Source organism: Apus apus, chromosome 3 (assembly GCF_020740795.1).
Source record: "Apus apus isolate bApuApu2 chromosome 3, bApuApu2.pri.cur, whole genome shotgun sequence".
In the NCBI taxonomy this organism is placed as follows: Eukaryota; Metazoa; Chordata; class Aves; order Apodiformes; family Apodidae; genus Apus; species Apus apus.
The window spans coordinates 32,698,872-32,839,610 of NC_067284.1; the positions used below are offsets into that span (position 1 = coordinate 32,698,872).

The 140,739-nt window shown below is 46.8% G+C and overlaps 4 protein-coding genes and 1 long non-coding RNA gene across 5 annotated transcripts; 4 read left to right on the forward strand and 1 right to left on the reverse strand.

The window, feature by feature from the left end:
* The first annotated feature begins 4,790 nt into the window (after positions 1-4,790).
* Positions 4,791-44,784, forward strand: GRHL1 (grainyhead like transcription factor 1). Its single transcript, XM_051613749.1, has 16 exons — positions 4,791-4,820; positions 8,423-8,609; positions 11,602-11,672; positions 13,149-13,539; positions 14,333-14,409; positions 15,187-15,343; positions 15,834-15,945; positions 16,895-16,989; positions 29,620-29,778; positions 35,513-35,600; positions 37,729-37,868; positions 39,293-39,330; positions 39,433-39,521; positions 41,275-41,360; positions 43,057-43,121; positions 43,999-44,784. Exons 1-16 carry the CDS (start codon positions 4,801-4,803, stop codon positions 44,111-44,113), a joined length of 1,890 nt encoding a protein of 629 aa, XP_051469709.1. The 5' UTR covers positions 4,791-4,800; the 3' UTR covers positions 44,114-44,784.
* Positions 44,785-55,337: 10,553 nt separating this feature from the next.
* LOC127382545 (uncharacterized) lies at positions 55,338-56,604 on the forward strand. Its single transcript, XR_007888976.1, has 2 exons — positions 55,338-56,124; positions 56,481-56,604. It is a non-coding gene; the product is annotated as an uncharacterized LOC127382545 (long non-coding RNA).
* Positions 56,605-59,674: 3,070 nt separating this feature from the next.
* KLF11 (KLF transcription factor 11) lies at positions 59,675-69,966 on the forward strand. The gene is made up of 4 exons (XM_051615228.1): positions 59,675-59,770; positions 62,295-62,549; positions 63,843-64,812; positions 66,531-69,966. Exons 1-4 carry the CDS (start codon positions 59,729-59,731, stop codon positions 66,833-66,835), a joined length of 1,572 nt encoding a protein of 523 aa, XP_051471188.1. The 5' UTR covers positions 59,675-59,728; the 3' UTR covers positions 66,836-69,966.
* Positions 69,967-75,207: 5,241 nt separating this feature from the next.
* Positions 75,208-91,144, reverse strand: CYS1 (cystin 1). The gene is made up of 3 exons (XM_051613816.1): positions 90,887-91,144; positions 81,873-81,922; positions 75,208-76,578 (listed from the first exon to the last, which is right to left on the reverse strand). The coding sequence occupies exons 1-3, from the start codon at positions 91,142-91,144 to the stop codon at positions 76,473-76,475; spliced, it is 414 nt and encodes a 137-aa protein (XP_051469776.1). The 3' UTR covers positions 75,208-76,472.
* Positions 91,145-116,911: 25,767 nt separating this feature from the next.
* RRM2 (ribonucleotide reductase regulatory subunit M2) lies at positions 116,912-122,470 on the forward strand. Its single transcript, XM_051614167.1, has 10 exons — positions 116,912-117,043; positions 117,122-117,199; positions 117,420-117,554; positions 117,670-117,786; positions 118,421-118,554; positions 119,615-119,709; positions 120,486-120,619; positions 121,060-121,164; positions 121,294-121,407; positions 121,802-122,470. Exons 1-10 carry the CDS (start codon positions 116,915-116,917, stop codon positions 121,952-121,954), a joined length of 1,194 nt encoding a protein of 397 aa, XP_051470127.1. The 5' UTR covers positions 116,912-116,914; the 3' UTR covers positions 121,955-122,470.
* Positions 122,471-140,739: the final 18,269 nt, after the last annotated feature.

A 140,739-nucleotide genomic window follows, 5' to 3' on the forward strand; every position in this document is an offset into this window, starting at 1 on the left:
AAATATAGATGAAGCAAGTGTTTTGGTTTATTTTAGATTAAATTTTTAATGCAGGATATATTGAAAAGACAGAATAGTTAAATAATTATTAATTTAGATAATAGCTTATCTGTTATTCTGAGACCTTGATGTACCATCTAAAGTGAATTTAAACTTTTTCCTAGTTTGTCTGTTGTATTTTAATGCACTGTTTTCTTCTGTCTTTAACGGTGCAGAAGTAACCTTGGTCTGTGAATCCTCCTAAATAATGCAACCTTTCTGTTGTTTCAGTGAAGAAATACGAGAGATTCTTCATTTTCTTTTGAAAAGTACAGCCTTCAGCAGAATTGGAATTTTACCTTACTAGTTTTTCACTACTTTTGTGCATCTGCAGTCTCAAATCAACTTAGTCTCAGACAAGCCTTTTTAAAGTTTTTGCCATTTTCCAGACATGAAGGAGAGATATTTGACTTTCTCCTGCACCTCTTACACAGAGTCAGGGCCCCAAACCTGATTTTTAACAAGAGAATGAGAATCAGCAAAGCTCAATGCCTGTAAGCAATGGATAACTCAATTTCTCATTTTTTCCTGGGAGGCTCGAAAGTCCCTTCTTCAGAATGACTTTTTCATCCTTTGTGGACAAATAAAGACAAATAGTCTTGAAAAATTATTTCCGGGTATTTATGGAAAGTTGTTAAGAGCATGCTTTTCTGCAGGGCTGGGAGCAGAAGTCATAGAGTCATCAGGTTTGGAAGGGACCTCTGGAGCTCATGTAGTCCAGCCCCTCTGCTAGTGCAGGATCAAAATGGCCAAGGTCAGGACCCAGAGGGCTTTTGGGAAATAAAAAGTCTGGAAATGTTGAGTCTCTGAATAGGTGTCTGCTCCTTGGTTCATTCCAGGGTCCCTTCCACATGTCAGGCTGAGTAAGTTTTATGCTGCTTCACAGGCAGAGAAGAATCAGGATAACTTTGTTTAATTAATCTCCTATTTTGATCCACAATGAAATGGTTTTATACATACGTACATATATATATACATACATATTTCCTGGCTGACCATGTTAGTATGTGGGTTGGTCAGAGCTGTGCAGTGTATCTCAGTGCTTTTGCCCTTGCAGTAAATGCAGAATGCTTGCTTGCCAGTATCTCCTCCACAGTTACTGGTTCTGTTGCTCCTCACACATGAAGCTCCTTTGTTCCTGGCTACATTAGATGAGGGAGAGCATAAAGGGGATGCCAAGATGTGGAAACATGAAAGAGCTTTCCTCACTGCTGCTTGTGCTAGGATGCTCCTGAAACAAGGAACAAGATGGTGAGTAAGGGTTTGCAGAACAGATGATGAATGCTTGTGTCCTCATGTGAGGTTATAGCTGCCCTTGTACAACTGCTAATGGCAGCATTTCCAGAGCCAGAACACTCCTCCCTGATCCCCAGCATCTACACTGCCTCCAGCAGTACATCCAGTAGTTTTAAAAGAACGGGAGTTGCATCTCCTGCCCCTAGTAGCCTGCATTCTCTCAACAGTTCATACATTATCTTCAGGGCTAAACACAGAATGAAAAGGGGAATCTTCAGAGTGCCTGCAAGATTGCATATAAGGATATGATTAGAAAGCAAACTGTTTCTTTTCCTGTTCTGTATTTCACATATTATGCTTTCATTTCTTTTTTGTTCCTTTTCTCCCCAGCTTTTTCTATCTCTTTCTCACATTTCCACGGCCACTTGTCTATTTCTTTCCATTGTGCCTGCTTTCACCTCACTGCCTAGTGAGTTCATGAACCTCTGCCTGGGGTTTTCTCTCTTCTTTGCAGCCCTTTGATGCCCTTAGGCTAATTCTGGGGGCCAGTGGTCAGCTTCAGGCTTACTTTTCCAGCTCTATAGTCAGTGGCCACAGCCCTGCTGCAGAAAAGCTTGCCTGGGTGTGCTGTGTAATGGAGGGAAACATAGGAGATTCACTGCTCTCTGCAGCCTGGCCCCCGCATTTTAGGGGTTCAGATTAAGTAGAAAGTATCTTGTTTTGACTCCCTGCTGCGTTTTGTGAAATCGGATGTACTGTTACAAACTTGATGCAACTTGCGTGTTTATTACACAGGTGTGAATGGCCAGCGCACGTAGATGATAATTATCAGGTATGAGATTTTAAAACATTATTTGTTGGCTAATCCTCATCCAGGATAATTCCCAGTTTCTCTAGATAGCGATGTCAAAAGACGGACTAGGAAGAGGTGCAAGCACATTGAGTCAGTGCTCGGACAGATGGTTGGAAACGGTGCCTGAGTTTGGTGGCGTTCCTTACGCGTCTTGAGTGGGATTCATCTAAAAGGAAATGAACACATGAAGAAGGAAAGGAGAACGCTGAAGGCAGGACCAAGGCAGGGGGAAAGTTAGAGGGAAGGGCATGAGAGATGGAGGAGAGCACTGAGAGTGAGGTGAAAGGGCTGAGCCACAGAAGACGTTGGAACCAATGCCAGCCCGTGCAGGGCAAGGCAAGTCCTGCCAGCGTGCTGCCACATCAGGCTGGCATGGCTTTATGCCAGAGCCAAAGCTCTGCTTGGCTTTGTGCTCCTTGCCTGATTTTGTTTAGCAATGATGCAACCCAGTTAGTGACATCACAGAAATACACCTGGTGTTACAGAGTCTAGATTGTGACCGGCAGATTACTCAGTGGTGTCACAATCCGATGTTTATATCATTGTCTCCTGAATGTGGAAGTGATTGCTATGTTGATTACTTAAGTTTTCATTGGCAGGTCAGGATATTAAGAGAAGTCATCCCTTTTGCAGACAAGACAGCTTTGATTTATTTGGAATAAAAGAATGGTCAATTCTAGTTAAGTAGTAATACCAAGCGTGGCGCATTACTAAGATTTTAGCAGTTTGGTTGCAATGTAAGCCTGTGACTGAACTTCAGCACGTACTGCATCTGGGTCACTTAGAGCTACAGGGTGGCATTATATCTTGTTGTTAAGGAAAAGCATGCACGCGTGCCAAAAAGCAGTGAGTGTGTCTGCCCGTCTTAGAATTCTGTGAACAGAACCGGGGAGCATGAGTAGCGAATAACACCTGAAAAAGTTAGCAGTCCTTCCCAAAACTTGCCATTTTAAGCTGGTTTTATAATTTGTATTGGAAACAAAGGGAGCTGTACTTGTTTGGAGTAAAGCAACTTTCTCACATCTTAATACATTGACAGTATTTTTTTTTCATATGTGAGAGCGTATGAATTTTATTCTATGTAATCTTGAATTTGACTTTTTTTAATGGGTTAAAAATATAGGGCACCTTTTATGGCATGTCATAAAGAACAATTCACTTCAGTTCAGTTTGTAGAGCAAGATCCTTCTTCAGTAATTATATTTATCTTTTGCCATCCTAATGGCAATGTTTGCAGATCCAAGCAAAGCATTTTGTTTCAGGAACGCTAGTTGTAATCCAGTCAGAGGATATTAAGCAACTTCCAGGATTAGACCTTTAGTGAAAGTTTGTTCTCTTTACTTTTCTGTTTCCTTCGGTTGGCTGCTTGAATTGTCCTTCTGTAGTTTTGCACTGGAGTATATCCTGTACAAATGGGAAGGGTATTTTGACCTAGAAGGAGAGACCTCTGATGAGTGTGCACGCTTTTAAATTACAGCAGCTATCTGAAGAATCTTGAGATACGATAGATAGCATTGTTGCTGTATGGGTTTGATTCGACTCGTTACTTAGAGGAGCAACCTCCCACCATTATTTCTCAAGAAGAAACTTCGGATCTTTCTGATTTAAATTCATGTGCGCCACCTTGGACGTATGGGTGTGTTTGTCATCTCTGCCGCTAAACCTGAGGGTTTGGGTGCATTTCCCGCGGTAAATCCATCGCAGACCTCCCGCTGGGCCCAAACGCGGCTGATGCGGGGGGCAGGTCAGGGCGCTCGGACCCCCCGCGCCTCGGAGCTCGTGCACGTTAACGCGCCTGCTGTGGGGTCCGCACTTCCCTCAACGTGGGCTTAGTACAGGGAAAAAAGTTACAGGGACGGGAGACGGGGAAAGGGAAACCCGTTCTTACTGCTCCGCAGATCCCAGGGTGTCTCCCGCGTACCTCACACCGTGAGTCCTTACCCAGGGCCGGGGTCCCGCCAGGCGATGCCCCCGCCGGAGCCGTGGCGGGGAGCGGGACGGGACGCGCGGGAGCCCTCCCGCACCGCGACCCGCAGAAGGGTGAGGAGGACTCCGGTGAAGAGCCTTGGCCCCTGCGAACGCTGTGCGTGCACGGGGAGGGGCGAAACTGGGCAGAAACCAGGTTTTCTTCCTCAGGAAAGCAGCCTTTGACAGCCAGGCACGCTGTGGGGGGGGGGGGGCGCCGGGCGGGTCCGGACAGCGGGGAGCGACCTTTCCCGCGACGTTTGACTCATCCCTTACTCGCGTCGTAGCGAAGGGCTTGCGGGGCTCCCAGCGGCGGGGCCCGAGGCTGGCCCGGGCGCCGCGCTGCCCCGGGCTGCCCCCCGCATCCCCCCGCATCCCCTCGCGCTGCCCCGCGCTGCCCCCCACGTCGCCCCCCGCATCCCCCCGCGCCGCCCCCGGCCCCGCAGAGCTCCGCGCGGGCACAGGCCCCGCCCCCCGCGCCCGACCGCCCAATAGGGGCGCGGCGGCCCCGCCCCGCGTCCCGCGGCAGCCAATGGGCAGCGCCGCGCGGGGCCCGGCCACCTGCGGCCGCGGGGCCACCTGAGCGGGCCCGGCCAGCCGACCAAACCCGTCGGTGCGGCGGGTTTGCGCGCTGCTCGCTCCGCTCGCCCCCGCCTCGCCCTGCCGACCCGCCGGGCCAGTTCTGCCGCCCGCTGCCTCCGCCAGACATGACACAAGACTACGACAAGTGAGTGCGCCGGGCGGGGAGGGGGGGGATGAAGAATCGCGTCCGGTCCAACCGGTGCTGCCGCCCTTCTGAGGGGCTGCGCCGAGGGGGAGCTCGTCGCCCCAGGCCCCTTCTGCTGTGGGGCCGGGCCCGGGGAAGCCGCTCTTCGGGAGGGCCCGCCCCGCTCCATCTTCTCGGAGGAGTACCCGGAGGCTGCGGCGGGGCGGTGCGAAATGGCGGGGGGGGAGGGGGGCTCGGGCCCGGGAGGGGGGGCCCGCGGCGCAGCGGGGCGACCCCGGCGGCCACCCCGCCCCGCCCGGCCCGGCCCGGCCCGGCCCGGCGAGCGGCGAGGCAGGGCCGGCTTTGAAATCCGACACCGGCAGCGAGGCGTGGGTCAGCGCCGCCGCCGGCCGCCCCCCGCCCCGCCGCGCCGCGCCTTAAAGGCGGGCGGCGGGGCCGGATGGGCTGCGCTGTCGTGAGGAGCGGGCGCCGGGGCCGTCCCGCAGCGCCGGGGGCTGAGGGAGGCGGGCGGAGCCGCGGCCGCAGCGCCGGGCCGTCCCGTCCCGCAGCGCCGGGCTGTGCCCCCCGCCCCCCCGGGCCCCGCTGCCCCCATGGATTTCTACGAGGCGCACCCCTCCGGGAAGGTGGATTTCGGCAGGTAAGGGGCGGGCAGCCAGCCGCCCTGGCTGGCCGGGGGGTCCCGGTGAGCTCGGGACCCGCTGTCGGAAGCGCTAAAACCGAGCGCAGCGCGGGATTTCGGTGGCTTCGCGGTGTCGAAGCGTCCTCTTCACACGGACCCCTTGCAGCGCGGGGTGACCTGGGTTTGTTCCCGCACCTGTCGCCGTGTCCCGCTGGAGGCGGGGGCCGTGCGCGCTGTGTGCGCGGAAGGTGGGGAAGCTGAGGTGATGTGAAGAAGCGATTATAAAATCGCTGTATTTTGAATGGTCAGTGAGTCAGGTGCACTTACTGTCTTGGGAAGGCGTGAGGTTTTTACCGAAGTTTATTGCTTGTTGTTTGTTTGTTTGGTTTTTTTAAATATACTTCTTTCCAGAAAGGGGACTCTAACGCGGCAGCTCGCTGCTGTGATTGTGTTTTTTCATACGTATTTTTACCTCCGGTGACGCTTAGTAGATGAGGCCATAGCAATTTAGGTGCACGCACTTCACTTGTCGGCACGTAGGAGCCAGCCTAAGAAATCCTCTCTGCTGCCTCAGCACTAAAGATGTGCAAGACCAGGTGTAACACACGCTGTGGCTGAGGATCTCGTAACGTCTGGAGTTAAATTGCACGGCGAGGGAGAGAAAAGGTGGCTTTTGGATCAGTGAAGTAAGTAGGAATAGTTTCTGTGGTCTGAACACAGAACGCTGTGGGCTGTGGGATCCTCGCAGGCAGAGAAGAGTATCTAGTGTTCCTCTGCTTCCACTTCTGGAAAACACAATTCAGGAATTATTAAAACTGCAGTGGGAAACTTATTTCAAGCTTTTGCTGTACGTGTCCAGTACTTTGTGAGCAGATCCACGTGCCAGTGATCTTGAAACCTAAAACTTCAGTAGATGGTTTTCTGCTCTTATTAGTATGTTGTGCTTTTCCTGAAAGAAGTTGTGGTTCTGTTAAGGGATTGAGTTACTGCCAAACCCTGTGCTTCTCTTGATAATTCTGCAGGTAATTCTTTCTATGCTGCTTTTAGGGAGCGTAGGTTACCTGTAGGGCAATATCTATTGTATTTAGGTGTTGTAATGAGAAAGAAATTGCACCAAAAAAAGAGTAAGATTTGTATTTCTGCATTTCTGGCTAGTGGCTGCTTTAGTTCTCAGTATTTTTGGTCCTGTCTTTTTGCATGTGAGCATTGCATTGCTGGAGGGAATCAGCTTAGTGGTCTTGTGAGTTCCAGCAAGGCTGACTTAGCCCTTCAACTTGGCAGGGATGGGTGAAGTGAACTGCACCCACCCAGGTTACTTCAGTTGCCTTTTTCTTTAGGAGTGATTTTAACTGAAGGATTTACCCAGCTGTGGTTATTCAAACTTCCTTTTATCATCACATTGTATTAGACTAGAAGCTTGTTCTGTGTTTCTGAAGAAAATTCTGCTTTACCTTCTGCTGCCTGGTCTTTGATAGAAAGTGGATCTCCCTGATACCGAAGGGATCTGCGTTTTGGTATCTGCATCAGTGTGTACACAAGTATGCACAAAGACCCAAAGAGAGGGCTTGGTGCAAGAGCTTGTCTTTGTTGTTGTTGTTGTTTGCTTTTATCCAACTCTATAATACTGATTTATAGCCACAAGTGCTCTTAAAAGTCCTGGAAACTCCCACTTGTCCTAAGAGTCTTCAGCTCAGCCAAACTGACCCATGTCACTGATAAAGGATTGAACACGTAGTTTGCAAAGTGCTTTGCAATCTTTTTGGTAGAAGGTGGTGATAAATGTAGGATACTGCTAAGCTGATTATAGTGATTAGAGTATTTCACAACTTTATATTTCACAACTTTTTGTATTTGTAGTATATTTCAATCTCTGAATGCATCTGGGTAAATAGATGAAAAGAATGTTTGTCTACTGGGGAAGGGGTGTGATGATGGTGGGGAGCAGCTTTTTTGTGGGATTTGGGTTTTTTTATTTTTATTTATTTCTTTTAAACTGTTACCCATTCATTTTAAAAGTGCTGAGTTCGGGTTTCTTAAAGTTCTCTCTCTGCTGGTCTGCAGTAAACTAATGTTATGCTTGTGCTGGAAAGAAAATTGTCTGAGCTGCTTTAAAAATCAGTTATATACAACATGAGCTTGAAATGACTTGAAAGATTAAGTGTGTGTTTTACTAGTAGCATCCAAATATACTGAGTTGTCTAAGCTTCTAGGACAGCATTTTCTTACATATGTCCCACTTTCATCTGTGGGCGGGGGGTCCAAGTTGTCTTGGAGCTTTCTTGTTCCCAGCAATCTCAAAATGTTCAGAGTAAATATAATATTTTTTGGTGGAAACTCCATTTCCTTTTTTTCCCAAGCATCTGTTGAGGGTGTTTCAGGCTAGTGTTACAGATTATTTCAACAGTAAACAGGCAGTAAGTCTTTTGGCTTCCCTGGTCAGGAAAAAAACCCACAAAACTGCCAAGTTGATTTAAAGTCCCTTTCACCAGTTTCCCTGTGTAGTCTATAACTAACTGTCAGCTTCTAAGTGGTATTTTGAGAAACGCTTTGAGAGTGAAGACACCTTTTGAAAGCTCTGGGAGAAGGAGATAACTTAATTCACAATTTCTAGTCCCACGCAGGAACTGGAGTAGGGTGCATCTTGGCAGTATTATGTAGAATGTGCTAGAGGTTTTGTAGGTGGTAACCTGTAACACTTTCTGAGCATGAGCATGTCAGTTGTGCTTTTAAATGACTTTGCAATTTTATATAGGCTGGTGTAATCCAGCTGAGTTTGGTCAAATTAATCCTGATTTAAACTGAGTGCGAGTGAAACCAGAATTAGGTTTCTAGGCTTTTTGTGTTGACTAATCCTGATAGTGCACCGAATCAGAATACAAACCCTGTGAAACTGGGGCAGCTAATTTAGAAGAACTTTAAGAATGCTTTTCATGTGTTCTAACAGGTGGCTTTTTCTTCTTTCTTCTTTTATTTTATGATCAAGTAAAAGACCTGTGTTGGTTCTTCAGAATGACTCTCTCTACTCTCAGAGACGTCCTTACACCAGTGAAGATGAGGCCTGGAAAACCTTTCTTGAAAATCCCCTTACAGCAGCTACCAAAGCTATGATGAGCATCAATGGTGATGAAGACAGTGCAGCTGCCCTCGGACTACTGTATGATTACTATAAGGTAGATTGGCGTGGATACGCTCTGGCAGTCAGCAGAGCTCTTGCTCCATCTATGGAGAAGGTGTCATTCTTTAGAGGATTTTACAGAAGCCATGAATAAATTATGAGGACTTTAAACTGTGGTTTTTAAATTTTTAAAATCCATGTCCCTTTTTCTGAAAATTATTTTTATCTCAGCAGAATAAGATGCCCTGAATCTTAATGTAATGGGTTAAAACCTCAGTAGCACTTTGCCTATTGACTCTAGGTTCTGTAGAAGGCCATGTATTCTGGAAATAGTCATGAAGAATGAGATTTTGGAGCATGTCTGTGTCTGAATGTAAATATACATGGAGAAAGAAACTTCTTTCCTTCTGCTGATGTGATTGCTGTTCTTGTGGGCCTGCTAGCTTTTGCTGGGGTTTTGATGTGCTACCTAATACTAAGCTATAACTACAGGTTTTTGGTGGTCTGTGAGGGGGAAATGTCCTCTTGAAGGAGTTGCTGTCTGCATCCCTCTAACCTTCAGTGAGCTTCAGCTGCGATTGTCTGTTAATCCTTTGACAGCCACAGTTGTCTTCCCCAGCATTCACAGTCTTCTCAGAGACATGCAGCTTCCTAGGTGCTCACAGGCGAATTGAGCACAGTCAAACAGAGAACCTCGTTTGTGTGTGGTGCATTTTGCTGAGCATTCTTTCCTAAAGGCCAGAAGTCGGAGCCAGGGTAGTTATCTGTGGTCTACGTCAGTGGAGACCAGCAGGCACTTCCAGGCAGGGACACGTCCTGCTTGTGTTAGACGCCTGTCTTATGGTGACCTGGCTCACTGGGTAGAGATGCCATTGTTTTTTTTTCTTTGCTGAGCATGCAGGGAGGCCAGGAGGCTGACTTGGCTCACATGCCTGATATTTTGGCTAGTGCCTTTTAACAGCAGTGGGTGCAATTGCCCGCCTCTGTATGCCCTTCAAGCGCAGGAAGGGGTTGCCTATAAAATACTTGCTTGCACTTTTGATAGCTGAGCATGTCTTATGTATAAAAATATTCTTGTAATGCTTAATGTGGAGATTAGTGCTACATACGCACGACAAAATGCCACAAACTCACTGATGTGGACGTTATTCAGCTAGTTTTGTGAGAAAAAATGGCTTTCTGCTTTGTGCCTGTGTTTGCTATCCTTTTGGAAAACAAAAAAATCTAAACACTTTCACCAGACCGATTTTAATCCACAAAATCAATTTTGATTTCTAAACCTGTAGATTACAAAGAAAATGCTGATGCTGATCCTTCATGCTTGGCAAAGCAGAAGGGATTTGCTGTACATTAATGTCTAATTCGGGGCTTTCTTATGTTTGGCTATCAGTGGGTGTACAGAAAAATCAGTGGAAGAACAGGTATGCTGTACACTTGGATGAAGCAAAATGGTTAGAGGTTGAAAGATTTATTGAAGTCTGCTATGAAGTAATGCTGGAGGGACAATGTCTAGGCATTTTACATACACCCCCTCTTGCAATATTCAGGGCAGCTGGTGAGATTGCCTTTGTATTAAAAAGAAACCAACCCACAAAACAACAAAACCAAACAACTCAATTTTTTCCATTTGACTAATGAGCTACCCTGGTAGTTCAACAGAGGTTAATAAGATCTTACAGGAAGCAGATTTTTTTTTTTTTTCTAAATTAAAATCTAGAGTTTAGGAGTGTTGGACTTGAGGCCAAACACAGCTTGGAAGACCATGAGTAGGGAGTAGTTAATGTCAGCCTTCTAATAGTCTCCAGCTAGAGGTCCTCCAAGTACTGTTGGTTTTTTGTGGAAAATCCAACAATTCTGGTGTTATTGGAGATGCTAGGTTATATGAATGAGCCAGGACTTAGGTTTTAGTTGGGGGATGTTTAGAGATGTATACAGTTCAAGCAAATACAGCATCAGCCTTCAAGTTAGCAGTAAATTGGTGGTTCCCTGTGTTGGCAAATGCTGACAGTATCTGAGCAGGCTTCAGTGAAGGAAGGTGGTGGGAGTTTACTCCTCCTTTCATCGCAAACTGTTTGCTTTGCTGATTCAGGAGGTGTGTTGAGAGTGACAGAAGTCCTGGGCACCGTGCATGTGTTCGCAGAGGAGCTTGTGTGGACTTGCTGTGCAGATGAGGGGACCTGAGCACCATGGGCTAGTCCCAGTGGTGGCAAGAGCAGTTCAGGTCCCTGGAGTGCTGACTGTGTGCTCTGGTTAACTGAGCTGCTGCTTCTAAGTTCTGAAGAGTTCACCTTCTTCTGTATGCCTTGGCCTTGCAGCACAGCCTGGAATTGCATCTGTGTGTGAGCTAGGTGGCCTCTGCGATCGGTTTTGCTGTGTGTGATGTTTTCAGGACAAATCCTTGTCCGTGGCATAAAACACAAGGAGGAGTATTGAGCTTCCTTAAAACCACAGCACTGGCCATTACTTTTTGTTCAGAAAAGATTTAGTACAGTTTGGGCCAGTGTGTTGTACATGGCCATGCATAAAAATAAGCTGTAGCATCTTAGTGCACTTATTACACCTGGTCCTCCCCAAATCCTCTGTTTTCTGAGCAGAAAGGAAAACCTGGTCTTGGGGAAGGTACTGAAACTTGGTGGCCTTTCACAAGCCTTAAGCTTATTTGACAAGCTCCTGAACCCTCCTGGCCTGCAGACAAGACCTGCGGCACCAGCACAAGCCTCAGGGGCTCTCCTGGTCCTGTTCACTCTGGTGCTCCAGCCAGGGATGGCTGGTTTTCTGCACCAGTTTTCCTGCTGCCTGGTGCAGGCAGGAACCCAGGGCTGGCACAGCTGGCTGGCTTGGCAGTATAGGGATCTGTGGGGCATCACCTGGAATGGGCCTGGCATCTTAAAGCCATGCAAAGATTGATCAAGCTGTAATGCTAATAATGACTGGTATCAGAGTGTGATGCTTTCTTAAGCTGACCTAATGGCTGTGTTTTAAGGAGCTCTCTTTTTTTTTTGTTATGAGAGGAAGGATGCAATTATAGTAAGTTTTGTATTTCCCAGGTTCCAAGGGAGAGGAGATCTTCAACAGCTAAACCAGAGGTAGAGCATCCTGACCAAGACCATAGCAAAAGGTATTAGTTTTTATTATTTGAATGTGTGCTCACCACCCTTCCTTCTTAGACCACCAAAGCTGCTGAAATAAATTAACTTGTTGTGCTGGACAAGAGAAATTGTTTGCTTTTACTTTGTGCCCCAAATTCCTGTGCTGCTCCAGGAACAGGGTGGGGATGGGATCATTATGTGAAGAGCTGATGGCCAAGCTGCTTGTCCTTGCCATCTGTCCACTTTCTGTGTACTGGTGTTGCAGTCAACGTAGCAAAAGTCCTCTCTAACGCACAGCCTGGTGGCACTGGCATCCCTTCCAAGGCTGTGGAGATGACTGGTGACTCTTACTTTTGCATGCGGTTGCCGCAGTTGCTCACTGCTGATTTTGTTCTCAGGCACCAGCAGCATTGCTTCTTCATGCATGGGCTGATAGGGAAGGACTTCAAAGTGCTTGTGATTTATTTTTGGTTTTGTATTATTTGCAGACTCCTTTTGTATCCTCTGGAACTCCTTTCTTTCTTCCTCTTTCTGCCCTCCCTCTCTTGTACCTCCCAAGCAGAAGATGATACTGATTAAGTAAATATTATGAATATGAGGTTCATTCAAGCCAGGCTTCCACTCCTACCATTCTCTTCCTTTGAACAGACTAGAATACATTAAGGATGCAGGTGAGGTTTTGTGGTCTGAGCCAACTGAAGGACTTGTTGAGAAGAGCCACTTGGTTCTGAGCTGTGTGTTTCTGCTGCTCCCCTCATACCAGCTCTGGTCTTCTACTGACCCATAATCTAGCAGAAAAAAAAGAATTGGCTAGTTTTCTGCCAGTCGAACAAGCCAAACTGGCTCATCAAGGGGTTGGGAGAGTGTCAGAATTGGTGCACAGAGGAAGGCAGGACTACGTTGTGGGAAGTGGGAAAGAGGGCAGGCTGACTAAGTGGTTACTAGCTATGAGGTTAGCTCAGCCAGAGATCTCGGTGTCATCCTGGCAGAAATGAGTATGGTGGGGTGGAGAGTGTGAAGTTCTATAAATCACGTCAGGGAGTCTCGGTGTGGATTTTCTTGCGGGGTTTGTGCATGAAAGAGGAGTGTAATTTCTCTGTTAGTGCTCTTGGAGGATATGAAGTCTTAGGGCAGAGAAGCAGCAGCTTTTCTCCCAGTTCTTCTCCCTCCATCAAAGAGTTTCACAGAGCCTGTGTGTGTTGGTGGGAAGAGCCTTGGAGAGCTTAGTTTTGGGCTGCTGTTTTTCAGGTAGTGAGGGTCTGGGCTGTGACCTCTCCCTTTTTGCTGCAGGGTAGTTCATCTCCAAAGTGGGGTTGTTAGCAGTGGATGAGGTTTCTTTTTTGAATTAGTTTCTCAGCTTTTCAGGTTAGGATTGAGCTGTTCTGCACAAGCAGGAGGGTTGGTATTAACTGTCCTTGTCCAAAAGGCAGAGGAGTACTTCTAGCTCTTGTTTAGTGAGAAAATGAGCTGTATAATTTATGCATTTTTTTCTTTGTCCTTTAAAGGAACAGCATCCCAAATGTTACAGAACAGTCGCTCATTTCTGCTGGAGAAAACAGAGTCCAGGTTCTGAAAAATGTGCCTTTCAATATTGTCCTTCCGCACACGCCTCAGATGGGCATGGACAAGAGAGGCCACCTTACGACCCCTGACACAACAGTCACCGTTTCAATTGCCACGATGCCCACCCACTCCATCAAAACAGAGACGCAGCCCCATGGCTTTGCGGTGGGCATCCCACCAAGCGTCTACCACCCCGAGCCCCCCGAGCGCGTGGTGGTCTTTGACAGGAACCTCAATCCTGACCAGTTCAGTTCCAACACCCAGCCTCAAAACTCCCAGAGGCGAACGCCAGACTCCACCTTCTCAGAGACTTTCAAGGAGGGTGTGCAAGAGGTACCAAGAGAAGTGGTTGCTCTGTCTGTGTGTGTGTGTGCGTGTCTTGGTCTAGCTGGGGAGATTCGGTTCCAGCTATAATTGTTCTTCGTGTGTGAGCCAGGCATCTGTCTGGTGAACTAGAAATAAAAGACTTTCTCAGAAAGGTGCATAAGTATAACTTAATAAATAAAATCTACACAATGTGAAGTTGTTATCAGAAGTGAATGACTAATCTTACTAGTGACAGAGCCTTTGGCTTGCAGAGTGTGGAAATAGTTATCTCGATCCACAGCACGGGGTTTTGCAAGAGTTCAGCGCCCCGCGGTGCCTTCGCAGGTACTGAAGCTAAGTGACTGTGTCTGTAAGCTTCCTTACTGCCAGTTTCTAGGTGTGGTGTGTCTCAGTGGAAAACAGTTTATTTAGGGACCCTGAGTGAGAGTTAAATTTGGATGAAAATCCATGTTTTTTGTTGTATGCTCTCAACTGAAAGCAACAGAGTAACTGTGTTTTGATTTTTAAGTGAGGCCTGAAGGAGCTGTGTAGCTATACCCTTTCTTAGATTTTTGGGAAAGGTTTAAAATGTTGTCCCAAGCTGACTCAGAAGGCTTGTGAGATGGTGTGCTTGGTTAACACCCAAAAGTTTTGGATTAACACCCAGCTCAAGTGTCCAGTTTACACAGATCAAAAATCACTCACTATCTGATGATCAGTTTGCCTGCCAGAAGTCCTGTGGTAATGAGTATCTGTTTAATCTTGGCTTTTCTTGTTGCTGCTGTGTTAATTGTTCTGTTTTGTTTTGTGTCTACTCCAGGTTTTCTTTCCTACTGAACTGAATCTCCGGATGGCCAACATGAATTCAGAAGACTATGTTTTTGACAGCATTTCTGGGTAATGCTTTAAGGCCCCCATTTACCCATGTCCTCCTGTTACCTTACAGTTGTCCACAAGCAAGCTGAGTCTCTGTCAAGCATGGGGGGGACTGTGGATCTCAAAATCTCAACAGTGTCTGCTCATGTGAATTTCATGGTTCAGAATCCTACCTGTATCTTTAAGGAACACTACCTGCAGGGTTGGAAGTACCACCCAGTTTCAATTGCTGTCTTTGTACCAAATCCCTGTTCCATGGGAAACTGCAATGTCTGTCAGCTCTGCAGTGGTTTAGGAGCTGGCTTTCAGCTGTGTCCCTGTGCCTTGCCTTCTTTCCCCCCTCACTGTCTGTTGGAAATCTACAGCAGAAATAGGAAGCATGAAGGTCATCTGAACTCCAAGGGAGAGGAATAAACTAGTTGTTCAGTTAGCTGCAGTTGATCAAGAAGGAAGAAGACTGTGGTCACTGAATGATCTATTAGCTTGTGATTTTAATTCAATTACTAATAGATACTTTTCTGTTCCATGGGAGCAGCTTGCTGCTCTCAGCCTGAATAGGGAGCTTCCAGTCTTGCCTGTTGATGTGTCTTGGATTTAGCTTGCCAAGAACTTCTCTTAAATGTTCATTCATGAAGGAAATGGTTGAAAAAGGGGCTCATCCTGTTTTCCAACTTCCTTGCCTGTTGATGGCTTAGTGAGTCAACTAAAGACTTTGGAATTTCTCCAAATTAAATGTAGAACGTTTAATCAGCTTTCCAGGAAAATGCCTTAGCAATCACTGCCCTCTTCGCTCCGTAGGAATAACTTTGAATACACTCTGGAAGCCTCTAAGTCCCTCCGACAGAAGCCTGGGGACAGCACCATGACTTACCTGAATAAAGGTCAATTTTACCCGATCACACTGAAAGAAGCCAGCAGCAGTGAAGGAATCCATCACCCCATCAGTAAAGTCCGAGTGAGTGGCAGCTCTTGTGGTTTCTTGGGAAAGAGGGTGTGTACAATGGTAACCTTAGACTCTCCCAGAGTGCAGCAATCTAAACCAGAGCATCAGCACTGAGACCAGCTTACTTGCTGTCTTACGTCAATGTTCATTCCTTTGCTGTCCACCTTCTTCCAGAAAGACCCATCCTTGCTCAGTCTGTTAAGAAGTGGTGTCAGCACTTGTGTAAAGGTGATGCAACACCTGGAATGAGATCCTTGAACTCCAATTAGGAGAGCAGTTCTGATCGTCTTTGTTTATGACCCAGAAAGCACTGCTGTCTGCCTTCCTGTCTGGCAGCAGTGTGCCAGCTGTACTGCAGTGTGTCAAGTTAGAAAGCCTGAAGCCCAAACCTGATTGATACCAGGGAGAACTTCCAAAACAAATGTACTCGGTGGCCTTTTCTCTTTCACGTCTTTTGTATTTGTTTTATATTTAATCTTGCCCCCTCCATCTCTCCTTTCAGAGTGTCATCATGGTCGTGTTTGCTGAAGACAAAACAAGAGAAGATCAGCTCAGGCACTGGAAGTACTGGCACTCGAGGCAGCACACGGCCAAACAAAGATGCATTGACATCGGTAAGGAAGGCTCTTATTGTTCATGTCAAACTCCAAACCTCATTCCTTGGCAAGGTCTGTTTTTTCTGCCAAAGCTTTGTTATTTTAAGGAACCTCTGGATCACAATCTTTGCTATCCATAGCTTTGCTGAAAGCCCAGAGGGAGCTCCTGATTGCTTAGAGCTAGGTGAGCAGGCTGAGTTTAGGCTTTTGCATTGGGAGATCTAACGCCACCATCCAAACTACAGTTGCTTTGGCATATTGTGATGATTGTAGTTAAACTGTAGCTTATGGACTCTGTGGCTGTCTTGAATATTGTGTTTCTTCAAAGGACGAGATCCTCTGTAGAAATACCTTGACATGAATGACCCTCTTTCCCACAGCTTCACTCACAACTGGTATTTGGTACATGTAAAGAAAGAAAACACTGCAAATTTCCACTTGCCTCCAGACAAGGCTGGGGTTGGCTTGCTTCCAGCCTTCTCTGGCTGAAGACTGGGTTGTACTCCTAGTACCTTCCTTCTGTGAATAAAAGTGGGGATTAATCACTTGGCACTTAAAGGAGACGCGCATGCAAATCTTTGTTTGTTATTGAAAGAGTTTTATGAATGCTTATGCCCTTGCTGCACAGGGGAGAGTCTCCCCACATACAACAGGCCGTGTTGCAGGACATGCAATATTTGGGATGTCTGCCTTTCTCATTGGAGTTTCTCGCTTGGAGTTTCTGCCAAGTCCATAGTTTTCCTCCTTCCTCCTGTTTTTTGGGTTTGTTTGGTTTTTGTTTTTGTTTTGTTTTTTGTATGAGAACCATTTCCAGCCTTTTTAATGATCCATTCTTAAGTACAGTTCATCTTCCTTTGCCCCCAAGGAGTTGCTGAGGAGTTGCAGTTTCTGGATGCTTTGTGTGATTGACAACTCCAAGTGGCATGTTTCCCTCTTTCTCTCTCTCTTGCATCCTTCTTTCTAACAGCTGACTACAAGGAGAGCTTCAACACCATCAGTAACATCGAGGAGATTGCGTACAATGCCATATCCTTCACTTGGGACATCAACGAGGAAGCAAAAGTATGTGACCATGATTATATTTCCTGTCCTTTTAGCAAATTTGGGGGCTGGGGGAGGGGAAGGGTGTGTGGCCTACTTGGTGATTAGCATGTAACAAGTTTGTTTACGATCTTACATTAGGCAAAACCTTCTGGCTATTTCTTAAGAGGGTTAGCATGTGCAACCACAGAGAGCTTTGCAACTGCTTTAAGGTTCTTGGCAGACCAACCTGCCTGACAGACAAGTACTGACAAAAGGAAGCACTGAGCGTTTCCAGAGCAGATGAAGTGGTGCAGGAGGTGTGATGGAGCATAGCTGTGCTTGGAAGAGAGCACAGTCTCTTGGAGGTTCTCAGAAGAAGGTGGGGGGTAGCTTCTGAGGGAATTAAGGCCATGGCAATGGGCTTGCCTTCAGCAGAAGAGGGAGTAGCTGCTGCTGTTGAACTCCCAAAGCATGTGTTGCTGAAACCACAGATCCCAAAACCCAGTGACCTATTTCAAGTTAGAACAGCCTCCTGATTAACTCAGGTTTGATCTTTTTTCAGAACTGTGGGCACTACAGTAAGTGTGTAAGTACAGGCAGCTTCCCTAACTAGTAGCTAAGTACAGCTATTTAAAGCCACTCCAGCTTTTGAGAAAAGCCATGTATCTTCTGGATGCCAAGACAGCAGGTCAGAGAGTGGAGTTGCCTTCATTCCGAAGGTGTTTTCCAGTGGTTTGTTGCTGATGTTGAAGTGCAGGAATTTTCTTCAGGGAGTTTGATTACTGCCTGGGTTTCTGTTAAAAAATTTGAAACGGTTTTCCTTCAGTCTTTGGAGGATGGCTGTTCCTTTTCTAGTCTGTTACGTGATAGTTACCATCATGGGGAAAGCCTTCTCATAGCTGTGGAGTGCCATGTCTAGGAAGAGCCTAGCTTGGGGGACAGCTGTGTGTGCCACTGTGCTCTTCAGAAGGCACGAGGGATGTCACTGTGCAGAGCTTGCTGTCATCACCCGATTAGCTCTGTGTTGCTTAAGGGCTTCAGAGGAATGAGGAGAGGTTGTATGGGGCTGCTGTTGGATTTCAGCTCTGTGGGAGAAGTTCAGGGTGCTTGGTAGGCAGCAGCGAGGAACTCTTGTGTGCTGCTGATGAAAGTGCTGCCTTGCAGCATGTGTGACATTACTTTTGAGGCTGGTGTTGGGTGCCAGGCTTCCCTGTTCACCAGATTTGGCTACTGGCTTTGACTTCAGTCAGGTTGGGAGGGATGGCAGGGAGGGACTTTATCTTCTGGAAGATACTAAAAGGCTTATGTGACTTTTGAAGCACTTTGCTGTGTGAACAAAGAGATGAAGCTTCAGAAGGGCTTTCAAAAGGAGACAGTAACTATTCTCAAAATAGTATACTGCTGTAGCCAGTCTAACATTGTCCTGTTCAAGGAACTCTGATAACCCATGTCTGCAAGGTACTTGAGGTCTTAGGATTTGCATGCCAAAGTGGTTAATGCAAACACAGCAATGACTTAAGGTCCCCAAGGATTTGGAAGCACTTGGCAGCTCTGTAGCTGCCTTGCTGCTGACTGAACCATCCTATACCAGAAGTGATGGGCTGCTAACCCAGGAAGAGGACTTGGAGCTGGTGCTGAGAACCCTGCATCTTTTCCCACCAGGTGATAGAGACCAGCCCTGTGAAGCTGATGCAGGTGGTTATTGCCCAGGTGCTCTAAAGACCTTTCAATTAGTAGTTTCAGTGACTGCAGATCCATGGTGAAATTGCCAATAGCTTGAAAAGGTTAAAGGACCCTCAGGGTGGTATTTCAGCTCAGAGTAGAACTTCACGAGATGAGGTGGTGCAGGGGAGACAAAACCCAGTCTGGTTTTGTAGCTACATAGGCAAATTTACCTCCTTAGTGCATTAAATCTATGTACTTTGGGTGTTGGTTTGTATGAACTATTGGTTCCAAGAGTATAAGCCTTGGCTTCTGGGATCAGTGTCATCATACTAAGATAAAAATAGTCTGGACTTCACTGTTCAAATAATTGGCATTTTTAGCAAGTACTCTGTGTTTAAGTGTCTAACTTTATTTCTTTTCCTGAGTGGATGCATTTTGTCAATTGTTGGATTTCTCACCAGTAGAGCTGCAGTCCTTTCTCAACTCCTGTGATCTTATCAGGAGATGCCTGAGCCAATTTCAACAATTTTTATTGCATGGTTCATTTACCTTGCATGCTCGCTCACTCTTGCTCTCTCTCTCATTTTCCTTTTCTTCCTTTCCCTTCCTCTTCCCCCCACCCCAGCAATAGCCTTGAAATATATTAAGGGAGCAGGGAATAAAGAGAGCTGAGTTTCTGATGCTACAAAAAGTCCTCCACAGTAATAAATAGTGTCTTATGTTTAATAACAGCAGCAGTGTTGCATAGATGGTATGTTTAGCCAGCCAACAAGCCTTGATTATTAGAAACTTGCTTCCTGAGCCCTGGAGTTACCTGGACCAGAGCCAAATTATTCTTCTGGAGTAGCTTTTTTTCCCATTTCCCTCTTACTCTTGCTCCCATTTTGCTGTGGAAATGATTTGATCTTGTGCAGAGACATCAGACAGGAGGTGATGAGGCTTCGTGTCTGGGGTTTTTGATGTAATTACTCATTTAGTCACTCAGGGCTCTGGGTGTTTGTTGGATTTAAGGGAGAAATACTGTGTTATCAAAAGAAGTTCCCCCTAGCAGCTCTGGGACCATGTATTTGCTCTTCTTGTGCTAGCCCTCACTCAGGTGATGTACAGGAACATCAGACATCAGCTACTGTGTCCATGTAGGAGGGTGTCACATGCCTGATAGACTTCTTTGCCAGTCCTCTTGGGGCACTTTAGGATTTTGTAAAATACAGCTTCCTGGTGAAGAAACGCTGTTTTCAGGCAGTGCAAGTTATGTTCTCACTCCATAGCAAGTACGATGCGCAGACTTTGCAACTGGGGAGTTGGGGGGTGAAAAGGATGTTTGAGATGCCCTCAGCAACCAGTATTTCCTGGTTGCATTGTGCTGGGAGAGCTGAGGGCAACGGCAGGGCCCTGAATGCCAGACACAGCAGGCAGGTCTGGCTCTGCACAGGTGGAGTTGTCGCACAGCTGGCTACATTGGTGTGCTGTTTGTGAGCCCATGTGTGTAGAAACCAGGGGTATTTCATGCATGACAGAGACTTCCCACTCTGGGACCAGGCAGCGTCCAAGGCTTTCAGAACAACTGCTTCTTTCTGGCAGCTCCTCTCTGCCCTCTTCTGTTGCTTTGGGACATCACAAGAGCTGCTAGAAGCCACCGCTTCTAGAGTAGTGATGGGTTAGGTATTCTCTGCGTGTTCAAGCTGAAAAATTACCTAAGATCAAAAGCCTCCTTGCTCCAAGACAGTGAAGGGAGCTGAGAGTGGGGAGACAAAGATACACTGCTCCAAAGTGGTGCTCCTGAATCTGGAAGGAGAGTGAGGATAAGGTAAAAAGGTTGACGGGTGACACTGTGCAGTGGAGAAGTGGTGATTCTGATAGGCTTCCAGGCATCTGTGTTAGAGGGGACCCCACTATCCTGGGAGATTGAGGAAACAGAAGAATTGGATGAGGAGGCTGTCATGCTTTGTGAGGAGAAAGGGGGAGATAATGAAATGGGACTTAGTGAAGAAACTGATGAGTTGTTGGATTGGATGTTTAGGAAAGCCAGAATACCTCCTCAGGAGCCATGCGGGCCGGGTGGAAGCATGGTCTGATGAGTCTGACACAGATGTGTAGCTGATACTCACTTGCATGCAAGAGGTAGTGCTGGAGTTACCCTGAGGCTCATGGAGACTTCAGACAGTTTCCCACCCTGTCTCAGACGTGTGCTGTGTTGGGCAGACAGTCAAGGTGGGGTCCTCCTGTGCACAGCTTTTAGATGTCTGAACACAAGCTCATCATCTTTCACTTTTATGACTTCATTAGGGATGGGATGTCTAGAGCTGGGATGGAGCTTTCCCTGGAGGTGCCTGCCCCTCCTTGTTGACTGAACAGGCCTGGCCATCTTTAAAATTGGGGGGATTTTTAAGGTAGAGAAGAGGAATCTAGCCAGTCCTTGTAGCCCTTTTTATGTTTGACCTTCTGTATGTCAAATATGAGAGGCATTTGTAAGTTCAGGTTATGAGTTTTAAGGCTGGGAACCATCTCTTCCTAGGCCTGTACAGCAATGCCCAGTTCTTCTCTTGCTTGATACCCATTAGAGGTCTTTTAGTGAGAATTGTCATTACATGCATGGTTAAATGCACATCTTTTGTGTGTTTCCTGCTGCTTTTCATAATGTTGGCCGTTGTCCTGCTGCTTCTGTTGTGTTACCAGTTAGGCTGTGAAGCAAATTCTCTGTCCCTTAACTCTGGCCTGGGGTCATGGCCTGCTCTCAGGTCAGTGGCAGTTGAACAATCCAGACAGATTGGTTTCCCCAGGGTCAACTGGCTTTGCTAGATCTTGCTTCGCTCAAATCCTGTCTGAGCTACTGCCTGGTGGAACAGGGGGGCTGAGGCCTCATGTCTCAACAGGGCCAGTTGTCTGCGTGGTGATTGCAGGAGCCTCTTCCCCCTCTTTCTGTAGTCCTGACACTGTAAGGACCCTGCTGTTGCACCGGGGCACCCCTTCCACACTTGCCAATGAGTCCCATATGAAATGTAGCATTGCTTCCAACAGCTCCCAGAGAAGGGCCCCCGTGGAGGTCTTGTTTTAAAGCTGGATAGTGAGACTGTAGCCAAAGATTATGTCACTGCACATTAAGGGCTCTATTGTCCTCCCACTCCTTCCCTTAAAAAAAAAAAAGGCATTGTAAGCCAGATGCTCTGTGTGAAAAGACCCTTTCTGCTAAGAAAGGATACACGGTGAGGGTGTAACAGGAATTCCTAGCTGGAGAATATAACAGTAGAGCCTTTTGCTGTCTTTCCACCAAAGGAAAAGTGCTGTGGTATCTCTGAAGAGATGCCCTGAATGAGAGCAATTAAACAATGCACTTTTTTTTTTTTTCCCTCCAGAAAAGGTGAAATAATCCTGTATTAAGATAGTTTGTGGTTAATTTGAGTTGTTTTTTTTGAAATAGCAGATTGAGCAGTGAGGGTGGTCTTCTGGCAGATCCTTCTATATAGGCTGAAGTTCTTGAGCAGGATTTTTTGTTCAGATGAACTCAGTTTTTTGGAGAGGGTGGATCTCTTGCTACAGCTTGAAGCAGGGCTGGGGTGTACACCGCTAATTTATTTTAAGAGTTTATTCTAGCACAGTCCTCAGTGTTCACTGAAGGAAGAATTTCAACTTTTTTGATTGATTAATATTGCATGCATTTATATGGATGCCATTGTAATGAAGCAGCAGTCATATGCCTCATTAAAGAAGGTGTTGCCACCTTCAGCAGCATTGAGGAGGTACAGGTTTGGCTAGTTGGAAATGAAACTGTGAAATATGATGAGTCAAACATACTTAAAGGAAAGAGATTGGTTTGAAGCCAAGGCTACAGACCACAAGTACTTTGAGGCACAAGTACACACAGCCTTTGGAGCAGTGGCATAGGAAAGTCATAGCAAGTATTGCTTACCTGCCTCTTAATCCAGACCTCTTCCTGCTCCGTCCTGGGTTTTCTTAAAAACAAGTGCGTGTTGCCCTTGATTTTAAGCACTGCAAATTAGAAGCAGACTTTCAACTTCATTATTCTTCAGGCCTTGCTGTCTCAGACTTCATCATCCACCTGGACTCCCAACCAACTATGGAGCCCACATTCTGCTTCCTAGAGCTGAAAGAAAACTCTTCTTGACACTAGCTTTTCTATAGACAAAACTGGGAGGTGGTGGTGGGGTTTTTTTCCCTACCTGATGGCAACGCTTCCTTTTCAGCCGTTTTTGTACCTTTGTAGAATTCTTCCATATTTGTGTTGGGATTTTTTGTTTGTTTTGGGAGTTCAGTTTGTTTGGAACAGGGTGGATTGTTTTCTTTTTTTATTTACATATTGCTACTTTTTTGCCAAACTGTTGTTGTTACTTTCTTTCCAACCAAATGAACAGAAGCTGATACCTGGCCCCATGCTTTTATCTTACCATTATCTTACCAGAGCATGGGGTGTGAGGAAGTATCAGTAGGACTGGGAACCTCTCTCCCTGGGTTTCCCACATGTTGCAAGCAAAGACGCTCCTGTATTTCCTTGCCTCAGAATAACAGTCAGTGTTGTTCTTTGTGAGCAGGAATATGTATTTTCTTTTAATTACCATTGATTTTAGTTTTGTTGATGGAGTGAACTTGTTAGGAGGATGTTCTCTTAGCTGTGGCTGGGTCGTATTTCCCATTTGACATTCCTTGGCATGGTGTGGGACCCATGGTGTGTTTTGTGTCCGTCACCCAAATGGGGGTTGGTAGGTTTGAAAGCAAACCAACTTCCCTGGGCTGCAAGCAGGATGGTGCTGGGTCTGGCTGAGCGGAGCTGAAATGAACGCGGCCCTATCACACATCTGCCAGACAAGCCTTATTTGGAGCATCCGATCCCAAAGGCAGGAGGTGTCTGGGGAGCCCACAGGTGCATGAGTTGCCCAATTTTTTATCTCCTTCCTGGCTCACCTCCTGCTGATGCAAAACCTGTGGTGCATGTGGGAGGTGAAAAAACGAATGTGAGAGCAGTAAGATTAGCCACCTCTCAGGTGATCTGTACCAAGCTGTTGTTTTTTTTTTTTTCCTTCTTTTAAAGACAGAACAGTCTTTCCGGTGCTGCTTTCTTAGGTCATGCCTTTGTGGATGTGTGCAGGCAGACCTGGTCTTGCCCTGCCTGCAGTCTGAGCTGCCTGGCTGTGGCCCAGCACCAATCCTGGAAGCCATGTAGCTGCGTTAGCACAGCACAGTGCCCAGGCTGACAGCTCTGCCTGTCAGAAGGGCTTGGAGATGTGCTGTTGTAATTTACAAGGCACTTGGGCTGGAGGTGACTTGCATCCAGCCAGCTCACAGCACAGATGAAACACATTAAGGCCTGTCTTGTACGTATCCATGTGAACAAATCTTTAGAACCTAAAGACCCTTTGTTTTTCCAATTTATGTTTCTATTTGTCCAAGCCTTTAGAAGAAAGCACATATTTTTAGCCATCAGCACTGAAATAACTTTTGAGCTTCTGGGTGGTTTTTCTTTAGTGGAGGGCTGATAAATGAGGTTTTTGGGGAATTTGGGCCTAGTGTTGCTCCTTCAGCTAACCAGCAAGGAGTACGTGACCACATGGTTGCTACCTCTGAATTGCACTGGCATCTGCAGGAGACCAAGCGACCTGGGGGCTGCTGGGACTTTGTATTGACATTCCCAGAATCCTTGTTGGCAGCCAGGATGGGGAGTGGCTGTGTCCTAGCATTGCCAATAGCTGTGTGGCTTCCCACTCCCCAGTGTTGGATAGTGCTTCTCTTGATTCTCTGTGGGAGTCTATGCAGGTGGGGGAGGAGGGAGTTGGTTCCTATCCTCTGGTTCATACCCAAATTATTTTTATTTAGGTCTGAAGGATCCTTTTCCTTATTTGGTTTGTAATCTCACATTGTAGCCTAAGAGGCTTCTCTTCATGTCAGTTTGGTTGAGGGTTTCTATGACCCTTTATCCTGCAAAAAGTGAAAATAACACACAGGTCAAGTCAGCTGACCAGTGACAGCTGCTCTCCCCAGCCAGAGACCACAGGAGAGGCCTTGCTGTTCTGAGGGAAAGCAAAGGTCCAGTGGGTCCCATTGTGCATGGGCTGATCTGTGAGTAGGATGTGTGGTGATCCCTGCACAGGCGAGACAATGCCTTTGTGTGGGGGAAGTGGTCGCAGGACATGCTGAAATCCTTCTGCCTCCTGTGTCTTGGGGAGAACGTTGACCTTATTTAGTCCAAGTCAAGAAAAACAATATTCAACTGCGTTTCCTGGAAAGAAGCCTTTCAGTTTAAGCTGTCCCTGGTTGTGTTGTAGGCTTCAAACTCTGTATTCTGTACAAACACAATAATCCAAAATCAAAAGCATTCTGAAAATTCTAAGTTGAACAAAACATTAAAATGAGATGCTCTTACCTATTTGTGCTAGGATAGAGCTGAAGTTTTTATGTGACTTCACAAGAGAGAGAGAATTACCTGATGGACTTGATTTATTGAGTGATACCTTCATCCTCTGGGTACAAAAATACAATAGAGCATAAATGGGAGGAGGTGAATTTTAGTCACCTGTCTTCTATCGACATGAAAGCCACATGGAACAAGATTATCAGACTGGAATGGTTCTGAGTCTGTCTGTGTGGAGTCTTCTCCAGAGGGACACGTAAGACAAGGCAGGATGGGGAGATCTGTTACATGGTCATTACTGTCTTACCATGCCTGTGTTTGCTGGGCAGTGGCCAGAGCTTACGGTGTGCTAATACCAAGTTGCTTGCCATTACCTATGGCAACCCCAGACGTTGTTGATGTGTACCTACGTACCGTTCCCTTTCAACTTCGCTTTGCAGCGAGTCAGAAGAGGCTGTACAAGGTGACATTTCATCTAAGCTGCTGCGTATGTAGCCTTTGGACTAATCAAAATTGCTGGCGCTTTTTGTGTGACAAAAGAGCACAGCGTCCAAGATAAACGGAGGAGAAGAGATCTGGGTATGCAAGCCTTCATTTAAAAAAGGCATCTTTCATCTTGCTGACAGCAAGGTTCCTGCAGTGCTTTGATTGCCCTTTAATTATGCCTGTTTTTCCTGGTTTGTTTGAAAGGCAGATCTTGTTAGAAAAAGGTGCTGTGTAGAAAGAACTTGGCTGTCTCTGCTGCCCTTCCTTGAGGGCACACAGCAGAGCTACCGGATTCATTTATGGGTTTTTTTCTGCATTATTAAAACGGAAGGTTGTTGGTTGTAGATTTGAACATGGGCACAGTGTGATTCTCCCAGCTTAGGCAAGGAGAGCTGCAAGTGGTCAGATGGTTAAAGTGGACCTGAAAGTCTTGAGGTCTGGCTTCTTCCCACGCTGACTTCCAGCGTGACCCCAGAGGAGGTGCTTTAATCCTTCTGCCTTCAGTCTTTCATTGTGTGTGGCTGGGCTACCGCTCATCTGCCCCAAAGGCTGCAGGAAACTCAACCTGGTGTTGGTGGGAGGAGGATCTGTAGTGTGTTGGGGTGAATTTCAAATCGGGGGGGTGGGGTTTGCAGCTCATACCAGTTTCACAGGTTGGTAGTTGTTTTATCTGAAACCTTGCCATTATGGAGCCATGTGTCTGGATGAAAATACCAGCTTTTATTAATAATTATTTAAAAATAATGAAAATATCAACAAAAAAAAAAAGGAAAACAAAGCCTGGCTTTGGTTGGAGAGAAAAGCCTGGAAATACGATTCAAATACAGACTAAAGGCTTAACTGCCAAGCAAGATAAATAACTTGAGAACAGGTTTCTAATCCTTTTAGAAATCTCAGTTTTAAAGAAAATCTGCGTAACTTATGAGGGCTTGACTCATGTTTGTAAGTGCTTGGGCTTGACCATGCTCTATTTTTAAGCACTGTCTTCATGTTGAATCTTGGGAGGTGAGATGAGAATTTTTTTTTTTTAAGTAACAACAAATCTTAATATAGCTGAGAATGCGGAACTGCCCTTAGAAAAATAGGTTGGACACATGAAAAGGAATCTTGCTCAGCAGGCTGAAGACGCAGAGCAACTTTTGCGGTTATGTTTTTCTTTCTTCTGGCGATTTTGGGGTGGGGATGTAGCTGGTGCAGTCACTTGGCCTTATGTTTCTTTTAGAACACAAGTCAAGTCTTCCTAAACAAAAAGCATCTGGTTGAAACTGTTTTAGCCCAAGCTGGAAAAGCTGTTTGCTGAAATTCCGTTTTTGTGGAACCTGCTCAAAAATAGGAGTTACAGGATGAGGAGGGAAAAAGTACATGATCCTTTTGAACTGAAATGGCTTTGTGTGAACAGAAGACAGGCTGGCTCTCTGTTGCTTCAGAGAGGTGATTAAGGTTTAGTTGTCATCTCCTGCCTAGAGTCCTGAAAACTTAAATGGCATGGAAATGAAGTCAGCTGCTTAAAGCCAAAACTAGTCAAATGAGGAGACTCCAAAGTAGGAGCATAATCTTTGTCATCTGACAGGAAATCCCAAATTCCCACGGAGTACCCATGCAGCTCTGCTGTAGTCACCCATGTCTGAGACCAACCCTTCTGCCTTCAGTCCATCATACTGTGTGGGCTTTGTCTGGCTGGTAAGCCAAGCAAACTGAAAATGTAGACCTGAATTTTCAGAAGAGAAGTGACACCACTTGCTAGGGAGCTGGTGGCTGATGCTGCTCGTTGCATCTGCTGGTGTCCAGCAGTGTGAAACTCAAACAAGGGATTTCACAGAAATTTTGAAGCTGTGGTGGACAACGCTTGGCAGGCATGTTTTCTTAAAGAATGCAGTAATTTCTTCATAGATAAATGAGTCGTGTGTGAATATTCAGTATGGTAAATAAATTTAAAATTAAAAATTTAAAATGTAAAAATATGCAAACACCAGAGTTGAGACTCTTAAACACACACCCCTGCTCAGGGAACATGATTACTCAGGCTGTGCATGTCTTGATTACCGAGCTCTGAAGTGGCTGAGGGTAACTCTTCAAACTCCTTGAAGCTTTCCCCCAGGGTGTGCCAGCCTGCAAGCAAAATGCTCTTGTAAAGTTGAAGGTAGCAAAAAGGGAAGGGGGGTGGATAAAAGCTAGCAAAGCCATCATTTGGGTTAGTCTGGACAAGATTGAAAAGAGCTTATTTTAAAATAATTTTCCTGGCTGCTATTTGGGATGTATTAACACTTTAAAATAAAAAGTTTTCTTGGAACAACACATGTTTGGGATGCTGAGAGACAGGCTGGAGGGTGAGCAGGCACTGAGGGCTGGTTCACCTTTGCTGCTGCTGGCCCTGTGTGTCATCCTGGCTTGGGCCACTGCAGAGCAATCAGTGGGGTGGCTGGGATGGGACTCTGGTGACATGCCATTCTGGTGGGAGTTACATGTTGTTTCACAGATCTTTATGTCCCTTTGCAGGAGTGGGACTTGGCGTGGGCTTTGCCAGCTGTGTGGGATGGTGTCTGTGTGCACAAGTGAAGGGATGGATGGGGGCTGTTTGCCAAGCTGGTGTGCCAGCAGCTGGTGCTCACAGGGCCTGCAAGAAGTTGCACATGAATCTTGAATGTTCAGACAAGTTATTACGAGTGGAGACACTTATTTATACTCTTGTTGGGTTCCCTCCCCCCAGCTTCTTACACTGCTGTGTTATAGATGGGGATAGGGGATGAAAAGAGCTCATATCCCTAATCTGGTGATAGTTATTACATTTCCATTTCCCATCTTCTGTTAAACTAGTAAAATATGTTGCAGAACCTGTGTGAAGAAGCCCGTTACAAGTGGTTTGCAAAACCGCAAATCTAGCCCAAACCCCTGAGCTTTTTCAAAGCCTTCCGTGAGACTTTGCAACACCGGGACAGCTCCGGGAGGTGGCACTAACTCACTGCAGAGCCTGCCGAGCGGCTGCTCCGTGGTAGTAGCATGATAAATGAGCAATCAAGTAGTGGCATAGTAGTATTCCTGTAAAATCTCTGGCACGGTGCTTCTGGCTCCCAAGGCTTTGATTATTTTTTTAAAGCGGTGGGTTCCAAGTCTTTATCCTTGAGTCAGAGAGGAGGAGCCATTGCAGGTCTTGGTAGCTCATAAATTGCTGGTAATTAATAATTGCAACGTCTTCTGAGATGTGCTAATAATGAGGATTGTGTCTGGAGAAAAGCCTGGCACACAGCAAGCAAGTATTCTGGAAAAAAAAGTACTCTGGTCTCTCTGGTCATACACACAAGAGTATTTCTTGCTTCTGTTGAGCAGCACTGGACTTGTTCTTCGGTTGTGGGTTGTCGGTTTCTTTGTTTTGTTGTTTGGGGTTTTTTTTAGGCAGTTATGAAAATGAAATTCAGTGTGTTCAAAATCACTCAGTTTTTGCCATATTTTTTTTTTTTTTAATTAGGATAATGAAAATACTACTCTTTCCCAACATAAGCAGGATATTGTAGGTTGTACTGGGGAATATTCATCTTTATAAGTATAAAGGCCAGAAACTCTTCCACTGAAATAATGGCATTATTGCTGTGTTTAAGGATAACTCATTGAATAATATTTTTAAAGCTTTTAATATAATTTACAAAAAGAAAAAAACAAGCAAAAAAAAAATCCAAGTAGTTTCAAGTATAAGCTGTGTTCACAATAGCTTATGTAAAACTCATGGAAAGCTTTGTTTCAGCTTGCCCCCTTGGTTGTGTTCTTATGGAGATGGCAAAACTTGGCCAGTGAAGGTTGGATGTAGGACATTTCCTTTTGCTAAAAATTCGATGGCAACATTTGACATCTCTTGAATGCAAATATCTGAGAAAAATGGGTGGAGTCTTCATAAAGTTGGGAGAGTGTGTTGAAATTCATGCTGGACAAGGTGGCTTTGTCACCTGTAATGGCTTCTGTGAAAAATTAAGTGTCATACTGCTTCTTGGGGATTTAACCTGATCTCTCAGAATAGAGAAGGCCTTATTTTAGTGGCAAGGACCAGCACTTAGATCTTGTCAAGGATCAGGATTTAGATCTCAGCACTTACTGAGTAGTCATTCCCTTGCTCAGTGGCCAGCCAGGACTCTGTCACTACTGACAGGTGCTGCTTTTCTCTTCTGCAGGTTTTCATTTCTGTGAACTGCCTCAGCACGGATTTCTCCTCTCAGAAGGGAGTTAAAGGCCTGCCCCTGAATCTTCAGATTGACACCTACAGCTACAATAACAGGAGTAACAAACCTGTCCACAGAGCCTACTGCCAGATTAAAGTCTTTTGTGACAAGGTAAGATTGGGTCAATGTGCCAGTGACCCTTTGGAAAAAGCTGTTCTACACCTTATCAGCTTTTTTTTTTTCTCCACCGCTTTCTGTTCTGGCTCACTGCAAACTCCCTTCTGTGTTCAGCCTTTGCAAGAAAAAAATTTCAGCCCCTTCTCCTTGGCTCATGGATGTTATGATGACCTCGGATAAATTTGCTGCTATCAAAGTGCAAGAGCACTGAGACATGTTCGTGAGCATTTGCTTTTGAGGAAGGTCAGTCAGTGGCAGAAGACTGGTACTCCAGGCACTGGAAAGTCCTGCAGAGTGCCTTCAGTAGGATAAATCATTGCACTTGATTGGAGCAAGCAAAGGCTTATTTCTTTTGTCCACACTATGTCATGTGGGCCTTTTAAAATTTCTTCATGCATTCTTACTGCATTTGTTAGTAAAAAAAAAAACAAAACACAACAACTTGCACATCTTGTGAACACAAATTACTGTTTTCGTTGTGCTGCTGTCAGATACAGCTGTATAATGAAGCCCACTTACAAGCTGGATGGATATTCTGTAATTTGACTGCTCTGCCTAATGCATTTAGCACAGAAAGTTAACACCTTTCCTGAAGCCACTGTTCACCAGAAGCTGTGAAAGAAACACAGCAGGAGCTGAACTGAAAGCAGTTATAAAAGCTTAACTGAATTTGCAAAGAAAGGACATTTCCCAGTCTTTGTAATCTATTCCTGCCTGCACAGTCTTTTCAAAGACCAGAACAAGTAATGTGCAATATTGCTATTTCCAGAGTCACCAAGATCTTTCTAAGCTGGAGTAAATGCCACCTGGGTTTTCCTACTCCTTTTGATTGCTGTGAACCACACAGACTTTCTATTTTGCTGGCCTCCTGTTTGGTTAGGGCCTCTCATTCTTTGCATCCAGACTTTGTTTTAGTAGCATGGGCTCTTTGCAAGTGATATCTCAAATACTTCTCCGTGCATCTGCAGGTCTGAGACAGGCTCATGAGCCCCATTCTTGAGTCCTGTGCTAGCTTTGCACAGGTCACATACTCTCCAGTCCTGCCACGTTGTCATCCACCAGGATGCTGCTGCAAAGATGAACGTCACATTCCATTGCTTTGCCCCAACTTACATCCCAAAATAATGGAGCCCTCTACAGTTTGCCTCTCCAGTAGCATCCTGTTGCACCATTTTCCTTCAAGTGCCTTCTGAGATAGTTCCTGTTGTGATGGTTTCTGCAGAGAATTTACCAGGGAGTTAATGAATGCTCTCCAGTTATCTTAAAGACTTGCCAGTAAGCCTAAGAGCCTTGGATCTCATGGTCTTTCTTTAGGCCTTTTTTTTTCTTCCCCCCCCCCCCCTTTTGTTTTTTTTCCTCCTCCAAAATGAGACTGAGACAGGTGTGTAATCTAAAGCTCTTCCATTATCTGGGAGTCTTTTGTGCTACCAGCTTGTGTTCTCTGCAGTACCAGTGAGTATAGACTTGCTGCAGGGAAGGGGAGATGTTTTGCTCCTCAGTTGTCCAGTCAGTTACTGACACTGTGCTAAAATTACTGACAGGCTTGTGCCCCACTGCTAGTAAGACAAATTGGTTAATAAAAGGGCAGATAAGTAGTCAGTACATAGCTTAAAGGAAACCATTTGAGTCTGTATCATAAATTTCAGCAAATCTAGTAGTGCAGTAATGCCAGTGTATCTTTTATTTTCCTGTAGGATTCTGATCTTTTCTCTTGCTTTATTCTTCCAGATACTTTTGCAAAATTGGACCTGAATTGAAAGGGGAGAGGGTGAAGGAGAATATATTGTTTTTCTGCATTTAATCTGACTGGTATGCGTGCTGTGAACGTGCAGCCCATGGGAGGTTGCAACCTGAAGGTTCTGCAGTACGTGTTTATAGAGGTGGTGTTGAAGTTTGCTGTCTTTCAGATCTGGGCTGGGTTTGGCAATGAGAGCTGGGGACAGAGGCCAGCAAGCTGAGTACTCTTTGTCACTGCATTGAATCAAACTCCATACTCAAGCATTTGTTTGAGGCTCTGATCCAGTGCCCCTGTGAGCAGACCTGTGTTTTTACAGCTGCAGGTACTGACTCATAGACCACAATGCTGGCCACCTTCTCCACTAAGAGCACTGGCATTTCAAAGCCGCCTGTTTTCTTCCCTGCTTTAAATTTTAGTTACTCATTCAGCTGCTCTTGAATGTTTCCGGGACTATTGTTACTGTAGTATCCACACTATTGCAGTCCTCAATGTGTGTGTCCTCAGTGTGGCCACTCTTACCTGTAGAAGTGCTGTTAGCCATGTTTTCTTCATGGAAAGCCAAGTTTATAGTGTGGAGCTCTGTTGGAAATAACAGCACAAAATGATGATGCTGTGGCCACCTAACAGAGAGAGCTCTGTGTAGGGTCCCCTCTGTTATTTGGTCAGTTAATTCCGTGTTTGCACTGAACACTTGAACTGACTTTGAACCTAGATACTGGCATGGCCGTCCTCTGCTGTCTCTTTTTTGTTTATATAAATCAATTGATATCCTACAGAAGACTGAACAGATGAGTTAATGTTGTGTGGTGGCCTTTGCATGGGAAAGGAGTAAAGGAGGAGGCTTCCCATTCTTCGAGTGGAAGGGAAAGCTGCTGATTATTGTTCCTAGTTTTTGGCTGCTGCCTCAGAGAAAGTTTCTTCATGTGTTTCTGTCTTCCTCTTTGTGCCTTCCTCTCTGTGGAAAGGGAGACTACAGGTGCCCAGGACATTTGGTTTTCATCTAATTCTATGTGGTTTCAAGACCTGAGAAAAGCAGCCTGGGCATAATGGTGTCATCCTGTGGCATGTTACAGCACAAGCTTTGTTCAGGCTTGGCCCAGCATTATTTGAGCTGTGTGGAGATGGGGGTGGCCTGTCCCAGAGGAGGAAGACCTTCTCTGCTTAAATGGTGCCTCAGCTAAGCATCCATATGGGGATAGCCTCACAGTAAAGATGTTCTTCCCAATATCCAATCTAAATCTACCCTCTTTCAGTTTGAAACTGTTCCCCTTTGTCCTATCACTACACACCCTCATAAAATGTTGCTCTCCAGCTTTCCTGTAGCCCCTTCAGGTACTGGAAAGCCTCTATAAGGTCTCCCTGGAGTCTTCTCTTCTCCAGGCTGAACAAAACAAACTCTTAGCCTTTCTTTGTAGGAGAGGTGCTCCAGCCCTCTGATCACTTTTTTCACCCTCCTCTGGATGCAGTCCAATAGATCCATGTCTTTCTTCTGCTGGGGACCCCAAAACTGAACACAAAACTCCAGGTGGGGTCTCAAGAAAGCAGAGTGAAGCGGGATAATCACCTACCTCCCTTGACCTGCTGGCCATGCTTCTTTAAATGCAACCCAGGACACAAATTGACTTTCTGGGCTGGCAGTGTACACTGCTGGCTTGTGTCCAATTTTTTGTCCATCAGTATCACTTGGCAGCTGAGACACTGGGTGCACAGGGCAGGGGAGAAGGTTGAACATCTCTGGGCTGTGTGCCAGAGCTGCACCCAGCACAAGAGGGTATGCAGAGAAGGGCCAGGGAGCAGTCTTCCCTCTTTGGAGCATGTCTGACTGCTACAGCCTGTGTGCAGAAGTGGAGAGTCCCGTGGTGTCATGAAGGGTCCAGAAACCAGCATATCGTGACTTACGTGTTGCATCCTTTCTCTGCATCTCGTTGCATATCAAACACATCACGTGTCTCTATGGAAGGGAGAGATGGCACATCTCCCCAAAATGTTACTTCCCTTTCTCAACCCAAGAGTCTGATATGCAATGGGAAACTCTGAAGGAAAGAACCAACAAAAAAACCAAAACCTGCAGCCTTTAACACACAGAAAAGTGTGAAATCTTGCTTCTAAGACTGCAGGCTGTTCTCTAGGTGATGAAGTTGGGAAAATGTCTTTTTAACAAGGTTATTTATTCCATACTGGTGGTATACAGGCTTACCAGTGTCTTTTCTTTAGCAGTGTCTAATCCTGGCTGTCACTGAGCTCCACTGGCAAGGCAGAAAAGCCTGTTATCAAGATGCAACTTTTTTTTTTTTTTTTTAATGTGGGATTTGAGGTGTGTTTACGTGGGCCCCTGTAGCCTGAACAAAGTTGACTTTTCAGCAGAACTCTGGCTGTAGGTGTGGGAGGGCAGAGGCTTTCTCAAAGTGCATACTTGTGATGGATTAGCATGTTCTCCATGAGGAAGCAGGTGCTGTTCTGTAGAACAGTGTTTGTGAGTAGCAGAACTTGGTTTTCCATGTGAAAATAAAAAAGAGGGCTGGAGCCAAACCTGGTCTTTCTTCCGTCAAGCTGAAGTGTCATGGCTATTCCAGTAAGGGAAGTCACAAAGGGGTGTTGGTCCAGGTCTGTTGAGGTTTAGAGGGGATCTCTTCACTGTAGTGGGCTATATCAGCTTTATGGGGTTAAGCAAAGCTGGCAATGTTTGTGTCTTCATTAGTAATGTCTTCTCTTTTTTGCAGCAGCTGCCCGAAGCTGCTTGTGTCCCTGCTGTTAGGTGGGAGAAAAAGTGACATGTTAATGCACATCAAATTTCTAGGGTAATTTTCCTTTTCATTGCTACTGCAGACATGCTCACTGCTGCCTAGCAGGTTTAGGCACCCTGTCACCTATAGGATATTGATCTCCTGGGAGGTTAGGAGGGCAGTTGCCCTTCTCCTATGCTTTGTGTGCACTGTTAGGCACAGTTTCCAACCCCCTTGCTACATGCTTTTTGACATCTTGCTTCCCATAGCTGATCTAGTCTTCCTCCAGCACAAGGATGTGGGTGGGTTTTGGCAGTTTTGCAGGGGCAGCAATGAGATACAATGGCTTCCTGTGGCCAGAGAACTGTTACCTTTTACCCTGCTTTGCAGGAGGTGGTTTTTGGGAGACATGTAGAATTTGAGTATACCAGTTTGGGCAGTGAACCGGTAGTAGCACCAGGACGGAGTGTTGAGCATCTACTGTTGGTTTATCTCCTCACACAACCAGCAAAGTGACATCCCTGCCTTAACCCATAGTCATGTAGGAGGTCTGGCCAGAGCTGGAGAATGAACATGATTCCAGTGCACACTTTTTTCCTTCCTTTTCTCCATCACAGCTGCCTGCACCTTGCAGAAAATACGGCAATCTCTGCAAAAACTGCTGCTTGACTTGGAGGGCCAGGAACCATGTAGGCATGAATTGATGAGTCAATTCTGCCGTAGCCTGGCCCGGATAAAAAGAGGAGTTGTACCTACCTTAAAATGATGCATGTCCTCAGCTTGACATCAGCAAAGGCTGGTTTAACTCCTGCTGCCTCCCTGTGCTATGGGCAGAAAAGTGTCTTGCACTTGGTCATCCAAATGTGGCATGACTTTTATAGATCAAGATTTAATGATCAACAAGTGAACTCTTAAACAGAGGGAACCTGCAAGTTTTTATTGTTTAAACACTTCAGATATATTTTATCTCACTTCATACAGTTGTTATAGCTGTGGGCATCTTTTTCGTATTTCCATCTGACTGGGAAGAAAAGCAAGTGATTGCATCTTGGATGTGATTGTTGGATTTCATTAGATGGCAGGACTCAAAAGTAAACAAATCTCAAAGTTGGCACACTCTCGTAAACCTGCAGCTTGGGTACTGTGGAGTTGACCTCCACAAACACAGCTCTGAAGAATCTGGGTTCCTGTCTGTGGCCAAAAAAAACCCGAAAAAACTAAATAGACTTTATTTCTCTCCCCCTTCCCTTAATCTTTTGTCTGACAGGGAGCAGAGAGGAAGATCAGGGATGAAGAACGAAAGCAAAGCAAAAGAAAAGGCAAGTGCACTGACCCCAGCTCTCAGTTGAACGCCTGTAAGTAGAAATTATTGTCAGTATTTGAAATATTAGATCTTATTTTGGTTTCAAATAACTTTTGTAGTAGTACTCCACCTAAGTCGACTTTTGTCCCCTATACAAAGTGTTTGGTTTAAGCAGTTGCTTATGGAGTCATTACTTGTTTTTACAACACTCTGAGCCACTTATTACTTCTGCATAGTTCTTCCTGTTCAAGAGAGGGTCCTGCTATGCATTCAGTGATGTATGTTTTTTAGCAGTTGAAACGACACGGTGAGGGTGTGATTTTTGAGTACTGTTGAAGACCCTGAGCTGGTCTGGGTGGCAGTGAGAAATGAGCTGTTCCAAATATTTCCAGCTTGATCCTAAACTTAATCTTTAACTTGTGTTAAAAATGTGTTTGAAACTGTGTAGTAAGGGGGTGGGACTTGCGGACTGAGCCTCCAGGCTTCCAGCCCTGGGCTCACGCTTTTGGAGCAAAGTGATCCTTAGTAAATAATTTCAGTAGAAGCTGTTTCTGCAGATGTGAAGGCCTCAGCACTTGTATGTAAAGGCCGTGGAACTTCTTCCCTCTGAGCATCTTTATGCAGCAGATCCTGTATTTGGATGATTATTCTCCAGCAGAGCTGCTTAGAGGAAAAGGCATCTCCCTGTTCTTCCTTTGCGTAGGACAGATGCGTGCTCTGCCTTGCTCTGCTTGGTGTGCTTGCCAGAGCTGTGCTATTAACAGTCCAACTGGTTTAACAAGCATGTACCTCATGGCTTGCTGGGCAGGATTTTCCTGTCACAGCAGGTACAAGGCTGCTGGAGCAGCTTCAGAAGAAGATAGTGCCACGAGGGAACCCATTTGCTCACGGGCAGTTGCAGAAAGGGCTGGGTTTTTGTCTTTTGTTTTTCCCTGAAGTACCTCACCAAGGGTAGGTTTAACACACTGTTGGTCTTTCACAAATGTAGCAGCCCAAACAAGTCGCAAAAGATTAGTGTGTGCAGCACTTTGTATAGTGGTTGGAAAGTGCAAACAGTTTCAATACTGATTTCCAGGATCTTAGAATTTTACAGAAGCTGCTTTCCAGTGTGAATTTCCTAGGCTTGGGATTAGCCTGATGTGACCTTTATTTTCCTGGAAAGTACAGTCCATTGCTGTTCATGTGTGGGAGGCTTTTGGTTGCTTTAAGCCATAAGCTGTTGTACTCACTTCCGAGATCACAAATGCCATGTGTGCATGGACTTGTCAATAGCAGAAGTAGTTTGTTGCTTCTGGACAAAGTTATTTTTGCAGGGATTGGGCAATCTTTAAAAAAAAAAATTTCCAAGGGGGGGAAGTACATTTTCCACTTGGGACATGGAAAGTGAAGTGTTTTGCTTGCAGCTGGCTTGACCCAAAATCACAATGTTTCTACTTGGTGAAATTAGTGGAAGTCTTCATCTGCGGTTGCAACCAGTGTGTTGTAAGAGCTGAAGTGCTCTATGGGAAACAATGTTGTTCCTGATTGGGGGATGAATGGGGGTCTGGCAGCTTGGGGTGATCAGAATGAACAATGAGATGAAGAAATATGTAAAAACTGAAATTGTGGAATTGCCATGTAACTCTAAGCACCACATCTTGCAAGAAACAGTATTTGTACTACCTCTGCAGTGTCACAGTGCTTCTGTAGTGCTGCCTCTTTGACAGGCTCCCAACTGGAATCACGTGGATTATAGATCGTCTCTGTCATGTTTCTGCCTTCCTGATATGGGAAATCCAGCAAGGGAATGGGTAGAGAGAATGGGAGACATGGACTAGCTTTTGCCCTCTGTTTGGATGGTTTGCTTGGTACATGGAGGGCCTAAGTTCCTCTCTTGGAATGAGTGGCCAGACCATTCTCTAGCCCAGTTTAATATCCAAACAAAGTCAAAGAGCTCATTTGGAGAGATGGAGCAGACTTTTACTCCTCTATGAAATGAGCAGTTTCCTCAGGGTCCAGTCCCTTACCTGAGAGGTAGACAACCCAGATTCAAACTCTTCTACCACAGGAGTTTATATTTTTGACCCTGACTTCAGAGTACCCTTATTTAAGAGCATAAGTGCTTCTTAAGTGATGTAGGAAAGCCACAGCCCCATCAGTGTCTTCAATATCCTCTATTTCAATCTTTGGTCTCTCTGCAGTTTCTGATGTCAAAGTGCCAATGCTTCCCTCACACAAACGTACAGACATCACCGTTTTCAAGCCCTTCATGGATCTAGACACTCAGCCAGTCCTTTTCATTCCTGATGTTCACTTTGCAAATCTTCAGCGTGGTGCTCATGTAAGTAAAGTTGATGGATGTGGGCATGAGGAGGCAATGGGATGCATTTGCCAAAAACCTAGGATGCTGTTTGTGTATATACACACACAGGAAGCACCAGACTATCTGCACTGATCCTGTAAACAAATACTGGCTGAGTCTCATATGAGCAAGAGATGCTGCTTCCTAGACACATTGTTTGGAGTTAACTTAGGCTGTTCTCTTGATTGTTTTTCTATGAACTCCTGTTTCCATGAACCTGAAAGGATATTTTCTACAGCGTCTCCAGCCAAGAGTCCACTAAATGAACTGCAGGCTGGTTGTCTCTTGTAAAGTCGGTTGGGTTCCTGGTGTGCTGCTGTGGACCTCTGGCTCCTCAAGCATGCTGCTGCAGGGTGAAAAGCTACTCTCTGGAACTAGGAAGTGTGTCAGCTCTGTGATCCACTGCCAGAGCTTCCTGCCTCAGTGTTCCTGGAAAGTCCCAGCAGACAGGAAACTGGAAAGGAAAAAAATATAGTGCAGTGCAGGCAAGTTTCAAAATCTTGGAACTTTCCTGTGCTGGCAGTTCTGGCACGCTCTAACAAAATCAGAACCGTGCTTTATGAAAAGAGTTTTGCCTGAACTCCTAGCAGGGATGGAGAATAAACTTGCACTGGTAAGGCTGATGTTTCTGCATGTTTTCCTGTGAAGGCTCTAGTGCTGAGTTCTGTCAGGAGACTATGCCAGTGCATGTAGGAAGCTGGTTAGCTCTTGTATATTCATGTCTCTCATTTGAGATCCTTTAGTTTTTCTTTTCATAAAGAGGTAAGGATGATGCTTACTGGCTTTTGGAAGACTAAGCCAAATTATTGTTTGATACAGGGTTATAAGATAATAAGAGGAAATTAATTTTAGTTCTGGATAAAATTTTAACAACCCTAAGCACAAGTATTATTTGTGTATTAAATCAAAGGCAAATTTTTATTGCTTGGACTAAAGCATCTTAATAGCAGTGTAGTTGTGGCTGGCTCCCTTCTTGACAGCCTTGGTTTCCCCTGTGTCCTGTAATGATGTGCTTACAAGTGAGTTGTGTGGGTGAGCCATCTGCCTATTCCTTGCAGCTCATGCCGTGGACTCAGGGCTTCCCTCTCGTTTACCCTGGTGCTGGTGGACATCTGCTCATGCCAGGTGCATCAGGATTGTTGTTCCATGCCAGTGACGCTACAACAAACAAAGCTATTGCTAAGTCTCTACTAACATCACTTAGGGGGATGGGGAGAACATTGTTGACAAGACCACATTATACCAGCTAATGGGTCTGTCCTTACACAGCTTTGTTTTGTAGGGTTTGGAGCCCTTTGTAGCACTTTCTGAGGACTGAGACCCACACAAGGTTCTCCCTAGCTAGGTCATTCAGCATGTGATTTTTTGTGTATGTAAAGAAAATATGTCCTTTGTTTTAAAAGGTCCTTCCTGTTGCTTCAGAAGAACTGGAAGGTGAAAGGTAAGAGCTGTGTTACTTCAGCCTACTGAAATCTTTCCCTCAGACAGAGGGGTAAGTCCCTGTAATCATACCACTGCTAAATTTTTGCCCTGTCAATGACAGCTCCAACCTGAAGAGAGGAGCCTATATTGGTGAAGAGGACTTTATTACTACTCCAAATAAGATGGCCAGAATAGAAGAACCAAAAAGAGGTATTTATTTCTTCAGACACTGAATATTGGAGCATTGTCCATCATGATAGAGGGATCCAACTGAGGTTAAAGAGTTGTTTTCATTTATTTTTGGAGTATACTTTAGCCTGATTCTTCTGGCTTTGAGTAGTAATAGAGTTTATGTATCAGGATGTAGTTCAGCTCCACAAATCTTTTACAGTGTCAGAATTTCTGGGGTTTTCTGCCAACTCAGACACTTAATTGGCTCTGAACCTGTAAGGAAAAAGTCTTAGAGGAGCTGAGCAGCTTACTAGTCTTCTTGGTGGATTGGGGGACAGAATTCATCACTATAAAATAATTTGGAAATCTCTAGGACTTGAAACAATGAATAGCATGAACTGGTTCTGGATTTAAAACTGTTGCATGGTGCTGGAAAATGGGCTGTTCACTGCTAAGAACTAAACTGAAAGACTGTTCTGCTTATTTTTAACCTGTTGTCAACCTTGGCAATTTGATGTGGGATTGGATGTTGCTGTGATGTTGTGGAAGGAGAGAAGTCCCTTTGGAGAGGGTGTGGAGGATTACCTGTCTGAGTCGTGTGTGAAAGGACCACAGCAAAGCTTAAGTGATTAAAAGAGAAGGATTAAACTTGTGATGTGGCAGAGGTGAAGTCTGGCAAGTCTGACCTTAATTGGGATGCACTTCTGTAGTCTAGATAAAACTAGAAAGGAAGGATGGATTTTATAAAAGGAAATTTTCTTGTTGCCATATGCCATAAAACAAGACCCATGGGATTCTCTCTCCTTGGCTGTTGCATCATCTGACCTGTGCTGTAACTGGGAGTGTGTGCTGTCTTTGATCTTTAAATCTTTGGTTCTTCTTTTTTTAAACCTACCTTTAGCTGAGAAGATGCATCAAGGTGTTATGCTGTCCTCAGTTCACCTTGTTCAACTTAGATATGCCAGTAATTGTTCCATGTTGCAGGCGTGTCAAAGCTGTGTATGATGAACCCTTGTAAACAATCCAGGCTGCAATACTTCCTCATTAGAAGACAGGTCAAAGACAGCAAAGCTGTTAAAGTCCAAGCTTTCTCACTCTCATGGCTGATTCCTCAGCCTTAATGCAGCTTTTAATGAGGCTAATGTTGCATACAATGACTCTCTGCTAGCTTGAGAATGCTAGGGATGCTTACCTAAATATGTTTCTTACTCTTTCATTCCCCTCCTAGCAGGAGACTTAAGTCTGCAGTGTGTCAGCTGGGGTGATATGAGTATTACTGAAACATGGCAAGGCGTAGCAAGAGAGATGAGACAGTGTAGGAGGAGCAGAGGACTGTACAAATAAATAAATTGAAAATGAGGAGGTGGCCAGGATGGCTTCACCTGCTGTGGTAGCATCTGTCAAATCGTTTTATTGCACAAAGTCTTATGGCAGATGACCTGTGAGATATGAATACCCAAGAGTCTCAAAGCTGTATGTGTTGCATTTCATCTTCCTGTGTTTCAAATGTAACCTTTTTCAAATAACAGAGAAAATAGCAACTAGAGAAAAACCTTAAAATAATGAGACAATAAAGATGTTTGAGCATGCAGTATTTCTGTATGCAAAGAGTATGCTTTGAGCTAACCTAGCTATGCATATTTTTTATGCAGTCTTCAATGTATATTGAATGTATGTATATCTCTTAATGAGATCCTCAGTGTACATTGCTTTGTACTTAGCCACTATCATATACAGATCAAAAATATGGAGCAATTATGCAGTAAATTCCTCTCTCTGATTTGCTTTCCAGTGTTGCTGTATGTCCGAAAAGAGTCAGAGGAAGTATTTGATGCACTGATGTTAAAGACACCATCTCTGAAAGGTCTAATGGAAGCAGTAAGTAATAAGGCTGTTCTATAGTCCTTGCCTTCAGTTTAAGAAAAAGTGAGTGTAGTCCCTTCCTATCCAGTCCTTATACACTGGACAATCACAGGAGCTAGACTCTCAATGGCAGCTTGTTTCCTGCTCTTCTAGGAAAGAAATGTAAGTCTGATTTTTCTTTCAATAATGTGGTAATCAATGTAAATAATAGCTTATCACATTATTAAGGGACTTCAGGAACCTTCCCTTGTAGGTTTCTTACCTCACATCTTTGGGGTCTGGGTGCAAGAAGGTGTTTCTTGGCCTTCCTCAGAATCCAGGTGTGTCAAGCTCCATGACTAGATACCTGAGAGAGTTCCAAGATGACAGGTGCTGCTAGAGAGAGAGCCTTCTAGGCTCACTTCTTATGAGGCCTCTGCTTTGGCCAAGCTGCAGAAGCAGCTGTGTAGGTCTTTGCCTAGCTGCATCAAAAATAGTCAACAAACTCCCACTGTGGATGTCCCTCATGTCAGAGAGGGTATTTGAATTAGAAGATGGAGTGATTTCCAGAATTTTTTCACTGGCTTGGGTTTAATTTCAGTCTTTCAAATCCTTGTTTTGGGGGCCTCCCCTCCCGTTTCATACACTGCTTATGAAGAGCTCTGGGTCCCAGATTCTGAGTCTGCTTGACAACATTTATATATCTGTGCACAAGTGCATGAAATTGCTCTCTGGTATGTCCAAAATAGCCTTCCCACTGCTGCTGCAGTGCTGGAAAGGAAATACAGAGCTTAACTCAGGAATGGTGTAATGATTGGCACAAGCTCAAACGTGACGTTTCTGGCTGCCTTCTGTGACTAATGCCTCGTTCATGCTCAGAGGCTTTGGGGCTGTACAGCCAAGTCTTGCTGTTAGCTTTGGGAGTAGTTCTGTAACCTGAAGCTTTGCCAGCAGAGGCAGGCTGGAGATGGGGAGGGGGAGTGAAAACTATGAAGTCCTCTTCTCCTGTTGTCCTGAAGTGAAGCTGCACCTTTGTTGTTTTGCTTGGAGTTCTTAAAGCAAGGAACCAAGAGCTCATGTAGTTCAGAGGAAACCCCCTGTGCTTTTGCATCCAAAACCAGTGTATTGGTGTGGTACTTGCTGGCAGTGTGACAGAGCAATTTGCCAAAGTAAACCAAGCTTGGGTTACTGACCTCATGACTTTCTGTACAATGAAGTGCCTTGATTAGTGGCTGTGGCTTGACACTGAGGTCACCATGCTGGGGAAGGGGAACATTTCTGATCAGCTTGTGTCCTTAGCAGCAGAGGTCTTCACTCTCTTGCTGCTTTTTTCCTGCACCAGCCACTCTGGTCACTAGTTTTCACCCAATCCCTCTGACACTGAATTTTAAAAATTGTTTTTGATATGCTAAGAGAACAAGACATCCAAGAAAGGATGAGAATCTGGGTGAGGACTGGTTTTGTAATGTGTGGGCTTTTTGGTATGGGGCAGGGGGCTGTTGTATGAGAAGTCAGTGGCCAGGTTTAGAACACAAATCTTTTGCACAGAAGTTGGCAAGCTGCAGAGTAGGGGTTCTCATCTGTAGGCTTATGATATAGTTCAAGATTTAATGTTGCCTTTATAGGGCAAAGTAGTTGTTTTCATTTGCAGACTTTTTTTTGTTCCTTTCTGTAAAGAAGTAAGACAATGCCAGCTGTCTCCTTGGCTTCACCAATGCTTGCTTTCTTCCAGATATCTGACAAGTATGACGTTCCTTTTGATAAAATAGGAAAAATCTTCAAAAAATGTAAAAAAGGGTGAGTATGTACCTGTGCAGCAACTGGGAATGAGCTCCTTTTTTCAACCTGTAGGCAAGTCAGCTTTATAATTTATGCACTGCATGTATGCAAGTGCCATTTGTGGATGCACATATGCGCACGCAACTTACTAATCCTATTCCAGTGTCATTCATAGAGAACCACTGGAAGGCTCCTTTAAAATATGTAGTCTGACTTCCTGGGTAAATATAAGTCACAGGGCTTTGAGTTTCTGAGGCACAGGAACTCTGAGTTAATTGCTGTTTGAACCAGAATTGATCGTGTCCGAGGAAGAAGAGTTCAGTTTGTTTAAAGACTTCAGTGACAAAGAACCTACCTCAGCCCATGTTATTAAATTGTTCCAGTGGCTAATTGTATTCACTGTGTCTACTTCTGGCTACAGTTACTAAATCTGGTTGTCTTTTTGTGGGCTAAATTGGAAAGAGCTTTACTTGTGAAGTACCTGTTCCCCATAGAGGCCACGCTCCACGGTCCTTTTATTTTTTTAACATAAACAGTAAGAGTTCATTCACATGTCTGCTTTGGGTTTTCCTTTTAAGCTCTTCCCCACCCCCCCAAGTCACTTTGGTGTTTTAGCCCCCCACCCAAAGCCCCTCTGGGTAGAAGGATACATCCTTTAATCACCTTTGGAATGTAGTTAACCCTTCAGATCCTTGCAGCACAGCTGCAGACCTTCATGGCAGGTTTGGGTAAGAACATTTACATCTGCTATAGGAAGCTGTGGATCAGAGACAGGCGAGTAGGGATCTTGTGCTACCTCTGCATAGTTAAGGCTTGGTGAAATTTGAGGGCACTTCTGCTGTTCTTGGCATTTAAAACCCTAATAATGTCCCTGACTTACTTTATTTTTTTCCAGAATTCTGGTCAACATGGATGATAACATTGTGAAGCACTATTCTAATGAAGATACCTTCCAGTTGCAGATTGAAGAAGTTGGAGGATCTTACAAGCTCACTCTCACTGAGATCTAAGATCATGGATCCTCTGTGGATTTTAAACAAAGGTCTCAATTGAACATTTTCCCATAATTTAGGATGTTGGGCAAAACACTAATCACCTTCTCCAGAAGAAATCCAGGTGTTGACTTGTTCTGGGGAGCAGAGGAGTGTTTTAGCTTAATACGTTTGTGTGTCTGTTCTTTCTAAAGAACACCGTAATGCTTGTGACCTTATTTGCACTTGAAACGAGCAAGCAAAGATCAGCAACTGAGTAGAGAGCATGTATAAAACACTAGTAAATACAGGAGGGGATAACTCCTGGAAGGTGGCCTTTTAGCGTGGTGGTATCTTATTTATCTATTCAGTAACCAAGTTTGAGCCCATTATCAATTAATACCATTTTATTGGTCTGTTTATTGCTATGTAGAGCTGCAAAACTACTAATGGATACTAGAAGGAATTGCGTGCAGGTAGGAGAAAAGTCTTTATCATGTTTACTCTTGAACAGGGCAGACTGTTGAAATCACTTGTGTCATTTGGGGGGGGAATGTAAAACTGCCCTGCTTATGAAGAACTAGCCTTAATAACTGTGTGAACTCTCATCAGATGAAGCTATATTGTATATAAGTGCAATATATTTTTGAAGGTTTGTAAATGTGTACATACAAGTGATATATAATATATATAAAATATGGTGTTCTGTATATACCGTGAATATATGCAATGAAGCCCATCTAAAGGATGCCATATACAGAGAAAACAGGTATTTAACATAGCTATTTAAAAACAGACAAATCCTTAACATGCACCAAAGGTGAGCACACATTTGTACGTTCATAGAAGGCACAAGAGAACTGCTTGTTCAATATGGATCTTCCAATGTGGAAGGAAAACAGTACCAGCTCTCTCCTAAGCCCTTCTGCACAGCAAGGCAGCAGCAGTCCTGGCTTCTCTGATGAACTGCCACTTTGAGCCCTGAAATGGCTGTGTACTGCTGCCCTGGGAGGTCATCTGGGCTGAGTCTGACTGCTGGGTCCCAAGAGATGCAGTTTCCTTGAAATCTCACTTCTGTGAATCAGGAAAAAGGTCTCCTGGAGGGTGGAATATTTTTTTCTGTAGCAGTGTACTTAAGGCTCTGCTGGATGCTGCTTGCAACAGCAGCTCAGGCATTGGAGGAAGGTGGCATCCCAGCTCAGCAGGCCGAGCATTAGCAGGGACTAGGGGCTGCAAGCAGGCCAAGCATTCCTGGTGTATGTACATTGACGGACGGCTGAGGTTGGGGAGACCAAACAGGGGCAGATGGTAGCAGGTGTCCTGAGCCTAGCCCCAGCTGGGAGTGCCCCACAGCTCCAAAAAATAATGCTCCGCAGTAGATTGTACAGTATTTACTCATCATGTGTTGTGCTTATGATGGAAAAGCTCTCACTAGTTAGTAGTGAGAGAGGAACATTTAAACAGCAGCACTTGGCTCTAAGGCAAAAACCTGCATTACAGGGTGAGCAGATGAGCACGAGTAGTGGGTCCAGTGTCAGTGCATTTTTTAGGGATCTGGATAATGAAAGAGGTTATAATATTTGCAGAGAGCACAAAGCTGCATGTGCCTCACCTAGGACATGATTGTCAATCTAGATAGGCTAGAGAACTAGTCCAGAAAAGTAGGATATGATTCTACTTAACAGTTAACAGGTTAACAGTTCTACTTACTGGTTAACAAATTGTAACCAAATGTTGTTCAGCTGTGTCATGTTGCTGTTTGGAAGAAGGAGGCAAATGCCATGTGGAGTTGATAAACAAGTGCATGACCTGCAAGAAATAGGAGATTCACCTTTAGCTCTACTTGGCATTGCCAAGACTTCTGCTGGAGCACTGTTCCCTGTGCTGAGCCAAGTCAGGCTGAGCCAAGGACCAGGAGAGCCTGGCCCTAGCCAATGTCTCAGAGTCCAGACCACCCAGTCCTCTGGGCAGAGCCCACAGCTTGTGAGGAGGAGGGGTTGGATTAGTTGCCTGGTGAATGGTCATCTTCAGCAAGGAAGGCTAAGGGGAGCAGCCTCCCAGCACATGTAAGTGTCCTCCCAGTTCACTGTAAGCATGATGAGAAGCAGTGGGCATAAATTGCAGAAAATCAGGTTTGGTGTCAAGGTGGTTTTCTCTAGTGGGAAGAGCAGGTTGCCCAGGGAGGCCATGGAGTTTGGCATGGAAGGTCTTTAGAGACAGAGTGGATGGACATAACTCTGGACTGTCATAGGTATATTTGATTCTCCTTTGGTGCTCAGGCTAGGTGACCATTTAAGTCCCTCCCCACTATATTTTTTTAATGATTTAAATGAAATAAAGTATTTTGGGATTTGTATTCAGACCACTCCTGAGCTGGTTCATAGAACCACTGCATTCCCCCCTCCATCTTCATCCCCCTCCCCCACTGATGGGCCTCAAGAGAGGCTTGCCAGCACTCTGGGCACTGTGTGCTCCTCTCTGCTCTGTGGCTGGAGCTGAGCAAACACTGCATGGGGCTTGAAGCCAAAGGAGACAAGCTGGCATGCAGCACAGTGCTGAAGAGACTTGGCCAACACATGCCACCCCCTACAGGAATCTACTGCCTGTAGAACAGCCACAGGACTTGTACCCAGCTGACACCAACCCACCTCTTGGGCTTCCCTACATCAGTCGTGGGAAATAATGTTACTATGGCAAGGGAATATTTTTTTTAAAACCTGATACAGAATACGTATATATATTTACACATTTTTATTGAAAATGGAAGTTTTATTACAGAAACTCAGTTTAGGGTCAGGGAAGTAGATTTAGGGTCTCCATAGATGTAGGACTGACATGAATGTTACTTCTTTTTACTACTTAATGAAGTATGTGAACTGAATCTGACGATTGTTTTCCACAATAAGATATTCTGGGACACGGGTCTTATAACAGTAGCAGCAATGTCATGTATGTTTTATGAAACTGATTTTTTTTGTTGTTTTGCCTGCTGTTTTTTAATGGAAAGTGTATTTTAAGCCAAGCTATTAAATTTTATATGTTCATTTCTAATGATGAGTCTTTTCTCTGGTAAATCAGTCTGCCCTTCTCCCTTTATTTTGCCTCTGACAGGGTATCTATAAAACAACCTCAGTGATCATTGAGTAATTCTCCCCTTTGTGTAAAAAAAAAAAAAAAAAAAAAAAAAAAAAAAAAAAAGATAATAATAAAATAATCCCACTGTCAGACTTGCTGTTATTTCCACATAAGAAATAGTTTGTCCCATTCTCCTCATTCCCTGCTTGATTTCAACTGACCTCATTCGGTTTTGAGTGTACAGAGCTGTAGTAGGATACTTTTCTTTGGCAGTAACACGAAACCAAAAAGCCATTGCTAAGTTTGGATGCGTAGCAGGTTGGTGATACCTGATGGTGTCCACAGGAGGTTGAACGAAAGGATTGGGGGTGTTACCACCTCGTGTGCCCAAGCAGCACTGGGTGGGGTCTCCTGTGGCTGCAGGCATGGAGGGGGGAGCTGGGGGCTCGCAGCAGTGGCAGCAGCTACCCCTGGTCTGAGGGAGCTTTGTGTAATCACCAGCCCACAAGTGCTACAGGGAGCAGTGGATGCATTTCCAGGAGGAGCTGGTCATAACTGGCATTTCCCAGGCGCCGTGGGGGGACCACTTGGACTTTCCCAAGATGAAAGCAGTCAGTTAAGGTCCATGTTAACTCTCCAGACTAATCCTAATGCTGCTGCTGCTCCAGTGGCTGGAGAGGCATTCGCCTTTTTCACGGTTAGAAAATGTCTGGACAAGCTTCTGCTTCAGCTGGCTCCGCAGCCCTGGAGCAGTTGCAGGGTGCTGCCCTGGGCCAGCCGCGCACCGCGACCTTCCCCGGCGCCGGGCTTGCATCGGCGTGCCCGGGGCGCGCTGGGGAGCGGCGCGGAAGGCAGATCTCTGGGCTAGGAAAAGGAAGGTAGCACACTTTGGTTTTTTACTTCTTTAGTTCTGGTATAGGCTGTGCTCACAGAGCTCGCGCTCCAGAGGCAGGTAGGTACTGCAGGATGTCGCACAGCAAGTCCGGGGGTGACGCAGAAATGCCCGGTGATGCCAAGTGTCATCTCCACCCAAGCTGGTGCTCTCAGAAATGCTGAGTGTGGTTTAGGCCCTGAGTGGTTGGGTTTGTGGCATAGCAGCCATCTTGGAGCAATGGAGCTGCTGCACTGCCGGCTGTGAAATGGCGGGGGTGCTGCTGCCTCTTCGGGCGTGTCCTACACAGCTCTGTCTTCCCCGGCGTTTGTGCTGCGTGCACCTGCACCATCCCCCCTTCCTCCTCCCGCCACCCCACTGGCCCTTTTCTGCTCCACCAGTGAATTCTGAGGAAAAAAAAAAAAAGTTTCTTTTTAAGCAGTAGAGCATCACTGGATGAAAGGTGAACTCCCAGAGATGCAGCTTTAAACTTCCAAGCCAGGCAGCCTTTCAGGGAGATGCATGCTGCTTCCCTGGGGCATGACTTGGGCTCTAATATCACAGATATTTAGTTAAGTTTTTAAAATCTGATCTTGTTTTGCATGGGAAAGCTGAACTCTGCAGATTATTCAAGAAGCTTTTGCCATACAAAATAATTGCAGGAGTTTTTTTTCAAGGCTTTGCAAGAGTTTATATGCTCCTCTATTTGCTTGGTATTTTACATTATTTGATTTGTTACTATTATTAAATATGAGATAATATTTAGAGGACCCCTCAACTAGATGAATTGCTCTAATAAAAAAATGAGCTTTTACAACTTGTTTTGCTGTTTGTCTTTGGACTTACCCTACTCTACCAGCAGTGCTCTTCACTGGGTACCTTTGCACAGTTCACAATATTGCAGAAGGGATATTTTGGCTTTTCTTCTCGGCTAGTTTCAGTAGCTGCTGTGTTTGGGGTGGCTGCAGGGGTTTTGGTGCATCTTGCAGTTTCTTGTTTGCACAAGGCAATGCTCCATTACCCCATCGATCTGTTTGCCTGCTCACCCAGCTTGAGGGTGGAGGGTGTGCCCGCTGGCTTCAGCATGATTTGTTTGCAGTCTCTCCAGCGTGGCCACCCTGCAGGTGTGGGTGCAAGTACCAGCTGGTGACCAGTGCCAATGGCATTGAACTTGCATGCTTGTGCTGCAGCACTGGTCATTTTGGGCAGCGTCCTTAGCCCTGTTGATCACCTCTGCTGTGGGTGGATAGGTGGGAAGCACCTGCTGGGCAGAGGAGAGGTGTGTGGCTGAGCCAGGCAGTGGATCTGAAAAGTGGGAGGATGATGCAGAAGTGTTTGTACCTCTTGGGGTTTTGATACCTTGGAGACGGGACAACCCTGGGCTCAGGGATTGGTGGCTGCAAGGGATGATGGAGCATGGTGTGCCGGTGGCTGCTGCCACTGGGCTGGAAAAGGCATTTGAGTAAATTGGAGTGAAATCTGGAGCAGGGGGGAAGTGATGTGGGGAAAGGCAAGCAAATTGAGTTCTGGAGTTCCTCAGCAGCAGGAAAATCAAGTCCAGTGCTTCCATGGTGCCAGGAAAATGGAGTCCCATGGTTCCTTCCTGCAGGGAGCCCCAGCGGGGCAGTGCTGGCCCTGCTAGCCTCTCGAGTCGGCACCCACAGTTTCTGGGCTCAATAGCTTGGGGCAGAGAGGGCAAAGTCCTGCTGCTGCTGCCAGGCAGGGACTGTAGTGCAGGGAGATACTCAGCCCTGCTTGGAGGGGTGATGGGTGCCTGGGGACAAGGGTGCAGGAGCATGGAGATTGGCACTGGCTCTGCTGGGCAGCTGCACTGGCAGCACCGAGGTTGTTGCCGGCACTTGGTTTGATGCTGCTGTTAATTCTGTCATGGTAAGGTTTGCTTGATTGTTTTTTTCTTACAGTAAATAATTACATGAGCTTTGCAAATATGAATAAGTAAATAAAGTAAAAATGATCACTTGATGGTTAGCTCTGCAGGTTGTGCCTCTACAGTCTCTACTTTGTGACTCTTAAGTGAAATCCTTTGCTTTGAGCCCATCAGCCAGGACTGGCCAAGGGCTTTCAGAGGGTGGCAGAGCTGGGACCCCCATTTTCTGGGTGTCAGAGCCTTAAACCAGCCCTTTCTTTCCTGCTTGCTTCTGTGTGCTTAAAAGAGAGCGCAAGCTGCAGGTGAAAGGCTGGCTGAGACTTGCCATGTGTGAAGTCCCAGGTCGGGATGATGCATGAGACAAAAGGACACAGTTATAAAAGCAGCAATGACCAGCTAAAAAAAAAGGCAAAGCAAACAAACTGTTGCCGCTTAAGTCACCCCTTGCAAAGGTCCGTGGCCATTCCCAAGTGAGCTGGCACCTCATGGCAGCCCTGTGCAGGCCCCACGGCAGGGGCTGAGCCATGCCCATGGGATGCTGTGCACCTGTGTCTCCCCAGAGATCATCAGGGGTGATGGTCTCGGCAAGAGAAGGGCCAAGTCCACCCCATCTCTTTGGAGGAACAGCTCATCCCCAGTCATCGGTGTGTGCTGCAGGCCAGAGACAGTGGTGCTGCCCCAGCTGTGGCTGGCAGCTCCCCTGGGACCCTGTGCTGACTTTTGTTGATGCTTCAGAGGAAAATCTTGAGCCGTCCCCTGGGACTGTAGAGAAAATTATGAAGATGCCTCAAGATGAAGATAAATTAAGAAGATAATTACAACTCTAGATTGCTCTCCTTTTCTTCTTTTTTCTTTTTTTTTCTTTTTTTCTCTTCAGGCTCATTTTCCAATTCCTAAACTCTTGGGGTTAATGATGCTGGTCAGCAACATCACATTTTTCAATATTTAATTTCTTAGCAGAATTTTCCCATCACTTTCCTCTGAAAACCTTCTCTTTATGATCCTCAAGGTTTTCTTCATGCTGCATTACACGTGTCCATTGCCCCTGCTCCAAAGGTACATCTCGAGGCTTTTACAAAGCATATTTGAGGTCCCTGATGACAGTGCTCGGGCGGGTGTGATACAGTGTGACAGGCTGTGTGGATGCCCTGAAGCACAGATACAGCAGGTGGCAACCTGGCTGGCTGGTTGGGACCTGGCTGGCAGGGCACAGTGGCACTGGGATGTAATGCCCTGATGAAGGGAGAAGGACCTGGCCTGAACCTGATAGAGCTGAGGAAATAAAATCTCTGAGCCAGCCAAGTCTGTCTTTGTCTCTGAAATGGAAGCACAAACCATCAGGTAAAGGGCAGGGTATTCACAGCTCAGCTTATTTCGGTCAGTCACTCAGTTTGAGAGGAAAGAAGGGGTGGTGCTTGTGGAGCAGAAGGAGCTGTAAGTAAGGGCTCGGTTTGACCACAAGGTTGGGAACTGCTGAGTGTGTGGGGAAGATTTTGGGGTGAAAGCAGCATTTCTACCCAGTCTGTGGCCTTTCCCAGCCAGCAGAACTGTGAGTGTTCAACCTCAGGGAGCTTGTCACAGGGTCACCACATGGTAGAGATCTGAAGGAACTTCGAGGTTGTCTGGTCAAGCAGACCAGAGCCAATTGCCCAAGACCATGTCCATATAGCTTCTGAGTATCTCCAAGGATGGAGACTACACAACTACCCTGGGCAACCTGGTGCTTTGTGACCCTCACAGTGAAAAACTGTATCCTGATGTTCAGAAACTCCTCCTGTGTTCCAGTTTGTGCCTCTTGTCTCATTAAGGTGTCTGATGGGTCTCCCCGAGGAAACAGGGCTAAGAGATAGAGATGAACTAATGATTTTGTTATAAATACAGAAATAAAATGGTGCCTACTGGTACTGGGGTGTCTCAGGACAGCAGAGACTCAGAGAACGGGATGGCAAGAGCAGCTCGGATGACTGAGACTTGAGCCTAAGCGGGAGGTGAGATGAGGAAAGGGTACACTCTTTCTCTCACCAGTGGGTGAGATGGAAGGCCTGAAAGTGGGACGGCAGGAGAGGACCAGTGATGCTAGGTATTGGTGTTACAGCTCCGTTCCCAGACACCACGCTGTGACCCCTGCAGCCTCATCCCATGCATGTCCTGGCAGCCTGGGAGGCTCAAGCCCTGTGCAGCCCATCAGTACCTCTTTGCTGAGCCAGAGCCGGGTGCCAGGCAAACCTTTGCCCACACCCTGGAGCTTAGCCATCTCCTGGTACACCCAACATTTTCCTGCTCCAGCCACTATGGATTTTAACTAGATAAAGGATCCATGCCACAGGCATCACAGAGATTGCAAGGTTTAGCTCTCCTGGAGGTGAGAAGATCCTGGATCTCAGGGCTTTGTTCTGGGCAAGTCTCATGCTTCTTTCCTCTCCCTTTTCCAGCTTTCCAGCTTTTTCCCAGGCTAAAACACTGACTGCTGAGGAAAGAATTTGATATTGTATACAATGTAATTGGGCTTTCCTCACAAATTGAATGTTAATCATAGAATCATTAAGGTTGGAAGGGACCTTAAAGATCATCAAGTTCCAACCCCCCTGCCATGAGCAGGGAACCGTACCACTAGACCAGGTTGCACAAAACCTTGTCCAACCTGGCCTTAAAAACCTCCAGGGATGGGGCATCAACAGCCTCCCTGGGCAACCCATTCCAGTTCCTCACCACCCTTGTAGTGAAGAATTTCTTCCTAATATCTAACCTAAATCTCCCCTCTCTCAGTTTAAATCCATTACCCCTTGTCCTACCACAATCTTCTCTGATGAAAAGCCCCTCCCCAGCTTTCCTGTAGCCCCTTCAGGTACTGGAAGGCCACTATGAGGTCTCCCTAGAGCCTTCTCTTCTCTAGGCTGAACAGCCTCAACTCTCTCAGCCTGTCTTCATAGCAGAGGTGCTCCAGCCCTCTGATCATCTTGGTGGCCCTTCTCTGGACGCTCTCCAACAGCTCCATGTCTTTCTTGTGCTCACATCTGTCTCATTTTCAGTGATGGTCATTAAGTGCAACCCAAGATATTTGGGATTTTTTTTACATGGATCTTCCTTATTCTTAATGTTTTGCCAGAGAAGGGCCAAGAAGTTAGAGGGAAAGGTTCTTTCTGCAGGGATGGGAAAGGGCAGGGTGAGAGATGGAGCTCCAGGGAGGAGCAGGATAGAGGATGTGCACCAGGGAGTGATTAATTCCCCAGGAAGTGCAGGGTCACAAGTCACCACAGGGTAGGGAGAGAAAAAAATACAGATAAGGCACTAGCCAGGAAGCACAATGAACAATTATTTCAAGATCTGCTTAGAGATGTGATCCAAGAGGCAGTAACTTTTCAGCAGGCAACCAGGTCTGGGATGTCATGGCCCTTCCCAAGCACGTAAGAAGGGTCCATTCCCAGAAAAAGTTGGGGAAAGCCTTTAAAGATGCTCAGTAGTCTTGTCTCAGGTTTTCAGACATGACTATGCAGAAAGCCCCTCTAACATCAGCCAGGTAATCCAGAAGTGGTGCAAGGAATGGGAAATGGTGCGAGGATCTTAAACAAACCCCATTTGGTGTCAAGACACCCTTGGTGAGTTGCCCACTGCAACCACCCTGGAAGACTGCATTGACCACCTCTTCTGACCGCACATGGGCCTTGGTCAACTACCAGTGAAGAGACAACTAAAGGCCTTTGAGACAGTTGGATGCCTGTGATCAGCTAATTCCCCCACCCGCAGTCCTCCCCCTGGGCTTGGCACTGTGCTGTGCTCAGTGCTGTAGATGTGCAGGTCAGTATGGACAGTGTCCTAGAGGAGATGACAGTGTTGGTACTAGAGGACCTTCTCTGCCAGCGAGGACACCATTGCAAACTCCTGGTGCAAGGCCACTCCTGCCTGGTGGCAGTCTGCAGTACGCCCAGCTGCCGGTGTCAACAGTGCCCCCTGGTCCAGAATTCGGTCGCTGGTCACACGGGACATCTTCCCAGCATCCAAGTGCTGCATGAAAACGCTTCAGTGTTAATAAACTGCGAAAGATGATTCAGGCTGAAACACACGTTTGTGCTGAGGCGTGACACCTGCCCAAGCAAGTCACGCGATGACCAAAAGAGCAGAACATCTGTCAGCACTGCTCACGCTGTAATATACTGTGTGTCAAAAAACACGCCTGTTGTGCCGCTTGGTATGCCGCTTGCGTACAGCTCCTCTAGCCCAACTTGCTTAGCATTAGTAGCTAAATTTGGTGAAGCCTTAGGCCACAAGCTGTGAACTTTCACCTAGATATGTTGATCTTTTACACAGTTAAGTAAAAGAAGGCCCCAGAGCCAGTTCAAGCCTGAAGATAAGGAAGCTACATTCATTAACAGAAGCTGCAACCTTAGAGATTAGAAAAGAAACCGCCCTTCTGGAGACAATGAAGGGACCCAATGAGGAAGGGGAAGACCCCAGACTCTAGCATTACTATTGGTACAAACTGCTGTGTTGAGGGGTGGGGAATTTAGACTGAAAGGGTATAATAGCCCAGGGATTTCTGTCTTCAGCGTCCCTCTTCAGAGGCTCCCAGCTTGAGCTGTTGCGCTATTAATTAAAAGTACTTTTATAGAGGAATCTGTATTTTGGCTTGTTGATTCAGCAGAAACCTGGAGTCAACCTTGTTGTGATGAGTGGCATACATGGTTTCCATAACGTGTGCATTTAGCTCACGGTAATACTGAGGTCAAGAGAGCAGTGAAAACAAGGCAGACATCCACTTAAACAAGACATTAAGTAAGTAACATGCCATTTTCATTGTTGCTGGTGTTTGAATCCATCTTCTGATGCCACAAAAATAAGATTAGGGCACAAATAGCAGCAGTAGAAAAACCAGATGGTGCACTCGAGCAAGCAGATGGTGCACTAGTGTCATACTTATTACTGTCACTTTATTATTTTGATTATGGTGGATTTCTGGACCGTCCTTACCTGTAATCAGTATTTGTGGATTGGATTTTTTTTAATTCAGTAAACATGAGGTTTCACATACTCTGAAAACATCTGGTTGCATGGTGATTTCTCTCTGTAGAACTGCCAAGCCTCAGGAAGTGTTCGATGCAGCCAGTGTTTTTTCAGGTAGACACGTTTTTGGGAGTGGAGAGAAAAAAAATGAAATAAAATTGGCAGTGGTTATTCTGTAAGCAGCCCAGGACCAAAATAAAATGGGAAGCAGTCTGTGTGACTCTCCTCTTAAACCCTCGGCTCACAGCAGTTGGGGATGGCAGGCAAGGGCCGTGTGTTTTGACCCCCCTTGGGCGAAGGCTGCTGTGTCACAGCCCGTCCCTGCGGGCAGACACGTACGCGGTTTGCCGGGGCGGGCTGGGGCTCCTTGCCCAGCGCGGGGGGGGGGATCTGCTGTGCTATTCCATAGCCTGCAGTCTGTGTTCCTCTTCCCTCTTATGTGCTGCCTAGTGCCGTGCTCGTCTCTGTCAGCACGTTGGGAGCACATCCCTCCGGCTCCAGGATGCTGCCGGGCACGGCGACAGGCGTGGGAACAACTAAGGAGTGGGAGATGACTGCATGGTCTGTACAGCTGCACCCACTTGCTCCCTAGGAAAGAGGCAATCCATCAGAAAAGCATTCACACAGACCCTCGCTGTCAGCTGAGGCCCGAGTCTTCATAAAAGCGTCTATATTTATCATCGCTTTTGTAATTCAGGAACTATTCCATCAAGAAATATTCCTTCTTGGTCTGTCTGCTTTTTTTTTTTCCTTCTCTTTTTCTTCCCTTCCCTCCTCTGTTCTTCATGGATACCCGTTATATCTCTTTCCTCCTGTGTTCTTCATGGGTAATCCTGTATATAAATATCTGACTATAAATCCCTTCTATAACTCAGCAGAGTTCCCACTGAGGTCGGTGCATTTACTCCCTGGGTGAATGCCTCCTGTCCTGCTCCTGCCCTGTGCCCAGGGCTGCAGCAGCTATTCCCATCAGCTGGTGTCAGGCACCACCTGGCAGCGTGGCTTCATTTGCTCTGAGGAGGGGACTCTCTCTTCTGGCTGCTGCTGCTGGCCCCCTGCGTGTGTTCTGGGGCCATCTGGGGCTGCTCCGACTGCTCCATCCTTCAAGTGCACAACAGAAGAAGGAGAGGGGACTGAGAGACACATCCTACACATGCATCACAGTCTTTCATTTCGTCTGATGTATCTTCTCACATCTCCTGAACAGGACCTCTGATGGTAATTATCTATATTTATTTAATCCTGCCCTGTTTGCCAGGCTATATGTGTTTGCTACAGTAGCCTGCTGCTGCAGTCAGCCAGACCAGATGCCACTGCCAAATTGCACTAACTCTAAAGCTGCACCCCAGACAACTGCTTTGGTCTATTTTTAACTGCTGGTAAACATTAGGAAAACTGTCTGAGCTCATAATATTCTTCCTCTAGTCTCTTTTGAATTGTTTCTTGTATAATTATCTGCAAAAAGGGAATGCGGGAGAGCTGCCTGTGTGCCCTTTAGTCGTTTTCAGTCTACACTATTAAATATTTTATCTCCTATTTGCACGCAATGTTTGATTCTTCTCTTGTCTTCGCAGCTGAAAGGGTAAGATAACCCTCGCTGAGCCTCCTCAACCCTCTGCTGAAGCCACTTACATCTGCTGGCTCCTACAACCCAACAAAGACATTGTCTAGCTTTGACAAAGAAAGCTTTTCTCTGAAGTGTTTGCCAACAGTCTGAGTTAAATAGGCCTTTATAAAACCAAATGGCACTGGGAGAGCCAGATCCTGGGGACACTGGGCTGGGGGAGGATGGCTTTGCTGGGGCTGGGGGCCACTGCCACAGCCAGGCAGGGCAGGGCACCCGCATCCTGCAGCCACCCACACAGGCACACTATGCCAAGCTCTTCTGAAAGGAGTATTGGGGATATTTGGGCGCTGGTTTAGGTTAATAGTTTCAGGAAGGAAGGCACAGCCAGCATAGATCATCCCGATGTGAATGCTCATATGCTGCTCAGGAAGCTGTGCTGCTGGTTGAAACCCACAGGGAAGCCGGTGGGTATAGACCGAAAGTACAAAGAAACAAAATTAACTGCATTAATATTCACCTAGTGCAGCCCTGGGAAAGAGAAAGGGGAGAGAAGCAAGGAGAGAAGTACCAGGCTGTTAGGGTGGGGGGTTCAGGCTCCATGGAGTTCAGACCCATGCTCTGCAGCTGACATCAGATGTGAGGATGAAGAGGCTCCTTCCTCATCTAACACTGCCTCAGCTGGCAGCAGCAGACAAGGCAGAGCAGGCGATTTTGCTAATCTACGAGGATGTGTATTAAAAACCTTAGATGCCATTTTTAGCTCAGCAAAGGGAACACAACCAAACACATTTTCCCTATGGTGCAGGTCTGAGTACAGATGTGTAGCATCACTTCTTTTAACGGGTCTTGCATCTCTGCACTGCAGCAAGGACCCCCACTCCAGCAATTCCCACCTGGGGACTCAGAACATGTAAGGAGAGTCTGTGGTACATGACGTAGGAAATCATCCCACTGGGAGTTGGCAGAAGTAATCTGCTCTGCTTCCCTGTGACTGCTTCTTTCCTGGTGAGGTTGCTGTGCTGCCTTCAGATTCTATTACTCAATTAAAAACCTGCAGTGTAAATGACTAAGGCTGCGTGCGAGCAGCCTTCTGCTTTAAGCAGAAGCTGCATGTGTCTCAACAAGCAGCAAAGAGACAAACATGACCGCTTCTCAACTACAGCTGGAGAAACTGAAAACCAAGAAGGCACAGTATTTTCCTAGTTTTACAATTCCCTAAAGGTTTCTCTTGAAATGACACCATGCGAGTGGCTCTGCTCTTGCAAGGAAAAGCTAATTATGTATAGAGGAGGCACATACCCTGTGCCTCCACTGTGCCCCCTTCACACTTTTTAGTCACTGGCAGCATTTTCCCCAAGTTTGTTTCGCTCCCTGTCACAAAACTGATTTCCTTGTGCGAGTGTAACTCTTGAGTGTTAGAGCTGGCTTTGCAGTGTGAATTATCAACATTTTTCTTACTGTCATACAGCACAGGCCCATGCTGCACAGGCTACAGCTCCAGCACGGCAGGTACTACCCAAGCACAGAGAGAAAGCTGCTGGCAACTTAAGTACAGCATGAGATGCCAGGCAGAGGCACAAGGTCACAGGCTGCAATCCGCAGGCAGGAATGACGGCATGCAGGAAGGGACCTTCTGGAGGGAAGGCCTTGTAGCTAGACGGGCTGCCACGGTCTCTGGGGGACTCCCTGCCAGGGGGAGATGGTGGCAGGAGGCCTGGTGGTGGGAAAAGAGAAATGAGGTTAAATACAGCGGACACTGGGGAGAGATGGAAAGAGGCAAGGGGAGTGCCCAGATGGACAGGCCAGGGAGATAATTTTAGTTTGGTATTTGATGGGCTGGGAAGTAGTAGTGCTGGGGAGGATAAAGTACGTGAAACGTGCAGTAATGGAGACCAGAGATGAGCACAATATGGTGAAGCGTTAGAAACTACGTGGACAGCAGGGAAAGACTGGGATTCAGAAGTATAATGGAAAAAATGAGGCCCAGTAGTTAAGTGAAGCTGGCAGCGCAAGGATGATTCGAGATGATCCCTCCCTTGTCCTCCACATCGACTAGGAGGATGTCCTGCCTTGAGAAACCAAGGAAGGAGAAAGCAGAGATCACCCAGCAGGAAAGAACGCTGAATGACCGTCCGCACCTTGTGTCAGCGGGCAGAGGCACCCAGCGAGGCCGGGCTGGGAAAGCCGCAGGGCAAGCAGCGAGGGAAGGCTCGGGCACCCGGGCCTGTCCCTCCAGGCTCCGCGGGGGCCGAGCTGCCCTGGGCGGAGCCCGCGCCGCCCGTCCGTGCCACCGGCGCTGCCACCGGGCCCCGGCGGGCCGGGAGCGCCGCACCCCTGCAGGGGCCAGGCAGCCGAGCCTTTCCGCTTCCACTGGAGAAGAGAACACGGGGGGCTGCGGGGCGGCAAAGCAAGGAGCGCGCTCTGAACCCCGGGGTTCCACCACGGCCCGCAGTATCTGCGGGGCGCTGGCGGGCTGATCTCACCGCCGGCTCCTCTGGCGGGCCCAGCCGGCAGAGCCCTGCCGCGCCCCCGCACGCCGCCGGCGGGGCCTCGCCCAGCACGGCGGGAAAGCTCCGGACGTGCGGGAGCCTGCGGCAAGGAGCCGCTTCCCGCAGCCCCGGCCCCGCCGCGCGGAGGAGCCGCGGGGCGCTGCGGGAGGCGCGGGGCGGGGGGCGCTGCGGGGCGGGGGGCGCTGCGGGGCGGGGGGCGCTGCGGGGCGGGGGGCGCTGCGGGGCGAGGGGCGCTGCGGGGCGAGGGGGGCGGGGGCGCCTGCGTGCCGCGCCGCACGCGCCAGGCGGGGGTGGCGGAGCCCCGCCCCCGCGCCCCGCCCCGCCACACCCCCGCGCGCACGGGCATTCCCGGCCGCCGCCCCGCCCCCGCCCGACCTTTCCCCCAGTTTCCAGCGCGCGCCCCCCCTCCCCTGGCTCGGCCCCGCCCCCTCCCCGCCGCAGCCCCGCGGCCGCTGCCATCCCCGCTCGGGCGCCGCCGCTGATTGGCCGGGCGCGGGCCGCGGCGGGCGCTGATTGGCGGGGAGCCGCTCCCCCGGCCCTCTGCCCCGCCCCGCCCGCGCGGGCTGGCGCCGGGAGCGCTCCCAGGCGCTTCCCGAGGCGCGCGGGCTGCGCGGCGGCCGGGGAAGGGGACGGGACGGGGCGGGGGCGGCGCCGGCGGCTCCTCCTCCTGCTCCTCTCCCTGTGTCCGCGCTGCCGCCGCTGGCTGCCCGGTCACACCGCCGCTGTCGCCCGCCGGAGCCGCGCCATGCACGGCTCGCCCTGCCCGGAGATGCGAGATGCGTCCGCGGTAAGCGGCGGGCGGGCGAGGGGCGGGGAGGAGGGGGCGGTGTGGGCCGCCCCCGGGCCGAGGGCAGCCGGCGCCGGTGCCGCCCGGACACGTGCTTTGCGGCGGGCAGGGCGCGGGCACCGTTACCGCCCGAGCGGGGTCAGGGCCCCTCGGGCCCGCAGCCCGGCGGGTGGCGGCCGCCGGTTGGCACGGCCGCGGGGCAGAGCGCTCGGCTGGGACCCTTCCCGTGGGGCGGCGGGGTGGGTTGCGGCCGGTCCCCGCCGCGGGGGGTGGTCGGGGGGCGGCGTTCCCGCGGGGGCGGCTGGTGCCCCGCTCACCTGCGGGGGGCGGGGGTGCGGAGCGGCCGTCCCGCAGCGCCGTGCGGGGGCGGCGGCGGCAGGGGCATGGCGGGAGCTGCCCTCCTCCTCCTCCTGTTTCCCGCCATCCGCCCCGCCGCGGCGCCGCCCGGCCGGGACACCCGCCGCGGGGCGGGCGGGCGTGGCGGGGCCTGCGGGCGGGAAGAGGCCCTGCCCGCCCCGGCCCTGCCCGCCCCGGCCCTGCCCGCCCCGGCCCTGCCCGCAGCCCGCGCACGTACGGCCCGGCAGCCGGCGGGGTGATGTGAGGACAGGCGGCCGGGCGCGGTTATAGCTATTTCCCTGGCAGCGGGAGAGCCCCGTCTGCAGCGCGAAAGGGCTTTTCTTGGGGTTGGGTTTTTTCTTTTCCTTTGAAGCGAGGAATATTTTTTATTGTTGGGGTTTTTTTGTCATGTTTTGTTAGGGGAAACTGCTCTCCTTGAAACGTAGGGTTGGAAAAAAGAGGTCTGCTGGCTTGACGGAGTGCAGTCAGTCCCGCTTGGAGGAGCGCTTGCGGGCTGCCCAGAGCAGAGCCCGGTGCGGCTCCTGCCTGGCAGGTGGTCTGGGTCTGCCCCTGCAGCAGCGCTGGGGCTTGCCCCCATGCCGCGCGTCTCGTTGTTTCCAGCGGGAATTCCTCCGAGTCTCTCTCAGAGCAGTTCACAGAGTGATAGAATGATTTGGGTTGGAAGGGACCTTAAAAATCATCTAGTTCCAACCCCCCGGTGCCTTGGGCAGGGACACCTCCCACTAGACCAGGTTGCTCAAAGCCCCATCCAACCTGGCCTTGAACACTTTTAGGGAGGGGGCACCTACAACATCTCTGGACAGACTGTTCCATCCTCACAGGAAAGAAGTTCTTCCTAGTATCTAATCTAAACCTACCCTCTTTTCAGTTTAAAAATCACTCTGCAGTGCTTTAAGCCCTTCCTGCCCCACATCTTGACATCTCCATGCATGGTACCTCTTGTAGGCAGAAGTTCTCTGGGAGTACAATATTGGCATTTTGGGTCCATTTTGTTGAACATGTTTGCCATGAGACAGTGTCACAGAGCTTTGTATCTGTTGAGCCAGGATCAGTCCACATTACTTAACATGGCTCAGTAGCAAAAGGAATTGATGTAGGTGTGTAAGTGATGTCACCCAACAAGTATAGTTCCCTCGAGGGCTTTAGGCCATGGTAACGGTGTGGTGATGCTTCCTGTTGCTTTTTTACTTAAATCCCTTTGGCTGCAATATATAAGCACTCTGTGTGACAGCGTTAGGCTGAAGAATCTTGATCCATGCCTCTTAATCCCAGCCTTAACAGATACTTGGTGTGCCTAAGGGCTGGAAGAGGGAATGCGTAGTTGGGACCAAGCTGGCACGTGAGCAATAAACCAACAGCATAACAGCACTGTTGGAGTCACTGCTAAGCGCCGGTGAGAGCTTTGTAAAGTTTGTGTATCCTTTCACAGAGAAGTTGAGTGTTTTACGTGCATGTGTATGTATGCACACGCTCAAGTTTTCTGTGATGCTTGCAGTGGGCGACATATCAATGTGATTACATTTGTCTTCATGTTATTCAGTGCGTTTGGGGATACCTGACACTTATGTAGTATAAAGCACAATACAAACAATTCCCCCAGTACTTGAAAGACTATTTTCACTCCTTCCTCCCACCCTGGTTTCTCTATTGGTAAAAACAAGATTAAAATGCTTTTGCATGGTGTGGTTCTCTGAATTGGTGGTCATAAAGTAAAGCATCTTACTGTCAACTGAAACTTACCTTCTAAATGTTACCCAAATTAGATTAGTGCTGCATAGCAGTTGTCTTTCAGGCCCAGGAAACAGCCTTGTCTGAACAAGGTTGGAAGTTGGGATTCTTTTCCTCTTTTTGCTTGTATGCAGGCATGGGATGTTTATTCAGAGCAGTGTAATCCAGGAAAGTAACTCCGGAAGTGTGAGTTACACACATACCTGTTCCTTTTCTGCAAATCACAATTTATTTTTTTTTTAATTTTTATTTTTTCTTGAGTAAGAGGGGTAGGGAGATGAGCTGGTGGGGGAGGGAAAGAGTTGAGCTGGTTGGTAAAAGCCTTGCCGCAGGCCTGGTATCTTTTTCAGATGACCTTCATGGTGAGCAGACAGTACGTAGGTGGTGTCTGCTTTGTGTCCTGACTTGTCCTAATAGCCAGTAATCCAATTGCATTTAGGTTGACATTGTGGACATCTATGAGTCTATCCGTGAAAGGCAGCGTCATGACAGCGAAAGGTCTACCTGCAGCACCTTGGAGCAGAACGACATTGAAGCTGTTGAAGCACTTGTTTGTATGAGCTCCTGGGGTCAAAGATCACAGAAAGGTGACATGTTAAAGATAAGGCCACTTACGCCCTTCTCGGATTCGGGTGATTTCACAATGCACACTGAGGCTACATCTGAATTACCAAAGGACTATTTATCTACACTGGTAAGAAAAACATGAATGCGAAATTAATATGCCTGACATCTGGGTGTTACATCTCTGTGGTGTTACAGCGTGGCTGGAAAAGATGTCTGGCTGGTGTGCAGTACAGCCACTGCTGTACATAGAATAGTCAGGTGGGTGTGTTGAGTTTGGGTTTTTCTGCTGTCTCTGAAACTGCAAGTGTAGGGATTTGAGTCCTCATTAAATCTCAATGTGAAAGCTCTTGCTGACAGGTTATTTAATTTGACAGGTGTGCTGGGGATGCTGTCTGAATGGATATTGTAGGTTTCCTGGAGCAATTTGAGTAAGAATGGCAAAATGAACCCCAGCTGTTCGCACTGCCTTATCTGCAAGCACTATGTCAAAAAGCTCTTGATGACATTTGGCTTCACTCTGAATACAGGTTAACATTATGAAATAGACAAGTTTAATTAGTTTTTACTCTATATGTTTGTACACATAGTCTGTTACTTCTCCAGAGCATCAGGCTATTCTGGCTGACTGTCAGTTGAATTACGGATTTTTTGGTTGCAATTTATGTTGCAATAAAAGTAGGTACTAAAAAAGGGCTTTGTCCCATTCTGGTTTCTGATGGTTAAGGCCCGTTTGAACCAATAGGCTTCTGTTATGCAGTTCTCTCAGGAAACAGGGGAATAATAGAGGAAAGAGGCTGAGACAACATGGCAGCTGGTCAGTGGACTTCTGTCATACTCTGCTGCTCAGCTTTGGCACTGTCTTTTGAGCAGCACAAGAGACAGGCATGAGTTTTCAGTGATAAAGGATGAAGGATAGATGGTGGCAGCAAGAGAGCTTAGAGGGAAGTATAGGAATAAGAAGAGAGAGGAGTTCCACTTGGTTTTGTTTCAGAACTTGCCACCAACTGATTAGGTAGTAATTGACAAGATCTAGGACTTGCTGGAAGCTTAAAACTGAAATGGTACAGTATTGCTCTCTGTTGCTAGTTTGTGTTCTGTTAACAGCAGTGTGCTCTTAGCCTCTTACAGCAGTACCCATTGCTGGGGAGAAGAGAATGATACTATTTTTTGTGGAGCAGTGAGGAGACATGCAGTGTTTTATGCAGGTTTTCATCTGCCTCATTGCCTTGTCTTTATTAATATGCTTTTGAGCATTCAGAATGGCCAGCAGATAAGGCAATGTATGCTTTAATTAGTTTGTCCCAAGAAGGTGGTTCTGAGATTCTGGGGAGGGGGTGTAATTTTGTTTTTCACAGTAAAAGCAGTGAAAAATTGTGCTATGAAATTACACTGCTGTATAACGGTGATTTCTTTTTTTCAGTGCATGACCCCTCCGCACAGCCCTGACTTTGTTGAGATATCAGCTGCTATGCTTCTCTCCTCACAAGTCACTTACTCCAAACCAAGGACTGTCATGGCAAATACAGCTGCCTGCTCAGTCACATCAGCGGCCGGTGCCTCTCCCATAACCAAGCCCGTGATATCTGAATCCTTTGCCTCTCAGCCTTGCAGGGCCATGGCAACAAGTGTGATACGTCACACAGGTGATAGTTCTGCTTGCCATCACATTCCTGCTGTGCAAGAGAAAACAAAGGTAACTTCAGGCCACAGCACTTCCAGAGACTGGTGTGGAGCAGATGACCGAAGACATTCCAGACCGCCACAGGACACGTGTGCTGCAGATGATTTAGTTAACAAAACCTCTCCAGTACATCGGCCTTATGCACATGACTCCAGTGACATTGTGACCAACAAAGGACAACTGCCAGTCCGGCCTGCTTCGCCGCAGACCCACTTACCAAAGAATTGTGAGAATGACTTGCAAAAAAGAGCTACCCCAGTGACACCCACCCCAGTGACACCCACTCCTGTTTCAAGCCCCCAGGTTCTCTGTCAAATGATCCCTTTAAATGGACAAAGCAGCATGATCAATGCCTATGTCAAGCCTTCAACTCCAGCTGTCTCAACTCCTGTGAAACCTATATTACCGCAGACAGTCCCGCTCTCTCAGCCTGTACTCATGGGACCTTCTGTGCCTCAGGGGACTGTCATGTTTGTCCTTCCACAGACTGCTGTCACACAGACACCGCAGTGCCCACAAACAGTAATGACTGTTGGGAACACCAAGTTACTGCCCCTTGCTCCTGCTCCCGTATTCATTGCTTCTGGTCAAAGCTGCACCCCCCAAGTGGACTTTTCTAGACGGAGGAATTATGTTTGCAACTTCCCGGGGTGCAAGAAAACCTATTTCAAAAGTTCCCACCTCAAAGCCCACCTTCGCACCCACACCGGTGTGTACAACAGGGCGGGTCCTTTGCTGCTCTGGCACTGGTTTGCATTGGGGTGCCAAAATGCACATTTTTGGGGCTACAGGGTGGGAAAGGGAAGAGGCAGGTGATCAGGAAACTTCCCCTTTCAAAGAAGGGAGAAATGTTCATTCTCCATAGGCAAGCAAAACAAGACAGACTTTGTTCTGAGACCTCATCTGACCCCATAGTGTTAGTTGAATTTCACATGCTTTAGTTGGAGCAAAGCTTTGCTGTCTGTGTGTGTGTTTAGATTTGAGTGGAATCATGCCATCTGGCCTAGATCGAAATGAATTGTACTTTTTGGAAGCATGGAGAGATCTGGTGTAAGCAAATGGTAGTACTCATGGTTAGTCTTAATTGTTTCAAACAGAAAAGAGAGAAGGATAAAAACTGCACACTTCTGCAGAGTTTCGTCTAGGCTGAGTGAGAATGCATTGAGCTTTGGGGCTACTGTGTTAGGAACTACAGCTGCAGTTTATTCTGTTATTGTAGCAGTTGTTAACTTAAAACTAACTTTGAGTTCTCGGGGACTATTTTTTATGCTGAGGGATAGGCTTAGTGGGTGATTGGTACAGAATAGCTTGTTCAAAAGTTTGTCTAACTTTGTTTTTCCTTGGCTTTTTCCCCCCACCCTTCCTCGTCCCACAGACACTGGTTTATTGGATGTCAGCTTCTGTGGCAGGATTTGCGTTAGTTTGCAAGCTTATCTTTACAGTTCCTTTAGGGGAAGAGTTTAAACCCCATAAGAAGCTGATAATCCTTGTAAACAACAGCTCAGAGGTAGAATGATGCTTCTACTTGTGGCTTGAGACTTAAGTGCTGCAGACTGCTCAATTAACTTGGTACTACAGGATAAACATAAGCTAGCACCGAGTGTTTCACATTGATCACGTGCTTACTGATGATCCATAGGGAAGCTATGTGTGTCTCTGTATCCTGATTAAGACTAGGACATCTATAGATGGTGAAGCACACTGATTCCTCATAAGCCAGTCCACATTACAGGATTGAGGGGCAGAGTAGTTCAGCTTTCTTTTCCCACCTTTTCCCTGCATACTGCGTAGCTAGGTGATATCACATACACTAAATGTAGAACTTTACTGTCAAAATGTGAAAACAGCACTTCTGTGGGGTTTCCTTTCTGCTGGACACTTGTTCTTTTCCAGAATGTTACCATATATTTGGGTCATGTGGTAGATGTTTATCTTGAGATTTACAGGGTTAGCAGGTGGTAGATAACATTATTTATGATAGGTCTGATGTTAAGCAGGATGAGCAGAAGTCAGTGTGGACAGCCTTCATGACTGCTGTCATTCCTGGGCATGCAGAACTCCCTTTGCTGTCTGTTGGACCTCCAGCTGCATGGGGATGGCAAGATGAGCCAGTCCTCAGTAGTACCTGCTGGGGGCTGGTGTGTGTGTAGCTTTATGAAGACTCTTACTTTAAACTGGGGCTTTGGACAATTACAAAAAAAATGTGTTGATTAAAGAATGTACATAGAGGTCATAAATAGAAATTAGACTTATTTTTGTAGAGATTTTTCTCTTGAGGCACAACTTGACCTTCAGCTAATGTTGACTACACAAGAGCGGTTCTGTGGAATTCATCAGTTTTTGTAAGGCAGCACTGAAATTAGTTTTTGGATAAAACTGCAACACAGTTTTCTCAAAAGTAAGTTACGCTTCTTTTGTGTCCTGCAGGAGAAAAGCCTTTCAGCTGCAACTGGGAAGGCTGTGACAAGAAGTTTGCGCGCTCAGATGAACTGTCACGCCACCGCAGGACTCACACGGGAGAGAAGAAGTTTGCTTGTCCCGTGTGTGAGCGTCGCTTCATGCGCAGCGATCACTTGACGAAGCACACCCGCCGCCACATGACCACGAAGAAGGTCCCCAGCTGGCAGACAGAGGTTGGCAAACTCAACAGAATTGCCTCAGCAGAGAAACCGAAAGGCAGCAATGCTCTGAGTATGCTCATCCCTGTGCCATCGTCAGTCTGTCAAGGCTAGCGAGAGAAACCTTCTCTACAAACTTTCTGAAAATCAGGAAGAGCTCTCATGTCTACAACAGAGCCAATAATGGCTTTTTTCTCCCATGTTTGTGCATACTTTAGTTTCCTTTAGGTCCTCTGTTAATGCTGTGTGAAAAATCTATAGTACCTTTCTTTGTCCCTTCCCTATTTGTTTTTTTCAATACTTGGGCAAATGCAATCACCAGCACTTCAGGAAAACAGAACTCTTTGGAAATTACTTTGGCAATAGATTTAAAAAGTCACTTGTAATGCTTGCTGTTAATATTTTGATGAACAGTAAAACAGGGTGATTTTTAATTTTTATACTAGTATTTTCTATACCAAATATATTTTGTATTTATTCATTTTGGTCTTGGTATGCAGGTAAATTACTTGACCTGCATTAGTAGGGGCATGCAGGATGAGACCCAGAGTTTTGTAACTTTTCAGTAACCCTCTAGAATTGCATTCAGAGTGTTTTGTAAACAGATAATATTTGATAACTCATAGTGGTTGGGATTTTGACACTTGAAGATTACTGGTGCTGTTATACCCTCCTTATGCAGGTGGCATTGGAGGTTTGAGATCTAAGTGTATCATCAGCTTTGAAACAAACTGAACTAGAATTACTTTCAGATGAAAAGTTTTGAAAACCTCAACATTTTATAAATTCATACCCTTTGCAAGTGGAAGAAGTCCTTGTGACTTCTGGTACAAGTTTGACATTCTGGGCATTCCTGAGTCCACACTCCACTGGAGCAACGTTTGGTGGAGCCAGACTGCTCTGATGGAGGTAGAAGCACAAACACTATTTAGAAGCTTTGACACTAAAAATTTTGCTTTACTTTCAGTTCTACTAAACCAGCATATAAAAATCTACAGAAAATGCAAAAATGGCAAGATAACCCATGAATAATTAGCTGGGTCTCTGTTTATGTAATTTTTTTTTTTTAGTACAGGAGAAACAGAAAATTAAGGGGGTTTTTATGTATCATGGTTGCTTGTGCACCTTTAAAGAAAATAGTTCAAGGCTTTCATTTACCTGTATCAAAGCACCAGAGGAGGAAGTATTAATCATGTCTTGACTTGAGAAATAGCCACCGTGTCAACTTGATGATGCTCTTCATGTGGCCTTATACTTCTCCACAATACTTTGTATAAAATCACCCTTTTCTATTAAAAGAGATACTCTCCCTCTTGAATGGATTTTCTTTTACACAGAGTGCAAATTTGGCTAAAAAGTGGCATCACTGGCTGCAGGAGTGCTGTGTTGCAATGGCATGGTACGAGTAATAAAGCAAAACGTCTGTAGCACCCTCAGACTGCTCGGTTTCCGTGGTGCGGAAGGATGTGCACGTGTATTGTAGCAGAGCTGACAGTAGGGCTGTTGTGCTGTGAAGCACCAGGTGTTGCTTTTCTGGGAAACAGCTTACCTGCTGGATGAAATATTCCTGCACTGTTTACTCCTTCTGGACTCCTCCCTTCAGCCGCTTCTATGTTGAAGCTTAGTTGAGCACTGAGGAGGACTTTTTTTTTTTTTTCCCTGGATGTGTAAAATTAGGATAATTAGGAATGCGCTGTCTTGTATTACTATGTTGTTCTAAAATCCCAGTCTTGCTTCTTGGTGTGAGAAACACACAGTTCTCATCTATGTAAGTGCAGGCTTGCTGATCTCAGCTAGCACTCCACTGAAATCAGCAGAGACCTCTTTCAGTTGAAAGCAGAACACATCATTATTTTTTACACTGAAGTCTATGGGTATAATTAAGGGTAACAAGTTTTCAAACTGCACTAAATTGGAGGATTACGTGAAGTGCTCTAAAGTTTTTGTGCCTGACCTTCAAAGTGTCCACACGCTGTTGGCTGCCCTCTCGCTGCAGTCCCAGTGATCACCTGTATGTGCTGGTGAGTGTGCGTAGGCCTCGCTTTGTGCCCTCCAAAGGGCTCATTTGAAACCCTTCTTCCCAGTGAAGTGGATGCTTTTAGTGTCACTGTTCTGTGTCAATACTCAGTTTTCTGAATTCACGTGGTGAAGAAAGAGACATTGCTGTTTTTTTTTCCTTTTTGTTTTTCCACTGGTAAGTCCCTTAGAACAAGAAGTTTGACTTTTGGATGCCATTTTAGCATGCTTGTAACTGGAGGAAGAGCATCCTGTCTCAGCCCAGTAGCCAATTCAGTATGTAACTTTTTAATGACATTGATGGTGCTTACCTGAGCAAAACAGTTTGGAAACTCGTGTCATAATTTAATAAGGTGTCATGTTAGATTGTTGCATTGAAGGGGGGAAATGATGGACTGGAGAATATGGAATTAAAAAAAAGTGTGGGGTGTGTGTGTGTGTCATGATGCAGAAAAGTGACAGCTCCCTCCTGGTTAGGTTTACCTGGCCTGTGACACCTCGCAGCCCTCTCCTGCAAGGTGTGTGCTGCCTCCCAGCACCTGTGTATCTGATGTGTGACTTCCTCCTGTGGATGTGCATGACTAGCTCAGCCACAGTGTGGCTGCCTCTGCTCTGTTTGCACTTTCTATTCCTTCCTGCTGTTTAAGGATTATTAATGGATTAAGCATGGGATAACTGCTCTCTGCACTTTAGTGCCTGAACTCTATTGTTCAGTCTTTTTATTTTGAGCCTATATTTTAAAGAAATGGAATCGCACTTTTGTACCTGTTTTTAACTTTTATTAAATAAAAAGTGTGTAATGTGACTGGTTTTAAATTGTAAACCAATGGTGAAGTTTCAGGTTGCATACACGTCCATTCCAGAACTTATGTAAATCCACCTGGATTAGATTATATATTTAGGCCAGCTGAAGACTTTGGGGCTCTCTAGTTCACTTACCTGTAAAGGCAGGACTTTTGGGGTCCAGTTGTAAATTGACCAGTGCTTGTCCATTTATAATTTTACACAATGCTTCTTCTGTATTTGCTAGAATGCGTATACCACCTCCAGGGTTTGGGGTTCTTGCATGCTGTCTGAAAAAAAGAGTCTTGGGGTTCATAACTGTTTCTAGCATGGCCTCCAGAAGCTATCCACAAAAGGTGGTGGTCCAAGTGCTGCTCTGTTGGTGTTGCAAGCTGTGCATGGCATGAATGCTGGAAATAAAGAAGAAATGAGAATTTGACTCAAAAGATGGCTGCATTAGCCCTTGGTTCTTCCTGTGTGCCTGTTCTCTGGTGGGGAGGTGGCTCTGGTAGGCTGGGTGTCATCTCTGGGTCTCAGCTGGGAAAGGTGTCTAGCCATGGTGACAGCAGCAACAACTACTTTAAATTTGGAAGCATCTCTTCTGTTTCTTTCCCTGTGACCAGTTCCCACATTGTAGCAGTGTCTGTTTCTAGCAGGGTCATGTTTTAATGGAAGAGGAGGGGGTGTAGTGCCACCAGCTTTATGTCACAACCTTTCATGGCAAGGTGACTCAGTCTCAGCAGTCAGAGCCCTTGGAGAGCAAACTGGCTGTGAAGACTCAAGGTCTTGTCTGCAGAATAGCACACTTCTTGCAGGCATGTGGAAGGTGAAAAGAAGTACCTGTGGATGGTCCTGCTCCCCGCTCAGGAGGGCAACTACAAGGAAAAGCTTTACTGGAGGATCAATGCTCTGGCAGAGGCGCACAGACTCTTCAGCCCGTGGGCTCTGCAGGTCTCAGTAATGCTTTTGACTCCTGGGGAAGATGCCCTGACTGTCTGATCCTATTACTGTTTTTCAAGGAAGATTTTTCTGAGCATCAAGTCATATCCTAAACAGTACCTGTAATTTTTTTGCTGATTTTTTGTATTGTTTCCCTCACTTTGCTTATATGAAACACGACTATGGATTTCTTAGTTCTGTGCTCATCTTTCTGCTTTTCCTTAGAGCCAAGCCATAGTCTGAGCTGTTACATGCAGCTGGGAGTGCACTCAACACACATCCTCATGGGGCTGGAGTCTGGAACAGCTTCATCCTGTGAGAAAAAACATTTTGCACGTGAGAAAGCCTTCCCAGTTGCTGTGCTAAAACAGGTGTCACATGGGCAAAAGTCTTTGTGTCTCGCAGCCATTCTAAATCCATGAAAACTAGTAGTTACACCAGCACTGCTTTCCCTGTGTGGCCACACAGCCAAACCTCCGGGTTAGTGGCAGCTTGCCTCATCTTGCTCGCAAGCGGGCGAGCACTGATCTGCTTGCAGTGAAGATACTGGGAATGTGGCTCCGTTCTGAAGCTGCGTTGCTAGGTAGGCAGAAGTGGCCCATGCTGCTGAGTGGTTGCACACTCGGTGTGTTCCTCTGGCTGAGGCTACAGCTCTGGCCAACTCTCCATTTCCAGCTGTGAAAGTTGCGCTTGACATCCTGTGAGTGATGAAGGTGGCACTTCATCTGCCACCTCTTGTGAGCCAAATTCTGCCTCAGGGTTGCATCTGGCTTGAGTTCATCTGTTGGGATCAATCTTCTAACCAGTTCTGAAGTTTAATCTGTGAGCTCATCTGCCTGTTTGCCTTCTGTTAGTGTGGCAAAGCAGCTTGAGGCAGGCAGGCTATGGCCACAAAAAGGCAGTTTTTCCACACGTACAGAAAGAGTAAATCGCAACTCAAAATCTGCAAACCTACTGGCTGAGGTAACGGTGTGACCGTTCAGGAGGATGCCACGAAGCCTCGGGCACGTCTGCTTGCAGTCCACGTGGTGCATGGGATTACCTTCCTTGCAGCCAGTTTGTTAGCACTGAGGCATTTTCTTTCCAGACCACTTTTGTCCTCTGTCAAATGCAGCCTTCCTCAATTCAGTCTTGGAGTGCAGGAGATATAAATCAGGGGATATTTATGACCTGATGTGTGCAGAAGGCCATGGGCACATCTTGCAGTGCAGACGATTTGAGGAAGCTGGAGCATGGCCTTCCCTGGGAAAGTTTTTCCTAGATAGGAAGGGTACCATGGGTTTAGTTTTCTCCCTTGTAGTGTCTCTGGAGGCCAGAGCAATTTCTTTTTGTTACTGTTGTCCAGATAAGCCTACTTCACCCTGTGTAAATAATTGCTGTGTCCTGTGACCAGAGTGGGGGAAAAAAAACCCCATTGACCTGTTGTGGATGGAGTCTGTGGAAGGCACCTGATCTCCACCTCCTCTGCCAAGTGGGGAGTTCCACCATGCACATGCACACCGTGCACTCTAGGGCTGTACCTTGTCCGGGTCAGTGGCTCCAATTCGGCTCCCAGCATGTGTGCAAATAGCTTATCTGAAAGCTTGTGGGAGTTTGATCCTCAGAGGAAGGAGGGTGGAGAAGAGCATCAGTGGGATGGTGATGTAAACAGGAAGGTGAGTGGATAACAGGAGGGCCCTAGACATGTCAGGGAACTATTGCCAGGTTAGCTGCTGTGCTCTCAGAGGTCTTAGCAACAGGATGTTGGCAAGTACATGTGTGCAGAGGGCCACAGATGAACTATGAATACCACCTATTCCAATGAGCTATGGTTCCCAGTTCTGAGAAACTAGCTGTTCTTCATTGTTCTTTCAGGCCATCTCACCCACATATGGATCACAGCTCGTTCCCCACTCGAGTCTACTGACAGATTCTGACTGACTTCTTGAAGCTTGTAGATTTCACTGTATGGCTACATGCCAGGTAAAAGACAACTTGGTTCCTAAAACTGCTCTGTCATTTGCCTGTTTTCTTAGTTTCTCTTTGGTAGAGAGTTCTGCCCGTTTCCTGGGCTACTGAAAAAGCAGAGCTGTGCATCCACTGCAGTGCTGACAGAAAGACATCTACAAAGAGACGGGGGAAAAGGATTCAAAGCATTTATCTCCACATGAAGATCCCAGATTTGAGTAAAACCCAGAGTCTGAGTAATTGTGCAAATAGTTCTGTAGTTTCAGGTTAGTTGGTTTTGCTTTTTAAGATCTTGTGTTGATTCATTAAAAAAAGATGGCTTTAATGTTTTCACCACCAGAGCATTTTTGTCTATAATCTTAATTGCATGGCCAGGTAAGAAACATCCAGAACTCACAGAAGTCACAAAGCTTGGAAGCAGCCTATCTCTTAATGCACTAAAGAGTATTTTTTTATTATTAGCTGAAAGAATTACCCTCTTCAGGCCTCTCAGCAACAGTGGTTTGCCTCACTTAAAAATTAGTCGTAATAGGAGGTATGTATAGGCAGCCAGCTGGTCAGCAAAGGTCTCATACTCCTTTTGGACTGGTGCAAAATACTGTGTAGCATTTGTCTTTTGTTAGATGAATAAGGTAGTAATTTGGTTAATATGCATGGCCTATTGCTGTTTTATTAATGAGGATTAATAGTGTCAGCTCAAAACCTGTGCTCAGCTACCATGTCTTATGCTGCATGTATCAGGAAGGTAGTTTCTAAAATAATGAACCAGAGACTTCACAGAACCCTATCTAATTCCAGCAGAACTGTTTTGGAGAGAACTAGTAGTACTGGCAAGCCAAACCATTATTTGTCTTAAAAGTGGTTGTGATTTGATGATGAATATAGAGGAGTACAATGAAAAGAAAATAAACTTTCTGATTCAGCTGGTGGGAAGTCACCATTCACTGCCTGAGTGAGCAAAAACTTCAAAAAGTTCCCCTTTAAATTACTTGTGGGCTCAGGTACTTCATTCTCATTTTTCACCTGCAAATGATCTAGTGTCCTGTTTTCCCTGAGCAAAGGATGGATCAAAAGCAGGGTTACACTGAGCATCATTTCACAGCACAGAGAAAGCCAGGGCACAGTTTGAGGCCCCTATTTGCAACTCAAGGCTTTTTTCTCTCACCTTTTTCCTGGTGCCATGACTGTCCCAGCTGCATCACTCCCTTCTGAACCTTCCTGTGTTCACCTTAATTCCAGGTGCAAAAACCTGCTTGTCCTTTGGCTAGCTGATAAACTGACTTTGTAAAGAAGCTTAGGTTTGCTGTGTTCAGTCAAGGGAGATTTGTTGCAGCTTAACAAAAAAACGTTGTTGTTTAGATTTATTTTTTTATAGTCACTTTCTGCAAAATTGTTAATATTTAGACTTTCCTTGAAGAGAGTCTGAATTGTGTTGTAGAGCTGTTACGTGGGCCAGTCACCAAACGCAGCCTCAGAGGGAGAAACTGCAAGGGGAGGCAGGGCAGGGGGACCCCGTGGGAGGCAGAGCCCCAGTCCCTGCCTGAGCTGCTCACTCTGCCTGGTGCAGGGGCAGCTGCTGTGGTGTCCTGCCTGATGGTGTCCTGCCTGGTGGTGTTGCATCATGGTAGGGAAGCTTTCCTTATGGTTTGCTGTGTCCCCAGAGGCCACCAACAAGGACAGCAATACATGATGGGGGAGTGCAACCAAGCTCCTTGAAGTATCTCCCTGCATGTGCCAGACGCTGGGGACCTCAGTACAAGGAAGGTCCTGGACAAAAGAACAAAATCCAAGTTGAAGGGAAATCTAAAACAGTGTGGTGATTAAAGCAAGACAGGGTATGGAGTACTATGGTCACCTTTAGTGCTGGAGTCAGCAGGTCTACTCTGTTTTTCCTGCTCTCCACAGGCACATTTTGCTCACCGCAGGAGGTCTTCGGGAGCTGCTGAAAACTAATACAAGCTCTGGGAGATCTTGCTGCTGACACTTGACACGCTGCAGAGAAACTGTTCCTGCCATAGCTCAGGAGCTTTAGTAGATCTAAAAATGACTTCTCCTGCCAAAAAATAATGTGCTAATGTGTTTTGGTGTTTTGGTCAAGAGAGTTAGAGAACCCTCACTCCAGAGGGCCCACACAACTTCCCCCAAGCTATGCAAAGACATCTGCTCTCTATACTGGCTATTTCTGGGTCACTGAGGTACCAGAGAATCATAGAACAGTTTGAGTTGGAAGGGACCTCTAAAGATTATCGAGTTCCAACACCCCTGCCATGGACAGGGACATCTCCCATTAGACCAGACTGCCCAGAGCCCAATTCAACCTGGCCTTGAACACTGCCAGGGAGGAGGCATCCACAGCTTCCCTGGACAACCTGTTCCAGTGTCTCACCACCCTTCCAGTAAATTATTTCTTCCTCATGTCCAGTCTAAATCTACTCTCTTGCAGTTTAAAACCATTACCCTTCATCCTATCAAAGCACCCTGGCTGGCATGCTGGGAGTTCTTGCTTCCAAGCTAATGTAGCTTTGCAGGAGGTCAGCTTCCTTTCTGCTGCCGACTCTGTGGGCTGCCTGGCAGCTCCTGAGCCCTCAGGCAGAGAGTGATGGGCAGCCTTGCTGCAGGCTGCTGTAGGAAAGACAACCGGAGCATGGGAACACATACCAGGTGTGTAACCCAGTGTCTGCCTCATGACACCCGTCCACACTCCAAGATGCATTTTGCTAAGTCCCTGCAGGTACTGTAAGATGACTGGCCATGTAAGCTGAAGAGCCTTTTGCAAAACATTTGACGCCTTTACTGAGGGCTACATGATTACAGATGCATTTATTTGTGTTTCACATACACCAGGAATTACAAAGAAGTTAAAATACAGCATCTTAATATGTGTCCTGCTGTTCCCTCTTGCATTTACAGTCCCTGTGAAGATTTCATCTGATTTCTTTTATGCTTCAGCTGAATAAAGAAATAGGGTAATTTTCTACTTCTGATAGTAAGCAGCTATTCATAACACATTAAGAAGCAGGTAAAATGAAGGCAGAAACCCTAAAATACCAGGCTTTCCTGTCAGGGAGCACTGAAAGTACACCGTTATCTTTGGAGAGCTGACTTTCTGTTTTACTTGCAGTCAGCTAATGGTAAAAGGTAGTGATCTTGCTTTTAGGTTACCTACAAGAAATAAATGGGAAGGCCAGCACTGATAATTCTGAAAATTGATCACAAGCAGCTGCTCTACAACAGTGTGCAAATCTCTCTCAAGATGGATGATTGCTGGCTGTGGTGAGGCAGCACCAGTGATGCACCTCCTACTTTTCCTGGAGGATCTATGCCAAGAATTCCCAGGCACAAATGCTGGGATCCTGCCCCAAAGGGGTTATACAAATCCTGTGTTCCCTGATGACTTCCAGGAGCCTCCTTTTCCTAAGTGATGGGATTTCAGCTCTGGGATGATGCTGCGTTCCTACTGGATGGTGGGCTCACTCCTCTTTCCAAATTAATCCCATGGAGGGGAGAGGACCATGTTCAAAGAGACAGTGCCAAATTCAGACCTGGACTGGAGGCTTGCACAGTTTGGCCTGTTTTAAGTGGCAGGGACATGAATTTCATGCAACACACCCTGAAGTGAGATCTGAATCAAATTATTTTGCTGCATTTTTTCCCCTGCTAGGACAAAAACAAGATCTTCCTTCAAAGCACCACATCTCAGCACTTCTATTCTGGTATGGCACTTCTATTCTACTATGACACTTCAATTCTAGTATGTCTTCACTTATAAATACCATTTAGAGATGAGCTTCTAAATATTGATTTGCAAGATGGCTTGATCCCTCTCCCAGTGGCACCCATCAGAAATCAGCAGTTGGTGAGGATCTTAATGCTGTCACTTAGAACTGGCCAGGAGGACTTTCTCCTCCGTGCTTCCCAAACAGCCACGCTGCATCTCATGTTCCACCTCCATCACCCACCTCCCCTGTGCCATCTCGCTGGATGAAGGATTGTTTTGTCAGCAGCAGTTTTACTTCAGCTAGGCTTCCAGGAATGTACTTGAAGGTCTCGTGGCGTGGGGTTGGGTTCAGCGGCAGTACTCGCGCTCGATGCTTGCCATGAGCTCCTCCTCCGCGTAATCGTACGATATCGTGGACTGCCCCGATGGCTCCTTGCTGTTCCCTTGTGGGCACCTGCCAGGGAAGGGAACAATTTAATGGTGTCGTGAGAGAGAAACAAGCTCTGAAGACACAAGATGACCTAAATTCATTTTTTTTGTGAATGGAAAGATAGAGCTGCATGTAGCTTGCTGAGACATACATACTGTCACGTCTAGTTCCCATACCCCACAGGGACATTGCTTGTTGACCTTTGCTATCACTTGGCATCTATTTTAGTCCATGAGTTCATTACAGTACAGTCTTTACAATTCTCCAGATCAAGCTTCACATAACCTTTTGGTGAGTTAAGTTCAAGGACTGGTTAAATCACCACAAAACTTTTACACTAGTTACTAGTTTTAGGGTTTTATGCAGGAAGGGATTTTTCTTTTGTATCTGTAAGGGATCTGAGCTTCAACCACAATATGAATGCAGCTACCTCAAACTGTTCTTATGGATTTATTTTTGTACCAGCACAACTACCCCATGAGTGCAAACTGTTGTATGAGCTCCAAAGGGAACTGGTATGCATTTTATTGGTATTTTCAGAGCTGGTTTGTGTTGGGTACAAGGGAAATCTCTCCCTGTCTGCCTGAGGGAGAACACTGAAAAGTCTTTTTCAAGCTTCAACCAAATTACCAAATTTGGTTACATTACATTACCAAATAGGTCTTCTCGATCTTTCCCTCCAGGACTCAAGAGAGGAGACAGCAGTGCACAAGCAAGTGCTCCTCCTTGACCCTGTGGAGAGTGAGGAGGTAACCCAGGCCATAGGGTAGTCTTCTCTGGAATTTGAGGCATGTGGCTCTATGAAATGGAGGTAACAGTGAGGTGCAGAGCTAAGTGGAGACTTAGTTGGTAAATCCAAACAGTAAAGTTGTTTGTCATGCTGTGTCAACTGAGACTGGTGGGCTTTCTTTGTGGCCATCCACCAATGGAGAACAAATAAGCAAGAAAGAAATGGTTTTGTATGGTAGTTGGTTGGTTGCCAAAGAGGAGAGTTTTCATATCCAATAGCATGGCTCTAACTCTGTCCTGGATGCATGATTTAGCATCTATTGATTTACCATTTCCCCAAGGATGAGATCTCTCTCATCCTTGGTCCTGCAGCTGGGATGAATTTGGTCATTAGCATTCTTCAGTGAAAAACCTGAGGAGCTATTTATTAGATGAAATCTCAGGGGCTGCAAGTAAGTAAACGCAGAATCAGAATTGAAGAAAAGGGTCCCGAAACGCTTTTCTAAGGAACCTTTGTCATACAGGGGAGGTGCTTTCATAAAATCTCAGCTGTCTTTGACAGCCAAGGACTGTTCTCCTTGGGTGAGGAAGCAACCACAACGTTCCTCAAACAGGCAGCAGCCAGCATCCTGATGCTGGGGAGCAAACGGCACCAATGCAACCTCCCCTCTGTTCTTATCTGTCCAGGTCAGAAAGGCTTCTGCCCAGTCCAGCTGCTCTGACCAAGCTGTGTCAACGCTGTGCCCCCAGCATGTCACAAATAGTTTGATGTTTTCCCTGGAGTGGCCTGATGACCAGCTGATGTGGCAGCTGGGTCACATGGGTGTCCTACACTTATTCATGCTGCACAGTGCCCTTGATGGCAAGTTCTACTGGCAGCAAGATAGATTTAGTCAGAGACTCTTCTGCTTATTCCTTTTATTCATTTTCCCCCTGATGAGCTGTGAGCAATCTGGTTTCCTCCACAGTAAATGAGAGCTGGTAAGAAAGCTGAAAGTCCAAGAGCTCAAACTGCAAACCAGCAACTACAAAGCAAGAACTGGGAAGAGGACATGCAGAAATCTGACTTAAACACACAATTTATTGATTTAAACTCTGCACTGTGACAGTCCTTAAACTAATTTGGTATTACACGATGAGTGAGAGGCAGAGCTCTTGGCAGCTTGCTTGCAGACCCACAGAAGGGTCGTTGTTTCTCTTAGTGGTTACATAATTTCCCAATGTTAATTATTCTCGATTCTTTGGCTTGCAGGGTGACCTCCAAGCATAGGAGAAAATCTCCAGGTAAAATCTGAACTCTTTGAGACATAGATGTGCTTCTAAGAAGGCTGAAGCAAAGCCACCTATCATGCACATCCCAGAATTGAAAGGAATAGAGAGTGTTTCTTTCAAGAGCAGAGGAAAAGCAAGTAGCTGCTCTTGTACTATTTCTCTATTGTTGTGGCAAAGCTCTGTATAATTTAATATGGAAAAATGGAAATAAACTTTAAAATGAGAGGTTCCGTGTGGATAAAAGGAGAAACTTCTCTACCCAGAATACAGCACACAGAGGAACAGGCCCTATCCATGGAGGCTTTCAGAAACTTATGGGACAAAGCCCTGAGCAGCCTGGCCTGATCCCTGTTGGAGCAGGAGACCAGACTAGAGACCTCCTGAGGCCCTCCCAACCTGAATCTTGATCTCAAATGTGTGGCTCCACTGCCAGCCATTTCTGCTGGTCCTAGAATTAAGTGAGAAGTTGTGGCAGGGAAATCCTGAGCACAGGATATGGGCAGGACAAGAGCTGGTGGACCACAAGCCTGTTCCTGGGCTTCTCCAACTCATGCTCCAGCAGGAGAGAATGTCCCAGCTACCTCAGCAACACACCTCAGGGAGGTGCAGATCAGGGCTTGCAATCACATTGGATCCAGCTGGGGGCTGTTAAGACTTTCTGATTTGAAAAGTAACAGATCAGTATGTTGAGGGGGGGAATTTTTCAAACCCCACATGTTCAGGGGAAGCAAGAAACCTGGGAAGAAGCAATGCTGCAAGGGAAAGAGTGAGCTGAAAAGTACATGAGAGGGGAATTTGCAGCATGGCAGGGCAGCAAACTAAAAAAGGCCAGTACAACTCCATCAAGATACTGGGTAGGCTTCTGGGTATCTTATTACTAAAAAGTTATTAACAGCTTGGAGGGAGTTCAGAAAGCAGCAATAAAAGTGATTTAAGGGGCTACAGTGAAGCAACTTAGGAAAGCAAGAAGTGTGCTCCAATTCAGTGAAAGGCCTCTCTCTCTGTGTTTAAAGATTATTAAGGGAAGGAGGATTTTTAATTATTATTTTTTTTTTTTTAATGGGAAGACAATGAACTATGCAATGAGGAGAAGGAAATGCAAAGGGCATAATTAGACCAAAAGTGAGCAAAAGCACCTTTGAGCAAGATCCCAGTGGTGGGGATGGCTGGCAGTGCCAGGTCCCTGGAGTCAGACAGCTGCCTGGTGTGTGGCAGAGCTGCCTGAGGGCTCTGGTGATGATGTCCCTGATGCGTGGCAAGGGCTCTGAGGTAGAAACCTGAGTTAAGTCGCTGAAAATTAGGTTGGGGTAAATCTAGGCCACCGTTTTTTATTGTTTTGCTGAGGCTGGGAAAGTCCAGGGTTAATCATTAAAATGCCTTCTGCAAGATCTTGCAGCTGAAAAATGGGTCAAAACAACGCCCCAGTAACTCTGCCAGTGCCACGAGCCTTGGCAGCAGTTACATGATCATTACGTTCCCAGGCTGTGTCATCCCACTTGTGCACTAAGAGATGCCGGAGAGCGGTTGTGGGGGGAAAGAGAAGTACCACAGCACGATCAGGAATACATCCAGTGGTGCTCCCACATGCATCAAAGGTGTTTATTAGGGCCTGGTTTAGATGCTTATGTGGTGTCACACAGGAATATTTGCAGCACAAGAGGTGCACACCTACAGCATCTACGTCATGTGACTACTCCCTTGGCAGATAGTCCCCTTATTTAGGGTTTTTTTCTCCTTGCTTGAAATTTATTTCTTCTTCAGTTGGCTTTATGGGCATTTCTTCAATCAGCAACTCTATCAAGCTGATTTTTGCTGCTTGTAACATGAGTGTTTATCTAGAACAATTCTAGCTGCAGAAATGTGAAGGATGAGACACCTACTTTAACTGCTGTTTCTGGGGCTTGATTTCTTCAAAATGCAGTTTTGCTGTGTGCTGGAGAATTGGAAAAAAAAACCAAGAAGTTTGCATGCAGTTCTTGCCAGATGAAGCTTCAGCCCTGCTTATCACAGACAGTACAGGCACTTCAAACGTGAGCTGCACTATGGGGCTCCACAGTAGGCACAACGTAAATGCTATCTAAATGAAAATAAGCTGCTGCTCTGTCATCCCAGACCAGAAATTAGTTTCTGCTCTCTTAAGTCTTGCCTCAGTGTTTCAAAGTGGGAAGGAGGAAGAAGGCCCTGGCAGGGGACAAGAGAAGCCAGGGAGAGCCTGGGACTGGAGAGCTGGGAGGGGGGCTGCGGCAAGGCTGGGTGGGCACCCCCAGAGGAGACTGCTCAGTTGCCATCGTAGCCCAAAGCCCATCGAGGGTGCTGGGGAGCCAAGAGAGGTTATAGTCCTGGCCAGTGCCTGTACGAGCCTGGCTGTTGGGAAAGCTGGGGACAGGCGTGTTGCCCAAGTGCTCCCGAAACCAGCAGCCTCGCCAGGCGAGCTCCCTGCCAGCTGGGAGGGAGAGGAGGAGGGAGCACAGCGGCTGGCGCCGGGGCTCTGGTGTCACATCCACCAGCCCTGCTCGGCGCTAGTAGGTCACACAGCCCAGGGCCGGGAGCTGCAGCTCCTGCCCCCGAGGGCTGCAGGAGCGGAGGGGCTGGAGGAGTCAGAGCTGAGCACTGATGAGAGACGCTCTTCAGCACAAGGAGATGATATTTTAAGATGTTTTTTCAAGTCTTTTTGTTTTGTCTGGGTTTCTTCCAACACATTTGTCAAACTGTTCTCACTGCTTTTGGTGCAGGCAGACGTGGAGGCACAGCCTGCTTTTGCTTGTGGAAGCTAAAATTTGAGACTTCTTTTGTTTGACACCCCGTGCAGTAGGTCCCCACCATTCCCCTGTCCCTGAGGGACACTCATGTCTCTAACTGGTGCAGCATCGAAGTGTCTCATGGGTTTTCTCTTATTGATTCTTGGGGACCAAAGAGATGTTATCCTCCTTTTCTACATGCTGCAGAGCCCACAGATGACTTGCAGGTGAACCAGAGTTACTTGTTGGAACAGTCCTCTCCAGCTTTTCACAAGATCCTTCAAGATGCCTTTGTGACATGTAGGCATCCTAAATTCTGCATTGCTCATGACCAGGAATGAATTGCTATACTGTACTTGAGCTGGAGCACAGAACTTTTCAGGTGGCACAGCTCCTGGATATTTTTTTAATTGTCAAAGAGGTAGAGGAGAGACTATTTAGGGCTATAAACCATTTGACACTATTCCCACCTCTCTTTTGCACAGCAGGAGGCATGCAGGAATCGCTTTCCCCTTTATGCTCTCTTCCTTCCATCTGCTTTTCCCTCCTGAAGACAGAACAAAAGCCTGAGGTACTCACTGATGGTTGGCAGTGTCCTCTAGGCCTGGTGGGCTTCTGGCTGACAGAGCCTGGGAAAGAAGAAAAGTTGTGTATTTCAGTTACAACACTTTAAAGTCAAGGGAGGTGATTCTGCCCTGCTACTCTGTTCTGTTGAGACCCCACCAGGAGTCCTGTGGCCCTTAGCACAAGACAGACATGGACCTGTTGGAGGACGACCCATGGAAATGATCAGAGGGCTGGAATGCCTCTCCTATGGAGAACAGCTGAGAGAGCTGGGGTTGTTCAGCCTGGAGAAGGAGCCAGGGAGACTTTATTGTGGCCTTTCAATACATAAAGAGGGCTTATAAGAAAGATGGAGAGAGACTTTCTACCAATGCCTGTAGTGACAGGACAAGAGGAAATGATTTTAAACTGAAAGAGTGGACATAAGGAAGAAGTTTTTAATCATAAGGGTGGGGAGACAGTGGAACAGGTTGCCCAAAGAAGTTATGGATACCTCCTCGCTGGAAGTGTTCAAGACCAGGTTTGACAGGGCTCTGGGCAACCTGATCTAGTGAAAGATGTCCCTGTCCATCGCAAGGGGTTGGATTAGATGATCTTTGAAGGTCCCCTCCTACCCAAACAATTTTTTATATGAAACCTACCTCCACCTATAAGAAGCCATGTCTGGTCTGGTTTAAACCTCTGTGGAGACAATCCAGGTACAAGAGAGTCACCTTTACGAACCCCTGTTCTGTTAGCTCTTTTTGGAGTTTGAGACAGCTGGAAGGCTGCAGGCTATGGAATCAAAATCACTGAATGTTAACACATTAAGCCTTCCAGTTTTCCCATGAATATGCACTGCCCAGCTGGCCCTATGAAAATATGTGACTCCACCACCTCCCTGGGTAGCCTGTTCCAGTGCCTGTCTACTCTTTCAGTAAATTCTTCCTAAACTCCCCTGGCAAAACTTCAGGCTATTTCTTCTAGTCCTATTGTTATTTAGTTGGGAGAAGAGGTCAACACCCACCTCATTACAACTTCCTTTCAGGTAGCTGTAAGAGCAATGAGGTCTCCCCTCAGCCTCCTCCAAACGAAACAATTCCAGTTCCCTCAGCTTCTCCTCACAGGACTTGTTCTCTAGACCCTCCACCAGCTTGGCTGGCCTTCTCTGGACTTGCTCCAGCAACTCAAAGTCCTTCTTGTAGTGAGAGGCCCAGAACTGAACACAGTACTCAAGGTGTGGCCTCACCAGTGCTGCATCTTCTTCCACTTTTTTTCATTACTCTCATGTAGAAAGGGAGGAGGACAGGGACAAGGGCTGTGGCTTTGCACAAAACTAGACCAAATTTGACTTGCCATTATTTTTTCTGAGCTGCAATCCTGAAGTTGGTGGGCCTCCTTCATACAAGTCCTCCTGAATTTCATTATGACACTAACAAATGTTAAATGGGAAGAAACAAAATGGGGACTCAAATAGAACAGGTTGCAGTTCAGAGCCATTGCCTCTACATCAGCTGCTATGTTTCTGCAGGGCTAGATGAGATTAAGTGATTCCTTGGTAATGTCATGTATGTAGTCTTGAGCTGGCTCAAACTTGTGCTGCCTCGAGGTCCAGCAGTGCATGGGACTGGTGCTGGTAAGTGTGGGAACTATGGAGGGAAGATACCCCCATATAGGCAAGGCTGACACAGGGAGGATGGTTTTATGCACAGCTTTGCTCTGACTTAAATCAATTAGTATCAGTCAGGCTTGTACGTGTCGTCTGCTGGATAGAAAAGTTCACCTGGGTGTCTGCATTATTGCGTGGCACCTGATTTTAATTTGAGATGTTTCTTAACTGGTTGTTCCTTAGCTGTTTCTCACGCAAATGGAGAAGAGCTGAGGTTTAAACACAGTGGTGTCAGACACTGCTAGGCAGGCAGGTGCTCTGCAGCAAACATTTTGGCTCTTCTCTGCTTCTTGGGTGGGTTTTGTGGTGCCACAATCACCTTTGGCTCCTGTGCTTGAGCAGGTGAGGGGGGCTGCAGCAAAGACACTTCCTCACGGCACTGGGTCGACACCTCTTCCAGGTAAGCCCTAAGTACCTTCCATTTCTGGAGCTGGGAAAGGTGTCTGCTCTCCACAGTATTTCATGTCCTAGCTGCTTGCTTAAAATTACGAACTAAATCTTTATGAAAGACCTGTCACAGCTTTGATACCTTTCCAAAGGCAGTCCACCCCCTTTCAGAACTGCCTCCACTAATTGTCAACACTTTGTTTCCTCTGGAAGAGCCAGAACTGTTCTAGAAACAGCTCCTGGATCCAAGTGGAGATGAGGCCATGTGAGAAAGCTGACAGTGAGGGAAGAGAGTTTCTGTCTGTTTATTTAGCTTAATTTTTTGGCACAAGCGACCAGAACAAGCAGCAGTGGCAGGAGGATGCCATGCTGAGCTCCAAGGACTGACTCCTTCTGGGAGTGCACTTTACGAGGCAGCTCTTCATCCTGTCACCCGCTGGGCTACTGCTGTTGCCCCCACTTCCTTCCACCAGGCAAAGGACAGCATTCACCCTTGGCACCAAGGGGAATACAGTTCTCCAGAAGTGCTTTGATGCTGCTTTTCTCATAGTGAGAATCCAGCTTCCAACACTTCTGGGCAAAGGATGGGTCTGGATCAGTTTAGGGAGGGGTTTGAATTGTACAGTAGGTTGTCTTTTTCTTCCTTTGTGGCTGACTCCTCCGTATTACGAGCTGTACGTGTTGTGTGGGTGGAAAAGAGAAATAATTAGTCATCAGGACAGAGCAGCTCTGGTTAGCAAAATCTGCTTCTCCGTGCAAAATCATCTCCCACCTTCTCAAAGGGATCTGTCAGCAACAACACTTATTTCCCAAGAGAATTCAGCACTGGCGCAGGTAGATGTCTACTGACATTTAATCCAATGCACCAGGAGATAACCTGGGGGGAAAATTAAAAACAAAAGGCACCTCCAGCCTCTGCATTTCCACTGCTGTCAGAGCTTCCATGCCTTGGGAGCTGCACTGGAGCCATCCGGGTGAAGGCCGCCTGGCTGGAGCGGCTCCGTGCGCCGGGCAGCAGGCGGGATGCGGAGCAGGGCCTGGCACAGGCAGTGAGACTCAAGAAAACCTGACCCCACCCAGCCTGCGTGGGATTGCTGTAATGTATAGGTTGCAAATTCAGCAGATAATTAGTATTAGCCCTTTATGTGGGTTAAGATGATGCGCACGTCATGACACTTTTAATATTATAGGTTCCTGTCCTGCAGCTAAATGGGTAATTGCTGGCCTGGCTGGCCTAGGCCCTGTTAAGAGATAAATGAAGTCAGTCTCTCCTTTCTGCAGCTTGCAGTCATCTTTTTATTACTCATCCAGACTGCAGCATGCCTCCTTGTTTTCCTCCCTGTTCCCAGCATTGGCATCTCGTGCTGGGGTCTGTTATACTACAACACCTCGCTTCACCAACTCCTCCAGGTTTAAAAGTTTGGCTGTTAAGCTCACCCAGCATGTCCTTGGGTTTAATTTAATGTAACAAGATGTAAGGTGGAGTGGTTTGACAGCCATTGCACACACATTTCAGCCATTCTTTATGTCAGGGCAGCAGCTCCCTGGGAGCAAGGCAGAGCACAGTGCTAGAAACAGGAGCTATTTCTCTCTTCTGTGTGGATAAACCAGCACTCCTGGGGAGCAGCTTCCCACTCCCCCAACCTGTTGCAGGCTGTGGCTGGTGTTCCTCACCTGTCCTGCCAGCATTAACCCCCTGGCTCCCCACCTCCTCTGGCAGCTCTGGCAGCTGCTGATGAGAAGGGTGAGCACCCCCTGCCCTAGGGCCTGCGAGACCATCAAAAGCCATGCACCTTTGGGGGCTCCGAGCTCTCCCCAAGCTGTCTTGAACCTGCTCAGCTGCAGCCCCAGCTATAATCTCAACCTCATTGTCTCCAAAACCAGGTGGCCAAATTCAAGCTGCCTCTTGGGGATGGCCCCTGTGCCAGACCCTGAACCATGCCCAGGCATTACCCAGGAGACTACAAGTTGGCTGAGGCCAAAACCATGCCAGGGACCATCCTAGCAGTGCAGCAGGGCAGAACAACACGGTCCAATGCTAGGCAGCTGCTACGGTGTAATTTACTAGTAGAGATACAGCCCTGAGATATAGTAGAGATACAGACCCTGAGCGGTCCTGTCATGTAGAAGTGAGCCTAGAGAGTGACTGAGCCACCAAAAACTTTCACACTGGAGCAGTGTGGTTCCCTGCCAGTGCTGCTTTGCTGGGCTGTGCTTTCGTAACGTGGCTTTTCTGCAGGATCTAAGCCAGTGCCTGTCTCCCTGCCCCTGCTGCTGCCAAACCCCACCTCACAAACATGCCGTGAGCTGGACCAGGGGACCAGTCTGAGCTGACATGAAAATGACCCCACTTGGCGGGGAGGGGGGCGATGTCAGGCAGAGCACATCGCAGATGCAGGCTGCAGCACAGCTGCAGGTGGCTGAGCTGGTGTAGCAGAAGGGCAGCACCCTCCAGCGACACCAGCGAATGTTGTGGGTGGCTAAGCCAGTCATCACTTTCCAAAACAGCCTCTCATGAACCCGCAGCCGGAGTTACCGCTGGCAAAATAGTCCAGCTTAGCTAAGGTGTCGGTAGATACCAAACAGAAGGGAGAGCCCCGGCCGCCTCCCAGGCAAAGCACTCCCAGCCTTGCTCCGGTCTGCAGCAACATCCCCTGGCCAGCCAAGGAATTATAAACAGGCGGTGGAGGGGAAGTGGGCAGGCATGTGGGGAGTTCCCACGCTTCTCCTCTCCTGCCAACTAAAACACCAGCTCCCAGACATTTTGCGCATGCCCTGTGCTTGGTTTTTACAACAGGAAAAGTTTCAGGGCAACAGCGACCCACCCTCTGCCGGGTGATGTTGGGGAAAAAAATACCTAGTAAGCAGGTTTCCAAGTCCAGCTGTGACACAGCTGTGCTGGGAGGGTGACACCATCTGAGGGAACAGCACAGCTCCATGCCCACTGGGCTCTGGTGATATTTCAAGTGCTTTTAAAAAGACAAGGAAGTTAAAGTAGAAGAGAGGGAGACCTTTTTAGCTCAGCGACTGCCAGATCCACATCTGGACATTAACTGCAGAATGTGAAATAATCTGACTTTTGACTTTTCCCTTAGCTGCTTCCCTTAGTTGTTTGGAGTTCAAGAAGGCCCAGATGTTCAGCTGGAAGAGACCTCTTCTGAAGCACCCTGGCCAGTGGAGCACAGCTCTCTGCACAACTGTAGAACATCTTGACTCAAGGGCATTTTGGACCATTAATACAAACAGGAAGAAAATGCTGAAATAAATTCCTTACAACACTGAATTAGAAAGATTAAATTTATGTTGGGGGAAGCATATTTTAACAAGAGTAGAAAAATAAACCTGAGTTCCTAGAGGAAACTAATGTGGTATGACATTAAATGTCCCACAGGACCCCTAAATGTTTGCAGCTAGGACCAGCCAGCCACAAGATGATGCCATGCCACATCGATCTGCAGAAAGAACATTTATCTAGCTGAAAAAACAACAGGCAGAGCTTTGAAGACTTGGGTGTTTTGAAAGTATGTACCTCTAGAAGACGTACTACACCCTCTACCTGTGTTATTCCTGTGCTGCAGCTGAGGTGATCAGCTTACTGTAAACACACTCTCTCCAGTCAGGAGGAGTGACAGCGCCTTGGAAAAAGATGTTAAAAGCAAGACCCTAACATGTCTGCATGATTTTTCCATTTCAGGAAACCAATGGGGAAATGCCTGAGGCTGTGGCCGCTCCCCTGGTTTCCATGGAGAGCTGCCACTCTGCTCTGTGCTGTGGCAGCACCTGTGAAACCACAAATACTTTTTCTGAACTGAGCAGAAATGAGGAAAAAGGATGTACAACCATTCGTAATCAAGGGCAAAACCTGAAACTGACATTTGGAGCTGATAAGGAGGTGCTGGGGTCTGCTCTGAGCTGGGTTCAGGTTCCCCATCAGGACTTGGTCCCCAGCCTGCTGTTGTGATGCAGATTCACCCTTCTCGCTCCCAAGCAGTATTAAATGCAACACGGGTGGATTAAGCCTATAAATGCAGCTGCAACCCTCTCCTGCAGCCCTTGCCACCTGGCCTGGCTGCCCATCAGTACTGCCAGCTTGCTGCTGGATGACAAAGTGTATCGGGCTTCATGTGGGAAAGCACAACGTTGATGCACATCATGCCCAGGAGAAACCCAACATGAGAGCAGAGCGCTGAGTCCTGCTTGCAGGCAACCGCTCTCTTCTGGCTAGGGACCACTCCTGTCCTCCCACTGGTCAGAATCTGCTCCTCCACAGCCTATTTCTCATCAGACTTTTCTACTGTAGTATCTCCTCACTGCCTTTCCACCTCCTCCCTCATCTTTCACCCATTAGCTCTGCTCAATCAACCCATCCTTTCTTTTGTGAAATTTCTTTGCTTGTCTCCCAGACTGCACAGCTGAACAGGGCAAAGCAAGGAATTTCCCACCACAAAACAGAAATTAGAAATGCCTGGGTGAGAAGCTGGCAAGACTGAGAGAAATTGCCCTAAACATTTCTAGCAAGCAACTAGTGATGCAACGAAGCTGGTATCCATTTCCAGAAAACTTCTCCGCCAGCCTCATGGGAAGGGTGGGACTGCATTTTGCACAACAACCAAAAAGACTAAACTGCATCCAGTAAACAAGCAAAACTTGGTGTTGCAAACAGTTTCCTCTCTCCTTTTCTCAGGCTAGTCACTTTTTAAGACTCGAGGAGTCAGAATGGTAAGCCCATGACTGCTGTGTCAACAGGACCATGGCCACCTTGGGTTCAGGTAAAGTACTACCAAGGAGACATTCAGGTTTGCCCTGAAAGTATCTATAAGACTTCTCTTGTATGTCTTTTATATCTTTCAAAACCATTAGTAATTCTTTGCTGTCTTTCAAACAACTTACCTGGGTGCAACAGAGATGTGAACTTCCTTCCCAAACAAGGCAGCAGCAGCAGCAGGATGGGAAGATGCTCTGCATCACTTTCATTTCACAAGTGGCATAGCTGCACCCACTTGACCACATGGGGTGACAGAGGCCCCACATGCCTGCTTTAGGCTGAATTTTGAGGGCCCTCACAGACAGCTCTGTGCTGCAAGGCTTGATGGTGCCTCCAGCCTTGGTTTGCACCTTGTGACCACAACCTAGGGCAGCCAAGGTGATGCTGTGGGTTCCTCACCATAACTTCTGCCAGAGGAGGAGGTCTGCAGCAGCAAGCTAGGCATGGTAACTCCCCACACCATCCCAGGAGCCACTTCTTAAATTCTTCATCCTTTCTGGTTTGCTCTGTCATTAGTTCACTAATATCTACAGCCATGGTATATTGCCCCCCTACCTATTTTTGTAGATGAGGGCAGATCTGTTGCCTTTCTGATACATAATCACTCAGAATACACATCACTTCAGAACAGAATTAAAATACCACTTTATGCACAGGAAAATTAATTACCAATACAATTATTATTTTTAAAGATCCATCCATGATATCCACAGATGAAGACAGAGGGAAAATGGACATCAGCAGCCTCTATTCCCATAAATATTATTAAATGGGGGAAGCCAGGAGGACTGCTCACCAGTGAGTCACTCAGAGGAGAAAGCAGCACTTAACTGAGCTCCTGTTTATACCACAGGAGGGTTTGGAGTTAAAAGAGCAAGGAAAAAAAATATGACAATACAAGATATTTGGGGTTTTTTTTTCCATTTCCAAATCTTACTTTCTTGGAGGCTTTTCTTTAAAACTTGTCTAAAAAAAGGGTTCTCATACTGAACCCTGCCGAACTTCCTAATAGCAAAAATTATTTTGTATTAAAGTTATCCTCACCCCATGGACATGCAGTTTGGCAAGAGAAATTATATACTTCTAAAGAGCAAAACAGAGGCATGCAAGCCAGAAAGTCCTGGGTCCTAAATATTCATTTCTATTTTAAAATTTATTACTTTAGTCTGACGACTTTTGTGTATCTGCGCAGAGCAGCGTTTATCCAACAAATAGCACACAGCTTCCAAAACTGAGATGACAGAAGACAGTGATTTTTGGCCTCATCACCAGCTAATATAGATGCTGCTGTTATTTTTGGATAGGGAAAAAAAAAAAAAAAAGAAAGAAAAGAAAGATAAATCTCAGCTCAGCTAAATCCACTATTTGTTAAACAGAAAGAGGCCGAAATGCTTCTTTTGGAAGAGCCAGGCTGCAATTGCAGTGGATTGGCAAGCATCAAATGGCAGCTCTACTTTCATATTTTAAACTTTCTGTTTAGAGGCCTGACCCAGGGAAAAGCATGGGCTGTACTTTGCATATAAAGTTGAGCTGTTTTCATAAGGCAGGAACCGAAACTTTCAGTAGCACAGGGAAACTGGAGAAGGGGGTGGCCCTTTTTGGGTACATGCACCAGAAAGAGTAAGGAGCAGCAGCAAATGGCGATCGAGCCTGGTTTGCCAGCAAAGATAAAAAGAATCGTAGAATCGTAGAATCCTTTTGGTTGGAAAAGACCTTTAAGATCATGAAGTCCAACTCTTAACCCAGCACTGCCAAGTCCACCACGAATGTCCCCAAGCACCACATCTTCAGGTCTTTTAAACACCTGCAGGACTAGTGACTCCACCACTTCCCTGGGCAGCCTGTTCCGCTGCCTGACAACCCTTTCGGTGAATTCCCAACAGCCAACCTAAACCTTCCCTGGCACAACACGAAGCCGTTCCATCTCGTTCTATCACTTGTTACCTGGGAGAAGAGAACGGCCCCCAGCCCACTACAGTCGCCTTTCAGGTAGCTGTAGAGAGCGATGAGGTCTCCCCTCAGCCTCCTTTTCTCCAGGCTAAACAATCCCAGCTCCCTCAGGCGCTCCTCATAAGCCTCGTTCTCCAGCCCCTTCACCAGAGGGGCCAGAGCTTAATGCCAGTTACGCTCGAAGGACCCCGGAGCTGCAGCGGCTGTGACAGCGCTGCCCAGCCCAGCGGGAACCCCCCATAGGACGGGGGTCTCGGCGGGCTCGGGGTGGGCACTTACCGCCTGCCGGGGCGGGGTCCCCCCGCCGTCCCCCGCCGCCTCCCCGCCGTCCCGGGGCGGGGGGATGATGCCGCCGGCGGCCGGGGCTGGGCGGCAGGGGGCGGGCAGCGCCGCCGCCTCCCCGCACTCGCCCGGCACCGTCTCCAGCAGCTGCCGCTTCTCCCCCGCCGCCGCCGCCGCCGCCGCCGCCGCCGCCGCCCCGCCCGCGGGCACCGCTCGCCCCGCCGCTCCCCGCCGCCGGCTGCTGCCGCTGCCCATGGCCGCGCCGGTGCCGCGCCCGGGGGCTGAGCCGGCGGGGGCAGCGCTCCCGGCCCCGCCGCCTCTCCCGGCCGGGGCGGGCGCGGCTCTTGGCCGCTCCCCGGAGTCTGGATCTCCCGGAACCTTTTGGGGAGGGGGACAGTCCCACCCAGAAGGGGCCCAAACGCCAAGGGAAGGAGCCGGGGATGTAGGGGAGGGAGGCACGGACAGTTCTAACGAGGCTTTTTGAGCCCGGAGCGCGGGCAGGCTGCCTCTCTCCGCTTGTCCTTCCAAAAACTTTCCAGTCATCCTGTTTTCCCAGGCCGCCCCGGTCTCCCGTTCTTTACACTGATCTCCCGAGCGGGGGCGGGGGGAACATTGTCGTCTTCAGGGACCATGCAGCAGAAACAGCAACCCTGGGCTGAATCTAAGCACGGCTCGCTCAGACGGGTGTTTGCAGACCTTTGGAGAAAACGCAGCTTGGAGGATGTCATCTGGGGTCGGTTTTGGGCACTGAGTGTCAGGCTGGCAGTGTTCCTGGGCTGGGGAACTTTTCTGCCCTGGCATTAACCTGCAAAAAGGAGCGGACTTTCGGGAAGCCCCTGTGCAAAGGAGGGGACAGCTGGGCATCTCCTCAGCCCATGCCCACGGCCGGAATCACTCTCTGCTTTCCGGCCACCTGTTGAGCCTGTGGAGCAGACCCCGTAACCACCCTCAACTGCTTCTTTCTGTCTTTGCTTCCAACAGTAAAATATTTGCGCAATTGTTGAACTTTCTGGGAGGTATCGCTCTGGTTCAAGAGTGGCAAGGCTGTCATTCCCCCCCCCCGGGAACGAGAGCAGGGGGGGTAAAGTGGCTGTTTGCTTCCCATCCCCTACCTGCAGCATGCAGGTGAGTGGGAGGGAAAGTAGCTCCCGCAGGGCTGCTGCTCCCCTCCTTCCAAATCAGAGGCTGACAAAAGCAGGAGGGGCAGAGAGAGGTGTGACTCCCCTCGCTGCTCCTCATCACTGATGGCAGTGACTGCATCATTTATTCTGCTGGTTCTTTGTAAACCACCAAACTACAGCCCAAGAGTTTATAACAGAGGGGCTAGAGAAGGGAAGGCAATGAGTGGTCAGATCGTTGCCAGAAGGATGTTCTGTGGGAAAAGGAGGTCAACTGGGAGTCTGGGGGTGCAGTGTCACACACAAAGCCTGGCTCTGGGGAAAGAGAGGTGGCAGAGAAGATGCTTTGCATCTGAGGCAGGTCTTGGAGAAAGCAATGGGGACTGGATGCTGAGTAGAAGATGGGGGACCAGAGTGTGAAATTAAATAGCCCGAAACAAAACACTAAACATGTGAGATGGCTGAAGGATGTAAGGCAAGGACCTGCCATAATTTTGCTCTGACCTGGCAGAACACACTTTACGGAGCTCTCCCCCTGGGCAGGGAGGCCAAGGCACGCGCAGTGGTCATGGGGTAATATACAGACAGGTTAAAGGCAGCTCCAGCTCTCCCTGTGCACCATGTGGCTCCAGGTACTGGCACATCTCACATGCATTGGTGCAAGGGGCTGTTCCAGCTGGAGGAGAGACAGGAAATGACTTTTGACCTTGGCCCTGCTAACTACACCAAGGAAGTCAAGTCCCAAGGTTTGACTCAAACTGCTTCCTTGAATTAACCCAACCTACATAGTTTCATCCCGGGAAAGAGCATTCCTGTAGTTACACTGCTTTTTGGGTAAGATGTAAGTATCTTGTAAAGCTGAGGAGGCATCTGGGGTTTTGGGCTGGGTGGAGGAGGCGTCGTCAGCCCCTGTGGGCTGTGGTGGGGCTGTTCCCTGGGGCTCACCAGGACACGGGGCTCAGCTTGCCTTTTCCTGGCCTGTTTTCTCAGACTGCAAGATGCAGCATTTCTGAGTTCCCCCCAGCATGGGCTCCTGGGGGCTGCGGCTTGAGGCTCACCGTGTGTGGCACATCCCTCCTCAAGGGCAAAGGCTCTGCAGGCATCAGGGACAACAGCATTCCCAGCAATAAGTGAGCCAATTCTTCCTCCTCCTCCATCCCTGCAGGCTGCCTCTGAAAAACTGGAGCCTCCTGGAAAGTTTCCTGGCTGCCCCCATGGAAACAGTTCATTCCAGGGCAGTCCCTCAGATTTGCTTGGAAGCAATGCTGGCTCCATAAACTTGCTGTCAAAGTGAGCCAAACGCCTCGTGTTCTGCAGCAGCTTCGTGCTGGAGCCAGGGAAGTGTTTGAGCAGGGGTGACCCCAAGTACTGCTGTGGCTTAGCAGTGACATTGAAGGACTCTGAGGCTGTTCAGTGATATTTCCCTGCTGCAAAGATTTCAGGATTGCTGATAATTAAAGAGAAGGTTTTCCAAAAGTTAAAGGACTAATAAGCACATGGCTTCTCTGGAAATTCTATGAAAATCGGCTATCAACTTCCTCTTCACAATGGGTTCATGGCTTTTAACAGTCTCCCAGCAGGGCTAGTGGATAATACCTTGGCTGCTCTTCAAAAGCAAGGGTTGGAAGTGTGTAGTGCAAGTGCCAAGTCTGGCATGTGGATCAATTTTGGGTGGCCCCCAGCCAGACCGGCAAGGAGCCAGGAACCTCCACATCCAAAGTGCAGCACTGAGAAGGCCAACAGCGCTGGCTCTTGGCTTCTCCCAAGTCGTGTGGTAGCCCAGCAGCTCTTCTGGAGGACGATGTTGGAGTTGCACAGTAGGTGGTCTCCTCTGACTCCTCCTGTGCTGGCACCCTCTGCCTCTGGTCTGGGAAAGAAAAGGACATATCCTGTATGTGAAGGTTGCCTGCCTACCTCTGTCAGACAGCACTCTTCAATCCTGGCAATCCTTTCTTCTGGTAAAAGAGTTAATTATGAATGGGGTCCTGAACAACCTGATCTAGTGGGAGGTGTCCCTGCCCATGTGGGGGGCATTTGAACTAGGTGATCTTTAAGGTCCCTTCCAACTCAACCCATTCTATGAATATATATGCATGCATACACACACACCTATACTTATACACACTAACATTCAAGTCTTGCCCAAACCATCACATTTATTTGAGGAACATGGGATTATTTTAAGATTGCTGTTATCCATTGAAGCCTCTAGCACTGATTTATCCTGCCATGGTATTTGACCAGACTTCCAAGAGCAAAGACCAAAGTGGAGTTGAGACATGCAATTGCCTGGACAAAATGTGACTTTCGGATCGTATTTTCAGATTACTTATTCCCTGAAGATAAGAATAAACCAGGCTGACTCTGTCTCATCCCATGCCTCATCCTATCTCCAGACTACAGGTAGGATTGTCATTCAGCTCTCTGCTGACAGTCTTTTATGTGTGAAGGGACAAAGCACATGAAAAACTACAGCCAGCTCCAGCCATGTTGCTTGTTCCTTGCCTTGTCCTCAGCCCCTGGTCACTGTGGGGTGGTCTCAAAGACCTATCCCACACCTCATCCCAACCTCTAAGTGAGACCCCATGGTCCCAGGCTTTCTTCCTACTGAAGCCAAGGGCTTACTTCTCCTCTGTGATCCAGAGCCTGAGATTTTTGCTTCCTTGGGTCTTTGCTCTCTGGCTTCAATCCCTGAAGCAACCGCCTGGCCAACGGACAGATCTTCATGGCTTTAGCCAGTGCAAGGACCTGCACAGCCCATCCCTCACCCTCGGCAGCATTGGTGCAAGGAGGGGATGGGGAAGAATGAAGATAGATACCAACATACCCACTGCCCCCCAAACAGGCTGTCCTGGCAGGAGCAACACCCTGAGAAGTTCCCCACACCAGCATTTGGGAGGGAGAATTCTGTCCAGATTGTTGAGCCCACTGAGGCATGATGGGCAGCTGTGGCACTTCCAGTAGTTGTTGCAGGAGCACCAGAGAGGAAACATACCAGGAGTTTCCTTGCTGGGTAAAATAACAGGCTCCCTCTGGTATAATAAACAAAACAGAACCTGGGGAGCTCTGTTTTTTCAGGTTTTTGTTCCCACCAGAAATTTTCTAGGCTATTTGCAGTTAGTTCATTGAAAGCTGACCTTGTAACAATAAATAGCACACCACATGTGTTAAGGTTTTGTCTTCTTTCCTAATACTTGCTGTATTTTCAGCAAGTCTTCAGTAGGGATAGGTAAGGTCTCCTGGCATAAGAGCTCTGGAAAGCTACAGGGGTTTTTGTGGTCATCTGCATTAGCCACAATGAAGATTAAAATTCAAAGTTGAAACACTTAATGTCAGAATGAATCTCTCTCACTTGCTCACTGACTACCAGGGTGGTTTCTCCTATGCTGTCCAGGCACCTGAAGGTCCCCCCATGGGGTACCCATTTCCCTGGGATGTGGCATGGAGAGATGCTATGAATTCCCAGTAATCCTTCACTGCAGCACAGATGCTGGCTCACTGCTACCAGCATCTGAACACTCCTGCCTTGCACCATGAGGTGAGTGTTTGGAGCAAACCTGGAGATCTTGGTGCAGATTTGTACTGGGGATTTGTTAGAAGCAGCTCAGTGAATGTCCATTAAAAGTTTATTTAAGTTTCGAAACAGCTTATGTGGCTTTTGCCATGCTCTAAGAAGAGAGTAATAAGATTTGGTCTCCATGGAGCAAGCGGGAAAATCTTCAGCTTTCCCACTGCAAACTGCTGGACTGGTGTTACCCTTCAGTGAACAGGTTTATTTATTAATCTGCTTTTCTAGCATTAACTTGTGTGTCACAAAGGCAATGTGCACATTGCTCAGATCAGAGCCAGCCTGAATCACCTGGCTTTCCAAACCTTTTCCCAGATGTTGTCTTCACCTGGATTTTCAATCATAATTTTCAATTTTCTACATTTCTGACCCCAAAATCCTGCAAAATTTCTTTCTAATTTGGACAGTTCTTCAGACTCTTGCTTTGGTGCAGAGTCCTCATGTCCTGTGAGTCTGAGCCACATCCTGACCTGATGTGCTATGAGATACAGTGTGTGGAAAAAGCTGGGCTTGAGAACACAGCACAGAGCCAGCATTTGTCTGCTTGGGGACCCAAAGGGAGAGCAGGAGGAGGGAATTGGCTTTGCTGCCACAAACTGTCCAAAGAAAAGTAACTGCAAGAGAGAGGTCAGTGAGACACAGAGAGGAAAGGTCCAAGAAGCTGAAGTAGAAGGTTGTGGTTAGGAGTTAATCTTTTGAAGCCAGCTCCATCTCAGTTGACCATCAAGATGCTGCCACATGCTGAGCATCCCTTTCACCGGCTGAGATGAGCTGGAAAGGTGGATGCTTCACAGCAGGGGAGACCAATTTCCTTGCTGAAGAGCCATCCTACAGCAGGATGGGGCCAGGGTGCAGCGGGGAAACCACAGCTGGAGGAGGGATGGAGGTTGCCTCTGTGTAATTAGTGGAGCTGGGTTTTGGCCCAAGGTTGGAGTTTGACTCATCTAATTGCAAAAAACTGCTGAGAACAGATGTTTAAATATAAAAGCATCTTTTTTTTAGGAGTGTCTTTTCAACACATTCTGGGTTTTACTGCACCCTAAGCATTGTCAGTACACTTTTTTCCTCCCCGCTTCCCACATTTTAAGGGAAGGGCTCTGCTTTGTTCCAAAACATAAGAACAAAGACCCAGCCTGGCTAGGAGTGACATTTTGTGTGTTTCGCTGTTCTGCAGTCTTTCCTTTGGGAGTGCAGAGGCTGGTGCTGTGGGGTTGCTTCTGCAAGCAGCAGCTGCAGCTGGTTCCTGCCCGGGCATCCCTGCCTGCTGGAGGGAGAGGCAGCTGTGACACAGCTGGAGTATGATGGTATGTCCCACGTGAGCAGCTTGTGTGCTGGCAAGACAAACCCCTTTGTGCTGAGTCCCTGTGTGAGGCTCAGACTATGGCCCAATGATGAAAAAAGGTTGACTCCCAGTGTCATCTGCACTAGGGGTGGGATGCTCTTGGCCATCCTGCAGGTGAAGCACAGCAGCACCCGGACAAGTCGTGTCCACCTGGTGATGTGACATTCTCAGCAGTGACTTAAAACTCAAATTTCAAGTCAGTGACCATAGTATGGATGTAGTTACCAAGGCTGGGGGATAATTCAAGCTGTCTGCGTGATGTTCACACTTCACTGGTAGCATAAATGCCCCACTGGCCCCACTCAGCTCCTTCGGGTTTGGCCCAGCTTCCTCATTTCAAGCACTGGCCCTTCCCACTGTGACTCCTAACTCTGCCATCTCTACAAACAGGGATGCCCTGTGGACCTCGTGGCTCTTGCCCCATTCCAGATGGGCTGCCCTTCTGCAGAGCCTGGCTGGGCTTCCTGCTGTGACCCTGTCCTTCTCCTGTCTTTGTCCTGGTGCTTGAGGTAGGACTTTGTGGGTAGCCTTTAGAGATGATTGCTTCTAATTCTGGTGGGAGAAGGCACCAAGCTGCAGGAGCACTTCCCCATCTGCCTGCTCAGCACAGCCTGGTGATGCTTGTCTGGAGAGCAAAAGGCAGCAGTCACATTAGGGGTTGCTGTGGGTCCCCTTCACCAAGCTGAGCCACCCAAATGATAGAATCATAGAATTGTATTGGTCGGAAGAGATCTTTCAGATCATAAAGTCCAACTGTTAATCCAGGACTGCCATTCCACCACTAAACTATGTCCCTGAGCACCACATCGACAAGTCTTAAATATCTGCAGGGATGGTGTCTCCATCTCTCCTCCTCCACCTCCACCCCTGCTTTCTGTTCCAGCCTGATAACCTGCAGCCTTGCAAATGAGGTGATGGGGGATTAAGGACAAATGTTAACTACTGTGACTTGAGACACTGTTAGTTTTGCTGATCTCCAGCCCTGTGCCCTTTATCACCACCAAACTGGGGCTCCTGTTATTAAAGAAGTACTCTGCTATTCACCTCTACGGAGCTAGGGTCAAAGCCCTGTTTGTGCAGGAAAGCCTGCTAGAGAGACAAGGCCAAATATAGATGCAATCAAACTTGTTTAACTGCAGGGGGGGTGAGGGGAGAATAGCTGAGGTTAATGCCTTACCAGCAAGTGATAAAACTGTCCTGGTATTCAGACACATCTGAGCTATGGGGCTGACCGGGTTACCCCTTGGCAGCAGAGCTGTGCTGACTGTCCCTCTGTGCCTTCAGCCCACTTTAGGCTTGAGCCAAGCCCGTGTCTCTCCGATGAGAGAGCATGCACTTGGGTAATGTCAGGTTTTATGGCTCAGACCATGGAATAACTTGCTGAGTGGCTGTAAGGGGATCCGGCCTGGTGCCTTCATGGTATGTATGTATGACCTATCCTGCTGGTAGTAAAGCTGTGTCTTCTAATGAGCTCTGGAGACGAGGCAGGTTTTTTAAGAAAAATCTCTGAAACTGGTCTGTGATAGACCACATCCAGCTCCTGGGTGGGATGGAGGAGGTGATGGAGGGTGGACCACCCAGCCAGATGGCCTGGGGGAGGGGAAGGAAAGGACTTTCCAGGGCTTCATCTCAAAAGGGCAATGCACACCAGATCAGATGGCTTGTGCTGGCAGTAACAGTTGTGGAGAGACTTTCCTTTCATCTACCCTGGCTTTAAAGAGCAAGAGTGCTTTTACCTCAAGGGGAAGCCTTTGCATTCTTCTGGTTGAAAGAACCAGTAGAATTTTTGGTATATCACATTTGAAGAGACTAATGACAGGGAAGTTTTAAAAAGCATTTCCTTTATATAAAAAGTCAAGCCTCACAGCATGCAGCTAATGTACAATGTACCTTTCAGCGTGTAGCTAACGATGCCAGGCTGTGCTATTCCAGAACACAGGCCTGAAGTTTGGGAGCACAGGGGACGGGTGTTGCCTACAGCTCTCTGCTGCTGGGAAGTTACAAGAGGGAAGGAGGAGAGGTAGGATTGCTCGCTCAATCTCTCCAAAAGCATGTGCTACAGATCCAAACCTTTGACTCCTGTAAACTCAGTGACTGCATCTTCTCTGAGAGCCAAATATGGAAATACAGATTTGACTGGGAACAGAGATGAGGAAGTAAGTACTGCTAGCAAGGAAGATTTTGCTTTTCCAGCTCACAGAGGAGAATAAACTCCAGCAAACTATGGTTCAGCTGGATCTTCCCTTGGAAACATGGAGCCATTTCAGATGCCCTAGAGGTATCCCATCTGGAAGGGTCTCTAGTCCAACCCCCTGCTCAGTGCAGGGCCAGCTAGGTCAGGCTGCGCAGGGTCTTGTCTGGTTTTGAGTATCTCCAAGGATGGAGACTCCACATCCTTTCTGGGAATCTTGCTCCATTGCTTGACCATCTTCATGGTAAAAACTTTTTTGCAAAACTTTTTTTTTCAAAATTTCCCTTGTTCCATCATATGGCCGTTGCATCTTGTCCTGTTGCTGAGCTCCTTTGAGAAGAGTCATGGATGTTGTGACTGAGTAGAGCACTGACGCTGGTCTACGTTTAGGCAATCAAATTCCATCATGGAGGAGTTATTTTTTGTAATATGCATGCAGCCTGTCTGCACAAGGGGGAAAAAACCAGCACATGGCCCTGCTTCTGACCTGAGGAAACAACTGAATTAAACGATAATGCTTGTGTTTTTACCTTTCCCACAAGTGGGCTACTGAAAAACTCAGGTTCTTTGCTCGTGTTCTTTACCGTGGGCCTTGAACAGGTAACCACCAGGAGACCCTTGTCACCCAAATTTTCTTGTGACCCTGTGCCAGGTTTTCCAGAGTATTTTGTCAGCTACAGGACACAAAGCTGCCAAGTCCTGCTGGCAAAGACCTTCCCACTGGGAGGAGGAGGACACAACTGCTTTGCATCCCTGGCCCCCATGGTGCCCACCCAAGGCCTGGATCAGCCACATGCGGGACCATCATCCCAGCCAAGGGGGCTGGGACAGCAGTGTGTCCTGGACCTCAATTCCCTCCACTTCAGGGGAACTCAATGCCACACTGGGGTTCAAGTTCATCTCTAACAACTGCTGCAGGAAAATGTGGCAAATCCTGAGCTCCAAACTGGATGGTAAGTGCAGGAACACAGAGAAAAGTGTGGGGGGGATCCTCCAGGTCATCCAGCATTGTGTGAGGAGCATTGGTTGGCAAGGAAGGCCATACTCCAGTTTTCCAGAGGCATTGCTGGCCAGCTGCCAAATGAGTAGCCGGCATCACAGCAGTTCCAGTGGGAACACAAGCTGGAAAAGGTCCCTCTCTGCCTGTGCTGGCAGCAATTAACAGGGACAAGAATGAGGCAGCTCAGCAGAACAAATCACTACTCAAGTGGCTGACCCTGGACTGGACATCTGGGCTGGATGGTGAAGATAGGGCTGGCTGGTAGACTTGAGTTCAATACCCATGTTTGTATGAAGTTTTAAGCATCATAGGGTGGTGCACTGGAGGGAGAAGTCTGCTCCGGATCCACTGGACAGCTGGAGGTAGACAGGCATGTGTGTTATCATGGCCTTAGTGGATTTGTCACGTGTGTGTGGCTGAAGCTTGAAAACCCGAGCAGAAGAATTGGGGAGATGAGGCATCCTGTGACAGCAGACCCTGGGGAGCAAAGATGTTCTGCATGGAAAAGTAATTTCAAACAAAACAATGGGATCTGTGGAATGATTTACTCCTTATCTCCAATCTCTTGTGATTTTCTTCTACTGTTAATGTGTTTTTCTATAGGCCTGAACGGTTTATTACCATGATGCCAGGCATGACCTTAAATTAACTTCTGTTGCCTCAATTTAAAAAATCTGTGTACAATACCACCTGGACAACATCTCTGCAAAAATCCTTCCTTTTCTTCCTCTAGGGCTCTTGGCCCTGTTTAGCCAGCTCCAGGGTGGTATGAAATGTCTGTATCAGTTTTCAACAACACAGTAGTGCTTGCAGACAAGTTGTTTCCAAAACACAGGGAGAGGTTCCCAGAAGAAGGAGGTCAAGTGCCTCAGGTATTTCTAGAGATTAGTACTCAAATGACATCTGACAGCAATCAAAAGGAAGCGTGTTTTTGCCCAGAGATATCAAAAGATACATCAGCTGAAGGACTTTAGTGATCTTCATTAGCAGACCATATGGGAGCTTGTTGTCATATCTGCTCTTTTGATCAGTTGTCTTGACCCCAAGAGAGACCAATGCCCAGACCTGGGTCAGTAAAGTGTTGCAATGAAAGAGAACTGCAGTTGTAACTCAGGTCTCACAATAAACAGCACAGATTTGGGTGTCTCTGTTGACCAGCCCTGAAAAATTTACTGGTTTTATCCCAGAAGGCACCAAATAATTTGTTTTTCCTCCACTCCTGTGTTCAGATAGCCATCTGAACCAGGCTTATTTTCAGTGAAGGCAGAACATCTTTGTTGCTTTCTTTCTTTTTAATTTTTTTTTTTTTTTTCAATACTGGGGATAAATAACACTCACTGCATCATAGACAGTTAGCTAAACCAAGTTGATTTAATGTCCCTGAGTCATGAACAAGTAAAACTTTTGCCTGCTACCTGCTTCTTCAGAGACATGTCAGGGCATCTATAAGAGCAGAGAATACTTACGTGGGAATAATAAGTTGCTTAATAGCAAGGATTTTTTTGCTGAGCTTTGTGAAATGCCCCACACACATGTTGGGTATTAAACTCCTGGAGACATTGCTGTAGCAGATGACACTAATTATTACAAAATGAAACTGTAAACACGTGGTTTCCCTGCAAAAGCATTGTGTAACCAACCATCAGTTAATTAAGCTTCCCTGCCCCTGCTGGGGTGGATGTGGCCATCTCCACCCTGCAAAGGGCAAAACAGAGAGCACAGAGGGGGTCCCTTGTCTGGTGTGAATGCTTCCCACATCCCTAGAAGAGCTCAGTGCTAAATCTCCTGCTCGATGTGGCTAGGTTTGGGGGTTGAAGTAAGCACAGACTTATTTAATTGAAAGTTTTGTTTGTTTTCTTTAAAACTGCAGTTACAAAGGCCATAGAAGAGGCAGCCCACACTTCCCTGAGCCACCAATGGGCTGTGCACCTTCATGAATAGATAGCAAGTTTTTGCTTTATGGAGCTCTGGGTCAGTGGTTGTTAGTGAACATCCACAGTGTTTCTGCAGGATCTCTCACTTAGGTGTAGTTACAGGCAAAGTAATGCACTTTGGTTAATGGATATAACTGCAAAGCTTTCAAAGCCTGTGTATAACAGAGCAGTGCCAATGTGATATTTGTGCTACTGTGATAAGGCTTCTCATAGGCCAAGGCAAGGCTTTTTTAACCACTTGCCCTCACAAACCAAGTGGGCTCTGTCTGCTGACGAGTAAAAATGTGAGAAAAGTGAGCAGCCAGGGCAGGGCTGCACTATGTCTGGCAACACAGGCCTCCAAGAAAGAGATGGAAAGTGGAGGATTTAATTGCAAAGTGCTAATGCTGAGACAGCCTGCAATTTTGTCCCAATGTGAGTGGTTAGTATGCTGTGGAGTAGGGCAAGGGGCTGAAAATGAGTATAGCCATTAGCATGCTAACTGCTGCTGTTTCATCTTCAGGATCTCATTTGACACCCCTGCGTAATAAGGATGGAAATAATAAATTGTGTGCTATAAAACCTGGTGCTTGGACTCACTTTGTGCTGACGGTGGTGCATTTCCCAGCCCACACCATGCGGCTTTCAGCTGAGTCAGTCCACAGCCCTAGTAAAAGCCTTCAACAGTTGGCAGAGTTTCAGAAGCTGCTTGGCTGAATGCAGATCTTCATGCTCCCTTTTCTTCTAAGGGGTCCCCAAAGGATCTTTGTGTTAGAGTTGTGAGCCTCAGCCTGTTGTGGCAGTAGGCTTGGTTGACTTTTGCAGACCTATTGAAATAGTAAGAAGACTCTTGGGGTCTATGGGAAACATGTAGTGAAAACCACTGGTGGTGTGTCTCTGGCCTTGGGCTGACAAAATTTGGTTTTGTTCTTCATTCTGCTGTTGATCTTCTCTGTGGCCAAATTTTTCTTTCTTTCTTTCAGATATGTTCTCTGTGTACAGCACCAAGCAGCATGGGGCCTGCTGTGCCCGCTGGAGATGTGGTTTGAGTCATGCAGCTCTTGTCCATGCAGGGATCTGAGAAACGTCCACACCTCAGCATTGGTGGCTGAGGGATGTGCATCTTCTAGATCACACTGCCCAAAGTGCAGGCAGAATGTGCCAAGCACTGGGCTCAGCTGCATGCTTGTGTCCCTCCCTACATCACTGAGTGGTGATGTCTCCAGCCATCTGAGAGTAGCCTTCTCTTCCCTGGGTTACTCTCAGGTGTGACTGGCACAGAGTGCCCTGCCACAGCACGGCAGCTGGATGTCTGGGCTAAGAGATATAGTATCAGCCACTGCCTCTGCCTGCTTTTTGCAGTATTTATAGCTCTCCATTGCCAAAGCAAACCAAATGAGGCCATAATCAATTATCTACCACCTCCAGAGATAGAGAAGTCCTAGGCCAAGGCTGCAGGTCCATGCGGGGAAACACTGCCACATTCCTGCAGTGCTTTGGATGCCTCTGCAGCAGGATTGCTTACAAATCCTGTAATCCATTAACACCGACTGCTTTAATATTGTACACAGGTTACCTTGATTTTATTAGCTATAAGGAAGGTGCAATGACTTTTAGAGTGTGCTGCTGTTACAGGTGTATCCTGAAACTGTCATTTTCAGGCATCAGGGGAACAAAGCCCCTTTTTAAGTTGGATTCAGTAATGTTTTAGAAATGCAAAGTAAATGTATATCATCTGGCAAGATACGAGAACTTCTCAGTGCTTTAATTTGTTACTTACCTACATTGCTTTCTTTAGCTTTTTTGTATTATTCAGATTTCTCTGTGAATTTTGAACATGGCTATTTAATAGTCTCTATTTTATATATTTTTAATCATACTGAAACAATGTCATAGGAACCTACATTGTGCTACAAACACAGACTGGTATCGACATGCTGAAGATTTCTATTGCTTTTCATATAGCTTTATTTTAAAAATTGGAAAAGGGAAAATCTTGTTTTTTTAAAAAGAGATGTGTGATGGTTTATTCATGCTAGTTTTGAATATTTGGCACAGGCATCTGTAAGAAAGTTCTTGTTCTCTTCAAGTCCAAACCTACTTACATTTCATGTTACCATAAATTAGCCTTTTAACCCTTACAAACCTGAGTCTGCTCATAAATACCCATAGGCTTGAGATTTGTGCATGCTCCTAGCAAGGGGGGTTCACAATGTGGAGGGTTACTGTGGCAGCAGAGCTCAGCTTTGGGAGGAAGTAGGATATGATGTTTTCCTTCCTTCCTTCCTTCCTTCCTTCCTTCCTTCCTTCTTAATTTTTTTTTACACTGATTACAGAAGAACTTCCAATAAAGGGGTTATTTAAGATTGAAACACAGCTTCTGTTAGCTCACCAGGCAAGGCTTTCCCCCAGCTCGTTTAAGATTAATTAGACTCAAAACCAGACTTTTGAAGGCATTTTAAGTAGAATAGTAATCAACTTGAGAATCTTGAAATTGTGAGCGGAAGACCCTCCACCCTCCCCCTGGTGAATAAAACACAGCCATTTAATGCTTAAAGAGACCAGTGAGCTTTCCTGGATTAGAAAGCTGTTTTTTCTAGCTTGCTGCCTAGAAGCTAGTTTGGCTTTAGGTCCAAAAAAAAACATAAAAAAAATATGCAGACTTCACCATGGTTTTTCTCTCTATAAACCCAAACTGACAGAAATATATTTTTTTTTTTTTTCATGATGCTAAATGTAAATCAACCATAACCAGCTGTACAATGTATAACAGAATGTAGTGGCTTGAGGAACAGCGAGAAGTAGCTATCTAAAAATATGCTCATAAAATGTCACTGCTGGAAGCCTGTGAAAAGGAGATAACACAGAACAGGGAAACATTTGTTCAGTTTGGTGAAAGAAGTCACTGTTTTCTGTCACCTCTGCATATTGTGATTCCTATGAGAACCTCTCCAACAGTGAACATCTAAATTGTGTTGCCTTTGGGAGTCAGGAGTAGACCCCAGGGGTGCAGCCCTCAGTGCTTTCATCTCTAACACTACACAGTTTAAAACACAGATGTACGTGGAAATTGGCCACTGCTTCAGCAAACACCAGACACCAAGGGAGGGTGAAAATCTGACTGTAACAGTGGTGCGTGCCTGGGAAGCTCTGTGTTTACAGCAGGACATGTCACCGATGGTACCCAGGGTGGTTGTTGCCCAGCACTGTCCCAAACACAGCCTGGATCAGACCCTGGTCTGCTGGGAGTTAACACCACCACTGACTGCTTCTGTTGGGTGGTTTGGCTACAGCCACCCAGTTTTGAAGGCCGTGTCCCCCTCTGCTTCTTGTAACCCCTTGAGTATACTGTGGCTGCAGCCCAGGAAGCAGCACAAGATGGGGTACCAGGCTTACAAGGTCCCTGGCAGCCCTGCCAGAGCCTCTGTGGGGACAGCCACCACCCCTGCACTGGGTACAAAATCCCTTGCTCATGGGATATGCCATTGCCCAAGACTACAGGAGCAGCTCAGAGCTTTGCAGTCTGCCAGCTGTTCCCAGCGTGGGCTTTGTTGTGTGCATGCAGACTCTGCACACTGTTGTGTGCAGGCAGAACACCACTGTGCACCCAACGCAGTGGGGATGGATGTGCCTCCTCCTGCTGCAGCAGCAACAGCCACAGCTGATTTTAGCCCCTGGTCTCAATTTAGCTGGCTTTGGGTAGCTGGAGAGGTGCTGTATCCACATCTCACGATAGCTGTGAAAGGCTTTCCAGGTTGGGAGCAGGCTCTAACTGAGTCTTGCAGTCCTTGTTCAAATGAAGCCATCTCCTTGAAACCAAAGGAGGGAGTCCAGCGTTTGGCCGAGCAATTGCACCGGCACTGCCTGCCTTCTGCAGGAGTGTGATGCCCCCCACATCTCTGCAAGCAGATAGGTGAGGCTGCAGGAGGTCTCATGAGGAATGGGGATGAGGATAAGGGATTGAGGTAAGATCATTTAGGATTGCGAGGAGATGATGGTTCTCCAGACTCCTGCCGGACTAGATATAACACCCCGACATAGCAGCAATAGTGGCAGCTATGTCCTCTGTGGGTTTGTGGCACTCCTGCCCCTTCATGGAGGGAGAAAGGGACAAAGAGTAAAAACCCTCTCAGGAATATGTGATGAGAGAGGTTTCTTTGCTCTCCTACCCTTGGATATTGTGATGTACCATGGGTTTCCCCACCCCATTTGTTTGAGGTTCTGCTGTTGTGGGAGGCTTTTCAAAGAGCCCTGAAAACGCTTCACAGCATTTTCTAGAGACAACCACAATCACCTCATCGCCTCCGGAAGCTGGTGATGCTTTGTTCCCAGCTCTCACCTCAACCTGAGGAGCAGTAGCTTACAGGGGGACAGCAGGTCCCTGTCTGAAATCTGGGCTAGGATCAAAAGCCCCAGCTGACTCTGGAGGCTGAGTAAGAGCTGGTGGAGGGAGCTGTCAATGGCTGCTCTGTGCTCCTTGAGGCCTGGACCATGGTCAAGGCAGGCAGCCAAGTGCTTTTTCTGGTGTGGCAGCAGGATGGTGGTTACTCGTTACATTGTCAGGTACTTGTATTAATGCCCAGCTGCTAAATATGTCTGGATTTGCTATATTTCCGTTCTGCCTCATCAGAGCAGATGATAGCTTTTCACCTCTCTCTGTGGTAAATGGAAGCAGGGCCAGCTGAGCACCACTGAGAGAGGTAATAAACTCCCGAGCAGTGATTGCTCCTCCAGTGTTTGCCAGGCAAGCCCAGTACACCTTTCTCTCCAATTTAACAAAACCTTGCATGATTTATGGCTGCAGTCACTTGGACTGACTTGAAAAATGAAGCAGGTGTGGGCCTTCCAAAATTATGGACTATGTTCCTCATGATCCCCGACTTCCCCTGGGGGTAAGACACTGGAGAAGATGCTGGCTTGATGCATTTTTGGGTGATGCAAATTGAATGTGTCTTTTTTAATGTTAAGCCAATTGACAAAGAGAGGCTGGAAACAGGCTCAGCAGCAAACTCCTGCCAGCTGATGTGAGCCATCTCCCAAAGCCCACCAGTGCATGCTCTGGTGCAGATGTATATTGTCAGAGAGCTGCTGCCACCAGCACAACCCCAAGCTCTGCTTCCAGGAGCAGAGTGCAGAGGTCTGAGCAGCCAAAGAGTTGGACAAGAAAAGCTGATTCCCCTCTAGCATTGCAAGAAAGGACACAGCGAACTGACAGTGTTTTTTATTAGTGCTTCCATAAGAGATTAGCATGAGCACATAGGAAAAGGCTTATTCTCCTCCTAGCAGCAGTGGGAGCAGGAAAGGTTTGGTCAGAGGTTAATGTGTATTTTCCCTAATAATTCACCTTACTGTGGGAGACAAAGGCCTGTGCTTTGGTCTCATCTGACAAGGACCATTCCTCTTGGCATTCCAGGAAGCGTGAAAGTGCATTTGTCGGGTGGTTGACTAATTCCTTGTGATGGCAGAGATCTGGGAAACTGGTGATGGCCTTCCTTCTGCTTTGTTTCCATGGCACATCTTTCTCTGGGCTTTGTGGTCATTGCTATAGGTTTACAAGGTATTGAGAGGTGTTTTGTAGAAGCAGTGTGAAAGGGCACACAGGACACGACTGATGCCTTTTTCTCTATATGTGCCAAGCAGATGGCTTTGACTGCACAGATATGACTGGGCTTGGGGAAGGTGGCAAGTGCTTGTGCTGAGATACAGCATCACATCGGGCCCAGGGCAAGGGGGGGATGAGGGAACCTTCACTCCCGGCAGTCCCACGCCCTGAGGCTCTGTCCAAGCTCTGGGGTATTTTAGCTGTACTACCACTTTCTTGCTTTCCTTACCCATCTTCTTATCTCCTACATAACAATAGGTGTGATAACAGGGAAATCACTTGGGGACAAAGCTACCAGTCCCCAGCCCTGCCTCCCACATATCACCCTGTCATGTAGATTCTCCCAGAACCAGCTGGCAGATGCTTTCTTAGCTGCCCTGTCAAGCACTGTACTGCAGGTCATTATTTAGTTGATAATAAGGGTTAGGACTGCAAGAAAGGACTCTTAAAACATGGTCAGAAAGAGAAAAACCCTAGCAGTGGTCATCTGTGAAGACACAGGAGACAGGCTTGTCTTGCAGGAGGTGGAAAAGGCAGAGCTGTAAGCAGAGATTTCTATTTCATGTCTTACTGTGATCTGAAATATTTCCTTCTCTCTCAGTAGCTGAAGATGTTGTTACCTGTGAAAGAAACAGCTGAGAAACTCCAAACCTCAAAGCTTTAACAAATACTAGTTTTCTGATGTTCCAGAGGGGAGAGAAGGGCTGCAACAGCAGCACCTGTGTGTGTAGTGCCTGTTTGCAGCTGGTGTGGCTGAAGTCAGCCCAACTCAGCTAGCCAGGCTGAAGCTTGCACCCCTTTTGGCCCAGCAGCTGGGGGAAGGGGAGAAGGTGATACGGAGAACCTGAGTGCAGGGGTGTGTGAATTTAACCCAGTGCTTATCTCCATCTCCGGTATTTCCTTTGCAAAGCAGTTTGATAATTGCAAGGACAAGATGGGGAGAGTGTGTTCTGCTTGGGGCCAGGGCAGCTGCTGGCAGGAGCTTGGGCCATTCTAGTAAGACTTCTAAAGAAAGGCACCAGGGCACGTGAGTTTCAGGGACACCAGAACAGAGAAAAGAGTTTTTATAAACTTGGGATTATTATTATTTTTTAATTTTATTTTTTCCTCTCTGGGGGGACGAAGGATTTTTAACTATTTGCATTTCCTTACTCTCTGTGCTATGTGCCTGCACACAGCCCTCCCAACCCCGCCCCTGGAGCTGTCTGCCTGTGTCCACGCACCGTGGGCGGGCCGAGGCGGCTGCAGGGAACCCGCAAAGCCCTCGGCACCGAGCTCTGCAGAGCCTGCTGGCACGACTGCTGCCCCCTCAGAGGGGCTGGGGGTGACACGCAAAAAATAGCACCTCTGGTTCCGGGGAGACTGTGTCCTCGGCAGCGAAGGCACTGATGGCTGCTGCTGCGGATGTTTGCGGGGTCTGCAGCATCCTCTCCTGGGCGGCATGGAGCTGCGCACGGAGCAGCTGTTTATCCGCCCGCCCCGGTCCTGCCTGGGCAGCCTGTCCCAGCCCGGGGGAGCGGCGGAGGAGCGGGACAGCCCCCCGGGCCAGCCCAGCGGCCGGGGCATTGGGAGGGCTGCGAGCTCCCCCTCCTGTCCCGGCCCGACCCGCTCCGGGGACAGGCACAGGGAAACGCTCTTCCCACACATGCGTCCCTGTGGAAAGATCTTGGGGGAAAACTCATCTCTGTCCTAAAACGGTTTGGGTTGGAAGGGGCCTTAAAGATCATTTAGTTCCAAGCCCTCTGCCCTCTGCATGGGCAGGGACACCTCCCACTAGACCAGGTTGCTCCAAGCCCCATTGAACCTGGCCTTGAACACTTCCAGGGATGAGGCATCCACAGCTTCTCAGGGCAGCCTGTTCCAGTGTCACAGAACCCTTGTAATAAACAATTTCTTCCTTTTGTCCAACCTAAATTTTTCAGTTTAAAACCATTGGCTCTTGTCCTGTCACTACAGGCACTGGTAGAAAGTTTCTTTCTTCTAAGTCCCCTTTATATACTGAAAGACCACAATAAGGTCTCTCTGGCACATTCTCTTCTCCAGGCTGAACAACCCCAATTCTCTCAGCCGTTCTCCATAGAAGAGGTGTCCCAGCCCTCTGTCTTATCGTTGTGCTTTCATTTCTGGTTTTTTGTACTGTGTTCAGGTGGCTGAGTTTAAAAATGGATTATCTGAACCAGCAGAAATATCTCTGGGTTGTTTTGCTTGCTAAAAGAATAACTACTGCACGTGGTGTCTGGGAACTGGAAGACCAAAATGCCTTCATTCATGCATCCCTCAGGAAGTTACCCCGGACTCTTCAGAGACCTGAGCTGAGACCCAGGGCTGTGACTGCTGTCTGTCCTTGCTGCCTTCTAGCAAAGTGTCTGATCTCCATGCTCTGGTCTCTCTGCTCCTGCTCCCCACCTCTTGCATGTCTGCTCTGCTAACCCCTGTGAAATCTTGTTTCCCTGCCAGGCAGTGCCCAGAGATTGCCAGGAAGGATTGTGGCTTTATTGGACTGGATTGTGAAGTCTGAAAGGCGCAGTTCCTCTGCACCTTGTGTCCTCGCCCCTGTGCAGCTTTGCTGCTCTGAGGTCTGTGTCTCTGGTCATTAGCTTTGCAGCTGAACATTTCTAAGCTCTGCAGAGGAGATGATAGATAGATAAACTTGTAGTTGTGGAGCAGTCATCCCTTTTTTTGACTGTGACCTTAGGAAACCACTTCAAGCCCAGGCTGTCATGTATCTGTGTCCTCACTGCATGGAGCTGGAGACATCGGGTCTTATGATAAGGGACATGTATCTGGGATGTCTAGTGGGAGGTGTCCCTGCCCAAAGGGATAACCTTTGAAGGTTCCTTCCAACCCAAACCTTTCTGTGGTTCTGTGACTATTGCCAGGGAAGGCAGGGTGTCACACATGGGGTATGGACTGCTTTTCAAAGTTGCTTTTGAGCTGGGATTTGAGGTACTGGATGCTAGATTTGAGGCAGCTTGGGGAAAATGAAGCTAAAAGTGGCTGAGGGAGCCTGGTGCTCAGTGGGACCAGCTCAGATGTGAGCCCTAGGGCCAAGGTGGGGAGGGGGCAGGATCCCAGGGGAAGAAGGGGGCAGGATCCCAGGGGAAAGAGGGTGCAAATTGCCTTCTCATGAGGAATTTGTGTGGCAGCACTGGAGAAAAGGGAATAGATGAGAACTTAAAACTCATGCTGAAAAATGCCAGAAAAAAAGGAAGGAAGAGATGGGTACAGCCACAGGGAAGGCAAACATTGCAGGAAACTGGAGACAAGATGCAATTCTGTAAGGCAGTGTAGGCAAAGAGCAGTTATATAATGCCTTGCTGTATCCACCTGTGATTGATCTAGGATGCTTACATAGTGGAAGCTTTCCCCATTCCTGCTAGGAAGGAAACACCAGTAACCAATTCAGCTGAAGAAACGTATCTGCTAACAAAACAAAATAATCCCTCTTCTTCCCCAAGGATTAATATGGGAAAGGAGGAGAGAATTGATCTGTTTAAGGGTTTTAGAAGGGAGTGTGGGAAATGCTGTATGCTTTAAATAAATTACTTGTGCCTCAGTTTCACTGAAAGTGCTAGAGGTCAGTGAACTCCCAAATGGGAGATGTGGTAACACGTGCTGGAATGGGTACAGTGGGTGTCTGTTGGCTAAGAGTTGTCTCCTGTTTTATATTTCTTTCTGCCAAAATTAGATGAGACCAGCTTGTTCTGCTGAAACATAATGCCAGTGATTGATTTATGAGTGTTTTCATTGTTAAAACTTTAAGATTCTTCTCCCCCTTTTCTTCAGTTGGGTGCATCAGCAGGCACAGCTGGAGGGAACTAAGCTCGGGCATGCCCTTGAGCTTGCTGTGCAATGAAAGAACATCTTGATGGATGCCAGACAAAAGGACTAATAAAATAATCTATCCTAATCGTTTTACCCTTGGTGAAACTTGCCAGTAACTGCTGAGCAAATAATAATGTGCGTGAATAAAACTGTCATGTGAGGTCTTGAAATCGTGACCAGGAATTGAGGAATATACCACGTCCCCAGGAAAGGTAATTCAATGCGTAATTATCATTGATGAGAAATACTTCCTTTCTGAAACCCACTTTCTGGTTACCGCTCAAAGCTGTAGGATTTTATGCCTTTTTTCCCCCCGTTGGTCAATTACAGCAGCTTGGTCAGTGTGATGATCAAGTCACTCCTCAGTTCTCTCAGTAGCACTGAATAATGCAGCTTTCTCCAGCATCCTGCTCCAAGGCAGGCTTTTGAAGTCTGCAGTCTCTCCTGGGGCTGTTCATCCCTTTGCTTCTGGGATTGGGCACAGTGAGTGGGTTTGGTTTGAGATAAGGATTACACATCTGGGTATCCAGATGCAGGTCTGTCTCATGTTGGATGGCTTGACTCAGTTGCCTAAATAAGGACATCGGTGCCATTTGAGAGGCTCCAGAGGTGCTGTGTGGCTGACAGGGGTGACTTGGGAGGTATGAAAGACATTTGGGGCTCAGTAAGGACAGGCAGGACACTTCAGGATGTCTCAAGTACCCTCAGTGCCTACACACCCCACTCACATGTAGACACCTGCCTGAGCCCCCTTGGGGCTGCCCCATGGATGCTCTCCCATGGGATGCAGGAGGAAAGCAGTGCTGCTTCCAGCTGTGACCCCTCTGCCTTTGCACTGGGGTCCTGGTTTGGCCCCTGACCACAGGTTTGCCTGGGAGGCTGCTGATGGAGCTGCTATGTATCATCACCCAGAAGCCCCTCTCTGCAGCAGCAGTACAGAATTTTGTCGGTGTAGTCTTCTGTTTTCTTCCCCAGTGTGTGATCTTGCAGTTAGGCTCATTAACACCGAGGACAGAGTGAGACAGGCTGCTTTTACACTCATTATTCTCCACCCACCACATCTACCACATGAAAACTTTGCAGACAATCTGAGCTATTAATGATATGCCTCTTCAATGACTTTCTACAATCTATCAGTTGACCTGTTTTAATTCTCTCAATGTCATGAAACAGTAAATCAAATGCACCCTTATAAAGCAAGGGATTACATTTGATCAGTGTGACTGTACTGCTGAAAGGATATAATGGATGCCAATCTTTTTTTTGTTTTCTATATCCCCATGCAGGCCTCTAAGTCATTTAATGTCAGATCTGCATCAATTTATCCTCCTGTGGTTACCACTTTGGATGCAAGTGCAGTAAAAAACATTCATTGTCCCCTGAATGCTGTAGACACTTGACTCTATCCTTCCAATTTCCATTTTACATATTTTTTTTCCCCCAGCTACAATTCCTAGGGTCAATTAATGCCTTCATACATAGGCATATGCCTATCTCATCTTTCACTTATTTGAATGCATTTGCAGTCTTTCCTACTACTGCCTGTTCGTGCACAGGAGCTGACCAAGTAGACAGTCCCTTGCACCTTTTCCCACCACTGTGGAATCACAGCTAGAACCTACAAAGAAATTTGCTCTGTTATAACAACAGGACACTATATGGAAGGAGCTGGCTTCTTCCAGTACCTTTTTTTGGCATAATTGCAATTGAACCCTGACCAATACTGAACCTTCTCAGGCTCTGCAGGGAAGTGTCTGGCAGATGCTACCAGAAAATTGTGCAATGGTAAGTCTCCCTGTTTTCTCTACCCTGTTGGAAGAGTGCAGATGTCATCTGGACATCTGGAGCAGAACAGGGCTGAAATGCTGCACTGTCCCAAAGATAAGATGCAGGATCCCTTCTCAGTCCTTTCATGCCAGTTTTGACTAGGTGATTTCTGGGGGTAGGGATGGCAGCATACAGCAGAATGTCTGGTGGTAGGAGGTGTCCACTTTGTTGAAGTTAATCCACATCTTCCAGGAAAAAAAAATCTCTACTGGGAGAGGAGAGGTCATTTGGAGCAGGCAGAGCAGGGATGGGGGTATCTAAGGCCCAGGACTTCCCTGCAGGCAAATAAGATTTGAGTCATAAACAAGCTGCCTATACTAACCAGGTTAAGTAAAATAATTTGCAGCCCTGCCCTTGTTTCCTGTCACTGACTTTCATGGTTTGAGGTTGTTTTTCTTTGAAACCATTCACAAGTAGAGGGCGGCTCCTCTCTGCTTTGCTAAGATGGCAAGCTTATTTACTGGAGCAAGAGGGAAAGGATAGCACAACCCCCTCCATGTATGCTGTAGCAAAGAGAGAGATGCATCAGAAAAGCTGCTGAGCAAAAGCCCTGTTCAACATAAACAGCATGATCCTGCCCAGAAACAAGGGGCCTGGGGCTGCCTTCTGCCCTTATGCAGTTTCGGGTGATTATGTGCTGAGGAATGTAACCCTGAGGAAAGTTCCCTGAACTATTCCTTCATGGTAATTGACAGGCTGCTAGAGCAGGAATGACCTGTAATTTTCCATGTGTGGCAAGAGATCAGCCACATTCTCTGTAATCAGAACACAGGATGTCCTCAAGTAGTGACGAGTCAGCCTGTGTCTCCCGTGGAGTTATCCTCACCAACTTTCATCAGTTAGACCAATTGCTGAAGTTGTGATAGGCAGTCAGCAACCTGGAGTTACTGTCTATCTGTCCTGTAGGCAATCTGCATTTAAATGGAAGAAAACCAATCATCTGAGCTAGGAAGACCCTGCCCTGAGTGTTACCCTAAGCCGTCAGATAAGTGAGCTGAGAGCCAAGACAGGATCCATCATGATGAAGCAGACATGTGATGGGGGTGTGAGGTTTGAGGGCTGTGAGCCATGCCTGGTGGGAAGTGGCTTTGCTGTGCTGGCACTGAGAGTACCACAACAGTGTCTGAGCTCCACCTGCAGTTGATGAGACATACCAGGGTGCTGGGGTCCCTCCTCTGGCTAGGACCCTGGGGTGGGCAGTCTGGAGAGAGACCTATGTGAACAGCACACTTACAAAACACCCCATTACCTGCCTCGCCCAGCGCCTTGGGCTGCTCTTGCTTCCTCCTTTCTGCCTGTCTAAATTCCTGTAAACAAAGAAGGCATGAAACTGATTAGTTTGGGGACGGGTTGTTGTTTTTTTTTAAATGCACAGTACCCTACTCTGGGCCAGAAGTCAGATTAGAGCATCCTTTCACAGCCCCAAGAGAGGGCACAAGCCAGCTGACATCACAGTGCAATGCTGAGCTCTGCCACCTCAAAGCAGGGCCTGCTGCTTGGGGCCTGCTCTGCCCAAGGAGCTGGCTGGGAAGTGCTGTTCCCAAAATGCAGTTGCACCATGGAGGAGGATGTATGAGAGGGGAAGAGAGCTCCTCATGCTTGCTTTCCTCCATGACACCACTAGTGTGTATGCAGATAAATACTGCACACAGAGTAAACCTTGGGGATGTGTCTCCAGGAACTAATGTAATTGGGTTAAACCGCTGTAATAGGAAAATTCAGTGTGAACACTCATTCCCAAATACCATTTTGCTGCAGCTACAGCAGCACAGAGGTGCAATGTGCTTCCTCGCAGGCCCTCTCTGTGCTCTGGCAGGTGTTTGGTCTGCCTGCAGAGCCATCATTCCCAGAGCAGAGCTTTGATCCCCTGCCATGGGCTTCTGAGAAGACTGTCTGAGCTGCAGTGATAGCATGACTGTTGTAACCTGATGGCCCTTGGCAGCAGCACAGGGTTTGTGAGCTGGTGGCTTTGGGACCCCTTACTGGGAGGGTAAATGAGTTTGGCTAGGGTGGGGAGGGTGTTGCTGTAGCTCTCTGCCAGCCCCTCAGGCAGCTGGCAGGAGATAGCAGGGCACCACTTGTGTGCTGCCTGCCACTTCTGCCGCTGGGACATGCTTTCCTGAAGCAGAGCAGGAGTGTGTCCATGTCCGTCTAGGCTGCCTACTAGGCTGGGGTTTTGCAGTACTTGCTTTCCTGGGATGGAGATGTATGTTTAGATTTGTATCTTGGGATGTATATTTAGCCCAGAAGGCCCCAGAGAACATCTCCCGGGTGGGTGCCTGGACCAGCCCGATGCCCTAAACAGGACCAATAAATACCACAAGCCTGATCTATTTGCTGGCCATTTCTGATACATCCCAGCTGGGGAGGGCTCAGGTCCAGGTTTTTTATCTTGATGCTGACCTGCTGAAACAGTCAGGTTGAATGAACAGTGTCAGAAGTGCTTCCAGAGGGGAGTACTCTTGCTTTTTTTCCCCAATCTATGGATTAAAGCAGTCAATCCAACCTAAAATCATGCAGTTGAAAGGACCATGTTGTCTGCCCTGAGGTCAGTCTTCTGCTGCCCTCCTGCCCTACCTGCTTCGTTTCCAGCCAAGTAGTGCAGTGCTGGGCCCTGTAACTCATCGTCCTGGCTCCTGGGAGTGTGTGCTCAGATGATGGTGACTGGCTGGTGTCATTAAGCTCCTGGTTTTATTCAAACTCTTCCAGGGAAAACGTTTTGGTTGAAGGGCACAGAACCTCTGAGGATTTGGAGGAGGGAAATGATGTTGGTAAAACAAAGGCAATTTAATGAATATAAAATAAACGTCGACTTTTAAAAGAAGATAAATATTCACATCTTCATTAATACCTGTGTTCTCCCTTGCTTGTGCTGTTTAGTTAAAAGATGTGGAGCCAGGTAGCACCTGGAGTCAGTTTCTCCAAGAAGCCCATTTCTGTTTCCAGACGCAGAAACCCCACTGTTTAAAGTGAAAATGGAGCGGTAGGAAGGAGGGACAGGAAGCGGGGGGATGGGGGGTTGGGGCAAGACAGGGATGGGGGCAACATGGCACTTCCAGAGCTCTACCTTAAACCCAGGATGAGACCATTCCTGTACCGGGAAACGAGCTTGCTTCTTCCTTTGCGTCCCAAACCATCTGAGAACAGCTATCATGTGCAGGACCGGCAGCGAAACCTCTCTTTGCAAGGCACCGCGCCTGCTGCGAGCGACCAAGGCTGCGCCGGTGTTTGTTCCCGCACCCACCCGAGCCCCCTCCCCCTGCCGGGCCGCCCGGCCCCCCAAGCCCCAGCGGGGGTTCCGCGCCAGCCCGCGGGACAGCGCGGGACAGCGCGGGACAGCGCGGGACAGCGCGGGGGCGGGGTCTCGGCGCTCTCCCGCCTTTCCCCCCCGCTCCGCTGGCGCCAAAGCAGCGGGCGGGCCCTGCCCTCCCGCCGCACAATGGCAGGCGGGGCTCCGCGCACGGCAGCCAGTGGGAGCGCGGGGCCGGGCGGCGGCGGCGGGCGGAGAGTGGCCGGCCGGGCTGGGAGGAGGGCCGGCCGGGCGGTGAGTGGCCAGCCGGGCGTTCTGGCGCCAAGTTCGAGGAGGATATAAAGGGGGCGGCGCGGGAAGCCGGCGCTCCCGCCGCCCGTCCCGCCGTCATGCTGTCCTCCCGCGCCCCGCTCGCCGCCCGCCACGACCAGCCCCGCCTGTCGCCGGACAAGAAGCTGGTGCCGCTGGCCAGTCTGTCGCCCCTGGAGGGCCTGGCGCTCAGCGACAAGGAGAACACGGTGAGGCCCTCCCCGCACGCCCGCCCTCCCGCCCGGCAGCAGCAGCGCTCTCACCCTGCCCTTCTCTCCCTCTCCCAGCCCCCCGCCCTCAGCAGCGCCCGCGTCCTTGCCAGCAAGGCGGCCCGCAAGATCTTCCAGGAGGCGGACGGGAAGCCGGTGAGTGTGGGGTGCCCGGACACGGCGTCTGCTCTCCTCCCCTCGCCCCTTCCCTGGCGGCTCCTGCCCCCCCCGGCCCCGCTGCCCCTCTCTCCACGGGTGGCCTCTCCCGGGGGCCGCCCTCGCCCGCACGGCGGGCTGCCCCCCGCAGCCTCCCGCCGCGGCCCGGCCCCCCCGCCCCGCTCCCGCCGAGCCCAGCCCCGCCGCTCTCCTGCTCCAGGTGCCGCGGGGCGCGCAGGAGGACGAGCCGCTGCTGCGGGAAAACCCCCGCCGCTTCGTCATCTTTCCTATCCAGTACCACGACATCTGGCAGATGTACAAGAAGGCCGAAGCCTCCTTCTGGACGGCGGAGGAGGTGAGGGAGGGGGCGGCCCCCGGCTGCTCCCGCCCGCAGCCCTGGGGCCTCACGCCCAGCCCCACAACCCCCCGGCTCTTCGCAATCATCTCATCCCTTTCTTGCAATGCCTTAGGTGGACCTTTCCAAAGATATACAGCACTGGGAGTCTCTGAAGCCCGAGGAGAAATACTTCATTTCTCACGTCCTCGCCTTCTTCGCTGCCAGCGATGGCATCGTCAACGAAAACCTGGTGTGTAGGGACAGTCTTGACAGAAACATCACAGAAACATCACCTTGTGAAGTGAAGCTAGCAAATAATAACTACGCTTTTGATTCCACAAGCTTGTTAGATATGTGAGGGTGGTGAAGCACTGGAACAGGTTGACCAGGGAAACTGGACATCCCCTCCCTGGAAGTGTTCAAGGGCAGGATGGACAGAGCTTTGAGCACCCTGGTCTAGTGGGAGGTGTCTCTGCCCGTGCATGGGGGGGGTGAATCTAGATGATCTTTAATGTTCCTTCCAGCCCAAACCATTCTGTAAAGTTGGGGTTCCTTTTATAATCTGAAAGTTAGCCCATTCCCCCTCTGGGCACTGGGCATTGCCTTGTAGTTACATTTGGCTGGCTCAGAGCCCTCACTCTGGTTCTACCCTCTCACTGACCTCCTCTCTAATGGGGGCTAAGTAAAATTAAGATGTTTTCTCATTGCACTTGGGACCAAAGAATAACTCATGACTTGGATCTGTGAGAGGCTAGTGCTGCTAAGAATCCATGTGTCTGGAATTAATCTGAAGAGAATTATATGGGTTGAGCAAGGGCTGTTAGTGAGCGTCAATGCCTCTAAACTGCAACTTAGTTATATGCAAACACATTTATTTCCTCTAGGTGGAGCGATTCAGTCAAGAAGTACAAATCACAGAAGCTCGTTGTTTCTATGGCTTCCAGATTGCCATGGAAAACATACATTCTGAAATGTACAGTCTTCTTATCGACACCTACATTAAGGATTCTAAAGAGAGGTTTGTATTGCTTGATTATGAAAGGTTTGAAATTCTTTAGGTGTTGATAGATGAGTGATGCATATCAGTCACTGGCTTGAAGGCTAATTTTAAGATTTAGACTAAACTTATGTAAAATACTGCTGCTGCTTAAGAGCAACTTCAGAACAACTTTCTTCTCTGAAGGGTATCAGCAAGAACTTCCTTAGATTAAAAGCAAAACTGAAACCATTTAATACTTGAAGAAATGATACTATGTAAAAGATGGAGCAGTCAAATAAGGGGGTATTTTAAATTTCAGTAAACACTAATGGATGACTGCTGCACCAAGTGCAAAGCTGTGTAGGGGAACTTGTCTGAGAATGATACCACTTGTATTAAAAAACCTTGTGCATTTAGTTAACAGCTAGCACTCTAACATGGTATTTGCTGCCCTTACTTTACTCTTCTGCTTGGGGGAAGGGAAAGCATGTCACGTGCCAAAAAGTGGCTTGGGGTCTTGATTAAAAAAAATATAACTAGAATGTAAAATTGTCATCAGATGAATCAATTCAAGAATGGTATCTTAAATCTAAACACAAGTTTTTGAGCAATACTTGGGGTTATTCTGATGTGTTGTCAGACCAACATCCTGTTGAGAGAAAGGTCATGTGGTATTGCAATGCTCTTGGCAGTCTAGAGAAACGTAATTGCTGCTACTTCATAGAAAGCCAAACATATCATACCCTGAGATGCACAATTCCAGTAAGTGTTTTAGGGACAAATTGCTTACATGAGAGCTTTGGTGCCTTGCTAATGGAGAGTGGAAGCTGGTTAGTTTGGAAAACCTTGTTCAAGTAAAATACTTGATGAAACAATAGTCCCCTTGATATTGTAATGGGAATTTACGTGAATTGGTGCTGATGTGATGGGAAGGTGATTAAAAGGTAGCTGATGGGCACAAATACAGCTAGACTGGAACAGAATAGAATGGGGAAGGAGACTGAAGGTGTAGAGCACTTCTAAGCAAACGACTATCTGTGGCTATGAATATGATATAATTGTGCTAATGTCCAATTCTAATGAGCTCTGTAATTCTCAGGGAATTTCTTTTTAATGCCATTGAAACATTACCATGCGTTAAAAAGAAGGCTGACTGGGCAATGCGCTGGATTGGGGACAAGAAAGCAACATATGGTGAGTACATCTGTTGGAAGTAAAGTGGAATTCCTTCTGTAAAAAAAATGGAGGAATCACCATTTCTCCAGACTTCACAGTTCACAGGGATTGTTGTCACAGGGAGAGTACATGCTTCCTGTGGTAAGACACTGGTATAATTCTGGAGATGAAGAAGAAAACCTTCATCTTGGAGATGAGCTACTGACATGAATCTTTGTGAAATTGTCATTTTGAATGTGGTAGCTCACGTGACAATCTTTGTATGCCTGGCTCTGTGATCAATTTTAAGTTGTCTAGATCTGCACTGGCTATCTCTCTCCAGCAGGCATAGTTTGGAGGTTGTAGGTCATCTGCCTTACTGATTCTTGAAGTCTTGATGAAGTGGGATGAGATGGTACAGATCATTCTTTCACCAGTATTAGAACATTCTTCATAGCTAAAGTTTACTTAATCAAAAATGAGCAGACACTGACTTAAACAGCAGTGATTTTAGCAGATGATTCTTGTGTGCAGCCTTCAAAAAAGGATGGTGTTGGTGGTTACCCTGGGGGAAGGAGCCTTGGCTTTAGGTACCTGGTAGCTACTCCAATTGGTTCTTACTCTCATGTTTAAAAATAACTAGGAGCCTTTACTGTAATTTTTTTTTTTTAAGGACAGGCTATAGCACACATGAGCAGAAACTTCTTCATTCTTCTTGGAGGAGGATGCTGTACTTCACTGGTCTATTCACAACTTCTGGGTACTAATCCTGTGAAGTTTTCTGTGTGATATTACTGTCAATCTTTTCTTAACAGGAGAACGTGTAGTAGCTTTTGCAGCGGTGGAAGGAATCTTCTTTTCTGGCTCCTTTGCATCAATTTTCTGGCTGAAGAAAAGAGGATTAATGCCTGGGCTCACCTTTTCTAACGAACTCATCAGTAGAGATGAGGTATGAATCAAACTCTAGCAGTTAAAGGTGGAACTGTATGACAGTAGCTCAAAGTAATGGTATTCAATTGGAGCCTATCTTTTAAAACAGTATGTTTAGAAACAGCCAGTCTCTAAAGCTCACTGAAGTGTGTAAGCATGTCATGGGGGATCTTAGAGCAGAGCATAAATTGACTTAGTATTTTACTTCTTCTGAAGTAGTTTTAAGTGTTCTCACCAATCTTTGCACTCAGCATATCTTGCCCTTTTGTAGCAAATGTGGCTGGTACTGGCTGAACTTGCTTATGCTGCCTTCTGCTTAGGCAGAAAGTTGCCTGTAATGAACATTAAATGTGCAAGGGCAAAGATGGTACCTAGATACTGGGCTCTTTATTCTGTGCTACCAATACGAGTGATTCTTTTAACTTTGTGTTCCTGAAATTTTCTGAAACTTGTTTTCAGGGCTTGCACTGTGACTTTGCCTGCCTCATGTTCAAGCACTTGATACACAAACCATCAGAGGGGAGAGTAAAGGAAATTATCATGAATGCTGTTGTCATAGAACAGGTAATTGCTCCTTGTTTAGGAGGTTGATTGCAATTACTCAAAGCCAGGGAGCTGTTTGGTATAGAATTAACCTAGACAGTACGGCATGAATACCAGTTGCTGTGCATAAAGTGCTTCCACTATTTGCAGGAATTCTTGACGGAGGCACTGCCTGTAAAGCTGATTGGCATGAACTGCACTTTAATGAAACAGTACATAGAGTTTGTAGCAGACCGGCTCATGTTGGAACTGGGATTTAACAAGGTAAGGCTCTAATACACTGAATCTTTCATGGGGTAAAGATTTAATATTAAACTTCATTTCCTCCAGAAACTGAAATCCTGCAATGACGCAACAACATTGATATAACTTATAAAACCATTTAGCAGCCCTGCTGCTAGATCCTGTTTGGAGACCTGTGGAAAGAAAAGCAAAAGGATGCAATGAAAAAAGAGCCATGGAAGAGTTGCTGTCATTCTGTTGATTGCAGCTAAAAGACAGGAACAAATACAGCAGAGAAGGCTTGGGGCAGGTTTCTTTGTTCAGCACACAGTAGGCCTGCTGTGGGTTTCATTAGATTCCTAGCTGATGTCTAATGCTCACAAGTATTCAAGACGCAAGCACCTGTGGTGACTATCGAATTGCCTTTCCATTTCAGATATACAAAGCGGAGAATCCTTTTGACTTCATGGAAAACATCTCTCTGGAAGGCAAGACCAATTTCTTTGAGAAGCGAGTAGGTGAATATCAGAGGATGGGAGTCATGTCCAAGCCCACAGACAACTCTTTCACCCTGGATGCGGAATTTTAAATTAACAGACCTATGAGTTAGTGTGTGTGCTCCCCTGTTTAGAGGGAAACATTGAATATATTGAGTCACAGTGTGACTTGATTCCTGTACTGAAATCCCACTCTTGAGAAATGTGGTGGTATTGGTACTTTTCAGGAGGCTAGTGTAGCTCCAGCATTAAATTCCCTTCTTACTAGACTTTGCCAATGGTGTTAATTTGTAGAATGCTTAGATGTGTCTCTTACAACGTATGTTACTCAATTTTGTGAAAGATACAGGCACCTGCATCTGCAAGATGGGAGATGATGGGCAGTGATTACTAGCTTCTGCTGTTCTCCCCATAAACAAAGGAGCAGTTGAGAAATCCTAGTTGTAAATTGGCTGAATACTCTGTAGAAAACTCTGGAGGCAACTACATGACCTCACTGCTTTTTTTAGCAGGTTTTAAGTTTACCTTTTTTATACTATTGTTTTAATAATTTGTACATAAACCTGGCACTTTAAAGTTGAAAATAAAAAAACAAACCTGTCTTGTAATACTTGACTGTTAAAATATACGTCTAAATCTTTAGACTTTTGCAACCTAATCTTTTATGACTTGTGCTTCCCTCTGGGCATGGAACTTCAAAAAAATGGTGCTGTTAGTCAAACTATATTGATTTTGAAATTATCAAAGAACAGGAAGAAAGTTGCTTGGGAAAGTGAACTTCAACTGGATATTCTGGGTATTGAAAAGTAACATGCAGCTGGCTTCTGTATTTAACTGCTTTTTTTAATAACTGAGAACAATATTGCATATAATAGTAATAAAGAGCTGGTTGAATTGAGTGTTGTACTGGTTTCAGTGCTCCAATGGGTAAAGTTCTATGTTCCATTTCCTTCTGAACTGTAGACTCCCTAAGGAAATGCAACAACTGCAGGAAATAGCTGCTTAGACATGTGGTTGGTAGATAGGAAGTGATGTTTAGCTCTGAATTTCAGATCAGCTGCACTGAATATGGTGTTCTAGGGTAAATCTAGCTAATTCAGACTTTAAGCAATGTTCTTAGCTTCATCATCACTCAATTCAGTTCCAGTTTTTACATGTAACAGTAGCAAAAACCAAGTATGTGCTACAACGTGGTTGTTCCACACTAAGTACAAAGCAACAGGAGTGAGTACGCTTAATGTAACTTCAATGGGCACATGCTTTGTGAAGGAGTTCACTGTGGTATCATAGAGTTCCTGCAAATGATTTGCAGTTAGATTAAATAACAATGGGATAAACTGAAATTAGCTGCTGCTTTGACCTGCAAAAAGGACTTTGTGATCTAATTTAGGACCTAACTAATAAGGGCTGTCCTGCAAGTGTGCCTTTCTTAAGTGTAGTTGATGTGGAAAATGAGCTTTACAGAACTTAAATATTTTCCTTGATAGATAAGAATGCTGGAGTTTGCTTTTCTCTGCAAAAGTGCTCCCTCTTTTGAAGTACAATAGATATGATGCTTTGAGAAATGCTGCCTTGTTATAAAATTAACTGACTTGCTGGTCTTTGCTCCTATGCTCTTGATTGCACTGAAGATGATGGTGTTAGACTTCTCCTGGGTCTGTGAAGCTAGAGGGGTGTGCATGTTTCCAAAGCTTATCCTAGGGAGTAAAAAGCATAAACAATTTAAAAATTCCCAGCCTGAAAGACTGGAATGTCAAGTGGAAGGTACAAGACTGTTAACAGATGGCTCTTCTAATGCCCCTGCAGCACTGATGTTGCTCAGTGATTTGCCATGAGAATATATTAGGAACTGGAATAAGGGTATGTCAAGTTGGACAGCCAGAGACGTAATTTTGAAGCACTGAATCTTCTTAAAGTTAGGTTCCTGGCTAGATACTGGCTTTTTTTCCTCAGCAGATTGGGCTTTATGCTTTTTTTTTTTTAGTAGCCTTTTTAGTTTGATGGAATTAAAGCTGATACAAAGCATCAGAACTTAGTGTTAGGGCTACTTTTAGAGCATAAATGAGACAGCAAAAATGTACTGCAATAAGTTTGGGCCTAAGTATGACTTAGCAGCCTTCGATTTATATTCAAATCTGTTAATTTATCTGCTTTAGAAACATAGAAAAAGGCTAAGACCTCTCAAATCTGAGTAGGGCCTTGCTATATTTTAGCCATCTCTTTCCACTTGATTCTTAGCACGTGCCATGGATCGATATATGGAAATCATTAGGGTAGAAAGCTTTGTTATCCTTAATTCTGGGAAATATGAACTGGAATTGTACTTTCAACATAATGTGAAAGGATTGCTTGGAATAGATTTGTGATGGCCAAGTAATCATTTTTAATGGCAGATGGGAAGAATGTCCCTTTTAGCCAAGCATTGCTCTTGCAGGGTAATAGATACTGTAGATGCAGACGCATTAGAGATAGATTAGACAGGAATTAAAAGTAATTCAACAGGAGAATAAGACTGACTGTGGCTGGCATTAATCTTACCCTGGTGCCACTGATGTCTAAATGCCTACTTGGTTTTGGTTTGTTACTTGCTGTAATGCAAATTGGTTTTTAACTGTATAGTCTGGAGAAAAGCTTATCCATCTGGTCCCACCAGTTTTAATTCTCAGTTTTCAAAGACTTAAATCTCTTGCTGTTGCATAGTTTGCACAGATCATGTCCAAGCCTTGATAAAATACTTATTTACTGAAAACCGATTACTTTTCAATTTGACTGAGATGCTAGTTGTTTTGATGCTTGATCCTCTTAAGCACTGAGGAGACAACCATCTCTTATTTCTTCTCAAAAAGAAAAAATTGAGTACAAATTTGACTGACCCTTCAAGATGTGTTTTGGAGAACCAGGAGGGATTTGAAGCAAAGTGGTGAAGGTGCCGATTTTTTTTTTTAATTCATGTATGAACCAGAACAGCTGCCTAGTAGGGGTTTGGCACAGTAATTACCACAAGTGAAAAGTGATTAGGCTGGCAGAGGAAAAAAAAAACCTACTAAGGGATAAGTAAAACCGGATATATTTGGTGGTGCAATACTCTGTTAATTTATGCAGACCTCATCCCTAGCTGTCCCCTGTGTGTTTTATTGCTGTTAAAATTAGCTGCTTTTAATTGCAGATGAAGTGGAAGCTCAAGCATAGTTGATCTCATATTTATTTTGTGCTGTAATTTGTATTTTAAAAAAATATTACATGGCTTCAGGAAAGAAAGCTTCCAAAACTCTCATTTGACACATTTTGACTTAGTTACAAGACAGACGTTGAAAACCTTAGGCTATGTGGAGGAGTTAAGAGCAACAACCTGATGTAGCCTTATCCTCAGGAAGCAGCTGCAACATTAGAGTGTAATGATAAAGAAACCCCCCTGGTTTCTCAGATTTCCTGGAGTGATTACAATTTGTGCCCAGAAGAGTTCAGACAACAGTTACTGCTGCTTGTGCCTGCAGCAGAGCACAGCCAACCTGCAAGTGTGAAGGTGTACAAAGAGTCTGGTGCCATTCCTGAAGGGTAACTGCTTCCTCTGCACTGGTCAGTGATTGGAAACTTCCCCTGGCAGAAAGCAAAGTATATCAATGAACTTGTGCTCCCTCAAAGCCCACTTCCCACTGTCAGCCAGGGCTAGTTTTATTTTAAGCTGTTGCTTCTTGGTGCTATGGCCTCTTCTTTTGTGTCTAGTGACTTAGAAGAAGTAAATGCTATTATCAAGAAGGATTTGAGAGTTATGGAGAGATAAGTCTTGTCCTGTTTGATGGACAGCACATTTTATGTCAGGAATTCATCCCTTGAGAGGGTTACTGACATCCTGTGATCTGGACAGTTGTTTGCTTTCTGCTTTAAGTCTTTACATGAAAAATAGCTGAAAGATTAAGAGGAAAAAAGTCTGTATCAGATCCTTTAAAAGTTATGCCCAACTGAATTTTGAAGTAATGACAGTATTGCTACTTTGTGAGTCTGCAGAGAAATAGAGGAAAAATGTTTTATCTCTTTAGAGTGTCATGTGGACTTCAATGATTCAATCTTACTGACATTGTTGATCAGAAAAATGGTGTTTGAGCATCTGTACTTAGAGACAGCTGTGGGTCATGGCATGGGATGAAGAAGGAATAGTTTTCTTTCCCACATCTGACTGTTGCTGGTGTTCTGCTGGCTAGCAGCAGAGAAACCTGCATTGCCACCATGATTTAGAGCTAAGGCCAAGTGAACAGCAAATCCAGGGGTATTGACTGGCCACCAAAACTACTTTTGGCTGATCCTGACTTTAGGTTTCTCCTACACCATGTTGTGCTCTTGAATCTGTTGAAGAGTTTGGAGGTGATCTCTTCATGCTCCAGAAGAATGTGCTCTCTTAAAGCCCTCCCTGCTGTGGATGCTTATCCTAATTTTGTGAGTACAAATTCTGATGTGCATCATGGTGAAGGAATTTAAAATTGACATCTTCCCCCTGCTTTTATAATTTTAAGAACTTCAAATAGATACAGAAAAGCACCTTACTGGAATGGCTTTGCAACTCTTTCCCATTAGCAAATCCCTGTTCTTTTTCCCTGGTTATAATGCAGTGTGCAGTTTGTGCCAGAAGCAATGTTGCTTTGTTCATCAGAAGATGCTTACAGTGAATTACTAGGAGATACATAAGCCATACAGCACTTGGGAGCATTTGCTTGATGCTAAGCCCTTGTGTGCTGAGGTTTTCTTTTGGCCTAAGGGGTGAAGACTGGTGTTGAATACACACCAGAGCTTCTAAGTAGCAGATTATGGGTGGAAAAAGCATCTCAGGCCAGTTTTTGCTATCAGTTACTGGTAAGTAATTTGTATTTTCTAAGTGTTGTATCATTTATCTGAAAGTAGATGACAGTTCGAAGTTCTTAGGTGTCCAAGACTTGGGAGTGTTGAGGTTCCAAAACAGTTGAGCTGTGTGTTTCTTTTCTCTTTGGGTTTAGGGAGCACTACTCCTGTTATAGCCTCGTATTGTGAAGTGCTGTTGATATAATCCAAGGATGGCTTGGATGGTCTTTCCTAAGCCCTGGATCAAGCCTAGTAGTGTGGTAGTTTATTTTTTGTTGAATTATCATTTTAACAAGGATTTAGCAAATGGATTGTCAGGGAAATAAGCCAGTTTGTGGTATCTGAATGAGCTGAGGGGTTACTAAGCCAGTGTGCTAATTCAGTCATTTGAAGACTGAGATATTTGGCTCCACAGAAGGGTGCTTGCAGGTGTTTTTTTGCAGATTAGCTAATATTGAGGCAAACCAGTTCTTGCACTTTAAATATGTCCTGGATATGCTCCTGGAGGAAGTGTACCTTCAGATCCCTGGCTCCAAAGGTGCTGCTTGGGCTAAAGCATCAGACAGTGGAGGGAATCTCTCCTATTCATTTCAGAGTCCTACTTGATGCTCATCTGCATGTTTCACCACCTACCCAGAATGGAGTTGAGGGGGAGAATCGCCTGCCTTAACCTGCTGGCCACACTTCTTTTGATGCAAACCAGGACATGGTTGGCTCTCTGGGCTGCGAGGACACATTGCTGGCCCATGTTGAGCTTCTCGTCCACCATCACCCCCAGGTCCTCCTCAGGGCTGTTTTTGATCCATTCTCCACCCAGCCTGTATTTGTCCATGGGATTGCCCCAACCTGGGTACAGAACCTTGCACTTGGCCTGGTTGAACTTCATGCAGTTTGCACAAGCCCACTTCTCAAGCCTGTCAAAGACCCTCTAGATGGCATCCCTCCCTTCTAACGTGTTGAATTCATCACACAGTTTGGTGGTGTTGGCAAACTTGCTGAGGGTGCACTCAATTCCACTGTCCATAATGCTCACAGAAGTGACAGCAAATACCAAGCCCTGCTTTTCCTGTGTTGTCTCATGTCCTTCTGCAGCCTGCATGCTGCTCTACTGCTAGGGACTGCAGTGAGTCTGCCTTGGGACTGGTGTTGGCCCAAGCTTTCCTGCTTCCCTTTGGAAGATGCCTCATTAAAATGTTTCATCAGAATTTATCTCTGAAATACTCAACTGGCAAAATCCTGATGTGATTCAAAATAATGCAATTGTCTTCAGCAGTATTTCTTGTGGTGACTTTATTGCTTCCTTGTATTCTTATGTGATGATTTTCTTTTGATGTGATCCAGGAGCTTTCAGTAAGAGTATTTGTCAGTGGTTCAGAATGGACCCCCATCCTCTCAGCCCTGAATCTCTACTCAGGAAAATGCTGAAATGTGTTTTCCCAGTTCAGGATACAAATAGTAGTCTTGTTGCCACCTGTTAAGCTTAATCTCTGTTCTGTACATAGCAGAGAACATGCTGACAGCTGGATTTCTACTCATCTCTGTCTCTCCTTGTTATTTTATTGAATGATTTACCTCCTCTTCTGAATTTATTTTCAGGGTGATGTTGATGTGACATCCCCACCCCTCCCAAAAGAAGAACCAACCCCCGTACATTTCTACCTTAAAAGTTAAACTTACAGCAGAGGGCAGTGACCTGGTAGGGAAGCTGTGGAGCAATGAGCTGTCATTAGATGAAAATGAGGAGCATGTTTGAGGCAGAGAGTGTATTAGAAATGAGGGTTTCACAGCAGAGAAAGGCTAACTGGGCCAAGCATTCACTGTCTGCTCTGGCTGTAAGTTTTTACGATGCCACTTAGATGCCATCTCAGCTATAAGGAGGACTAAAGTCTAAGTATTCATTGTATATTGGATTCTGTAACAACTTTAAGCAGAACACACTACGTTTATTGAAGGCTTAGCAATAACTTTACTGTTCAATTCCTGCTTCTGAAATTTTTATCTCTATGGTATTACAGATGCTTTTCATTATACTGTAAATATGTACAGACACAGACTTTGGGGAAGCTACTCCAGTGGGTTTATTGCTGTGTGTGAACTAAGGCTGACAAACACTGGGTTACTGAATAGGATTATTTTTTAATACACATTTCCATAAAATGGTTATCCCTTGTCAAATTAAGAAGCTACTTACTATGCTAAGTGGGCTAATTTTATTATAAGTTTTTGATCTTACCACCTTTCCATTTTTTTAGCAGTGATACTGCATTTCCCACTACTAAATCCTTGGGATTATATATGAAATAGTAGGATGGCTCAGTTGCATTTAAATTAATTAAAGCAAAAATGTTTCAAATAAAATATTAAATATTGCTGTGTAGAGATTCAGGAAGCAGATGAGCTTTCACCACTTCTATCCTCAAATAACACATGCAAAACCAGCTTGAGACACATTTAAATATGCTTATACACTCGAGCGTAGCTCTTCAGGCTCCCCAGAGGCTAGTGAATTTTGTGCTGCTTAGGGAAAGTTCTTCACCACGATGGAGTAATTTTTCTTGAAGAAGCCATTTAGGAATAGGCTTTCCAAAAGTGATCATCACATGGCTGGTCCTGCTGGTCGTGTGGAGGTGAGTGGGCAGGGGCTGGGTGTTAGGGTGCTGCTCTGCCCCTTGGGGTGGTACATCTGTTTCTGGAGGAGAACTCCTGCCATCCCCTCCTCTTGCCTGGACATGTACTGTTCTTCCGCCCATGTTCTTCATGAATGTTCTTCAAATGTTAGTTCTCTGCTACAGCAGTTAATCAAAAAGCTTATTTTGGAGTAATTTGTGCCGGCTGGCATGTTAGCTATTGCAGCACTACATCTGGCTGTCACCAGGGGGGCTCCTTGGTAAAGAAAGCAGCAGCTGCTCCAGCAGTTCAGAGGACAGGGCAGAGCACCGGCTGTTTATGCACAAGATTTCAAGGTTTTCTTCCCTGTGGTATGGGCTGCCAGGTTTTTTGGGGCAGCTGCCCATTCTGCAGCATGGGTGCTTCTCTTGTAACCTCACAGACATGGGACTACGTGGGAGGGCATCATAGGTGCTTAATTCACTTTGCAACACAATAGCTGAGGATGGGAATGGTTGTCTGGTACCTGTGCCATGTGTAAGTGAATGCTAGAACTGTTGGTGCTCTCTTACACCCAGTGCTCTGGGTGCCCTTTCTGGACTGTACTGAGGTGTTTTTTTATCACAGAATCACTCTGGTTAGAAGGGACCTTGAAGATCATCAAGTCCTACCTTAAGCTAAATCCCCCTACCATAACCTAGTTTACCTTTTTAGTGCTTAAATCATGTCACTAAGCACTTCATATTTCTTTTAAATACTTCCAGAGGCAGTGACTCCACCACCTCCCTGGGCAGCCTGTTCAACTGTCCAACCACTCTTTGGGTAAAGAAATTCTTTCTAATATGCAGTCTAAACCTCCCCTGGTGCAGCTTCAAGCCATTTTGCATGCTGGAGCCAAAGCAAACAAGCAGTGTAGGTCCTATGGAGAAGGACTTCTCAGAATGCAACTACAGTGCCCTCTCCTCAGACATTAGGAGAGATCTTAATGTCTCTTAATCTTGATTTATTCCCTCAGGAATCAGTCATGTATCCCCTTCCGCCCTTCAGCAGCTAAAAATTATCCATGCAGAACAGTGGATTTAATGGGATGGGTGGGAGGCTGCGACAAAAGAGCTGGGAGGGGCTCTTTGCTTTGTCCTGCAAATCACAGAATGGTTCTCAGCTCATGGTAGTGTCAGTTCAGGAATAATTTACATCAGGTGCAATCACACAGTGAATTGAGACTGAGATGTTAAAGGGTGAGTTTAGTGGGTCTGAACACTGCTGCATGCCCTCCCTCTGCTGCTGAGCAGTGCGCTAGGTGATACTAGCCCAGGCAGAAGAAGGTTCTCATTTCTGGTGGCTTCACCTTGAGGGTGCATCTAACTTGCTGAGAAAACCATGTACTGCTGAGCTGGTAGTTAATTTAACATCTGTGTTATAAACTGAGATGTCATCTTCTGAACTACTGCATGGGATTCCCTGTGGTGTGGTTATCTTGGTGACTGAGGACCAAACCTGTTGAATACAGGTGTCAGCGCAGGGTGTTGCTGGAGATTTGGCTGCTGGAAGGGGATGGAGCCAGCTGCAGTGTGATGCCCAACCTCAGCTCTTCCTGCTGTGGCCCCACCACACCTGGGCACAGCAGCATCTGCCTCTTAATGTGGCTTGTACCTACACCCATCCTGGAGAAGCTTTCCAGGAGGTGTGGTTCAGACCTGCCATAAATTGCCTGGCTGTGAAAATGCAGTTTCCTATAGCTAAGGTGAGTCCCTTAAACCATTTTATTTGGAGTCAGCTGTGCTCTGCTCACCACATGTTAAAAATATAAAAGGTTTATCTGACATCCTACACATGCAAACGGGCAAAATCCAACTAAAAGTGCCATGGTAACAAGCTGAAGCACCACAGTTTGCAGTGCTGCAGGTGCTGTGCCTACAGCTGCCCTAGGTAATCACCGTGCTTTGTTGATGAAGCGTGGGGTTCTGAGCCTCCCTCTAAAAATTTGCCAGAGAGTTTGCTCTGGAATGGTGAATATTATGATACAGGATAGCTAAAAACAGAGCTCTCACTGGTAATTTTTTGGTCTTTTGTTTCACAATATGAGATGTGATTTTCAGAAGAGCTGCACGTCTGTGTTCCCCCTCCTTCCCAATTTAATCACAGCATCTTTGCAAATCAGGCCTATTGTGCATCAAAATCAAGGTCTTAAATGAAACAGAAAAATTGAAAATGTCTCACCTTTGTGTAGCACTGGGGAACTAGGCTTTGCAAGTTGTTTGTGCCAAAGAGAGACAAGAGACTCATTAAGAGGAACAAGTGGACTACTGTGAATCACAAATGACTTGATCCTGCCCTTATTGAAGTGAATGGCACAACTTGGTATTGTCCATAACAAGGTGGGAGCTGGTTGTGAGGCTCTTACAAACCCTACCCTAATTAACTAACTGCTGCCCTAATGTTTCCAGGGACCTCTAGATGATGCTCTGTTGTGTGTTGGGGGAGGTCACTTGGTTCAGAGGCTTTGCACATCCTCTTAGAGACCTCCTGAGAGGCAAATTAAAATCAGTACATTTTTTTAAAGAGGCCTTTTGGTAAGGAAGCTGGTTCTTGCTTTGTGCTGGAGGCTGTGCTGAGGCAAGAGGCTCTGCATATTTATTTTTGTTGTGGGCTGGTGCTGGACAATATGCCTTCCTGTTCATCCCTTTACCATGAATAAATATCTTTACCCACGGGGCCTGGGGATAAGAGGCCTGCTCTCACAGGGGAGGGTCAGACTTTAAGCTGGGAAGGGGTGTAGCACCCTTAAATCTTCCATTTTCTGAAGTGAAAACTTCGGTTCCTCAGAGCCAGGACCCAAGCAAGTGCTGAGTGAGCTTCAGGCAATTAAGGCTCAAAGGCACTTCTCTCTGCATGTTGCTGTTTGGTTGATGGCTTCAGTAGCTATGAAATGCCAGGTACTCTTTCAAAATACTGATTTCTTTAATTATTGATACCTTAGGGTATAAGGTTTTGTTTTGCCTAGCTACAGCAACAGCTGGATGAGTCAGAGGAACAACTGCCAGTGCCATCAGAGGAACCTTGTTATTTCTAACAGGAAGTTTATAATTAAGCTGAATCACCATCATGTCATTTGTGTTACCTAGACCCGTGTGTCCAAAAGATATTATTAGCCTTGTCTTGCATTGCAGTGCTGTAGTTCCCTTCCCAGAGCTGTGGGCTGCTAACCCTTGGTTTGGTCATTAGCTCTGCCTGTGGTGCTGGTGCCTTGGAACAGGACTTGAGGTGTGGAAGCAGCAGGCTGGTGCTGAAGCATGATGGTATGTCCTTAGCTGGGGTTTCAGTGTGGTACAGCCTCTCTGTGTGACACTGCATGCAGATTCCTGAAAAGGTGGATTGTTCTTTCTTGGAAGCCCATAAGAAACCCCCCCCCCAGCCCCTCTTCTATCTTCTAGATCTTTTCTCAAAAATCATGCACTTGTTGCTAGGTCTTCACTTTCCAAGAGGCTTCTTGTGCTGTCTGCAGGAAGAGTAATTTCCTACAAGGCAGCCACACTTCCTTAGTATTGATCTTAATTAGGACAAGTATATGACAAATAACATTGCCCTTAAAACTTAATAATGAATTTCCCCAAACAGTTGTTAATTATCACATAAAGCCACTGCCCTCAGTCTTCATTGACATGGCACAGAAGATGCGTATTTTTAAATATCAGACTGTCAAAGGGACACTTATTCATCTTGGGCAAAGAGCTGGCATGGAGCAGGCATGTGCAGCACGGCAAGCAAGTGCCATGTGTGAGTTGTCTTGCGATTAAGGTTCTAAACTTTCATGCATATGGCAGAGAAATTTGTATCTGGGCTGGTAATCCCAGGCTCCCTTTAGAGTTGATGAAGGAGAACGGGCAACTCATCTGATCAGTGTCAGACAGCAGCTTCCAGAGGGCCAGCAGGTGCCTGACAAGTGCTTGTTTCTTTCCACGGGTGGCACAGGCAATGTCGATGATTAACTCCTGTTTTGGCATTTACGTCTGGCCAGATGAATTCCAGCTTTACAGAGCTGGAATCACATCATCTCCTAGATGTATCTGACGCTTGTGGGCTTTGTAAATGGGATTCTTGGTGCTACCTGGCTGCTGGTTCCCTCACATCACCCTGGGGGTCTAGCCTGTCCCCCTCTAGTTCCTTCTTTTGTGCCTCGGGCAACCTTTCCCAAACCTTTGCTGAGTGGGCACTCTGTCTGCTGCTTAATCCTTGGGGTCCTGTGATTGGTGGAGAGTGATGAACCCAAGGAAGGGCAGCTTACGCTGATATTCTGGACTGGGAGAGGCAGGCAGGAATGGTGCAAGCCCCTACAGCCAAATCCAGCTCTACCCATCTGTCAGAGTTGCAATCCAGAGACTCGCAGGCTGTCATTGAGCCTTTAAAGGGCTGCTTGTTGTCCTGGGCTGGGAGCTGCCACAGCCTGGTTTCAGCAAAAGTTAATAGAGAGGCACAGAGAAGGCATTTGTGCCACAGCCACTTGGACAGGAACATCAGAATGTCTACTGAAACCCACAGCCATGTATAGGCTCCTTGCTTCAGTTCACCTGTCAAGTTCATGAGTGCTTGTCTCCTGGCCTTGCCTCTTTTGATGCTGATCTTGCCTGTTACGCTTTTTGATTTGTGTTTTTATTTCTTCCTTGCATTACTTGTTTTCCTCTTGTCTTTCTCCTGTGCTTGCTCCCTCTCACCTTGCTCTGATGTTCTGCTTGACATAGTGTCAAGGCAGCTGAAATAGTGCAAGCAGTGTGGTGTCCATGTTGATTTTTTTCCTGTTTGATGCTTGTGTCAGCAAAATTGGCTGAAAGAGGAGAAGAAAGGTGTTGGAGCATCTCCACCCAGGTGGGTGCAAGCAGTCCTGAGCTCATAGCAGATCCTCAAGCTGTGTCTGTGTTCACACAGGCTGGTTATGGGAAATTTAGCTCTCTGAATAAAAACCTTTCTGCTGCAAAAGCATATGAGAGAGGCAGACAAAAATTTAGGTCATGCTTCATCTGTATCAAAGATTAACTTGTTGAATGGATCTTCATAAGCATGTCACGGATGTGAGGAGCATGTAATAAAAACAGATGAAAGTAGTAGGTATTACAGCTGGGCATAAATTTATTTACATGTTAGCTTATGTATTTACTAACATAATTGTTTATGTATTTTGTGACAATTAGTAACTCTTTATGTGAAGACTGAACAGAACCTTAAAATAAACATTCCTGCAGTCTGATAGTGGTGTGCTGCTTACAGAAAAACGCTTTCTGTGCTTTCCTGCACCAACGATATACTGTCTATCATTCTCTGATTTTTCTTTTTTCTTTTTTTTTTTTTTTTTAACTCTTCACTCACTTCTAAGACAAGACCTCAAACAGAGAATTCCCTCCATTCCTTGACTGCTTAATGTATTTGACAAATCCTTGGAGGAAAGAAGCTCTGAAACTTGTGGTATTTTTTTCCTTCCACTGATAGAATCAGTGATGAAGACCAAGACTGCCCCTCTGATACCATCTGCTGCTCAGAGATGCACTCTCTTCCAAAACTGAGCTTCCTTTCTGCTGCACCTCACTTCAGAGTTAGACCTGAGACAACTGGTGCCTCTTCATTGGCAAGCTCCGTGTTTGCAGAGATACCTGGGCTTGCCTGGAGCTGTGGGACAGCATCTTCCAAGAAGCATTGCAGGTGAAGCCTGAGCTGTTTGGGAAATGTGCTGGGAAGTCTGATGTGTGGAGGGAGCAGCAATATGCTGACAATGCTGAGGATTTAAAATGTAAGATGCAGGAAATTTATTACCAGGCTGTTCCTTACAACAATGCTTGTAGTGTGAAGAGGTGAAGCAGCTTATTAGATCTGTGAAGAAACAGAATGCACAGTCTTCCCTTGGGTGGGAGTTAGAAAACCAATCAAGCACATCTTTTCTGTCTTGCAAAATTAACATGCTTCCCTCATAGATGAAAGGACCAGGCTAGCCTGGCTGTGCTCTATAGCTACTTGGCAGCACCAGAGTGCCCTGGGATGGGAGAAAACCTCTCCTGCTTAGTTCAGTCTGCTGAAAAAGCTGCTTGCAATCAGTGAAAGGGGCTAGAAATTCCTCCCCACCACCCACATTTTATCCACCCCTTACAGAGTAGCCAGAGGCTAACTGCCTCTGGAGCTGGCCCTCAGCCTGAGCCTAAAATCACAGGGTGTGCATCCTTCCTAGTATCCTGATTTCCTCTAGGCTTCCAGGGCTGGTTAGAACATCACTGAGCAGCTGGTTCCCACATGAGATGTTCCACCTCTTGCAACCCTGCCAGCTCTCATCATGGGATGCAGGTGTTGTGCTCCCCACGGATTCTGTCCTCTGCCTGTCAAACTTATTTCCTCTTAGGTTCAATGACAAGGTGTTTTCTGGGCTGGGAAAGAGCCTCTGAATGTGCATCCATACTTTACTTTGGGGGTGGCTGTCTTGCAGCTTGTGAGTGGTTTGAGTGAGGGGGAGGAGCAGGGGCTGCTGATGCTGGAGCTGCTGAGTTCCTTGAAGATGCCATGGCCTTCAGGAGCCACTTCCCCCTCTCATCCCTGCTCTTTGTCTTTCTAAGGCATGCTATGTGCATTTTGTAGCTTGGCTACCTGGAAGTTTAGTGTGAGGGAAGCCAGCTGCTCCTGTTGAGGTGTTACGAGCATCGTGGAGGTCAACTGTTGCCACCTGGGAAATGGGTGACCAAAACAGGAAAGTGAGCCCAGCCCTGAGGGACTCTGGAGCCTGAGGTTAATTTAAGGAACCAAATTCTGATGCCAGCTCAAGTCCCTGGGGCAGCTGAAGGAACTGGAGCAGACTCTCATGTGTTCCCAGTAAAGCTTCCAGCTACAGCTGCGTTAGAGACTCTACTCTCACCTCTGACTAGAAAAGGTGGGAATATTTAATCTGTGTCCTCTCATTCAGTGCCAGTCTCTAGAGTTTTCCATGTACTGTCAGTCAGTGCTTCATTATACCACTAGTGATGTTAGCTTCAGAAAACCATGCTCAGGTAGGACATACAACGTATTCCACATTACAGCAACTTTTCCCAGCTCTTATAGCTGAGTCTTACTGCTCATCCTGCCTCTTACTCACCCCAGCAGGTGACCCCCTAGCAAAGCCCATCTGATACTGCAGTGAGAAAGAAAACTGAAGCTGAAATAATTAAAGGACTATGCCAATCCTTTTGTGGTTCTTGGAACAAACAGAAACACCTAGAATTAGGTGGAGTAGTGGATAAAACCAAAAGACACTGAAGAGTTACTAAAAATTGAGTTCTTCTGGAGTGCTTTATTAATGAGTGAAAATAAGTAAAATATGTGAAAGGCAAGTCCACCTAGAAGACAAATATATCTTGATCTTCCTCTGTATTTTACTGAGTTTGCCTTTGAGACTTGCATGGAAGAGAGCTACAGTGAATGAAATATACAGAATATAAACACAGGCCATGTTTTACTCAGTTTAAGGACAGGCAAGATTTAAATTACACAGGCTTGAATTTTGAATCTGGACCTGGGAGCTGTAGGTTCCAAAAATGGTGTAATTTAATGCTATATTGTGGACTTGATGATATTTAAGCACTTGCTGTTCACAGGCAGTATTTCTTAATTGTGTTGCAGGGGTAATTTAATTCAGGTTATCCAAGTCATCTTCATCAAGCTAAGGTCATATCCCAAGGGGGGGAAGCCTTAATATTTTTGCCGTTATGAAAAGATGTAGATAGAAATAAATTAAATCTATTTATGAATGTGTAAGGTTTAGCAATTATTTAAAGACTGAGTAGCCTGATAAAGCCTTAACAGTGAAATGTTTTTTTTGTGTGTAAGTATATAAATATGATTATTAAGTTGAAGTATGGTTTCTAGCAATGCAATTTCAATTTTAGCAGCTGCTACTTAACGGTTGCTTTTCACGCCAACAAGTAGATTGTTGGGCATTTTCCCTTTGGATGCTCACTGGCTTTCTTCTGTAAAGCTCGAGAGTTTGTTACATTTATCGAGGCTTTGCGATGATCCAGGGAGTTCCTCAGGTTGCATTTGATCAGGGATCACAGTAGTTTGTGTCCACACATCACTCTTAGATTTATGCTTACCTTTTCACATGGAGATGGTGTGCCAGAGGAAGTGACTGCCTTCCAGCTGAAGCTGGTGGCCATGCTCTTGCCAGCCTGTTCAGAGATGTGATTCCGACACCTAAGGTAGTTCATCCATAATGTGTGGTGCAGCTAGAATTGCTCTTTTGATTCCTGGCCTGGTTGTATCAATGTAGAACTTTGCTGATGAATGAATGTCTCCACTCTCTGTCTGAAGCCATGCTTTGACTCATGCCTCCATACAGCCTCCTGTATGCCAGCCTTCCTCCTCCTGTGTACCTCCTGCCAGAAGGCACGGGTAGCGTTCATCTTTCTGTCCTCTTGTTTTTGACACTGCGCTTTTCTCACGAGTGAAGGTTCCATCCGTGGTCTTGGTGACTTCTGTGACTCTTTCTCACTGTCATGAAGCCCTTGTGCATGTATGTACCAGCAAGAAAATGTGTTCCTACTGGAGAGCCTGCATTATGCTTAGGACTCATCCCCATGGGGGAGGGTGTTACTTTTGTAGTAACAGCTCTATATGAAGTAGCAGGCCAGAGCTGTGTCCCAGACAAACAGTTATCACTACATAGCTTTAGTTTTGGGTGCTCGAGGCTTCTTTCTGACTATCCACCACCAGTGCTGAGTGTGCATCCCACAGTCCTCTGAGCTGCCACTGGTTTGTGTGAACCCCCATAACATGGTTGGTTATCTGGAGAGTGAGTTTCTGAAGATCCCATGACCTTCTTCCTGGCCATTCCATGGTTGATGATGACTCCATTTAAAAGTCTTACCAGATTTGGGGGGACCAGGTGCCTCTTTGTTGCAGCTCTGGTCAGGGGACATACTAGGTGGTTGGATATTTGCCTGTAAGGTGCTGTGTAACTGTAGGGCTGTGGTTTCTGCAGCAGCAGGAGAGACAAGCAAAGTTTTCTCTTTGTCAGACCCATCAAACTTTGTGTGCTGAGAGCAAGGTCCTTCCACAATATTTCTCTGGAAGGTTTTTTGCTCATATGCTGTACATCAGTGCTATCCTCACCTCCCCCTAGCTCTGGGACCTCACACTTTGGACATGGCCCTGACTAGCAAGTAAGTGGTGGATGTGGCTGAAAACCTGGCTGCAAGATCATGCTGCTTATAGGGGATGCTGAGTCCATGCCAGCCACAGCACTTCATGGAGGTAAGGTCTCTGACATGACTGGGCTGGTGGGTGTATGATTCTTTTCCAAGGCTTTGTGAACTTTTCTTTCTTACAAGAGAAACTCAGATCCTAATTATGTATGCTGGATTTCAGACAGGTACACTCACAGTTGTCACTGGCTGCAGGGAAGAAACTGTGTCCTTATTAAGCAGAGGGGAAAAAGAGATGAAAAAATAATGAAAAGAACCATGTACACGACTCCACTAGTCTGGATTAAAACCCAGACAAAGGACTTTTGCTCTTTGTCTGAATGACTTTTGGGGGCAGGGAAAGAAAAAATCACTCTAATGCTATTCTGAAATGTCACTCCAGACTGTTCAAATACCACGTTGCACTAAGGCTGGTAAATCACATGTCATTTCCTAATTAAAAAAAGACGAGCGTAATTTGGTCTTTCACTGCTGTGGTAGAAAGTTGCACAGACAGACATGTTCCCAGGGTTTCAGTCACTGGGCTGTAATCTGCAGGTCCACCTCCTGCTTTCCTTTTGCAATCTGGACTCGTCAAGGAAAGAGGTTAACATGAGGTTGCTTTTCCTTACTGGCAAGGGGCAGTTGAATGACTGATCACAAAGGAAAGCCCAGGAAAGCATATTTTCTTTGTGCTAAACCATAACTCTGAATTGAATCCAAGCATAAGCTACTGCTACTACAACAGAGTGCTGAAGAAACTGATGGGCTTTCTGCTTCTTGGTCTCTTTGGAGACATTGCACCCGTAGCACTTGCTTCACTGGGGCCTTGTGTTCCATAGAACAAGTTATAAAATGTCTTGCTGGGTATTTCTGTCCTGGAAAATTTTAGAAGTGTATTTTCTGCTTTGGTGAAACTCTCCTCAGGAGGAAAGAAATTCTGTTGTGTAGACAACATATGCAGAAGAGCGCTTATAAATTTTATGGGCAGAGGTTAGGTATTGTGGTTTAGGTCCATGGCAGGCACTTCAAATAAAACAACAGTGATTGTTTTGCAATCTCTGATCGTATTTTTTTGGTCTTCTTCACTCATTAAAGTAAGGAGTGTTGCTTTAGTTATCTTGCTGTGAATAGCAAGCCACTTGGGGGAGAATTAATATTGGCAGGAGCTGTCAGATGGAGATTGGAGATGTTTTTAGTGATGGCACTTAGCCAAGCTGAACTTCCCCTCCAGTGCTGTTGGCTTCTTTCTGCTCATACTCCTTGTGCATGTTGTTTGATTTCTTTCCAATGAATATGGGAATGAATGAGCCTGCTGGTGAGGTAATTCTTGTTTGGTCACTTCTAGTATTGAGAAACTGGTGGTTCTCCTTGCCAACCTGAAAAGGAACATCTCTTCCAGGTTCCTTGGAAGTTCCTTCTCAAGTGTCAACCTCACAGTCCTGGTCAGCAGGGCAAATCCCATACTTCTGTGGTTCTGAGTACATTTCAGAGTGTGATGAGAGCTGCTTAGTGTTTGGATGTGCTAATGGGTGGTTGATTCAGAGCAGCTATGGGTTTGTTTTCCTCCAGAACTGAGACCAGTGCCCAGTTCTGCACCTGGGTGCAGCCAGAGATGCCAGGCCTCCAAAGGGACCTGCAGAAGTCAGAGGCCATCCCTTGTACCAAAGACTAGGTGGGCTATGCCTGCAGCACTTTACCTTTACTTACACTCACCAAAGACTTTACGCCTTACCCAGGCAACCTGCTCCAGATCTTTGCTATCCCTATGGTTAAAAAGGGTTCCCTCTTGTCTGCCCTAAGTCTCCTGCTGATTTAAACTTTTTGGTTTTGTTACCAGAGAGGACAACTAGTGTTTTTTGCTTGGTGGCTACTTTTTACGTCTTTCAAGGGAATTATTGAGTCTTTCTGCAGCCTTACCTCAAAGGTAAGTCTCTCCCCCTTTAGCTGCCTAACCACCAGCCTTTCCTCCAAGGCCAGATTTCATGGTTGCTGATCATGCCCATTGGTCTTCTGGGGTTTCTCTTCAGTAGGTACACATCTGCAGCACATGCCCAAGGCTACTTTTGGTTTTCCTGATGAGATCTTAGTGCTGTTGCTTCCTGGGTGGTACTCACCTCCGGCCCTCCCAGGTGTTGTAGGATGTTTATTCGTTCTGCATGGTGCAGATGCACATGCTGTTTGAGAGGCACTGCTGACTTGTGATTTGTGCTGGTGCCCTGACCCCTTTCTATTAATTTGTTGCTTTA

What these genes read in the sequence shown, in the direction of transcription:
- GRHL1 (XM_051613749.1), top strand. Translation starts at nt 4,801, where the DNA reads ATGACACAAGACTACGACAA. An exon ending in GACCAAGACCATAGCAAAAG is followed by an intron (nt 11,673 to 13,148) that starts GTATTAGTTTTT and finishes TGTCCTTTAAAG; the next exon opens with GAACAGCATCCCAAATGTTA. An exon ending in ACAAAGATGCATTGACATCG is followed by an intron (nt 15,946 to 16,894) that starts GTAAGGAAGGCT and finishes TCTTTCTAACAG; the next exon opens with CTGACTACAAGGAGAGCTTC.
- KLF11 (XM_051615228.1), top strand. Translation starts at nt 59,729, where the DNA reads ATGCACGGCTCGCCCTGCCCGGAGATGCGAGATGCGTCCGCG. An exon ending in AGGACTATTTATCTACACTG is followed by an intron (nt 62,550 to 63,842) that starts GTAAGAAAAACA and finishes TCTTTTTTTCAG; the next exon opens with TGCATGACCCCTCCGCACAG. An exon ending in CCACCTTCGCACCCACACCG is followed by an intron (nt 64,813 to 66,530) that starts GTGTGTACAACA and finishes TGTGTCCTGCAG; the next exon opens with GAGAAAAGCCTTTCAGCTGC.
- CYS1 (XM_051613816.1), bottom strand. Translation starts at nt 91,144, where the DNA reads ATGGGCAGCGGCAGCAGCCGGCGGCGGGGAGCGGCGGGGCGAGCGGTG. An exon ending in GGACCCCGCCCCGGCAGGCG is followed by an intron (nt 81,923 to 90,886) that starts GTAAGTGCCCAC and finishes CTTCTTTCCCAG; the next exon opens with GCTCTGTCAGCCAGAAGCCC. An exon ending in GAGGACACTGCCAACCATCA is followed by an intron (nt 76,579 to 81,872) that starts GTGAGTACCTCA and finishes CTTCCCTGGCAG; the next exon opens with GTGCCCACAAGGGAACAGCA.
- RRM2 (XM_051614167.1), top strand. Translation starts at nt 116,915, where the DNA reads ATGCTGTCCTCCCGCGCCCCGCTCGCCGCCCGCCACGACCAGCCCCGC. An exon ending in AGGAGGCGGACGGGAAGCCG is followed by an intron (nt 117,200 to 117,419) that starts GTGAGTGTGGGG and finishes CTCCTGCTCCAG; the next exon opens with GTGCCGCGGGGCGCGCAGGA. An exon ending in ATGCTGTTGTCATAGAACAG is followed by an intron (nt 121,165 to 121,293) that starts GTAATTGCTCCT and finishes CACTATTTGCAG; the next exon opens with GAATTCTTGACGGAGGCACT.